At 41.9% G+C, this 144,179-nt stretch overlaps 5 protein-coding genes across 5 annotated transcripts; 4 read left to right on the top strand and 1 right to left on the bottom strand.

Moving 5' to 3' along the window:
* Nucleotides 1-23,086: 23,086 nt before the first annotated feature.
* cox5ab (cytochrome c oxidase subunit 5Ab) lies at nucleotides 23,087-30,241 on the top strand. Its single transcript, XM_071897367.1, has 5 exons — nucleotides 23,087-23,224; nucleotides 24,810-24,926; nucleotides 28,363-28,484; nucleotides 29,590-29,712; nucleotides 30,107-30,241. The coding sequence occupies exons 1-4, from the start codon at nucleotides 23,152-23,154 to the stop codon at nucleotides 29,701-29,703; spliced, it is 426 nt and encodes a 141-aa protein (XP_071753468.1). The 5' UTR covers nucleotides 23,087-23,151; the 3' UTR covers nucleotides 29,704-29,712; nucleotides 30,107-30,241.
* A 1,173-nt stretch (nucleotides 30,242-31,414) lies between these two features.
* On the top strand, nucleotides 31,415-38,537 carry fam219b (family with sequence similarity 219 member B). Its single transcript, XM_071897336.2, has 6 exons — nucleotides 31,415-31,607; nucleotides 32,362-32,470; nucleotides 34,466-34,559; nucleotides 34,731-34,808; nucleotides 35,051-35,102; nucleotides 36,707-38,537. Exons 1-6 carry the CDS (start codon nucleotides 31,533-31,535, stop codon nucleotides 36,854-36,856), a joined length of 558 nt encoding a protein of 185 aa, XP_071753437.1. The 5' UTR covers nucleotides 31,415-31,532; the 3' UTR covers nucleotides 36,857-38,537.
* Nucleotides 38,538-41,214: 2,677 nt separating this feature from the next.
* On the top strand, nucleotides 41,215-93,694 carry LOC139910123 (AT-rich interactive domain-containing protein 3B). The gene is given in 9 exon segments (XM_071897335.2): nucleotides 41,215-41,288; nucleotides 42,661-43,299; nucleotides 64,973-65,047; nucleotides 65,529-65,601; nucleotides 85,990-86,173; nucleotides 87,609-87,862; nucleotides 90,116-90,424; nucleotides 91,994-92,086; nucleotides 93,056-93,694. Coding segments are annotated over 9 exon segments (1,860 nt in total). The 5' UTR covers nucleotides 41,215-41,252; the 3' UTR covers nucleotides 93,253-93,694.
* A 6,121-nt stretch (nucleotides 93,695-99,815) lies between these two features.
* On the bottom strand, nucleotides 99,816-117,906 carry LOC139910131 (semaphorin-7A). Its single transcript, XM_071897346.2, has 14 exons — nucleotides 117,756-117,906; nucleotides 115,411-115,544; nucleotides 114,940-114,996; nucleotides 114,659-114,757; nucleotides 113,857-113,950; nucleotides 113,055-113,162; nucleotides 112,484-112,626; nucleotides 110,813-110,991; nucleotides 109,682-109,793; nucleotides 108,944-109,127; nucleotides 106,068-106,183; nucleotides 105,521-105,666; nucleotides 103,900-103,958; nucleotides 99,816-101,602 (listed from the first exon to the last, which is right to left on the bottom strand). The coding sequence occupies exons 1-14, from the start codon at nucleotides 117,889-117,891 to the stop codon at nucleotides 101,247-101,249; spliced, it is 1,923 nt and encodes a 640-aa protein (XP_071753447.2). The 5' UTR covers nucleotides 117,892-117,906; the 3' UTR covers nucleotides 99,816-101,246.
* Nucleotides 117,907-130,316: 12,410 nt separating this feature from the next.
* Nucleotides 130,317-141,641, top strand: LOC139910115 (synaptotagmin-5). The gene is made up of 5 exons (XM_071897323.2): nucleotides 130,317-130,338; nucleotides 132,408-133,414; nucleotides 138,944-139,115; nucleotides 140,683-140,849; nucleotides 141,492-141,641. Exons 1-5 carry the CDS (start codon nucleotides 130,317-130,319, stop codon nucleotides 141,639-141,641), a joined length of 1,518 nt encoding a protein of 505 aa, XP_071753424.2.
* The last annotated feature ends 2,538 nt before the right edge of the window (nucleotides 141,642-144,179 follow it).

Raw genomic sequence — 144,179 nt, 5'->3', positions numbered from 1 at the left:
CTAGTCTTACTTTTCAATCAGGGCCCAGCTAGCTATCTAACAATTCATGTTTTTGAAAAACAAAACATGCTATGGAGCATGTTTTACAATAAAAATCAAAGTTTATGCTCACCTTAATCAATTGAAGTAATGTCTCCACCTGCTAAATAAAATGCTTCTTGAGTAGTTTCACCTTGAAAAATCGATGTGAAAGAAATCAAAAGAGAGGATTTGGAACGCAAATCCCATTTGGTACAAGACCACCAGTCCATTACGTACAAGACGATCCTCAAAATGAAACGGCACCGACGACGCAATGTTTCCCTTGAAGTTCCGCTTCACAGGTAAAACTTTTGAACCACTGTCTGTTCTTTGAAACAGTTGAACATTTCCAACTAAATACTTACAATCTCTCACATCTTACCTTGGGTGACTTCTACTGTGCATTTTCACGAGCCTCAAATCAACAGGGCATTGCTTTCGGTGTCCTGATGAAATATTCTGAAAGGGCAATGTCCTCGAACTGCAGCAATTGAAAATGTTATTTGTAGAGTCACCTTGACCTCTTCAGTGTAAAAGGAGACGTCTCTTTCATTGGAAATCTGCCAAAGAAAACTGCAGTCAACTGGTTAAGGATGGTCGGATGATTGCCATGTATTATACCCAAATTAAGAAGAAGAGTGTACTTCCTTTGAGTGGACGAATTTGCACCGTTTGTCCTGAGAGTCTTGCAGAATTTGCAGTCATCGGTGTCTCTTGTCTTAAGGCTACGAGGTTTGCCCTCTTCATGATAAAAGGGGACGTCTCTTTCGTTGTTAGGAAATCTGCCAAAGAAAAGTGCAGTCAACTGGTTAAGGATGGTCGGATGATTGTCATGTAGCTATTATGCCCAAATTAAGAAGAATAGTTTACTTCCATAAGAGTGGAGAACGTCACGCCGCGTTCAGTGCCATGCTGTATAAAGTAGAAGATGAATCAATGACTCATCTGTACATCATACATGTAAAAATGAAAACAGTAACTTTACGAAATGCAAAATACACTGCTAGTCTTACTTTTCAATCAGGGCCCAGCTAGCTATCTAACAATTCATGTTTTTGAAAAACAAAACATGCTATGGAGCATGTTTTACAATAAAAATCAAAGTTTATGCTCACCTTAATCAATTGAAGTAATGTCTCCACCTGCTAAATAAAATGCTTCTTGAGTAGTTTCACCTTGAAAAATCGATGTGAAACAAATCAAAAGAGAGGATTTGGAACGCAAATCCCATTTGGTACAAGACCACCAGTCCATTACGTACAAGACGATCCTCAAAATGAAACGGCACCGACGACGCAATGTTTCCCTTGAAGTTCCGCTTCACAGGTAAAACTTTTGAACCACTGTCTGTTCTTTGAAACAGTTGAACATTTCCAACTAAATACTTACAATCTCTCACATCTTACCTTGGGTGACTTCTACTGTGCATTTTCACGAGCCTCAAATCAACAGGGCATTGCTTTCGGTGTCCTGATGAAATATTCTGAAAGGGCAATGTCCTCGAACTGCAGCAATTGAAAATGTTATTTGTAGAGTCACCTTGACCTCTTCAGTGTAAAAGGAGACGTCTCTTTCATTGGAAATCTGCCAAAGAAAACTGCAGTCAACTGGTTAAGGATGGTCGGATGATTGCCATGTATTATACCCAAATTAAGAAGAAGAGTGTACTTCCTTTGAGTGGACGAATTTGCACCGTTTGTCCTGAGAGTCTTGCAGAATTTGCAGTCATCGGTGTCTCTTGTCTTAAGGCTACGAGGTTTGCCCTCTTCATGATAAAAAGGGACGTCTCTTTCGTTGTTAGGAAATCTGCCAAAGAAAAGTGCAGTCAACTGGTTAAGGATGGTCGGATGATTGTCATGTAGCTATTATGCCCAAATTAAGAAGAATAGTTTACTTCCATAAGAGTGGAGAACGTCACGCCGCGTTCAGTGCCATGCTGTATAAAGTAGAAGATGAATCAATGACTCATCTGTACATCATACATGTAAAAATGAAAACAGTAACTTTACGAAATGCAAAATACACTGCTAGTCTTACTTTTCACTCAGGGCCCAGCTAGCTATCTAACAATTCATGTTTTTGAAAAACAAAACATGCTATGGAGCATGTTTTACAATAAAAATCAAAGTTTATGCTCACCTTAATCAATTGAAGTAATGTCTCCACCTGCTAAATAAAATGCTTCTTGAGTAGTTTCACCTTGAAAAATCGATGTGAAACAAATCAAAAGAGAGGATTTGGAACGCAAATCCCATTTGGTACAAGACCACCAGTCCATTACGTACAAGACGATCCTCAAAATGAAACGGCACCGACGACGCAATGTTTCCCTTGAAGTTCCGCTTCACAGGTAAAACTTTTGAACCACTGTCTGTTCTTTGAAACAGTTGAACATTTCCAACTAAATACTTACAATCTCTCACATCTTACCTTGGGTGACTTCTACTGTGCATTTTCACGAGCCTCAAATCAACAGGGCATTGCTTTCGGTGTCCTGATGAAATATTCTGAAAGGGCAATGTCCTCGAACTGCAGCAATTGAAAATGTTATTTGTAGAGTCACCTTGACCTCTTCAGTGTAAAAGGAGACGTCTCTTTCATTGGAAATCTGCCAAAGAAAACTGCAGTCAACTGGTTAAGGATGGTCGGATGATTGCCATGTATTATACCCAAATTAAGAAGAAGAGTGTACTTCCTTTGAGTGGACGAATTTGCACCGTTTGTCCTGAGAGTCTTGCAGAATTTGCAGTCATCGGTGTCTCTTGTCTTAAGGCTACGAGGTTTGCCCTCTTCATGATAAAAAGGGACGTCTCTTTCGTTGTTAGGAAATCTGCCAAAGAAAAGTGCAGTCAACTGGTTAAGGATGGTCGGATGATTGTCATGTAGCTATTATGCCCAAATTAAGAAGAATAGTTTACTTCCATAAGAGTGGAGAACGTCACGCCGCGTTCAGTGCCATGCTGTATAAAGTAGAAGATGAATCAATGACTCATCTGTACATCATACATGTAAAAATGAAAACAGTAACTTTACGAAATGCAAAATACACTGCTAGTCTTACTTTTCACTCAGGGCCCAGCTAGCTATCTAACAATTCATGTTTTTGAAAAACAAAACATGCTATGGAGCATGTTTTACAATAAAAATCAAAGTTTATGCTCACCTTAATCAATTGAAGTTATGTCTCCACCTGCTAAATAAAATGCTTCTTGAGTAGTTTCACCTTGAAAAATCGATGTGAAACAAATCAAAAGAGAGGATTTGGAACGCAAATCCCATTTGGTACAAGACCACCAGTCCATTACGTACAAGACGATCCTCAAAATGAAACGGCACCGACGACGCAATGTTTCCCTTGAAGTTCCGCTTCACAGGTAAAACTTTTGAACCACTGTCTGTTCTTTGAAACAGTTGAACATTTCCAACTAAATACTTACAATCTCTCACATCTTACCTTGGGTGACTTCTACTGTGCATTTTCACGAGCCTCAAATCAACAGGGCATTGCTTTCGGTGTCCTGATGAAATATTCTGAAAGGGCAATGTCCTCGAACTGCAGCAATTGAAAATGTTATTTGTAGAGTCACCTTGACCTCTTCAGTGTAAAAGGAGACGTCTCTTTCATTGGAAATCTGCCAAAGAAAACTGCAGTCAACTGGTTAAGGATGGTCGGATGATTGCCATGTATTATACCCAAATTAAGAAGAAGAGTGTACTTCCTTTGAGTGGACGAATTTGCACCGTTTGTCCTGAGAGTCTTGCAGAATTTGCAGTCATCGGTGTCTCTTGTCTTAAGGCTACGAGGTTTGCCCTCTTCATGATAAAAAGGGACGTCTCTTTCGTTGTTAGGAAATCTGCCAAAGAAAAGTGCAGTCAACTGGTTAAGGATGGTCGGATGATTGTCATGTAGCTATTATGCCCAAATTAAGAAGAATAGTTTACTTCCATAAGAGTGGAGAACGTCACGCCGCGTTCAGTGCCATGCTGTATAAAGTAGAAGATGAATCAATGACTCATCTGTACATCATACATGTAAAAATGAAAACAGTAACTTTACGAAATGCAAAATACACTGCTAGTCTTACTTTTCACTCAGGGCCCAGCTAGCTATCTAACAATTCATGTTTTTGAAAAACAAAACATGCTATGGAGCATGTTTTACAATAAAAATCAAAGTTTATGCTCACCTTAATCAATTGAAGTTATGTCTCCACCTGCTAAATAAAATGCTTCTTGAGTAGTTTCACCTTGAAAAATCGATGTGAAACAAATCAAAAGAGAGGATTTGGAACGCAAATCCCATTTGGTACAAGACCACCAGTCCATTACGTACAAGACGATCCTCAAAATGAAACGGCACCGACGACGCAATGTTTCCCTTGAAGTTCCGCTTCACAGGTAAAACTTTTGAACCACTGTCTGTTCTTTGAAACAGTTGAACATTTCCAACTAAATACTTACAATCTCTCACATCTTACCTTGGGTGACTTCTACTGTGCATTTTCACGAGCCTCAAATCAACAGGGCATTGCTTTCGGTGTCCTGATGAAATATTCTGAAAGGGCAATGTCCTCGAACTGCAGCAATTGAAAATGTTATTTGTAGAGTCACCTTGACCTCTTCAGTGTAAAAGGAGACGTCTCTTTCATTGGAAATCTGCCAAAGAAAACTGCAGTCAACTGGTTAAGGATGGTCGGATGATTGCCATGTATTATACCCAAATTAAGAAGAAGAGTGTACTTCCTTTGAGTGGACGAATTTGCACCGTTTGTCCTGAGAGTCTTGCAGAATTTGCAGTCATCGGTGTCTCTTGTCTTAAGGCTACGAGGTTTGCCCTCTTCATGATAAAAAGGGACGTCTCTTTCGTTGTTAGGAAATCTGCCAAAGAAAAGTGCAGTCAACTGGTTAAGGATGGTCGGATGATTGTCATGTAGCTATTATGCCCAAATTAAGAAGAATAGTTTACTTCCATAAGAGTGGAGAACGTCACGCCGCGTTCAGTGCCATGCTGTATAAAGTAGAAGATGAATCAATGACTCATCTGTACATCATACATGTAAAAATGAAAACAGTAACTTTACGAAATGCAAAATACACTGCTAGTCTTACTTTTCACTCAGGGCCCAGCTAGCTATCTAACAATTCATGTTTTTGAAAAACAAAACATGCTATGGAGCATGTTTTACAATAAAAATCAAAGTTTATGCTCACCTTAATCAATTGAAGTTATGTCTCCACCTGCTAAATAAAATGCTTCTTGAGTAGTTTCACCTTGAAAAATCGATGTGAAACAAATCAAAAGAGAGGATTTGGAACGCAAATCCCATTTGGTACAAGACCACCAGTCCATTACGTACAAGACGATCCTCAAAATGAAACGGCACCGACGACGCAATGTTTCCCTTGAAGTTCCGCTTCACAGGTAAAACTTTTGAACCACTGTCTGTTCTTTGAAACAGTTGAACATTTCCAACTAAATACTTACAATCTCTCACATCTTACCTTGGGTGACTTCTACTGTGCATTTTCACGAGCCTCAAATCAACAGGGCATTGCTTTCGGTGTCCTGATGAAATATTCTGAAAGGGCAATGTCCTCGAACTGCAGCAATTGAAAATGTTATTTGTAGAGTCACCTTGACCTCTTCAGTGTAAAAGGAGACGTCTCTTTCATTGGAAATCTGCCAAAGAAAACTGCAGTCAACTGGTTAAGGATGGTCGGATGATTGCCATGTATTATACCCAAATTAAGAAGAAGAGTGTACTTCCTTTGAGTGGACGAATTTGCACCGTTTGTCCTGAGAGTCTTGCAGAATTTGCAGTCATCGGTGTCTCTTGTCTTAAGGCTACGAGGTTTGCCCTCTTCATGATAAAAAGGGACGTCTCTTTCGTTGTTAGGAAATCTGCCAAAGAAAAGTGCAGTCAACTGGTTAAGGATGGTCGGATGATTGTCATGTAGCTATTATGCCCAAATTAAGAAGAATAGTTTACTTCCATAAGAGTGGAGAACGTCACGCCGCGTTCAGTGCCATGCTGTATAAAGTAGAAGATGAATCAATGACTCATCTGTACATCATACATGTAAAAATGAAAACAGTAACTTTACGAAATGCAAAATACACTGCTAGTCTTACTTTTCACTCAGGGCCCAGCTAGCTATCTAACAATTCATGTTTTTGAAAAACAAAACATGCTATGGAGCATGTTTTACAATAAAAATCAAAGTTTATGCTCACCTTAATCAATTGAAGTTATGTCTCCACCTGCTAAATAAAATGCTTCTTGAGTAGTTTCACCTTGAAAAATCGACGTGAAACAAATCAAAAGAGAGGATTTGGAACGCAAATCCCATTTGGTACAAGACCACCAGTCCATTACGTACAAGACGATCCTCAAAATGAAACGGCACCGACGACGCAATGTTTCCCTTGAAGTTCCGCTTCACAGGTAAAACTTTTGAACCACTGTCTGTTCTTTGAAACAGTTGAACATTTCCAACTAAATACTTACAATCTCTCACATCTTACCTTGGGTGACTTCTACTGTGCATTTTCACGAGCCTCAAATCAACAGGGCATTGCTTTCGGTGTCCTGATGAAATATTCTGAAAGGGCAATGTCCTCGAACTGCAGCAATTGAAAATGTTATTTGTAGAGTCACCTTGACCTCTTCAGTGTAAAAGGAGACGTCTCTTTCATTGGAAATCTGCCAAAGAAAACTGCAGTCAACTGGTTAAGGATGGTCGGATGATTGCCATGTATTATACCCAAATTAAGAAGAAGAGTGTACTTCCTTTGAGTGGACGAATTTGCACCGTTTGTCCTGAGAGTCTTGCAGAATTTGCAGTCATCGGTGTCTCTTGTCTTAAGGCTACGAGGTTTGCCCTCTTCATGATAAAAAGGGACGTCTCTTTCGTTGTTAGGAAATCTGCCAAAGAAAAGTGCAGTCAACTGGTTAAGGATGGTCGGATGATTGTCATGTAGCTATTATGCCCAAATTAAGAAGAATAGTTTACTTCCATAAGAGTGGAGAACGTCACGCCGCGTTCAGTGCCATGCTGTATAAAGTAGAAGATGAATCAATGACTCATCTGTACATCATACATGTAAAAATGAAAACAGTAACTTTACGAAATGCAAAATACACTGCTAGTCTTACTTTTCACTCAGGGCCCAGCTAGCTATCTAACAATTCATGTTTTTGAAAAACAAAACATGCTATGGAGCATGTTTTACAATAAAAATCAAAGTTTATGCTCACCTTAATCAATTGAAGTTATGTCTCCACCTGCTAAATAAAATGCTTCTTGAGTAGTTTCACCTTGAAAAATCGACGTGAAACAAATCAAAAGAGAGGATTTGGAACGCAAATCCCATTTGGTACAAGACCACCAGTCCATTACGTACAAGACGATCCTCAAAATGAAACGGCACCGACGACGCAATGTTTCCCTTGAAGTTCCGCTTCACAGGTAAAACTTTTGAACCACTGTCTGTTCTTTGAAACAGTTGAACATTTCCAACTAAATACTTACAATCTCTCACATCTTACCTTGGGTGACTTCTACTGTGCATTTTCACGAGCCTCAAATCAACAGGGCATTGCTTTCGGTGTCCTGATGAAATATTCTGAAAGGGCAATGTCCTCGAACTGCAGCAATTGAAAATGTTATTTGTAGAGTCACCTTGACCTCTTCAGTGTAAAAGGAGACGTCTCTTTCATTGGAAATCTGCCAAAGAAAACTGCAGTCAACTGGTTAAGGATGGTCGGATGATTGCCATGTATTATACCCAAATTAAGAAGAAGAGTGTACTTCCTTTGAGTGGACGAATTTGCACCGTTTGTCCTGAGAGTCTTGCAGAATTTGCAGTCATCGGTGTCTCTTGTCTTAAGGCTACGAGGTTTGCCCTCTTCATGATAAAAAGGGACGTCTCTTTCGTTGTTAGGAAATCTGCCAAAGAAAAGTGCAGTCAACTGGTTAAGGATGGTCGGATGATTGTCATGTAGCTATTATGCCCAAATTAAGAAGAATAGTTTACTTCCATAAGAGTGGAGAACGTCACGCCGCGTTCAGTGCCATGCTGTATAAAGTAGAAGATGAATCAATGACTCATCTGTACATCATACATGTAAAAATGAAAACAGTAACTTTACGAAATGCAAAATACACTGCTAGTCTTACTTTTCACTCAGGGCCCAGCTAGCTATCTAACAATTCATGTTTTTGAAAAACAAAACATGCTATGGAGCATGTTTTACAATAAAAATCAAAGTTTATGCTCACCTTAATCAATTGAAGTTATGTCTCCACCTGCTAAATAAAATGCTTCTTGAGTAGTTTCACCTTGAAAAATCGATGTGAAACAAATCAAAAGAGAGGATTTGGAACGCAAATCCCATTTGGTACAAGACCACCAGTCCATTACGTACAAGACGATCCTCAAAATGAAACGGCACCGACGACGCAATGTTTCCCTTGAAGTTCCGCTTCACAGGTAAAACTTTTGAACCACTGTCTGTTCTTTGAAACAGTTGAACATTTCCAACTAAATACTTACAATCTCTCACATCTTACCTTGGGTGACTTCTACTGTGCATTTTCACGAGCCTCAAATCAACAGGGCATTGCTTTCGGTGTCCTGATGAAATATTCTGAAAGGGCAATGTCCTCGAACTGCAGCAATTGAAAATGTTATTTGTAGAGTCACCTTGACCTCTTCAGTGTAAAAGGAGACGTCTCTTTCATTGGAAATCTGCCAAAGAAAACTGCAGTCAACTGGTTAAGGATGGTCGGATGATTGCCATGTATTATACCCAAATTAAGAAGAAGAGTGTACTTCCTTTGAGTGGACGAATTTGCACCGTTTGTCCTGAGAGTCTTGCAGAATTTGCAGTCATCGGTGTCTCTTGTCTTAAGGCTACGAGGTTTGCCCTCTTCATGATAAAAAGGGACGTCTCTTTCGTTGTTAGGAAATCTGCCAAAGAAAAGTGCAGTCAACTGGTTAAGGATGGTCGGATGATTGTCATGTAGCTATTATGCCCAAATTAAGAAGAATAGTTTACTTCCATAAGAGTGGAGAACGTCACGCCGCGTTCAGTGCCATGCTGTATAAAGTAGAAGATGAATCAATGACTCATCTGTACATCATACATGTAAAAATGAAAACAGTAACTTTACGAAATGCAAAATACACTGCTAGTCTTACTTTTCACTCAGGGCCCAGCTAGCTATCTAACAATTCATGTTTTTGAAAAACAAAACATGCTATGGAGCATGTTTTACAATAAAAATCAAAGTTTATGCTCACCTTAATCAATTGAAGTTATGTCTCCACCTGCTAAATAAAATGCTTCTTGAGTAGTTTCACCTTGAAAAATCGATGTGAAACAAATCAAAAGAGAGGATTTGGAACGCAAATCCCATTTGGTACAAGACCACCAGTCCATTACGTACAAGACGATCCTCAAAATGAAACGGCACCGACGACGCAATGTTTCCCTTGAAGTTCCGCTTCACAGGTAAAACTTTTGAACCACTGTCTGTTCTTTGAAACAGTTGAACATTTCCAACTAAATACTTACAATCTCTCACATCTTACCTTGGGTGACTTCTACTGTGCATTTTCACGAGCCTCAAATCAACAGGGCATTGCTTTCGGTGTCCTGATGAAATATTCTGAAAGGGCAATGTCCTCGAACTGCAGCAATTGAAAATGTTATTTGTAGAGTCACCTTGACCTCTTCAGTGTAAAAGGAGACGTCTCTTTCATTGGAAATCTGCCAAAGAAAACTGCAGTCAACTGGTTAAGGATGGTCGGATGATTGCCATGTATTATACCCAAATTAAGAAGAAGAGTGTACTTCCTTTGAGTGGACGAATTTGCACCGTTTGTCCTGAGAGTCTTGCAGAATTTGCAGTCATCGGTGTCTCTTGTCTTAAGGCTACGAGGTTTGCCCTCTTCATGATAAAAAGGGACGTCTCTTTCGTTGTTAGGAAATCTGCCAAAGAAAAGTGCAGTCAACTGGTTAAGGATGGTCGGATGATTGTCATGTAGCTATTATGCCCAAATTAAGAAGAATAGTTTACTTCCATAAGAGTGGAGAACGTCACGCCGCGTTCAGTGCCATGCTGTATAAAGTAGAAGATGAATCAATGACTCATCTGTACATCATACATGTAAAAATGAAAACAGTAACTTTACGAAATGCAAAATACACTGCTAGTCTTACTTTTCACTCAGGGCCCAGCTAGCTATCTAACAATTCATGTTTTTGAAAAACAAAACATGCTATGGAGCATGTTTTACAATAAAAATCAAAGTTTATGCTCACCTTAATCAATTGAAGTTATGTCTCCACCTGCTAAATAAAATGCTTCTTGAGTAGTTTCACCTTGAAAAATCGATGTGAAACAAATCAAAAGAGAGGATTTGGAACGCAAATCCCATTTGGTACAAGACCACCAGTCCATTACGTACAAGACGATCCTCAAAATGAAACGGCACCGACGACGCAATGTTTCCCTTGAAGTTCCGCTTCACAGGTAAAACTTTTGAACCACTGTCTGTTCTTTGAAACAGTTGAACATTTCCAACTAAATACTTACAATCTCTCACATCTTACCTTGGGTGACTTCTACTGTGCATTTTCACGAGCCTCAAATCAACAGGGCATTGCTTTCGGTGTCCTGATGAAATATTCTGAAAGGGCAATGTCCTCGAACTGCAGCAATTGAAAATGTTATTTGTAGAGTCACCTTGACCTCTTCAGTGTAAAAGGAGACGTCTCTTTCATTGGAAATCTGCCAAAGAAAACTGCAGTCAACTGGTTAAGGATGGTCGGATGATTGCCATGTATTATACCCAAATTAAGAAGAAGAGTGTACTTCCTTTGAGTGGACAAATTTGCACCGTTTGTCCTGAGAGTCTTGCAGAATTTGCAGTCATCGGTGTCTCTTGTCTTAAGGCTACGAGGTTTGCCCTCTTCATGATAAAAAGGGACGTCTCTTTCGTTGTTAGGAAATCTGCCAAAGAAAAGTGCAGTCAACTGGTTAAGGATGGTCGGATGATTGTCATGTAGCTATTATGCCCAAATTAAGAAGAATAGTTTACTTCCATAAGAGTGGAGAACGTCACGCCGCGTTCAGTGCCATGCTGTATAAAGTAGAAGATGAATCAATGACTCATCTGTACATCATACATGTAAAAATGAAAACAGTAACTTTACGAAATGCAAAATACACTGCTAGTCTTACTTTTCACTCAGGGCCCAGCTAGCTATCTAACAATTCATGTTTTTGAAAAACAAAACATGCTATGGAGCATGTTTTACAATAAAAATCAAAGTTTATGCTCACCTTAATCAATTGAAGTTATGTCTCCACCTGCTAAATAAAATGCTTCTTGAGTAGTTTCACCTTGAAAAATCGATGTGAAACAAATCAAAAGAGAGGATTTGGAACGCAAATCCCATTTGGTACAAGACCACCAGTCCATTACGTACAAGACGATCCTCAAAATGAAACGGCACCGACGACGCAATGTTTCCCTTGAAGTTCCGCTTCACAGGTAAAACTTTTGAACCACTGTCTGTTCTTTGAAACAGTTGAACATTTCCAACTAAATACTTACAATCTCTCACATCTTACCTTGGGTGACTTCTACTGTGCATTTTCACGAGCCTCAAATCAACAGGGCATTGCTTTCGGTGTCCTGATGAAATATTCTGAAAGGGCAATGTCCTCGAACTGCAGCAATTGAAAATGTTATTTGTAGAGTCACCTTGACCTCTTCAGTGTAAAAGGAGACGTCTCTTTCATTGGAAATCTGCCAAAGAAAACTGCAGTCAACTGGTTAAGGATGGTCGGATGATTGCCATGTATTATACCCAAATTAAGAAGAAGAGTGTACTTCCTTTGAGTGGACGAATTTGCACCGTTTGTCCTGAGAGTCTTGCAGAATTTGCAGTCATCGGTGTCTCTTGTCTTAAGGCTACGAGGTTTGCCCTCTTCATGATAAAAAGGGACGTCTCTTTCGTTGTTAGGAAATCTGCCAAAGAAAAGTGCAGTCAACTGGTTAAGGATGGTCGGATGATTGTCATGTAGCTATTATGCCCAAATTAAGAAGAATAGTTTACTTCCATAAGAGTGGAGAACGTCACGCCGCGTTCAGTGCCATGCTGTATAAAGTAGAAGATGAATCAATGACTCATCTGTACATCATACATGTAAAAATGAAAACAGTAACTTTACGAAATGCAAAATACACTGCTAGTCTTACTTTTCACTCAGGGCCCAGCTAGCTATCTAACAATTCATGTTTTTGAAAAACAAAACATGCTATGGAGCATGTTTTACAATAAAAATCAAAGTTTATGCTCACCTTAATCAATTGAAGTTATGTCTCCACCTGCTAAATAAAATGCTTCTTGAGTAGTTTCACCTTGAAAAATCGATGTGAAACAAATCAAAAGAGAGGATTTGGAACGCAAATCCCATTTGGTACAAGACCACCAGTCCATTACGTACAAGACGATCCTCAAAATGAAACGGCACCGACGACGCAATGTTTCCCTTGAAGTTCCGCTTCACAGGTAAAACTTTTGAACCACTGTCTGTTCTTTGAAACAGTTGAACATTTCCAACTAAATACTTACAATCTCTCACATCTTACCTTGGGTGACTTCTACTGTGCATTTTCACGAGCCTCAAATCAACAGGGCATTGCTTTCGGTGTCCTGATGAAATATTCTGAAAGGGCAATGTCCTCGAACTGCAGCAATTGAAAATGTTATTTGTAGAGTCACCTTGACCTCTTCAGTGTAAAAGGAGACGTCTCTTTCATTGGAAATCTGCCAAAGAAAACTGCAGTCAACTGGTTAAGGATGGTCGGATGATTGCCATGTATTATACCCAAATTAAGAAGAAGAGTGTACTTCCTTTGAGTGGACAAATTTGCACCGTTTGTCCTGAGAGTCTTGCAGAATTTGCAGTCATCGGTGTCTCTTGTCTTAAGGCTACGAGGTTTGCCCTCTTCATGATAAAAAGGGACGTCTCTTTCGTTGTTAGGAAATCTGCCAAAGAAAAGTGCAGTCAACTGGTTAAGGATGGTCGGATGATTGTCATGTAGCTATTATGCCCAAATTAAGAAGAATAGTTTACTTCCATAAGAGTGGAGAACGTCACGCCGCGTTCAGTGCCATGCTGTATAAAGTAGAAGATGAATCAATGACTCATCTGTACATCATACATGTAAAAATGAAAACAGTAACTTTACGAAATGCAAAATACACTGCTAGTCTTACTTTTCACTCAGGGCCCAGCTAGCTATCTAACAATTCATGTTTTTGAAAAACAAAACATGCTATGGAGCATGTTTTACAATAAAAATCAAAGTTTATGCTCACCTTAATCAATTGAAGTTATGTCTCCACCTGCTAAATAAAATGCTTCTTGAGTAGTTTCACCTTGAAAAATCGATGTGAAACAAATCAAAAGAGAGGATTTGGAACGCAAATCCCATTTGGTACAAGACCACCAGTCCATTACGTACAAGACGATCCTCAAAATGAAACGGCACCGACGACGCAATGTTTCCCTTGAAGTTCCGCTTCACAGGTAAAACTTTTGAACCACTGTCTGTTCTTTGAAACAGTTGAACATTTCCAACTAAATACTTACAATCTCTCACATCTTACCTTGGGTGACTTCTACTGTGCATTTTCACGAGCCTCAAATCAACAGGGCATTGCTTTCGGTGTCCTGATGAAATATTCTGAAAGGGCAATGTCCTCGAACTGCAGCAATTGAAAATGTTATTTGTAGAGTCACCTTGACCTCTTCAGTGTAAAAGGAGACGTCTCTTTCATTGGAAATCTGCCAAAGAAAACTGCAGTCAACTGGTTAAGGATGGTCGGATGATTGCCATGTATTATACCCAAATTAAGAAGAAGAGTGTACTTCCTTTGAGTGGACGAATTTGCACCGTTTGTCCTGAGAGTCTTGCAGAATTTGCAGTCATCGGTGTCTCTTGTCTTAAGGCTACGAGGTTTGCCCTCTTCATGATAAAAAGGGACGTCTCTTTCGTTGTTAGGAAATCTGCCAAAGAAAAGTGCAGTCAACTGGTTAAGGATGGTCGGATGATTGTCATGTAGCTATTATGCCCAAATTAAGAAGAATAATTTACTTCCATAAGAGTGGAGAACGTCACGCCGCGTTCAGTGCCATGCTGTATAAAGTAGAAGATGAATCAATGACTCATCTGTACATCATACATGTAAAAATGAAAACAGTAACTTTACGAAATGCAAAATACACTGCTAGTCTTACTTTTCACTCAGGGCCCAGCTAGCTATCTAACAATTCATGTTTTTGAAAAACAAAACATGCTATGGAGCATGTTTTACAATAAAAATCAAAGTTTATGCTCACCTTAATCAATTGAAGTTATGTCTCCACCTGCTAAATAAAATGCTTCTTGAGTAGTTTCACCTTGAAAAATCGATGTGAAACAAATCAAAAGAGAGGATTTGGAACGCAAATCCCATTTGGTACAAGACCACCAGTCCATTACGTACAAGACGATCCTCAAAATGAAACGGCACCGACGACGCAATGTTTCCCTTGAAGTTCCGCTTCACAGGTAAAACTTTTGAACCACTGTCTGTTCTTTGAAACAGTTGAACATTTCCAACTAAATACTTACAATCTCTCACATCTTACCTTGGGTGACTTCTACTGTGCATTTTCACGAGCCTCAAATCAACAGGGCATTGCTTTCGGTGTCCTGATGAAATATTCTGAAAGGGCAATGTCCTCGAACTGCAGCAATTGAAAATGTTATTTGTAGAGTCACCTTGACCTCTTCAGTGTAAAAGGAGACGTCTCTTTCATTGGAAATCTGCCAAAGAAAACTGCAGTCAACTGGTTAAGGATGGTCGGATGATTGCCATGTATTATACCCAAATTAAGAAGAAGAGTGTACTTCCTTTGAGTGGACAAATTTGCACCGTTTGTCCTGAGAGTCTTGCAGAATTTGCAGTCATCGGTGTCTCTTGTCTTAAGGCTACGAGGTTTGCCCTCTTCATGATAAAAAGGGACGTCTCTTTCGTTGTTAGGAAATCTGCCAAAGAAAAGTGCAGTCAACTGGTTAAGGATGGTCGGATGATTGTCATGTAGCTATTATGCCCAAATTAAGAAGAATAGTTTACTTCCATAAGAGTGGAGAACGTCACGCCGCGTTCAGTGCCATGCTGTATAAAGTAGAAGATGAATCAATGACTCATCTGTACATCATACATGTAAAAATGAAAACAGTAACTTTACGAAATGCAAAATACACTGCTAGTCTTACTTTTCACTCAGGGCCCAGCTAGCTATCTAACAATTCATGTTTTTGAAAAACAAAACATGCTATGGAGCATGTTTTACAATAAAAATCAAAGTTTATGCTCACCTTAATCAATTGAAGTTATGTCTCCACCTGCTAAATAAAATGCTTCTTGAGTAGTTTCACCTTGAAAAATCGATGTGAAACAAATCAAAAGAGAGGATTTGGAACGCAAATCCCATTTGGTACAAGACCACCAGTCCATTACGTACAAGACGATCCTCAAAATGAAACGGCACCGACGACGCAATGTTTCCCTTGAAGTTCCGCTTCACAGGTAAAACTTTTGAACCACTGTCTGTTCTTTGAAACAGTTGAACATTTCCAACTAAATACTTACAATCTCTCACATCTTACCTTGGGTGACTTCTACTGTGCATTTTCACGAGCCTCAAATCAACAGGGCATTGCTTTCGGTGTCCTGATGAAATATTCTGAAAGGGCAATGTCCTCGAACTGCAGCAATTGAAAATGTTATTTGTAGAGTCACCTTGACCTCTTCAGTGTAAAAGGAGACGTCTCTTTCATTGGAAATCTGCCAAAGAAAACTGCAGTCAACTGGTTAAGGATGGTCGGATGATTGCCATGTATTATACCCAAATTAAGAAGAAGAGTGTACTTCCTTTGAGTGGACGAATTTGCACCGTTTGTCCTGAGAGTCTTGCAGAATTTGCAGTCATCGGTGTCTCTTGTCTTAAGGCTACGAGGTTTGCCCTCTTCATGATAAAAAGGGACGTCTCTTTCGTTGTTAGGAAATCTGCCAAAGAAAAGTGCAGTCAACTGGTTAAGGATGGTCGGATGATTGTCATGTAGCTATTATGCCCAAATTAAGAAGAATAGTTTACTTCCATAAGAGTGGAGAACGTCACGCTGCGTTCAGTGCCATGCTGTATAAAGTAGAAGATGAATCAATGACTCATCTGTACATCATACATGTAAAAATGAAAACAGTAACTTTACGAAATGCAAAATACACTGCTAGTCTTACTTTTCACTCAGGGCCCAGCTAGCTATCTAACAATTCATGTTTTTGAAAAACAAAACATGCTATGGAGCATGTTTTACAATAAAAATCAAAGTTTATGCTCACCTTAATCAATTGAAGTTATGTCTCCACCTGCTAAATAAAATGCTTCTTGAGTAGTTTCACCTTGAAAAATCGATGTGAAACAAATCAAAAGAGAGGATTTGGAACGCAAATCCCATTTGGTACAAGACCACCAGTCCATTACGTACAAGACGATCCTCAAAATGAAACGGCACCGACGACGCAATGTTTCCCTTGAAGTTCCGCTTCACAGGTAAAACTTTTGAACCACTGTCTGTTCTTTGAAACAGTTGAACATTTCCAACTAAATACTTACAATCTCTCACATCTTACCTTGGGTGACTTCTACTGTGCATTTTCACGAGCCTCAAATCAACAGGGCATTGCTTTCGGTGTCCTGATGAAATATTCTGAAAGGGCAATGTCCTCGAACTGCAGCAATTGAAAATGTTATTTGTAGAGTCACCTTGACCTCTTCAGTGTAAAAGGAGACGTCTCTTTCATTGGAAATCTGCCAAAGAAAACTGCAGTCAACTGGTTAAGGATGGTCGGATGATTGCCATGTATTATACCCAAATTAAGAAGAAGAGTGTACTTCCTTTGAGTGGACGAATTTGCACCGTTTGTCCTGAGAGTCTTGCAGAATTTGCAGTCATCGGTGTCTCTTGTCTTAAGGCTACGAGGTTTGCCCTCTTCATGATAAAAAGGGACGTCTCTTTCGTTGTTAGGAAATCTGCCAAAGAAAAGTGCAGTCAACTGGTTAAGGATGGTCGGATGATTGTCATGTAGCTATTATGCCCAAATTAAGAAGAATAGTTTACTTCCATAAGAGTGGAGAACGTCACGCCGCGTTCAGTGCCATGCTGTATAAAGTAGAAGATGAATCAATGACTCATCTGTACATCATACATGTAAAAATGAAAACAGTAACTTTACGAAATGCAAAATACACTGCTAGTCTTACTTTTCAATCAGGGCCCAGCTAGCTATCTAACAATTCATGTTTTTGAAAAACAAAACATGCTATGGAGCATGTTTTACAATAAAAATCAAAGTTTATGCTCACCTTAATCAATTGAAGTAATGTCTCCACCTGCTAAATAAAATGCTTCTTGAGTAGTTTCACCTTGAAAAATCGATGTGAAACAAATCAAAAGAGAGGATTTGGAACGCAAATCCCATTTGGTACAAGACCACCAGTCCATTACGTACAAGACGATCCTCAAAATGAAACGGCACCGACGACGCAATGTTTCCCTTGAAGTTCCGCTTCACAGGTAAAACTTTTGAACCACTGTCTGTTCTTTGAAACAGTTGAACATTTCCAACTAAATACTTACAATCTCTCACATCTTACCTTGGGTGACTTCTACTGTGCATTTTCACGAGCCTCAAATCAACAGGGCATTGCTTTCGGTGTCCTGATGAAATATTCTGAAAGGGCAATGTCCTCGAACTGCAGCAATTGAAAATGTTATTTGTAGAGTCACCTTGACCTCTTCAGTGTAAAAGGAGACGTCTCTTTCATTGGAAATCTGCCAAAGAAAACTGCAGTCAACTGGTTAAGGATGGTCGGATGATTGCCATGTATTATACCCAAATTAAGAAGAAGAGTGTACTTCCTTTGAGTGGACGAATTTGCACCGTTTGTCCTGAGAGTCTTGCAGAATTTGCAGTCATCGGTGTCTCTTGTCTTAAGGCTATGAGGTTTGCCCTCTGCAGTATAAAAGGAGACACCTCTTTCGTTGTTAGGAAATCTGCCAAAGAAAACTGCAGTCAACTGGTTAAGGATGGTCGGATGATTGCCATGTATTATACCCAAATTAAGAAGAAGAGTTTACTTCCTTTGAGTGGACGAATTTGCACCGTTTGTCCTGAAAGTCTTGCAGAATTTGCAACCATCGGTGTCTCCTGTCTTAAGGCTACGAGGTTTGCCCTCTTCATGATAAAAAGGGACGTCTCTTTCGTTGTTAGGAAATCTGCCAAAGAAAAGTGCAGTCAACTGGTTAAGGATGGTCGGATGATTGCCATGTATTATACCCAAATTAAGAAGAAGAGTTTACTTCCATAAGAGTGGAGAACGTCAAGCTGCTTTCAGTGCCATGCTGTATAAAGTAGAAGATGAATCAATGACTCATCTGTACATCATACATGTAAAAATGAAAACAGTAACTTTATGAAATGCAAAATACACTGCTCGTCTTACTTTTCAAACAGGTCCCAGCTAGCTATCTAACAATTCATGTTTTTGAAAAACAAAACATGCTATGGAGCATGTTTTACAATAAAAATCAAAGTTTATGCTCACCTTAATCAATTGAAGTTATGTCTCCACCTGCTAAATAAAATGCTTCTTGAGTAGTTTCATTTTGAAAAATCGATGTGAAATAAATCAAAAGACAGGATTTGGAACGCAAATCCCATTTGGTACAAGACCACCAGTCCATTACGTACAAGACGATCCTCAAAATGAAACGGCACCGACGACGCAATGTTTCCCTTGAAGTTCCACTTCCCAGGTAAAACCTTTGAACCACTGTCTGTTCTTTGAAACAGTTGAACATTTCCAACTAAATACTTACAATCTCTCACATCTTACCTTAGGTGACTCAACAGGGCATTGCTTTCAATATCCTTCTGAAGTATTCTGAAAAGGCAGTCTCATGTCTTCAGGCTATGAGGCTGAGGACAAACATTGAAAAGTAAGGTATTGCTTAGTCATTCATTAGGAAACAAGCACAGATCCTGTACAGACCCACGGCGCGTGTTCACTTCCATGCACTGAAGCACTGTGATGCGGTTAAATTACCTAATTCCACTAACGTTACTTAAATATCACATGGTAATGTTAAAGGCACCTTACCGTTAAAGTTTGTAGGGTAGTAAAGACGAGTTACTGTCTGCAAATCCCCATTACGGACTGTGGAATGTTAAGTTTCACTTTTGTTTTCACACCGGGAGAGTATGTGGATTGAGTTCAATGCTGCTGGTCTGCTGTCTGTACATCTCCAAATTAGACATGACGTGATGCGCACATCAGGCGCATTAGAGATTGATTTAGATCCATTCATATACAGTGAGCAACTTTTGATTTTGTGCCTTTGTATGGGAAACACTGCATCTCACAGTCAAAAACGCCCTCTAGAGGCCATCTGATGAAGCGCGTCATCTCACTCAGCGTTACCTGACTGACTGATTGACTGAGTGACTGACTGCCTGACCTGAATTTGCCTTGAGATGCCCTCGGCTGCGCCGTGGGAAAAAGCATATATCAAGAACTAGTACTCATACATGGCATTTTAACTTTCTAACTAAACTTCATTACAAGATCCACAGTAGAACTCAGTGCCAAAGTAAGATGAATTAATGACACATGTACATTATACTTACAAAAATTAAAACAGTAACAATTTATGAAATGAAAAATATCAAATAAACTGTTTCTTACTTGTCAATCAGGGACAACCTAGCTATCTAACAATTCATATTCTTGAAGCACAAAACATGCTATAGAGCATGTGTTTTATAATAAAAAAAATAGAAGTTTACGCTCACCTTCATCAAATGAAGTTCATTAAGTTCACAGGATACATCGGTGTCCTGTGATACATATGTTGAAGCCAGAGCTGTATACAGAGTTGTCCAAATGTCCTAACTGAAAAATAAAATCCCCAAACATAATGTCATAGTGTCAACTGTGAGATGTTTTGAGCATGGACATACAAGGTTCAGTACATGAGTGAGGAGAGGGTTCAGTACATGAGTGAATATGTGTCTATTTTACACCTTTAATTATAGTTTGTATCCATTCTACATTAAGTAGCCTAATTAATGTGATAAGTACTTTAACATTGTATGTTGCTAAAAACTTATATTTGTTTTCTGACAGAATATTATATCGGACTTTGCCAACTCTGAATTCTTCTCCCATTAAATAAATTCGTTTTTTTTCCCCACACAGAAAAAGGAATAGCATAGGAATATGATAGTGATACCATAACAGACAAAAATACCATGAAGGAGGTCAATATAAACACAGCACCAAGGAATATGATGATGATTTTTCACCTGTTAGAGTTACTAACAAGTCTACGGTAAACCTTTAATATTTATAGTCCTTTAATCACTGAGCAGTGGCAAGGGGTGTATACACATCAGATTATTGGATTTAATTAAACCTTGCTTTGCAATTGCTGAACGAATGAAAATGTCCAATAATTATTGTCAATTAATTTTCAGCTATTAACCACCAAATGACCAGTCTCCTCCGCATATATGTTTCTGTCTGAATTGGATTGTCACATTGACCAAATGAGGAGGCAGAGGCTCCTTTAAGTATGACTGATATTCCTGATGTCGTTTGACCAAGTCTGTTGTGGTAACAACATGTCTCTTGAGGTTTATTTGTTTGGACCATGCTAGCAAAATATTCACTCAAGCGAGTAGGCTACTATTTTGTCATGCTGTAACTTAACTTCGTGAAAACGTGAGCTCCTGTTGTTTCCTTCAGCCTCTATCACAGCGGTGCGCTCTTCTCTTCTTGGAAATCCCTCCTTCAGAAAGGTGAGTCTTCGTTTTTATAATAATAAAAAAGAAGTTCAAATCCTACCGTAACTCTAACAAACGGTACCTGCCTGTTCACCGCTCAACGCCAAACGCACAATTTGGGACTTCATGCTGTTCTAGAATTAGCCTACTGGATTGATGCGTCACAGACACACTGGACCCTATAGCAATATTATAGCAATATTATTAGAGATACCATAGGAGATACAAAAAAAAATAAAAATACTTTTAAGTAGGCCTACGAAAACACAATAAATGCCCATACTGTGACTGCCTGCCTGGTGTGGAAAAATACCTAAGACATTGAAAACATCAGGGTATTCCTTTCAGACATTCAAGCCAAATTCAATTCAGAGTGAATATAATGTTGCCTTGTTTATCGGCAAACGTATACACAATACTAGAACAAAACTTAGGACCTTTGTCAAATCGTAAGGATCCATTCTTAAATTCGGCCTGTACTGAATTCAATAAAACTTCCAATTTTATAGTTGGTTTGGCTGCTATCTCTTCGTTTTCTTCCAAAATACATCTTGGATGGCGGCAGCAAGCAGTGTGACCCGATTTTAAAGGTTGTGATCTTATTAAAATAAATGTTGCTTGGTGGATCGGATTCATGCCGAATTGAAGAATGGATCAAAAAGGTTGTAAGTCCGTTACTACGAGGTGTGTAGTTTTGCCAGTTAGCAAAGGAATCAGGAGATTCAGAGATTCAATCAGAGATTATCACAGTGTGCTGTACTACAGTCTAGGCAGTTTTCCTTGTTTAAATGTCAGACTACTATGTGTTTTATTGCATAACGTATATACAGTAGCCTACATACATGAACTAATAATGTAAGTAAAGAAAGTAGGCTTAGTATGAACTAACTGTATACCTTGCTTTTCATATACTTTTTATTTAACTTTGTTAAAACTGCCTACACTCCCACCCATGCTGTGATATCTGTATGGTATCCTTCTATAATTTATTATAAGATTTGGCCTACTACAGTTCAAAAAATGCTCAGTTCAAAAAAAGCACTCTAATACTCTTAGACTCAATTACTCAATGGCAATGGCCATACTTATAGCGATAGCAGTAGCAATGAAACCATACCTATGTGAGTCACAGTAAGGCAATTCTTATGACAATAGCAATCTGACAATACTATTAATAATAGCAATAGCAGTCAGGCAATACGACAGCAATAGCAATGAGGACAAATTATAACATACAGGGCAAGAATGGTCACAAAAAGTAATTTAATTAAAGTAACTAATATGATCAGCACATCACATCAACACGTCCTCCCGCAAGGTGCAGAAGTGCAATAAAGTCTGTCAAAGTCAGTAATCACATCCACAGTTTAAAAGGAAGGGTCGTAGTCCTCATTAAGACCCCCTGGATGTAGAATATCCAATAAGCCTCTCACTGTAGTAAGAGGTTGTGTATGTCTCCCCCTCATCTTCTCTATCCTACATATTACAGAGATGCCACAGGATGTCCCATTTTAGTAAAATGGGTTGGTAGTATTCGTCCTTATATCCGACCGGTGTTCACTGATGCAGGTTTTGAGGGCCCTGCTGGTTTGTCCAATGTAGGCTAAGCCACATGTGCATATATAGATGATGAAATAAATGACACTTAGTCCTCACTCCCATGGGGAACTTTAAATTCAACTCATGTACACAATGTGGATTCACAACTAAGTGTTGAAACAATATTATAACTGTATTAGTGCCCTCCATTAATCAATTTCAACATGGCTTTACAGGCATCATATTGAGAGTATAGACCTCATTTGTCTGTGGTTGGATAAAGATTGATCAAACTATCTTCAACATGTCAATTTATCAAACTATTTGCAGCTGGTTATGTATTTATTTTTTTATTTTTTTTATTATCATCAGCATCAGATATACACAAATATCCAAAAGCATAAATGGAGTAACAGACCAGTAACAAAAAGTAACAAACATACAAACGTACAATGTCAGGGGTTACAAACAAAGCTTGACAAACAAATAATTGCAGCTGTTTATTTTGGGGACGCAGCCTTGGCCGATGACGTGCTACCGGTCGGACTACGTAATTTCCTGTAAGTCAGTTCCTTAGCACGATTAGCCTCCACTGTCAGCGAGCGGCACCATGTTCCGAGCCGTGTTTCGATTGTCAACCTCAGGGGTACGAAGTTTGGCTCGGTCACGACCCTGCTACTCGGGTAGGACTGTCTACTCGATATCCGCCACGAGATGAAATAATGTCACAGAAATAACTAACGTTAGCTTCATGGGCTAGCTGGTTAGCTTACGTGCTGTGTGTGTGTGTGTGTGTGTGTGTGTGTGTGTGTATGTGAAGGCTAGCTAGCCAAGGGTGACATTGAATTCCTTTTAAGAGGAACCCTTTGGCCATGAACAGAATAATATTTATTTTCATATCTAAAATACATGTAGAAACTCTTATGTTGTGTAAACGAAAGAACCGCCAAATGAATTTTCGCAAAGAAGCCATGACCTTGTGATGACCCACGTTAAAGTTTGTTCAAGAGCCTCAATAACCGCAGTTAATACGCAGCTGTTAAGAGCAAATGTTCTCTAACGTAGACTGTGCAATACTGTTTAATTCTGTTAATATTGTTGCTATGGCAGTTTGTGATTACTTAATTTGTGACCTGTTTTTGACGCTATTATTGGCCCAGATTGCTGTCCTTAACTCACTCAGTAGGTCAGGTGGGTGTCCTTATGTAAATGCAGACTACTTACTCTAGTTAGAAGCTAAGATAACCATAGCCTTGATATATGCCTTTTTATATTTCTCTGGTTGCACGGGAGAGAACATCACGCCATACTCCATGTCCAATTGTGGCAGTTGAATGCTGCCTTGCGCATTGGTAAACGTATATAAACATATACATGCTGTGTAGAACATGACTGAAGACCTTTCTGAATCATTTGGGTCCACTGGTTTGACAGCTTGATGCTCACTCTCGACGTGAGATAGAAACGCATTGTCAAATCTAGAAAATGACAACCAATGGGTCTCTGTTGACTTCTGATATGCCAGTTGTATCATTTGTTGTCATCTTGATCTGCTTTTCTCTCTTTGTTGTTTTGGGTGAATTGCTAGTATAAATCCGTAGTTTTTTTTCCTCCTTCCTGCACAGTCTGCATACTTCCCCCCCCCCCCAGTGTCCCACTGACATTTGCACAACCAAACTAATGGGAAACAAAGTATTTGGGAGTTCTTGTTGCTCTGTTGTGCAACAGTAAACTAATGATCACACGGAGCCCAGCTCTTATTGAGCAGTTCCCGAGCACCTAATAAATACAAATCTATTCCCAGTGATGCATTTAATTTATTCTGTCTGCCCATGGTGGCCCTGTGAAAACGTTTAATGTTTGGAACACTGTCACTGCCAGGCAAGCAAACACCGTCACAGTAATTATTTATTCAGTACAACCTACTTTGACTCCTGCTTGACCAGCCATTACTTCTTTGACGTCAGTCATTCAGTTATTTGTCCTGCAGACTGCCCTAGTGGTGCTCATGCATACAAGGTCTGGAGTGTTAGGCTAAAACTACTTGTTCAATCTTTTCTTCTTAGTATCCATTTGCTCTATAATCTTGTGTTTTTATCTGTATTTGCGTCCTTTATTTTTTGTAAAGCACTTTGTAACCAACCTGTTATTTTTCAGTTGCTTTATAAACAAATTTGACTTGACCGGTGATCCTTTAATTTTGGAAGTCACCTGTACAAATTGAAATTGATTAAATACGTCAATGTCTGCCTCTGATGTGTTTTCCAGCTCCATTGGCCTCCAGATGTTACTCCCATGGCAAGGTGGAGACAGACGAGGAGTTCGATGCCCGTTGGGTCACTTACTTCAGCAAGCCAGACATTGATGCCTGGGAACTGAAGAAAGGTGACATTATGGCCTGTTTATGTTCATCATATTCTAATGATATGTCCTGCCTTTCTTACCCATGTGGTGTAAATGCATAAACACTACTCATACGCCTATTGTCATATTAACTATGATCCCTATTTAAAGTCATTTAGAACATCCCACACTGTTACTCTCATTTAAATCTGTAATTCTATGTTGCAGTTGGGCTTTGGGTAATTTCAGTTTTGTTTTCTGCATCAGTCATTGTCTTGGTCCCTGTTATGGTTCCAGCTCAGGTTGCAGTGCTAAAAACATTTTACTTTGGATATTTTATCATGATGAAAATATTTAGCCAGAACATCAAAACTATACCTCTTTGTATTTTAGAAGTAAATTTGGCACAATTATTCAGTTATTTTGATTTCCCATGTTCTCTAGCAGTGGTGGCACTGAACCTGTATAGCTCACGGTAGAGCATGGCACCATCACTGTTAGGGGTTTGATTCCCACTGGGGCCACCCATTGTAAAACTGTGGGCACCCATAGTACTCAGTGTCCGAAATTAACTTTTTGACTCACCGGCCAAGGTGGCTGGTAGATGAAAAAATCCACCGGCCAAGCATATTTTTTACCGGCCAAAATAATAAATTGCCTTTTTGTGTCACACATATATATATATATATATATATATATATATGTATATGTGTATATATATATATATATATATATATATATATATATATATATATATATATATATATGTGTATATATATATATATATCTACACATTCGTTTCAGTACATTTCATTGAGATAAGGTATTATGTTGAATGCTCTGGCCTCTTAAAGAAGAGGCCAGAGCAAAATTTGAAGCAAAATTATTTTAATATATTGATCAACGGTTAATGAATTGAATACAACTCAAGAAATCTTGATCTCAAAATTCTACTGAAGTATTTGCTGTTAAATGTACTTAAGGATCAAACATAAAAGTAAATTTGAAGGTTTTGTAAACCTATCGGATGCTTAATCATTTTAATCAACTTAAACCGATGACAAGTGAGTTGTTTCTGTTTTTGTCTTTGGCATACTGGCGACACATCACAACTCATCACCACAGCCTCCGCATCATACTGTAGCCAGTCTCTTGAAACTCCGTTATCGCCAAACCTCCATTTCTCACAAAACTTTCTTTTTGTATGTGCTTCCGCTGCTTCGTCCTCCTTTTCGTCGGTGGGTTTTCGTTTTAAAGGTTGGCTTACTCCTTGTAAATATCGCCACATAATAGCTATTTAGTTAGCCTAACGGTAGCTAGCAGCAGACCGGCGGGAAGTGACAGTGGAGTAGCTGATGTCCCGTACGGTAAACAGTGCCACTAAACTAGGAGAGCTTGAGACGGTCTGTGGCTGGCGCTCCTGTGTGTGTGTGTGTGTGTGTGTGTGTGTGTGTGTAGGAGCTCAGCCCCGCCCTTGTGAAACTCCGACACAGATGTGATCTCTCTCTCTCTCGCACTCTCTCTTTCTCTGTCTCTTGTTCTCTCTCTCTCGCTTGCTCTCTCTGCGCGCCCAACACCAAAACGTGGTAAAGACTCTCAGCATAGTTTTTTATTACATGACTATTTTGGTACAAACATTTACCCGCCATGTGGCGGATAGCCTTCCGAGATGTACTCGCCAAACGGAAAATCTACCCGCATTTGGTGCTTGGCGACTGTTAATTTCGGACCCTGATGGGGCTTTGGATAAAAGAGTCCACCGAATGGCACGCATTGTTGCTATGGTGGCACACCACTGCTGAATAAATACAGAGGAAACCCTGATGTATCATTTCTCTACCAACATGGTTGTGTAGCAACCACATCAAATGATTTGTACCTTGATCTGCTTTATCTGATGTTTATTGCTGCCCATCACCTGACATTCACCAGAATCTTTGCTCATAAAAGGCAGCGTCTGTGAAGCCTCTATGTGTGCAACAACAACACAGAGTCAGTGGTGAGGAGGGTAATTTTCTTTTGACTGGTGGAATCCCTTATTGAGTTGAGCAATCATGGGCCATGTTTGGATAACATTCGGCTGTATCTGTTCCACTGACGCTCCAACTGGAGCATTTATTAAAGGTCCCATATCGTTTAAAACAGGATTTCCCTTGCCTCTTTGATTATAAAGGAGTTGGATGTGCTATCTAAACATGGTGAAAGTATCAAAACGCACAGTCGCCAACTAAATCCACACAATCCATATTAGAAAACCGAGCCTCTAAACGAGCCGTTTGGACTTCTGTAATTTTGTGGCGTCACAAAGGTTTGCTCATTATCATTTTTCTAAGAAATAATAGTGTAACAAAGTGGGTTTTTTTCAAAGCAGTTGAGCCGTTGTCATTGTTTTTTGTCATTTTCATTAATATTAATGAGCCTTAAAGGCACAGCAACAGAAACAGCCTGTTCTTGGCAAAGCTTAGAGAGATGCTGGAAAATGAACGTGTAGAAATCGATTGAGAGTGTTTCTGGTACATGACACCACACAAACAGCTTTGAATGGACCTCGAGACATAAAATACAACACTGGAAAGTGTAGAATATGGGACCTTTTAACGTCTTTGAACTTCAGTGATCCCTGAGGGAAAAATTGGGTGATTTCAGCAATAAAGAATATAAGTGTAGGTTGGACGACAAACAGTAAAACGTACTAAAGCACAAGAATTAAAAGGTAATAAAGGATATAAATAAAGATCATATTAAAGATAGTGTCTTAATGTTTATTATATAGAGCTTGTACTGGCTAAAACTAATTCTCGCTATGGTGACAGTTTACAGATTTGCATATGTTGGCAGTTTTCAGATTTACAAAATGTACAGTTGGTGTCAGAGAACATATGCAAGATTTGGAGATGTGCATCTTTTGCTGTTGCAGAAGTTTTACGAATCATATGCATACGTGAACGTCTGCTGTGGGCAAAAGCGTAGTCTTGAATTTAAAAATAAATTTCTTCTGACTGTTCTAAAGTCCAGACTAAAGTCAAAGGTGATTGAGCATTTACAATCAGGGCCCCTCATCTTTGTAAAAGTGGGAGTAGCGGACTCTTTATCTTCTTTTAAGACACTACTAAAAACTCATTTTTTATAAACTTGCTATTAATTGCTAGTAAAATGTATTTGCTTTTTTTTGTGTGTGTAGTCCATTATGATCGCTGTCTTTTTTGTTGTAGCTTTTTCGCTCTGCTTGCATTTGCTCTAGTTCTTCTTTGCCACACATATTCTCTATGTACAGCACTTTGTAACTTTGTTTAAAAAAGTGCTGTATTATTGTTATTATTATTATTATTGGTGGTGGTGGTGGTGGTGGTGATAGTAGTAGTAGTAGCTTTTTGTACATGAGCCTATAAAAAATATGGAAATTGTCAGCTTTTAAGCTATGAGTGTTTGGTGATTGTCTGATCTAATGAGGCTTTTTTCCATGCATTTTGACCTAAAGGAATGAACACCCTGATTGGGTACGACCTGGTACCTGAGGCCAAGATCCTGGACTCGGCGCTGAGAGCTTGCCGGAGACTGAATGACCTGGCCAGCGCCGTCCGCATCCTAGAGGCTGTCAAGGTGAGTGACAGTCCCATCATTGCTTCAACTTAGGGTCTGCTGGAAACGTTTTTCAGTGATTTTAATAAGTTTGTTGCAGTAGGGAAATGGTAACTCCTGTCTGATACAGTACTCCGTGGGCTAAAGTGATGCAGTCTGTCTGTCTTTTGCCTGATATGTTTTATGTTTGACCTGTTTGATGTGCACTTCAAAAGTGAGGGCATCAACAACTGTTGGCTGTCATCAGCACAGGAACTCCATGGCCTTTGGGAGGTTGATGCCCTTTCGGTTGACATCGGTTTTGTTGGTGATAGCCATCATGGCAACTCAAAAGAGCAAGGTCCTCTTTCAGGAAACCAAACGTCAGTTAAAGGGGAGGTTGTGCTGTCCGGATTAAATATTGTGGTTCTCACTGTTTCAAACTATTATATTTTAAATATTCTAATAGGTTAAAGAGAATTGTCACCATTATGGCTATTGGCAGATATACACATTTACAGATATTTGCAGTTTACAGATTTACAAAGTTGTATTCCAGTGTAAGAGCATAAATGCAGGATGACTGTGAGTTTGCATTGTTGGTTATTAACAGTAGATGTAGTAGTAGTACTTGATAGTAGTAGTTGATTTACAGAGTGTATGCACCAGATGAACACATGCATCAACTGATAATAAGGTGGCCAATTAATCACTTTTTCACTCTCAAACAACATTACTTTATTGGCCATTGCCAAGTAGTGCTTTTTTAGCACTTCTTTTAGGGCATGTCTTGTCAGCCTTCATATGAAATAGTTCACAAAAGAATTAGGTGAGGAACATTTTGACATTGAGAGGAGCCAGTTGAGGTGGTTCAGGCACCAGGTAAGGACCCTCCCTTTGGAGGTGTTCTGGGCACGACCGTCTGGGAGGAGACCTCGGGGCAGACCCAGGACACACTGGAGGGACTGAGGATCCCCCTGCAGGAGCTGGAGGAAGTTGCTGGGGAAAATGAAGTCTGGGCCGCTCTGCTCGCTCTGTTGACACTGCAATCCTTACCAGGCTAGAAGATGGATGGATGGGATTTTGCCATGGGCTGTACTTGATAGTGTACGATTAGTAATTTGTTGACAATTTCTTTGTTTTGCAGGACAAAGCAGGCCCCCACAAAGACATCTATCCATACTTGATCCAAGAGTTGAAGCCCACCCTGGCAGAACTCGGCATCTCCACACCAGAGGAGCTGGGCATTGACAAGTTATAGACTGTCAAGGTGAGACTGCATTACATGGTACAATTACTGGTTGGTTAGGAAGGCAGCCTGGTTGTGGAAAGGTTATTGGTTCAATCATCGGTATCGATGCTATCCAATACTGCTGAAGTGCCCCTGAGCAAGGACACTTGTGTACCCCCCATGTGTATATATAGCCTACCAGCTGCTCCATGGATAGGTATTGGAAACTAGTTGACATTAATTGAAAATGCTGTGACGTAATATAAGTTTCTCGTAATATGTCCTTGAAGCTGTTTGTCTTTGTAAAATAAACCACTCATATGGATATAGCCATATTGTATTTCCTACATTAATGCAGCACTTTTTATCATGGATTTTTCTATCCCTAACCCTATGCTTTCGGCTAAAAGGATATTTTTTCCTCTCTCCTCAGGTCATTTGATGTATAAAGAGATGAATCCCTGCTCTTCTGATTCTCTGCTGTCCCAATGTCTATATTGTTGACTGAATCCATGTTGTCCTGTTGTGTATAAAATGATGGACTTAATAAAGAAAAGCAATAACGGAAGAGTATGAGTGTCTTTTCTTCCAGGAAACCCTTGAGTACAAAAAAATGTATATGGAGCTTTTTCAGAGACTTGTCATTAGAAACTTTGAGAGACAGGTGGTTTTGGGATGGGGAGAAAAGGTTTTAGTTTCACTGTAATCGGTTTAATAATTATGCTATGTTTAGATGTGTAGATAATTGCTTTCTCCCCTAATTAGTGTCTATTCAGGGTAAAGTGACAACTAGCACTCTGATTTTAGTCATTCCTTAGAACATTTATCTTTAGCAGTAATTACAGCTCATACAAGGTTATTGTTTTTGCACGGAAATCAAATCCCTGTCATGTTCAGTTCAACTCTGTAATATTATCCGGGTGTAGTGGAAAGTAAACCCATGGAAACTCAGTTTACACATCTTTTTATTGGGGAATGGAGTCCACCCATCTTGTTTAGGCTGGCATAAAACTTAATGACATAGCATTCATCATAGTGAACAAGATGAAACTGATGTACATTATATGAAGATTGGGTCTTTAAAGAAGCGTAAATTAAATGAATTTCTTAAAGTATAATGTATTTCTGAATATAATATGCACATACATATACAGTATATAATGTATTATATGTGAAATTCTCAATCGGAGTCGAGCCTATTCTCACTGAGCTTACCCAGCCACCAGATGGCGACGTGACGATGTCAGTGACGTATAGCTGACCGGAAGCGGAAGTAACTGTTTTATCAATACAGTAAGATAGAGCTCATTTAAAATTACACATATAACGTATTCTGCTAAATGTACTCTGCAAAAAGTCAAATTAAAACTTGACATCCATTACCCTTGTACTTTTTGTAACAACGAAAAAGAAAGCATTGTTAATTTTTATTTTTTATTTTTTTTTAGCTGGTCTCTTTCGATTTGCTATTGTATTTCTACGATATTTTTATTTTTAGTTATCTGTGTAACGTTACTAGACATTGTAAACATTTACATTACTGACCTAAGTGTAATGTTCTGGGAATACCATAGCCAACATTTTTGTGTTTCCATTAACTGATTTTCATCACTGAATACATTATTTTGAATATTTCATTTCTGTACTTACTACTGAAGAAAACGGGTGTTCGTCAATACGGCTTTTATTTTGGAAGTTCGGCCGGAAGTTCTATTTTTCATTCTTGCTAGCTTGACACTGGTAGCATAGCTGGCTAATTGAAGTGCCTGTCCCTGAAGATAACGAGAAAGTCCCTTCCTGTTGGGGACATCAGTCAACATGACTGTGTTGTGGTGTAAAGTGTGACAACTAACGCCAAGATGATGAACGACATTATAGAGGAACAGGAGAGGGACACCCTTCTGGACGCACTACCAGAGCCACAAGTTTTGACGGTAATGTCAGCTAAGGCTAGCCGGCTAACGCTAGATAGTCAACATTAGACAGTTGGCTAGCTAACTAACCTAGCCAGTTGTTGTGACAGCTCTGTAGGTGGGTCATACACAGAGAATGATTGTCAAGAACAAGCTTTCAGACTCAGAAGAAATGAATTATAAACTATATCTGTTCCATTAGTAGGTGTATTAACACATAGAATTGATTACCTTTTCATGTAAACAGGGTGAACTGGTAAATTTTGGCTGTGGCTGGTTAGTCGACTCTACCAACCACTTAGGCAGGAAACCAACAATCACAGGGAACCAAACAATAGCTTATATAGCTTAAGGAACTTATAGCTTGTAGCTGGCAGGTAAAGTCGTGAAAGTGGCTGGTGAATTTTGGGATCTGTGGCCACTGGACAAAAAGTTAGCTTATGAAGAGGAAGGAGTTCCAAGGCAATGAAAAAAAAGAAAAGGCCTTTATTGCATGACCAGTTCAAAAGAACATATATAAATTCACTTCAGTGCCTTTCGACTGTGCTGTGGCCTTCATCAGGGAGTGGCACACTAAACTACATGAAGAATGTGGCCATTTGGAGTTGGTTTTAATATGCTCTTGCCATGGAATAAAGGATCTTTAAGAAACCCGATGAAAGCACTCCTTATGCTCTCTTCTTCAAACTACCATATGACGAAACTTAACTTGGGTAACATTTGCTAATATGAGAGACAGACTCTTCTCATTTTACCCTGTATTCTGCAACTTCAGGGGCCCAGTAGCAGCACAAGACCCAAGACCGCTGATGGAGGCATCAGACCTGTGGAGAAAAGAGGACCTTACATCATGTCAAGAGCTCCAGCCATCCACCTCAAACTACGTAAGCAATTCCTTGACTCATCACGATCAGAGACACAAACAGGCAGTTACTATGCCTGTCTGTAACTATGGGTTCCTTTCATGATTCCTTAATTGTTATTTTCACCGGTTCAGCTGCGGTACATGCTGTTCCACGCTTCTCAAAATTGTACAGCTGCTGGAAAAGAGAGCTCAAGTCATATGACACTGATGAGCTGACATTCCTGCAGTTTTATACAGGCTGCATGCATGGAAAGTGATACTGTTCATAGTATGCTGTATCTTGCACTGTCACTTATACAAGGTCCTGTTGTCTTCGTACTAGTGATGCGCGGATTGCAGTTATATCCGCAGGCACCGCGGTTAATCTGCGGATCGGGCGGGTCGGGTCATAAAAATTAACATTCTGATTAATAGCGGATGGGTTGCGGGTGGGTGAAATAATACATCATTAATGAGGAAAATATTAATTACATTCTCTAAAATGTGAACATATTTTAAGCTTCATTATTCGTCGTTATTTATTTAAAACCAGCCTACTTCAGTGTAATATGTTACCATATCATCACGCTTACATATATCCCACTGAGAAATAATGGTAATGTGTGATCGGGTGCGCATAAAAAAAAAAAAATCTTTTTTGAGTTCATTAATACCTGCAGCGATCCCACCGCAGCAGAAACGATAAGTGCGTCTCCCCATTAAGAGAGACGCTGTGCAGACACTAATAACAATTATTTCTATTATACAAGAGAGAAACGGGACCGCAGCATAAATATGAAACTGTATTGCAAAGGCACAGTTCACCATGGAAACGTTTAATTACTGAAAGCAGCCTCTCTAATCTTTAAAGTAAATCGTTAAAGAAAACACTCATAGCCTACATCAATACAACAAACACACAATAAAGAAATCACATAGAAAGCTCGCGCTGCTCGACATAATTTAAAAGGCAATATAGAGGTGGAGTGAAATGTCCATGCGGGTGTGGGGCGGGTGCGGGTCTATAAATCGTAGAAAATAATTTGTGCGGGTGGATGATTTATGCATACATGCGGATTCGGATGGCGTCAGAGCCGATCCACGCATCACTACTTCGTACCATGTGTATCAGAAAATGTACTGCGTAGATGTAAGTTGTCAGTGTCTCTGCTGCAGTGTAACCAAGACAAATTTCTGCACCTTTATTGGACTTTGCGACTAATGTGATTCTTATTCCAATATCCATTTGGTATCTAAAATCCCAAACTTAGTGTAGCGGAGTATTCCTGCATGAAGAATGCAAATGTCTCTTGTGTACAGGGAGGATTCCCTTATAGAGAGCGTGCAACTGTGAGTGTGAATTTGGTCTTTTACATTGTCACATGAGGCTGGGGACACACTTGAAGACTTTTAAAAACCTAATTGATTTTGAAAACGCACTGCATCACACACATATCGATGGATCTCACAGATTGTTTTCTCTCTCAGTAGTAAATATTTTCACACTAGACAATCAGGCAAGGACAGGGTATCACACACTTAAGGATATAACTGAAATTATCCTGCTGACTCCTGATGTCGTTAATATGCACTGAAAAAAAACAAGCAACACAAAAAGAGAATTTGGAAAAGGTTGTGGATGGAGTCATCATGGGTTGTACATATCTCATAAGAGTTGCAGGTGAGTAGGCTTCATCAGAAAAAAGGTAGCAGTATAGAACTCTTCTGCCTCACCTCACTGTCTAAACTCAGCTCTCATTGGCTATTGGCAATGAATGAATCTATCTATGGTCCTCACACACTTCAGGACCCGTGCAGAAGTCAGGTCATAAATATCAAACATGTTTGATATCAGGGCAGCTCAGATCAGTCTGCGAGTCGATCAGGGTTGTTAAGATTGAATCTGTAAACCCCTCCCACTACCAGATAATCTGTGCGAGCAGTCGGCCCCAAAAAAGCCTCAGATAGGGGGTTCCCCTACCAATTGTTGGTATGGCTAAATATGGTTTCTGATTGTGATTCCGATTATTTATAGAGAAGCACAGGGAGATGGCGAGGAAAGCACTGAAGAAGAAAGCCCTCACATCAGGAGCCCCAGTGATGCAACAGCCCAGACAAGGAGCCAAGAGGTAAGGAAAGGAGGGAGAGGGAATGAAGGGGTGAGAGAGGAAGGAAAGAGACAGACAGAGGGAGAGAGGCGGGAGAGAGAGAAAGCTGCTTTTTTTTTTGTCATGTGCCCATGATGGAATGAGGATATTTTTGGTCGAGGTGATTTCAAGATTTTCTGGTTCTTCTTTTAGAACGGTGAAGTATAACAAGGGCTACGCTGCTTTGAGTCAGCATGCTGAGGATTCTCTGGTTGCACTGGACTCAGACAGGTGAGGTTACACTGGTTATACAAGAGCAAGGGCTGCTGAATTCCCATTCCTTTCTATTTGTGTTGAACAGAGTACAAGTTTTTCCTGAGCCAGTAGTCCTTTGGTATACAAGTACAGTAGTGCTTGTATACCAAAGTCAAAATGGCATAATGACAAGCCTAGTTTCCATAAACCCATATTTCCAGGTGATCCATTATAAAGTTGTCCTGTTGTGACCCCAGGTTTTTATTTTTACCTTACAGTGACGAAGAGATAGATTTTGAGCAGTATTCCTCAGGATACTCTTCAGCTGAGGTGAGTTGTGACATTCTTCTGATGCTCTCAGAATTATAATAACCACCTCGTAAAACTGTGGCTGTGATTACCACTTGTCATTTTGAGATTGGTTTCTAAAGATGGGATTTTATGAAACCCCATCTCTGTATGTCCACACTTGGCCTGAAAATGCCTGTTGTGCATCCCATGTGGCTGTATATATTGAAATACTGTGTCTGCAGTAGTTGTCCTCGCTCTCCTTTTCCATCTCTTTACATTGCTTCAATCCAGATTACACAGAATTCAGATCACAATGTGAGCCTGACCACCTCCATATCTGGTTTTGAAGACAACACTGTGAGCAAAATCCAATTTTTGGGCATCCAAAAATGTCACCTCATATACCCTTGCGTAATCAGAAGATAAAAGTTGCATTGGAATAACAAGGGTAACCGTAATCACAGTTACCAAATCACAATCCTGATTATATTGCGAGATGTAGTGATTATTCTCAAGGATTAGAAGAACAAAGTCATTTTGTACTGTATTTTGACTATGTTCAACTACGGGGGGTAGTCTAGGCAAAATTAAATGTTTCAATATTGCCTAAAAGCCAACATTATACAATTATTAATTATGAAATGGAAATGTGATATGCCACACACTTGTTTTCAATGACCCTAAGCATTGTTTTACACCAGTGATGGAGACCCAACAGGCCACATGCAGCCTCCACACTTCTTACCCAGAATCTGAATCATTTTATGCACTAAACACAAATGTATAGGAATTTGTATTGGTGACATTGGTGCAACCCTCCCATTCAAGTGAGATTCATTAATAAAGTGGTTTTAACAAACTAAAATAAAGAACACAAATGCAGATAAAACAAGGAATGGTATATCATAAACTCCAGGAAATGGGGCCAGATGTTGTGTGTGTTTGCATGCATTCATACATGGGTATTTTTAGGGGTTTTTTTTTTGCCTCCCCATAAATGTTCTTCATGTGTCACACACTGAACCTCTAGCTATTTCTTGACTTCAAATATGCTGCAAGGCTTGTTTAAAAAAATACAAAATAAAAGCTATTCACTCTTGCACTACCTTTTAATGAAGTTTACTCTTACCTGTTTTCTTGCAGTTTATCCAAAGCGCCTCACAGTACTAGGAGTATATATATTTAGCATGGGTGTCCCCAGTCGGAATCGCACCCCTAACCCTAGCAGTGTTAGTGCCTTGCTCTGTCCATTGAACTACACAAACCCAGAATGGTTGGTAATAAGTAATGACTTTCTAATGCTAACAGTTATTCAAGTAAACATCATCAATAATTGGAAAATCAGATGTAGGCATGTCCCATTGCAGTGTGGGTGTTATTGTCTTGAACGGACGTGTTTTAATCACTTTTGGGGTTCTACTATTGGAGATTACGTTGGCCCTGTCTGGAGGTATGAAGGCAAGTGACGAAATTTTGAACACCATCAATCGTCATGATGGCAAAAACTAGGAAAACAAGGCCCAGATTGAAAATAACCAGAATTATCCTTTAACCCAAATAAGACCTTAACCATAGTATGGCCAATAGCCAGGTTACTCTGTGAGAGTAAACATTATCAGTGAGGTGTCTCTCTTTTCTCTCAGGTCCATCCTGACTTAAGCAGGCAGCTGCTGCAGGATGGCTACCGTCTGGATGAGATCCCTGACGACGAGGACCTGGACCTGATTCCGCCCAAAGCCATGGGCTCCTCGGTGTGCTGCTGCTCCGAGGGCCCGTCCTGCTCCATGCAGTGATGCCGGCGCCGTGGCCCGCACGCGCCCGGGCCGCTCTGTCACAAAGGCTCAGCTCCCGCCGTCACCCTGACCTTAGCCACTGGTGACCGAAGCCTCCTTGTTACCCAAGCCCCACTGCTGCGCTGCCTGAGCACCTCCAGCTCCGAAGCCAAGTTTAAGCCCCGTTTATGCAGGGATGCGTGCACCCAGATTGCTCAACACACATCAAAGCATGGATGGACGTCAGCCCAAGCCTTATCCACTGTGACCCCAAAGCTTGACCTTTTTTTCTTTTTATAGAACTACACGAAACGCTAACCCTGCCTCCGCTCCGAATAGAGTGGCAGAGTGATTAATCTTTTGGGAGATGCACTCATTGACCCAATGGAGAGCTGGTTAATGTCTTATCCTCTCTGGTCAACATGGTTAAGGGATATGCAGCACATGCATACAAATACGGTGTATTGTGCTTTAGCGTTCCAGCTCTTTGGTGAATTTGCCTTCCCCATTTTTTTTACTCTTTTTGTTAAAATAAGTCATTTGACACCGCACTTGAGCATTAACATTCCCTGGCTAGTGTTGCATTGATTGGCCCTTTTCTGCAGTATCTATCTTCAAAACTTCATTTGAAGAGTTTCATTCCAAAATGAGATGCCCACCATTTAGAAGAAAAATGTGACCCCTACTCTGACAAAATGATTGCTAGCATGAAAGTAAAACTCACTAGAGAATATTATTCAGGTTAATTATCTTGAGCCTTTTGCATACAAAAAATGACATTTTAAAGGATGTAACCATCTTTTTTTATTCAGAATTAGATATGTAGCGTTTTGGAATGAAACCACTTCATTTGTTTATGGCTCAGTTTAATAAGTTACTGGTTTGTTCAGTAAGTTCCCTGCAACATAACTTACATTGAGTGTGATATTACAATGTTTACTTTGATGTAAATGGATGCTTTAATGTTACGTGTCGATTTCAGTACTCATGTCAGGCAGCTGTGTGTTGCTGTGTCCAAAACCACAGATGAAAAGTTTAGCTTAAACCCGGCATGCTCACATACTGGCACTTTCAGCGGCCTCAGATGTGTTGTGTCTGGGGAGACCGAGTTCATTATGTTACGACTCAAGATGTCATTAAGGTAATCACTGCCCACACTGGAATGACTCACTCATCCACTGCCTACATAAGATATACCATACTTGGAGAGAAATGCATATGATGAAGTGAGATGTACACCATGTGAAAGAGTGAAGCGTACTCTTACAAAATGATACATGGATCACAAGAAATTAAACCACATTATGGCATATTTTAAAGGATAGTAGGTAACTTAAATACTTTGATTGGTGACAGTTTTACAGATTAGATTCTCTGTATTGTAGAAATTAGTTTAATTCCAGAATGCAATATCCACCACTACAAAAATGACTCCTGCTGTTACATTATGGATTACCGTTAAAGTTATGAGTCATCTTAAGACCTTTACTTACTAAATAGATGCACTTTTGAAGATAAAATCATGTGCATTTTTAAATATTGACAAAAATGGATATAAAAGATTTTGGAGTGAAACTTATGAAAGATGGGTTTCTGGTAATTATTTTTTTCCTCCAAAATGGATATGTAGTATTTTGGAATATAACCCTTCATATGTCATCCTTTTAAAGGAAAGTATCCAAAGTCACTCTTCAGAAAAGGATTTTTTAAAGAGTGTTTTTTTTTTTTTTTTTTGGGATAATTTTCAACACATCAGTGTTTCTGGATTGGGATAACAGGTTTGTGTTACTTTACACCACGTGTTAATAATATTTGTTCTGTCGATGTTTACTAACATGTTGGGAAGTAACACACTAGACACACAGATGTGCTGAAAATGATTCATTCTTTTATTTTTGTTTTATTTTTTTCACTCTGCAAATTGTATGCGTGTGTGTGTGTGTGTTTTCATCACTCATTTTATGTCTGCATTCCCCAAATTTCACTGTTTCTTAACGCTGTTGATTTTGAAACTGTGCATTGAAGAATACTGTCTTTGTTCAATATCAGAGCAAGTGACTGTGATCACTTCCTCAGGAGACCTTGTGTGTGTGTGTGTGTGTGTGTGTGTGAGTGTGTGTGAGTGAGAGTGTGAGTGAGAGAGTGAGGGAGCAACTACAAAGTTATTTGGTTAGTGTTAGCGAGCAGCTGTCTCAGAGCAGATTTGTGGAAGAATTAGAGGTTGGGGTTCTTGCACACATCTGGAAAAGTATGAAAAATAAAATTCCAGATCTTTAACACTTTGGAAATTGCACAAAAAGTCTGGAAAGGTGCAGAAAAATCAGTTTCAGTATGTATGACTGCACATTTTATGTAGCTGCACACCCCATCGTTGTTTCACATATTGTGATATTGGTTGTTGTGAGGAATAACGTTCAGCTATAGAGCAGTGTGGCCTAGCTGAACGTCATATTGCCCATCTGAACACCCCCAAAAAACCCAAATCTTCAACTCAAAGTTAAGGTCTGAAAAGAGTGTGAGTTTTTGTAATAGAAAATGTGTAGGAACCCTGATTTGGGACTTCACAGGGTTGGGGTCAATTCACAGTCAGTAAATCCAGGAAGAGCATTTCACCGAAAATTCAAATTTTGAAAAATCTTTGCCACAAAAACATTGCAAAATAACTGAGAATGAATGCTCTGCCATTTGTAAATGTTTTTGTGGTTTGTATGTGCAATTTGATTTCTCTTATATAATGTATTCTAGAACCCTTGCACTCCTTACTAGTGGTTGTAATGTGAGTGATTTAGGAACTGAGGCTTATTCTACTCTGGATAAGCAGCTAAATGCTTTAAATGTAAATGAGTTGATTGAATTTAAAGTGTATTGACCCCAGCCCTGATGCTGCACCATGTTGTTTATGTAAATGTACATAAATATTGCACTCAACACCACTTGTCAGTAGCAAGTACACTTGACTCGCCTGTACTATGCAACTATGGGGACAATCTGCTTATTAACTAACATTGTGACAATATACCAAGTGTTACTGAGTGCTAAATGCAATAACTTGAATTGTTATTTTAAGATGGGAAACACTAATCTTTTTTTTATTTGATTATACTGTTTATTGTTTTACGTTATTGAATAAAATTGTTATCTATACTTTGACGTGTGTAACACTGTGATTATGATTATTAAGAATCATCTCCTGTCTCAAAGGTGGTTGTGTGCAGATGTGGTATGTGAATGGGGCCTGTCATTATGGGATGTAAATGAGTGTTGCATGCATCTGGTTGTCAAGACAGTAACCATTTTGAACACGGTGATACTTTTTATTTCCACAAGGGGGCAGAGTGTAGCCATGCTGCACTGTCAATGCAACACCTTTAGCACCTCATTATGCAATCTGACATTGGGTTTTTGTCCTATTTGATTTACACAGTGCAGTATCATGATTATCACGTTATGTAGCTTTGATCAAGATAATAATACAGAGCGAGCTGGCCTGTTATCATCCTTTTCAGTGCAGCAGCAGGCCCTGTGTATTGTCCAGGTAAGTGTTTGGATAGATAGCATTGAGAGCCTTTTATCCTCCATTAATAAGACGATCTGGGGCTGTGATGGTCTCATTGGATTTTGCATGGGGTGTAAGTATTCAGCCATCATGAAACTCCAACTCTGGAATTTTGTTTACAGTTTCTTTGAGTATATTTTATTATTTCCATGGATAAAGTACATGTTCATAAATGCATGTTTACAGATAAAAGGCTATTCTTGATATTTTATCAGGATATCCGACACCATATAAGTACAATGCAATAAGAATGCTGTGAAATTGATGAATGTTTTCTTTAAGGTTATATGATGTACCCCTAGCTACTGTGTATGCTGTATCTATTTATTTATTTTTAGTTATTTATTGAATATCCTTATAAATAAACAAAAATACTAAAACGTAAAACAAAGTTGAAATGACAAGTACAACAACGGATTAAAGTAAAAAATAAAAAAAAAAATGAAATAAAGTAAAAGGCTGTGAGACTTGTTGCTGTCGCTGGGCGGGCCCTAATGCTGCTGTGCGCCCAGGCGGGGGGTGTCAATTGAAGGGGAGGAAAAAAAAAAAAAAAACCGAGTGAAGGGAGTTACCTCAACGCTTTCCGAGATATGAGATCGGACCATTTTCCTGTCGGTCCCCTTTTCTATTAAAGAAGGAAACAAGGGGAAAAAATTGGGAAAAGAAAAGAAACCGATACAAGCAAATTTGGAGAGGTCGCGTAGAAGAGAGCATTTTGCGCCTTACTGCTGGCGGATCAACTGAAATCTCCGGTGCATGCACAGTATTTCTCTCCCCGTGTGTGTGTGTGCGTGTGTTTACAAGTGTTTGAAAGAGTGCCAGAAACGAGGGAAGAAGGAGGATAAACCCAAGGAAGGAGGGATGGTGGACAATTCCGGCAGCAGCAAGGCGCAAATGGTGAGTTGTGACTCCGCTTTGGCGTCCTAATTTATTTCTCCTATCATTGCCAGGGATTTAGTCGAGGCTAAAAACCACCTTAAACTCACTTTATCCACCTCTTTAAATTGTAGAATAGAGTTTAGGCTACTCACCATTTTAGGCTGACATCCCTAAGATAAAATACACTATAATATCCCTGTAGGGTTTTACAGTGTGTCTGTAGCACTCAATAGTGAGTTTATAGTGACCTTATGGTGCTTGATGGTATTTTTGTCGCCTATGGTATCACTATAGTATTCCTATAGGATATTATATAACGTTTATAGTTTTACTGTGGTGTTCGTATAGTATCCTTCTGAAACTTACTAGGGCTGCATACTTCTACTGATGGTAAGTTATAGGCTATGTACACAGGGCATTTTCAGGGAGGGGGGTATAAATGAATGTTTTTTTTTTCTGACAGTCTTAATTGATTTGTGTTTCTACTGGCGGTTGTTTGCCTTATGATGACTGGAGGTCAGTTTACCCTACTTTTTACTTAACACTACATCACTGGTTTCCACTGGAGGCTATTTGGAGGCTATTTGGAGGCGTAAAAGTCTATTCAAGTATGCATACTTTGCTTTGATAACAACGTTCAAACTCGCATCAGCATTGCGTAATGGAAAAAAAAAACCCTGTAATATTCCTATTGCTATTCCTAGGGATTTACAGTGTGTCCGTGGTACTCAGCAGTGAGTTTATAGCGACCTTATCATACTTTATGGTATTTTTTCTCTCTTACTATAGCATTTTCTGTGTTGTATTTTTTGACCTATAGTGGCTGCATGGTATAAGTTTTGTTGTGATATTTGTGTAGTATCCTTCTATGTGTTATAGGATTATTCTACTTCTTTTTTCTTCCTCTTTTTGTAAGGTTTGACTTGTGTACTTGGTGAGGCTGCTGAGCCTGGTTATATTGGTTACACTGTTAGTGAATTTTCCTGCCTAATGCTGCTACATTGTTTCTGCTTTCACACATGCCCACGTCTGTGTTTAGACTCGCAGACTTACTTTAGATGCAAATGTTTATAACTTAAGCCACCATAGTATATACACCATTTCAACTGTTTATATCAGCAAATCTAGTTCAGATTTATTGCTGTGATGATGCTGATTTTCATTGACTCAAGTGAATGAGTAAAGGAGTTACAACTTAGCAAGCTTACTACATGAACGAAATGAAAATAGTGGTGGCCGGATGCTGTGTTCATGTTCGCCACAGTTTTGTTTCCCTTCTAGCTTTGATTTAGGGTGATGTCATTTGATCCTATATAACCAGATCTAATGGGTAATTAGATTTCAGTTTATGGTTGGTCATCCATGCCTCCCTCTCCTCCTCCTCCCACAGCCCAGCATGTCTCAAGAGCCCGGCGTGGGGAGCGCCTTTCCTCAGGGCGGCTCCACAGGGGGGATGAAGCTGGAGGCTGTGATGGAGCAGCTCCAGCGCCAGCAGCAGGCCCGGCTGGAGATGGAGCGCAAGGAGAGGAGGCTGCGAGAGGCCCACATCATGTACGCCCAGCAGGTCGCCGCCCAGCAGGCCATCCTGGCGGCCGCCCGGGCCTCCGGGGCCAGCTTCATGGGCAAGGGCCTGGCTGGCGGGGTCCCCGGCGGAGGGCTGCCCCCTCGGGTGTCCAACCAGAGCAGCGTGGACTCGGAGAGAGAGGACGAGGAGGACAGGGGCCGGGATTCTGGGGACGACGACGACGACGAGGAGATGATGGAGGGGGACGAGGGCAGCGACGAGGAGGAGAGCAGCGCCAGCGGTCTGGAGTTCCTCCGCAAGCAGACCCTCGCTCTGCAGCAGAGCGCCTCCCGCTTCCCGGCCCGTCCGTTCGCCAGTTACTCGGCGTCGGCCCCCCAGCGGGCGGCATCGCCCCCCGTCAGAGTGAAGCAGGAACCCGACGAGGGCCTGTCTCCCGCTGGGCCCCACTCCGCCACCTCCCCCAACGGACAGGCCGACTGGAGCTACGACGATCACTTCAAACAGGTTAGCGTACCGCCTTGGCTTCCTGCCAAACCGTTTCCTCCTTATTACATCAATTCCTGTTTTGGTCTGTTCCTAGTTATGTCTTCAAAACACACCCCTCTAAACCATGTGTCTTTTCAAAGTTGTCTGCCTGACATGTTTATGAAAAAGCAGAACTGCCCCATCTGAAAAAGTTTTGGACATTATCTCCGAAGATTTCCCTCTGCTGCCCCTAATCTGGCATCAAAGTTGTGCTATCTCTCCTTAAATGCAGCGGGTCAACAGAGAGCTGTGTAATCACAACACAGATGTCCCTCTGCCGTTTAGTGTCACCAGGAGAGGAAATGCCTTTCACTGTTTTCCACTCTTCCGTCGTGTGTTTTGTTTGATTGCTCAGCCCGGCCCCCTGCTGTGAGCGACGGCTTAATCTTGGCCGTGGCGCAAACCTCTCAAGCGGTATCTTTGTGAGACACTTCAAATCTCTGTGGAGGGTTGACCGCCCATTGGCTTTTGTGGCTAAAAATCCTCCTAAGTGAGTCCTGGCAGTGGGCCAGGCTGGGGCGCAATGCGTTCACGCTCACTAACTCTCTTGCTCTGCGCTCTCATTCTCTCTCTGTGTGTGTGTGTCTCTCCCTCGCTCTCTGTCCCTCTCGGCGCTCCGCTCAGGCTCTGGTTTGGCCCTGATCCAGGTAGCGGAGTCAGGCAGGGCAGGGCTGCTGCTGCGAGGCTGCGGGTGGTTGGCCGGGTCAGCACGAGTCATTCGGGGGGCGTGTGGGGGGTGGGAGGGTTAGAGGTAGTGCACAGTAGCAGCGCCTTACGCCCCCCTCAAGAGTTTCGGCTGCGCGCCAAGTGCACTTTCCCTTGAAGGTAAATATTGCCTCACCGCAGTGTTACAGAATGCTGGAATGCTAACTGGGAGCCAAGCCGGGCTCCATGTGGTTTAGCATCAGCGCTAGGGAAGTAGCAGCTTGAACAGAGCCCAGCAGCAGTTGGGTGATATAAAAAGCCTTAGTTGCACAAGAGTGGGCAGTGTCAGAGGACGCATGTGTGGCTGATCAGTGCGCTGAGGGTGCTGGACTATCATGTGCCAGGATTTTATTACTGTCTATTTATAAAGTGCAGGGGTGATGGTTGACAGGGAAGCTCAGAAATGACAAGCAGAGTGAGCCGTGGATTACAGAGACGCTGAGAGCAGGCAGTAGTGTAGTGGCAGGAGGCGGAGTACTAGCGGTGGTAGCAGTAGTATTTTTATTATTATTGCGGCTCAAGAACAGCCTCTGTTCTCACGGGGATCTGCCGGTCGGCCAGAGCAGCCGGAGGTTATCAAGAACATCACTGTACCACAGTGGAAAGTGAATGTAGTGGAGTTTGACTGCATTGTTTAGGCTGCTTATTGTTTCCAAAGGTGTCAGACAGAGAGGGGTGGTATTGTTCTGCGAGGTGGCCGTGCTTTGTGTGAACCTTGTGTCAGAACAGAAGATCAGAGCAGCAAAGTTGTAGCTGACCAGGGCCCTATCTGTGGCCCAGTGTCTTTTATTAGGAGAGGCGGGCTGAGCCTGGGGGTTGGGGGAGGCATTATGGGACGAGAATTGGTCTGGCCTTTTTTTGTTTCCTCTCTTTTATCTTTCCTGTCATTATGTCAGCTCTGCAGTATTTAATGACGGCTCATCTCTTCAGGCAGTTTCAGGTTGCACCGCTGTAGGGGGAGGGGGACAGTGGAGGCAGGGGAACTGTTTTTTTTGATGTCATTGTCTTCGAGAGGCCAGAGACAAGCCCGGCAGATGCCGCAAATACCGTCCCCACATAATGGTGGGGGGTGTACATTTATTATGTTCTAAAAGCAGTGGCAGAGGGGCGATGGGATGACTGGCTTAAAGTGGCCACTGTACAGCAGAACATTTACATTAACATTTACATTTTATGTAGGCAATGCCGTCAGGTGGAGGCTTTTATTCAGAGTGCTTTACAGTACTAAGTGTGCCATGGGTGGCCCTAGTGGGAAACGAACCCATAACCCTGCCATGCTCTATCTGTTGAGCTATAGAGGGACACATTTTAGGAATATAGCTGACACTCTTATCTAGAGCAAATTACAATGAGTGCAACAGCAGAATAAACTTAAATTCCTAGATTACCAACATTACAAGCAACTAATGGTAAGGAGTGCAGGGGTCAGAGCCACAGCACCCAGACAACAGATGGAACATGTGCAACATGTCGCAGATATGACAAAGAAGAACCAGGATACATCTTTGTAGTAATAATGTAACACATAGATCTATTGGCTGTAATTATCTTCACCCAGCAACACTCGAACAAGCATTTGATTAGCCCATCTTGGAGTACTGTACTCATGAGTGTTTGGAGTGTGTATGAGTGGTGAGCGATCATACAGGTCAGATGGGGGTGGACAGACACGGGTAGCTAGTGTTTTTGTGTCAGTGATGTATGTGCGGTGACCTCGGCCCTGCCCTAAACAGCAGAGTAAATAATTGTCAAATAAGGGGACGGACAAAGGCGTCGCGTGGAGAGAGAGCCGGGGAGGGTCAACAGGCCCCGGCCGGCCGGCCTCGGCACTCTGGCCTCCGCCGCAGCGGGACAGAGGCTGGGTGACCCCTGTAATCTCCCCCGCTCCTCCCCCTGGCCCCACACACACATTCACACACCCCTCCTCTCCCCCTGATAATCCCTGTGTGATTAATAGAGTTTTAATCATGCCTGGAGACCATGGATTGTGTCTTATGTCCCACTGGTAGCGGCAGCAACACTTCAGCTGGCTGTTGTACAGTGCTGTAACTGAGAAGCCTTCTAGGGCAGGCTACAGGTGGGTTGGTGGTGGTTGTGATGGTTTTGGTTTCACCGGTTTACCAGTTTCGTTGTGTTCACATGCTCTTTGTTCCCATGCACCTCTGCCTCCTGACAAATGAGACAAAATGGAGGCAGCGAATAGAGCAGAGCATGTCTTCATTTGCATTGTTGTGATCACAGAGGTAGAATGGTGACTAAGCTAGTAGAGAGAAAGAGAGAGAGAAAGAGAGAGAGATGAGGATGCCTCTCATCGCATCATTTAACCCCTGAGCCCTGCCGCTGCTGCCCAGGCATCGAAACCTGTTTGTTTGAGCCAATGCTATTGCATAATTTAGCTGTCGCCCCAGCAACGCATCAGCCAGGAAGTGGGGAGCTGCACGGCTGCAGCGCAGAGATCGATGCCGATTGTGTGTGAGCTTTTAGAGGCAGGAATGTTTGGCCTTGTTTATGGTTCATTTATGATAAATGAGAAGGACATTGTATTTAGCAGATGGGCTCAAGTATGCATTTTGACAGTGGAATGTGGAACAAATGTACCCTGATGCATCGGCCCACCGCTAGAGTGTGGGTGGGAGGGCCGCTGGAAGTGTGAGAAGCGTATCCCACCGTGACACCGTATCTCTGCGCGATGCTGCGGTGGGAGCTAGGAGGCTCCGCCGCCTGGTGCGCCACACAGCTGGAGACTCCAGCCTGACCCGCTTTCTGCCTTCCGAAACGTTGTGGCGTCTCACATGCCACAACTGTCAGTGGGTTTTAAACGGTTTAGTTTGTCTTATTCCGTTTGAGCCGGGCTTATCGGTTTACTGGCCTTCCTGTTATGCTGATGTAATAAGGCTGGAGTTACAGTCAGAACCCTGTTTGTCCAAAACCCCTCAAATGGAGGTCAAATGGAGATCCATTAAAATGTGTTGCGGCGCTTACTCATAATAAGAAACAGGAGTGTGTACGTAACATAAAGACCTGTATTGTCTAATTAGTATTTGAAACAACATAAGGTCTGCCATTTGGTGGATGCTTTATCCCAAGTGCCTTACCATGAGTACATACATTTTTAGTATGGGTGGCCCCAGTGGGAACTGAACCCTAACCCTGGCAATGTTAGCACCTTGCTCTACCCATTGAGCTACACAGGGAATAGAACCACTAACACTGACATTGCAATGCCATGCTTTAGCCAGTGAGCTATTAATGGCTTTATTTCCATCTCTCAACAATAATATTCCAGTAACTGGAAAATTGAGCTTGGTTTGAGTGGAAATGATCACAATGCTGAAATCAATTACACTGCCTGGCAAAGCGTGTCAGAATGTGAAACATGCATGTCAATTGAACAAAGAGCAAGACCTGTGTTTAATATGCATTTGTAGTGCCTTTATTTAAAGGGTTGTTGTAGTAATTCTGTGCATTTGTAATGAGGTCATTAGCATATTTTGTTAATAGAGTGGAACTGTACTGAAAAATGAGAAATACTTAAATGTCTCTATTTCTTTATTCGCTAGACAATGAGCAGCATGAGAAAATGTATCGTGATGGCTTGACTGACCAAAGCTGTACTTCCCCTACTGTTATCTCTCCACCTACAGTACAGACAGTTTGAATCCTGTAATAAATCACATCTCAGATAGTAAATGCTTCTCAGATGTGGGTCCCTGGAACAAAATCATCACAAATGGGGGTCCTTGACCTTGCGTGTATCTATTGAAGCGGTATTTGTCTTGAAAAATTAGTGTTCACCTACAATAAGTCATTTTCTTGTTACATGTATTTGTGGAGTATTCATGATACCTTTACTTAAATTGCTGAATGTCCCTTTGACCCAGAGGAGACCCTCAGCTTTTGTAGTTTTTCTTCTTGGTGCCATTTTATACGTTTGAATCTCTTTAGTCCCTCATCAGGGCCTGCATTTGTCATGTGAAATGACTTCATGACTGAAAAATGCTATTACTAATGGCATTTGTGATTAATGGTCTGGACACTAAATGGCTAACCTCATTTCCAAATTTGGCCGCTTTACTACAACACTGATCTCAATGCAGATTAAGCTGGCTAAAGGTGTCTGATTCCAGCTTTATTTTTAGCTTGTGGGGCTAAAATTCTCTTTAGCACCGTGGCTGGCAGGCTATTTCTCTGTCCTTATTCTCATGTCATACATTTGTCAAACTAAAGCAGCTTTCATCTTAAATGCATAACGTGATGCAGCCTCTGTTTTAGCCTGTCGCTAAAGCAGACAGAATAGAGGGGTTAACAGTTTGCTGTGTTTCTTTGAATCCACAGAGTTCATACCTGGAGCACTTCATGTAAGAAGTTTTAATACGTTTATTCCCTGTCTTCTCATTAAGTGCTGAACTCTCAAAGTCACTGTTTTCCTAAACTGGATTTTGGTAGTGTAACATTTTTAACTTCTTGAACAGACTAAGCTGAGGTCTAGTGTTTACATATTCAGTTATATGGTGCGTTGTCCTGGGATTTTTCGGTTTATGTTTGTAGCTCAATGCTGTGTGAACCTTTGCTCTGCCTCATTAACAGCAGGCCTCGGCTGGCCGGGCTGGATGGAGGCGACTAGGCTTTTAGCTCTGGACGGCCTCTTTAATGGCATTTTTCTGATGGAGGCTGGTCCGCGCTTAATGTAGCCCAACTGTTACGGCATGTTTAGTTTGTGTCGGTATGGAAACAAATGAGAGCCTGCACAGCCGCACGATTAATCATGTGTAATCGGATTTCGCAATGTCAGTTTCATGAAATTCTACATGATCTACATTGAGTTTAATTTCATTGGAAATATCCCTTGTATTTGAAAAGAGTCAGGGTATTGATGTGAGACATCAAAAGTGAAGTGGAATAAATTTGTTCCTCAAATCATAAAGACTATGATTTAATAGTCGCGATCATAATATATATCAAAAACCCAAAGCATGCAGCCCTATAACAGCGGATGAAATAGAGGAGGCTTGGACTTCTGTTGGAGCAATCTAAGATGACGGTCTGATCACGCTGGCATAGACCTGGCTTCTTCTTGCGCTGGCCGAGCTTGTGCTGTCCTGCCCCTAACAGCCAAGTGTGGAAGATTCCTCCAGCCCCAGAAATAGAGGTATTGAATTTAGTAGGGAGATGAAGGGGGGAGGGGGAGGAGATGTTGTGGAAGGAGAAGAGGGGTTATTGGTCTGTCTCAACACACTACACTGCCCCACCCAGAGGAAACATTCCAGACGGAATTAAAGAGTTAACTCTTCAAACAGTGAGCATTCCCACCGGGGGCTCCCAACAAGAGACAGGGGGGGTGGGTGGGGGGTGGGAGCATGTCCGTGCTGCAGTCAGGCCCCTGATTGGTGATCCTTTAATTCATTTCACTCAGTGTCGCAGGGGCTGTAAAAGAAAAAAGCAAAAGGGCCTGAATGGGAGGAGCTGGAGGGGAGGGCCGCTGGTGCAGGCAGAGACACTTATTTTATTTGTCTGAGTCCCAAAGGGCACATCTGCTGCTGGCAGGCGGGAGGAGGCTCCTCATGGAGGGTCCAGAGTCCCCCTCACCTCCACCACACCGCGGCCCGGTCTGCTCCTAATTGGCAGCGTCTAGTCTGTCATGATGACTCTACCATCCGCACACAGGGCCACTGGTTTTTTACGTCTGTTAAGTTAAAGGGCGTTCAGTTCAGAGACCGTCAGTCCTTGAGGGCGTCCGCAGCAAAATGAGCAATAGTTCAATTTCACTGTTATTTAATTAAGTTAGCACAGTACGAAAGTGTAAGAATGACTGATCTGATCAGAGGTTTCACTCTCTCAGCTGTTATCTCCTATACACAAAAACGTCCTAGATGCAAGTAATCTGGACGAAACCTTTATCGCATGGAGGTCTGTGGTCTTGAAGTACTTTAAAGTATTTGTAAAGAGATGGTTGCGTAGTTGAAGATTAAATCTGCTGATTTCAGCTGCTGTGGTAACGTCACATTTATATCTATTAATGACTTTTATTGATTGTGCACCCACTCATATGGAGCCACAGTGATCTAAATACAGATATGGATTATATTTAGGTCTACTAGCGTCATGCCTGATTAAATCCAGCATCTCTTTCCTTCCTTCTTTTTCTTCCTCTTTTCATTTGTAGTATTTAGTTATGGTGATTGTAATGCTGTCGTCATCTAGATCATACTTCAACTCTCCCCATTGCTCATGGTTTTAGCTCCTTCCGAGAGATAGTTGTGTTTGAAAATGCAGTCGTTGCCAAGCTGGCAAGTCCATTTCCTTTGTGGTTTTATTGTCCATGTTCTTTAGTGATTTGCACTAGCCTAACCTCTATAATGACATAAATGCCTCAGATGAAAGAGGGAAGGTATGTGTTGCTCAACTCAGCTGACCTATTTTATTTTCATCCACCATGTATAGCAATTGTGAGCACAAGGTCTTCTTGCCTTTGTATGAGTCAAGCTGAGGTAATGGCTCCTGCGACACCATGCAAATGACTTTTTGGATCACTCCTCATGCGCATCGTCACTTAGGGCCACACTGCTCCTCTCCATCTAATTGAATTGAAAGGCAAAAAGTTCTCACATTTAAATGCAAATGGTGCATGTCCATTAGGGTTGTCACACTTTTTTTTCCCCAAATCGACCCTGGAGGATTGACTTCCTTGCTCCTAATGGAAACCGAGCTACTGATGGCCGCTGTAATCTGATCAGTTGGTAGTGAAACCACAAGCCCCCCCCCCCCCCCCCCCAACGCTGGTTCCATTCGTCCTTTACGACCACTCCCACTCAGCATATCTCAACACCTGCTCTTTAATGAACGCAAACAGAGGAGGGGAAATGGCTGAATGAAACAAAGACATCCACCAACGCCTTTGGCAGCTGCAGGGAAAGAGAGCCTATAGGTCATATGACACTGTTGAGCAAAGTCTCCTGGAGTTTCATACAGGCCGGCTGTATGTATGCAGAGTGATATGTATAGTCTACTGTCCGTACTATGTCTTGCACTGACCCTTTGCACAGTATGTGAGGCCCTGGTGTCCTTGTACTGTGTGTGGTCTGTATATACTGTGAGTCTCTACATTGTCACTGTCTTTAGATAAATTCCCTGCATTTATTGTACTTGGCAATTAAAGGGATTTTGATTATCCATTTATAATGTAAAATCCTAAACTTGGTGTAGCACAGTATTGCTGGGGGACGGGTAGATGTTGGGTTTCCTACATGGGACACCCTGGTGCAAATCTGTGTTGTTACATTGTTATGCAAATTTACATTTTGCATGAAGGATTAAAGGTATTCTGATGATGTCATCTCCCTGACTCCATGCAAAGTGACTTCTCTAACAGCTTTATCATCAATGATAAGGTTCTGGGTCAGGTTTTCAGAGACGATAGTGGTCCATGGTGTTATAATCCCCATATAGGACCGCACAATTGGAAGATTGGATGCCAATGCTTGATTTGCCAAATCTGTGTAATTACATATTTTCTCCAACTGTCAATTTGATAAGATTAACTTTATTGATCCCTTGGGGGAAACTGGGATATTCGTGCTGCAAAGAATATGAGCATAGGTTGGAGAAAACATCTGTCATTTGATTATAATCACCTGTTAATTTATTACAGTCGGCTGCTGTTTTCCTACCAAGATGGCTGTGTGGTGATGTAACAGAATGCTATAAATAGATTGAATCACTTATGTGTTATATCAATCAGCGATAGAGAACAGAAAAACTGACGTTTACATATTTGAAACTGTCAAAATCCCATCCTCCTGCAATGGGGAAATTGCAGTAGTAAATATTGGATTTTGGATAGTTTTTCTGTTAATTGTGCAGCCCAAGGCCATCTTGACCCCAGCCATGCTCCTTGATGAAAGGGCCGGGCAGCGGGGAGCAAGGAGGCGTGGAGGTGAAGAGTGAGAGGTGTTGGTCTATTGTTAGTGGCTTTCTTGGCCGTCTCCCGCCACTGCTTTGGCTGAGCTCCAGCCCAGTGTCAGGGGCCCGTAGGTGCTAACTGGACCACTGTGTCAAAGGCCCTTGGGTAAACACAGCAGCTGACTGGGGCCTGGCACAAAGCCATGCAGAGGAGAGCGAGGTGAAGGAGGTTTCACTATAGCCCGCCTGCTTGTCAGCCTGTCTGCACACTAGCTGCGCTGCCTGCCAACATCCTATGTAGTTTATAGTAGCATGCGGCTAGGTTGTTCGTCTGCCAAGTCTTCACACATAAGCTGAGCGTAATCGTGTGCCTGGAAGCAGCAGCCACCGGCAGATGAGGGAGGAAAGAAAAAAAGAAAAACTTCTGGCTGCTGCCAAGGAAACGTCACATTAGACTAAAAGCAGTGTGTTCTCCGCTCAGCTTCCAAAATTTACATTCTACATTCAAGGCATTTAGCTGACGCTCTTTCCAGAGTGACTTACAGTGAGAGCAACAGTAAAACAGGCTTCACACTTCCTGGATCATGGTCATTACAAGCAACTAATAGTAAGCAGTGCTTCTGTAAAAGCCACAGGCTAGACAGTAGATGTAACAAATGTGGTAATCCTAGAATATGTATGTATGATAGATTTGTGCTACAGTACACACAGCTTCACATCGAAAAACGAAGCTTATCCTCCTCAGCATGTGTACTGTCCTGTTTGTGATAAAGTTGTTTATTTTAGCTGCATTGAACTGTAGAGCTATGCTGAAGAATATTGAATTATTCGTTTTTCTTTTGGATAAAATGTGCCACAAGAAATGTGTTCTTTGAACTGCTGTTGCTAAGACATTAGTTATCCTTGCTTCCCAGTTAAAATGTTTTGAGAGTTTCTCAGAAATGATGTGTTTTATCTGTCAGTGTGCTTAAGATTCAGAAATGTAATTGAATGAAACAAGCTAAATAAACAGTTTACCGCAATATCACATTTCAGGAAAAAAAAAAAACCCATCAGGCTCTGACCTTTTGCTGATCTGGTTAATAGACAATCACATTGTGAATAGTACTATGGACCATGTCAGCTGCAGTCGATAATTTCAAAAGCCATGTTAGTAAATGATTAAAGAGTGGCACAGAAAATTGAATTATTAACAGCAGGGCTTTAAGGGTGGGACTGCAATGAATATAGGTTATTATAGTCCTTCAATGTAGCCAGAGATGTGGAGGTTATTATCAGAAACATAACTCCATTGGACGGTGTCCTTCAGTATCTTGCAGCTTTTGAATATCATTTTTTTTCTAAAGCCCTGTACACTTAATTACTCGACAACAATAACAAATATTTGAATACACCCTAGGTGCAGGTGTCAGTCAGCACTTGCTGAGCAGAACAGACTGTCTGACATTTACATATTGTCTAACAGATCACAGGCTGCTAACAAACACCAGCCTATACTTGTGGAACATGGTTCAATAATATTAGTGGTAGATTTGGGATGCCCCAACCCCCAGCGGAGTCAGCCTTGATTAGCCATCTGGTCAAACAAAGACATCTCAGGTTTTCCTGCCCCAAATAAATGTGATTAGAAAACCTGAAAGAAGCTCCATCAGGATGGAGAGGGAGGCTGGTTTTAATGTGATGAGTTCATTTGAAGACTTTTGTTTAAAAATAAGATGTATCATTTGGAAAATACCAACTCTTACTAAATGATTGAAAGCACAAAATTAGAATAGAACAAATTTGAATATTTTTTGAAGGAAACTGTAACTAAACTCCTTGGTTGACAACATAACGCTTTTACAGACTGGAGATGATCAGCGATGAACTTCAAGTCATAGTATATATTTTCACTTCAATTGCTGTATATCCATCAAACCCAGTGGAGGAACGCTGCCTTGGCTTCTATCTAGTATTGAGAGAGAGGAGGGGGTGCAGATAAGGCTTTTTAACTTTGTACGTATGAGAAGAGTCCTTTTTTCCACTTCTTCATGCTATATATCCATTTTTGGAAAAAAAGAATAATATTGCCTGAAGCGAAAATTATAATTCGCAAAATTCTTGTTCTTCCTGATTTTGGTGACACCTTTGGTGATAATCAGTCTTTGCTTTGGTGTTTTGCACTCAGCGTAGCCACTGGCTCAACAAACTGTGATAATAAAGACACTCAATCTAGACTGCACCTTCTTCTTCTACCTTCTTATATTTATTCCAAACAAACCGTAAAAGTATTATGATTTTGTCAACCAAGGTCTTTGTCAACCAACTACTACTCCTCAAAAAGTGATATAACTTGTTTTGATTCTTTCATCATTAGTAGAAATCATTTTGTAAGAGTTGGTATCACTTTTTCAAATATTGGATATCTCATTTTGGAATCAAACACTTCAAATGGTATGAGGTGCTGCTTTTATACAACAGTTACCAATGCATGTGCACTGCTTGCTCCCTGGTTACCACATGAATTGGCAAAGTAACCAATAAAGCACAACCAGCAGTGCTTTATGGGAATTATCAGCATGGTTAGAGCACATCTTTTACCAGTCACATTGCCTGGTTGAAACTGCTTGTTCTATAATACCATGTAACTATCATAGTAGCAAAATTAAATTTGTTTTGGCTTGGGTAAATAGGAACCCTCCACTATGCAAACACCTGTAAATCTGTCAACAACGACACTGTATGTCTATTCATTTATTGGTCTTGTTGTTCTCAATATGTTCTTTTGCTGTAATTACTTGTTGTATTGCCTTCAGTACTCTCTATGTGCTCTATTGTTATCTATATCCTATTCCCTGCTGCTGCAGCGAGACAATTTCCCCATGGGAATCATTAAAGTTTTATCTAATCTAATCTTATATACCGGACTTCTGTAATGTCCGTTTATGGACTGAACTGCAGTGCACTGTAGTATAAAGTGAGCATTGAATGAGTTTCCTCATCTTTGGGCTTTGAGCAATGTAAATATCAGGTTTGTTTAAGCTTAATGATTTGCCTGCTGGATATCATGTCATTTCTTAAACCGCCTGATCCAGAATGTAGACATAAAGCATATAACACATAACACAGCCAGTGCTTTTAAACTGGGTTTAGTAAATATCCCCTGGTGCATATTCAGATGTCTCACCTTGTCTTCCTCTTCAAGTTGCTCCAATTTTAACTCGTATTGAGATAAAAAAAAAAAAAAAAAGACTCAGACAACACAGTAAGTCGTGTTTCTTGATGTGTAAAAAGAGTGACATGGACTCTAGGGAAACTCTGGAAATCATTTGGTAGTGATCGAGTATTCTTTCTTGAATGAGAACATGTTCATGCCCTGCGTTTGTCAACATTTAAATTTTGAAGAAGTCCCACTTCCGGAATGAAAACCACTTCAATGCAGCCCTTCTTATATGAGACAGTCTAGCTTGATCTAATTTGCTTCCTGTATGAAACTATAGATACACACGGGCCGTCCTGCTGCTTGCTGGGTCTCTTAATGCTTGTTTGCATCACAAAGTTATTACTTATTTGCATTTTACACTCTGCTGACAGCAGGGACAGCTAAATATGTCGTAGTCGACATGGCTGACATCAGAATGGGTTAACAAAAATTTCTAAATAGATGCTTTGATTCGATTAGATGTATGTGACATCCTGGGTATATTTTAATTACCTACTGCTATTATTTTGCTCACCCTCATGATGCTGTAGTTGACTTTTGTTTTCATACTTTGACTGGTACTTTTCCACATATTACATTCTTGTTTGGATTGTTTCCAGTTGCGTTAAATACTCCTAATTTTCTATATTCTAATTTTTTTTTCCTAGTGCTACATCCTGTCACTATTTGCTGCAACCCAATTTCCCAATTTTAAAAATACACAGGTTTGGATGGGAATCTATGAAAGCGTATCCTGTCGGCGTATTCTTTCCCGTTTCCCTTTTTCGTGCGTCTCTGCCCCCTTCCATGCGGCCGTCTCAGGAGCGTCCAGTAGAGCTGTAGCGGCCTGTCGGTCCCTTGGAGATGAGCTCCAGATGCGTGACGGGCTGCACCATCCCAGCCCGGCTCCCTGGGGGGTGCTGGCCTGTCAGAGCTGGAATGCCCCCGCACACTTAACGCTAGCTGAGAGGAAACAGATACCCTCTGGCCCCGAACGGGGAAATCGGTCCCTATCGATTAGGCCCTGCAGAAAGCTGTGAATTGTGCTTATGGGTTGAACATTTGATACAGCAGATTCAGAGAGATAGTCATAACACTAACTCCTGTGATGGAGAGCAAAAACCCTGAGAATAAGGGGACTGGTTTATACCCCCGCCCCCCCTCCTCCTCCCCCTTCCCCACCACCACCACACCAGACAAAGAAGTCCTTTTCCCATCTGACTGCAGGCGTTGTGACCTCTGTCATTTCATATGTAATTAGATGTGATGTGTCTTAATAGCAGCGGAGGCTTTTTGTTGATCTGTGAATGTATCGAGTTCCCCTGGCTGTCAGCATAATGAGAATGTATATAAAGGCCTATCAGGTCTGTGTGATGTCTCCAGCTGCCATTAGCATGGGGGTGAAGTGGATGCTTGCTCTTTGAAAGATGTGAGATATGCAAGGTATTTTTAGCCAAAGCTTTTAACCCAGGAGAAACGGCTAATAGCTGCTTTGACCTGAATAGAGCGGTGCGGCTTTTTGCTCGAAGCGGCCTTGATTTGAATGGGAGATGAAACAAGTGTGTTTTTATCGTGGTCTTGTGAGTGGTTTATTTTAGCTCTAAAGAACCCTCGTTATTTCCCTGAGAGTGTAATTGAGCTGAATTTGTGTCTTCCTGAATCGATCGGTTCTTTACATATTGAAGACTACTTAAGATCTGTTACTGTACACTCCACAGAGCAAAACTAATGGCCTCAAATCAAATTATCCGTGAGGGGGCACCGGGGGGCCCCATGCAAGTCTGTGCATAGTTTGGTTGGAAAATCTAGTCTCTGAGGCCTAGCTTCTCATGCTCCTGCAAAGCTCCCAGAAAGGGTTAACTTATGGAGTACTGTATGTAGTGGCACAGATGTGATTCACTAAAATGTTTGCTCTACCTGTGAAAGGGTCTTTGAACCAATGAGTGTGAACTTCTGGCCACGCCAGCCTGTAAACGTTGCATTTGTGTGAGGCAGCGAAAGGGGCCAGCCAGTGTAATGGGGGATGGGGCCTCTGCCTGTGGAATGTGGTGTCTTGGTGAAAGGGCTGGAGCTGAACAAATGCAGTCAGTTTATTTGGCAAACCAGACTTGCTAGGCACCAACAGACATGTTTACCCAGGAACTAAATATGCAGATCCACCCCTTTCTCTCAGACACAGGTCTTTGTTGTTGGCTACAGTGTGATCTCTCTCTCTGAGTGTGAAACGGGACGAGGAGAAAAAGTTAGCTGGTCAGTTTCTATGTTAGTTTTTCCTCTGGGTCGGTCTGTCTATCTGCCTGCATCTCTTTTTCTATTTCTGTCTGTCGGTCTGTTTCTCTGTGTTTCTCTCTCTCTCTCTCTCTCTCTCTCTCTCTCTCTCTCTCTCTCTCTCTCTCTCTCTCTCTTTCAGCTCTGTAATTGGAGTGATTAATGGAGGGAGGGGTGGTCTAGCCCGGGGGCCTGCCTTTCACAGGCCTGTTTAGAGGTGCAGCACCTCCAAGGCCGGGGCAGGTAGCGACACGTTCTGCCCCTGGACGTTTAGCCCCCCTGTCCCCGCCACTTTGTCTGTTCCCCAAGAGCAAGAAATCTCCTCCAACCTCCAGCAACATGACCGGACACTCAGAGGCAGGCAGGCCCCCGGGTCCCGCACTCTGCCGGCCCGCTCTCATGTGATATATGAGCTTTTTTTATGCTCCATAGTAACTCTAATGAGAGCAGAGAATCGGGGCTGGATCTGTGCGCGAGGAGGAATTCCACCATATGTTCCCGAGCGGCGGTGAGATTCACTCCCCTCTTGTTGCATATGGAATCGCGATTAGCCAGTGCCTTTGTGTTGACGGTAGCGTATGGCCAGCTCACCATGAGATCCTTTACAGTAGTTAGCAGATAAAGGCCGCTATCCGCTCAGCCCAATCCCAGCGACCCCTCCCCTCACCGCTCACCCCCGCCCCACAGCGAGAGGCACTATAAATGATTCCCCGAGTCCCGCTGAGGGATAAGGGCCCCAATTATTTGATTTGGATTAAAGATCGCAGCCCCCCCCCCGCAATGCTTGTTTTTATAGGCATGCTGAGAGGGAGCAGATTCGTTTTCTTCCAGAGCGGAGGGGGCTTCGCAGTCCGACTTAAACTGAAGGCATCAGCGCAGCCGTAGTTCTCCAACACGGCAGGAAACCCGCTTACTGTAAATGTAATCTGATTTAATCCAAGACTGACCCCAGTCCCTCCTCACAAATTGGTACTTTGTAAAGCAAATGATTGACTTTTTTTGATTAGTTATTTCGATTGACTATTTTTTATTCAGTTTTTTTTATCTTTCTGTCTATCTATCTATCTATCTATCTATATCTCTCTATCACTCTCTTGGAGGGCAGGTCACTACAGTAAAAAGGAGTTATATTTCAGAAAAGGAGGAACGTACAGCTTGAATAGCTGTAATGGCTTGTTCACTCAAACGCACTGTACAAGCAGTAATTAAAGGAAGCGTGTAACCTCTTTGCTGGCTACTCGCCATTTATCACTATTGTTGGCCGTGATCCAGAATTGTGCTGGAGGCCTTGTGGCATTCCTTGATTGTGATTAAATTACCGCCGCTGTGTCTGTTTAAAAGATTTCCCTCTCTGAACTGTTTTGACAGCCAGCAATTTGGCTAGAAAAGATTAGTCAGGGAATGAGATGTTAAGAGTACCTGTGGGATGAGAGGGGCGCTGCTGTTATTGTGAGGTCCTGTTACTGGTGTACAGGAATGCCGGTGAATTTCACTGAAGTCACCCTCCCTCCTGTGTCCATTGTGGCAGGGCTCACGCTGAGAGCACTGTGGCATTTCTTTACCCATGATTTACTGCCTAGGGTTACTATAGGGATATTGCTTGTATGTGCATGTGTATATTTTGTTTTCACTGAGGATGGGTGTGGCTCTTTACACACACTTTGTAGGTGACTGTTTGCACTCTGGTGAGGATTCCCCATGGAAACCTCCTGTGTGTTAGTCAAAGTTAGGGTGTTCTGTTGGGAGGTGAAGGGGTGAGGTCACCCTGGGTGCTGTGATCCCGCCCTCATCTCAATTTCCCCGGCCGCGGCGGTAGATGGCTGAGGATGATGAGTATTGACGTGTGCTGTGAGATTGCGTCCGGAGGGGGCTGGGGACTTCCCCGTGTTTGCACATCCAGGGCTATTGATCGGGCCCTCTGTTCAATGGCTGTCCCGGCCCTGGGGACGTGGTCTGCAGCATGGAGCTGCAGAGGGCGGGACAGAGGGAGCCATGACAGTGGAAAGGCAGGGGTTAGGGGCATGGCTCAGGGCTAACGGGGCTCTGATATGGCGAGGGACACGTGCCTCCGTTCATTAGGCCCCCTTTAGTTCACAGGATCACACCGGCGGGCTGCAAAACAACAACTGTTCTTTGGCCCGCTCCACGTTTCAGAGGAGCCAATGTGTTTTCTCTGTCGTCCGTCCAGCCAGTGTCGTCCAGCCTGTTATCTCTAGTGTGACAATGACCTACTTCAAATGGGATCAACGCCGCCTGCTCTGTGCTGTAGGCTGACCTGTTTCAAAGCACTCGTGCACATTTGCAGGAGCCAGTTCTTCCCTCCTTTTTATGATCTGAGATGATTCCCAAAGTGAGCCTCATACAACGTAAATTCCTCCGCGACCGCTACTTCAGCCCACCCACCCCCAACCCCCCCAGCTGGAAGAGTGAGGGCAAATCACATGATGCTTTTATTAAGAATGAGCCTCTTCATCTAATAACAGCTCCACTATCAAATTGGAGAAGTGCTGTCAACATCCTGAGCAATCAATGCCATCCATCCCCCACTCCCCAAGCAGCAGCCATTAACCCTTCCTGTTCCGGCTTGCCTGGCCTCCCGCACTAAAATGGTGGCTCTCCTCCAGATATCTCTCTATAATGGCTGCGTTGAATTACCCCCAAGGTATGCATCGACATCCAAGTAGGCGTGTGCGTGTTGTGAGGTTTGTCCAATGCAGATGGAGGGATATGCAAAGAATGTCAACATGTTGCAAACTGAAGGTTGTGCGCTGCAATCCACAGCGATGATGTCACATGCACCCATTGTCCAAATACATGGGTTTCACACCTGGTGCATTCAAAATGGAGTGTTTTGTTAATGCAGGTCATAAATTTGACTGAAATGAGCTAGACAGAAGTTTGCTGTTTGATTGAAGAACCCTTTGAAAATGCAATGTCAGTGTAAGCATTTTGCGGCACTAGTTGAGGGCTGTTTGTCTGCATAATATACCCTCCATATACAGAGTATATGTCTATACATATATATATATATATATATATATATATATATAACAACTTCCTGAAATGTCAGCACTGACATAACAGTGGAGAGGGTGACTCCTGGCTTGCCATTTTTACACATTCTCTGATTATGCTAACTTCTACTAAACAGAATAATACTTTATTTAAACTGTGCTTCATTTAGCTGGCCATCACCTGGGCCACCCTCAGGGGCCTCAGGGGACCCTTGGACCCCACTAAACCACTTTCATAGAGAGCACTTTTTTAGGCACAGGGGTATTGTTTGTATGTCAACGTGCAGACAGCCTGCCTCCTCCCCCTGGTGATAACCCACTAGAGCTCACTACTGATCAACTACCTTATTCTCATCCCTGATTTGGCGTTGCGCCAGTCAGTCACGTATGGCCATAATGTGATTAGGCCACCCACCGCCTGGCCAGTAAACCTGCTAACAGCATTAGGCTGCAAGAGAGAGAGAGGAAGAAACGTGGGCTGCTTAAACACATGTACATATATATAAATCCTATATACACACACACACACACACACACACACACACACACACACACACACACACACACACACACACACACACACACAGAATTCAAATGTTTCATTGGAATCCACTAAATTCAATATTCAAAAGTTTTTGCATGGTTTCAGGACTCTAAAATATAGTAAATGTAGTCAATGGCAATTACAATACACACACACAGACACACACACACAGACACACACAAGTTAAATGCTTTATTTAAATAGCTTCTATTGAATTTACATAAGGTTCAAATATTACAGAGGTTTAGTGTGCATGGATTAAGGACGTCCAATATGTAGTTAAATCTCTACCGCAGTAACAATGGCAGTTATAACACACATACACAAACACACAGACACACACACTCACAAACACTGTGAACGCTTTATTTGAAACCACCAAATTGAATTATAAGGGACAAGCCCAAGCCTCTGCAGCACCCTGTCATGTATGTAGGCAGGGTGTGGGAACGTGGAAATCTGCTGCTGCTGTTTTTCTTAGAAGTCTGGGTGGAGCGCTGGATGTGATGAAGGGGCGGAGGTGACTGATCATAAGGAGTGGTCCCAAAACGACGGGGATCCACTCTAGCTCGTCAAAAAGCAACATAGTTTTAACATTCCTCAGTTGACCAATGTCCCCATTCAAGAGCCAACATGTCTATCCATGGGTAATAGCTTCCATGCTCCAGTGACTGTTCTTCATGTCTTTTTTTGGACCGAGTTGAGAAGCCGACTAGTTTTCAATGAGAGGCAACTGAGCTTATTTGCATTGAGAGCAGGATTCCCCTTTACCTGCTCAGGTCGCTGTGGGTAATAGTGTCGGGTAAATCGCTGGTTTCCAAAGAGAGAGAGAGGAGCCCAGCCAACCAAAGAGTAGTTTAATTCCACTGTACTTTCATTCAGTTGAAGATAGGACAGTGAGAGAATGATATAGGAATGTCTATTCTCACCTGAGGTTTCACTCTCCCCGCTGTTACCTCTATACTTAAAGTACAACAGTCGTCCAGATTTGTACCAAATAAATATCCAACAACAAAAAAATCTTCTCAAATAGGAGTACCTCTGATGAAATCTTATCACATGGGAGTCCAAGGAATGTAATGAATATCTACTTTTTGGGGGTTACTTGCCATGGAAAAAGTGTTTGAATCCCTGGGTGAAATATTAAAGTAATGTAGGTTAAAGCAGAACAGACGGGACGGAGCAGGAAGCTACAGCAGAGTCTGACACTGGGCAGTGGCGTTCTGTCACTTTAGACCTTTGTTCTCGGTGATGTCAGGAACACCTTGACCCCTGTGCTCCCATAAGGCTGAGTGTCCCTCAGGGAGGCTAAGAGAGTGTGTGTGTGCGCATATGTGTGTGTGTTTGTTGTGTGTAAACACGTTTGTGTTCCCCTAACAAACTGAGGCCAATAACCCAACAGCCACTGTCTGCTGTCCACTGCAGTTACTTCTCATTTTGGCGATCCAGCAATTGAAGTTTATTCTACTGTTGTGACTTACAGTCCCTTAACATGAAGACAAGTTCACAGTGAATATTTTCTCTGCCTCTCACACACACACACACACACACACATAGACAAATCACTTTGGGTTACATTGTTGTGTGAAATATGCTATATAAATAAAGTTGGATTTTGGTTTGGATTGATTTGAGGCTTTCATCAGCCAAGAACAACACACACACACACACACACACACACACACACACACACACACACACACACACACACACACACACGTAGGAGTATAGCTAACATTGATTGATGACCAGATTGATAAATATCCACATAGCAGTGGAATTGCACTGACAAAGTACATTTACTTGACCTGCTAACCATGGGAATGATGGTGTTTCACATGTAGCTTTATGGCTCCTTATTTGGTAACAGTCAGTAAGATTGCACAGCGTTGACCTCAGGGCCATTGAATAGAGAACATCCAGCATCTATAAAAGGTGCCGATTACAAAGTTTTTTCAAACATGTGAGATTATACATGGCTATAATCTGAATTATCTTCTGTTATAATCATTTATAATGGTTAAAGGTTAACAAAGGCGGTCAAATTGTGTGCAAAGGTCTATAAGGCCTCCAAATGTACTATACATTTACCCTGCCATGATGATCCTGTTGTAATTCTCTATGACATAGATAAAGGAAGTTGACAGCTAAATGTATTTTTGATAAGTGAGCTGGAGGGGATGATTTTAAAGGAGGGTAAGTGTGATAAGTGTTTCATTCCAAGATGCTTGCACTATATTTTGAAATGCATGAAATATCCACTATTTGACAAGAACCACTATGACAAAATGATTGCTTTTATGAAAATAAAACACTATTGAATTGTATTGTAGGTTTTGGCTATCGTAAGACCTATGCTTACAAATTAGTAACTTTTTTAGAGGATAACATAACCTGTATTTTATTTTATTTTTTTCAAAAATGGAAATGTAGCATTTTTGATTGAAACTGTTCATGCCAATTTGAGAGGAAAAAAATGTTTTGTAAGACTAATAACCTAAATGTTCTTTCATAATTCAATTTCTTTTTCATAATTTTATTTTCATGTCAGCATGAATCCCTTTGTATGAGTAGGTGTCACCTTTTCCAAATAGCGGATATCTCGCCTTGGAACAAAATTCTTCACGCGTTTACCGCTCTAAGCTGAAACATACCAGTTGCATGGGGTTTGCAAGTTGATGGCTGATGAGTATTTGTTTAGGGAGCATGAATGTTGACAACCCCTACAAGTAGAGAGAGTGAGAGGGTGAAAATGACTTGCTCTCAGGGGCCTTGACAACCTTTGCCCTCCCGGCTCTCGTTTCAGGCCCCGTAGTCGCCGCTGACCAATGGGCTCCCGGCTGAAACTAGACCCCGGGCTGCACCTATTAACGTCCCTCTCCAAACGGATCTTGTTTTGATTCCTGATGCTTTTATAGGTTTTGTCTTTAGGAGACATTCCAGCTCGGCACATACCGTGCACCCCTTTCTGCCCCTATTTTCCTTCCTTCCCGTCTTGTGGGGCCATTGACCCCTCCCTCTCCCTCCTCCCCACACACTCGCAAACATACACACAGCCATGATCAGCCTCTGTGTGTGTGTGTGTGTGTGTGTGTGTGTATGATGGCTACTGACCAGCCCTCCCACCCCTGACAGCCAGCTACACTCCATGAACTTGGCCGCCCGTCGCAGCTGCGTTGAGGTTGAAGGATGGGGGGCCCTTGTATCCAGCTGGGTCGGAAGACATGGGTGGGGGCAGGGCAGGGCAGGCCCAGATGCAGATGGTTTAGGTCAAATGGAGATGTTTGAGGATGAAGGGGGAGGGGGACACAGGAGCTCAGGGGCACAATAACTCCAGAGGTTACTCCTCCAACCTCTGGAAAAAATGCATTCTTGGAGTATGAGTGTGTGTTGGTGTTTGTGTTGGAGAATGTTGGCAATTGTAGTAATTAGGGATGCAGTGGAGGGTAAACCCACCTGAAGTTGGTTTACCCAGCTTTTTGTTTGCAGAATAGAGTTTACCCAGTTGCACAGCAACAGGCATGAATTGAAGCATAAATCAATGCTTTTTCTAAAAATATAACTGGATTTATGTGTATACTGGTAGTTGTTTGCCTTATGGTGATCACCAACTGGAGGTCATAGTTCAACCACATTTTTATTTACCACTACATCACTGGTTGTAATTCATACAAAAGCTTCTATACCACTAGATATGATTGCTGTTGGAAAGATGTTACTAATACATGTACGTCTTAACAAGCAAGAGTTTCATTCTGAAATGAGACACCCACCATTTGAAAATGTGACTGCTTACTGGTACAAAATGATTCATAGTGCGGAAAAAAAGGATAGTTGGTAACTTAAGTTAATGAGAACACTTTTACACACTGGACCCTCTAGATTTTAGAGATATAAAATGATGAACTTTATGTAAAGATGATTTTCCAAAATGAATGTACTAGGTTTTGGAATTGAACTCAGTCACTCTGTGTGTGTTTGCGTCTGTGTTTTCTGTGTGTGTACTGACCTTATCTGTGTTCCCTGTCTTGTCTGTTGCAGAATGGGAGTGCAGGCTGGGCGGATGAGGCTGACAGTAGCAGAGGAAGAGGAGAGGCCTCCAGAGACTTTGCTAAGGTGAGGATCTGGAGAGCATTAGGACTGAACCCACAGAGAGCCAACAGGCCATCAAGTGACCGAGAACGAAACCAACAAGCCATCACAATCAAAATCACTTTAGTCTTGCTGATACTGGTGCAGGAACATATTGGCAACTTTATTTTTAACTTGTCTTTTACCCAGGGAAGTGGTTTTGCTGAGCATACAAAAGTATGTGTTGCAGTGTGACCGTAAAGCAGAACGTTGCTGACAAAGAATATGCATGATTAGTCAGCCTTCCCTGGATAAATAAAAGTTAAAGAATACAATTACACTGATGTAACTAGTTCCCCCGAGAATATATTTTTGGGGGTAGTATAGGACACAAATGATTTCTGACATTACATTTATCGAAACATCCAGTCTTATGAAACTCAGCCTTGCTGAAATTTTAAATAGGCAAACCTTTCTTTGTGCAGAGCTATAAATAGATCTGACAGGCTTCTGTTTCCCCCCTCAGCTGTACGAGCTGGACAACGACCCCAACAGGAAGGAGTTTCTGGATGACCTCTTCACCTTCATGCAGAAAAGAGGTAAGGCTGCTCTCCAGAAATCCACTGTGGAATAAGCTGCAGCTGCTTATTCACTATTTTCATGCCCCCCCCCCTCCATATTGGAAAGTAAAGCCACGCAAGCGCAGATTCTCGTTTATATCAGATCCAGGTGTGGTCAGGGGTTCTTCTAAGATCCAAACGGAGCCAATAAGCACCTCAACTCACTCCACTAAAATATCCCTAAAGAGTTCCCTGAAGAGTTTTGTGGAAATGCTGTCAGTGTTTATGAACCCGTTATGAAGGGGTGCCTCAAGGAACCTTCTGGGGTTCCCCTATGGTTTCAGTCTGAAGAACCTCTACCTCAACCCCAAGCCCTTTTTACTTTTTAGGGTGGAGGCAGAAAATTCAATATAACATGTAATATATAATGTTCTAAGTTCAAAACCATGCTTTCTTTACAGACATGTAGGTTAGTTTTGAAACCTTTAGAAAAACGTTTGCATTGTAAATTACGGTGGGAGTCTGAGGGTTGTAACAGATGTGACATGGGGGGGGGGGGGGATAATTTCCCACCCTGTGCCCAGGTGGAAAAAGCAAATACCACAACTTCCATCTCTTCAGAGTCATTTCCTGCTTCAGTTGGGGGAGGGGTTGTTATCTTTCGCATCCAGAACAACTGAAATCTCACTCTAGGACTACATCTGATGGCTGTTTGGGGCCTGCATATCCCAGCCAACCTAGTTTATGTTGTCAGACAATTTTTAGAACCTGTGTTAATAATGTAGACGCGTCTCAAAGTGATCAAGGATAACACAACAAATGGAAAGCTTATTTCCATTGTGGTCCTTGCTCTTAAACATTTATTTACCCCCTTCCTTTGTTGCTGCTCATGCGGTACGTCATCGTCGCTGATCGACTTTAAATGCTTTAACTCTTAATGGCTCAGAAATCCTTCAGTAATTCCCCTCCCCAGAGTAAAGGCGTTAAGGGGTCGGCAGGTGAGATCTGCCTGCTCTGATCCTGCGGCTCCGCAGAATCAGAGCCGGGAGGATGTGTGGTGTAGCCTTACTTATTTAGTTGGCCAACAGCCAGAGAGGCTCAGCTGACCGCGTGCTCCTTTAACACTGCCTGCAAGACCCCCTCCGACTGGGGCAGCTAATGCACTTAGACATTTATCAGACAAATCTGTTCCCAGGCAAGATGCATGCCTAGAGTAATACCTCTCAAGGTGAATCACAATGTTATTACAGTGGTGCATACTTTACATTATGTTTTGGCAGGCTATGATGGGTGATGATGGTGTGTGAGTGTGTGTGTGGCGCATATTTCATTATGTTTTGTCACAGGCTATGGTGGGCGATGCGTTGAGAGTGTGTGTGTGTGTGTGTGCGTGATGCATAGTTTGTTTTGTCAGGATGTGATGGATGATGATGGTGCGTGTGTTTGTGGATGTGTCCCTATGCGTGGGCGTGCATATGTGTGTGTGCTAGTACATGTGTGTTGGCGAGCTCCCGTTCATGAAAGCAGCAGCTTCTGAGTGTCTGGTCTGGTCGCAGCGCCCGGAGGTCTTGTTTGGAGGGTGATGAATTAAGCGGAGTCAGAGAGAGGGAGGGACGGGATCTGTCAGAGGCCTGTTAGCATCTCTGTCCAGTGGCAGACGCTGGGAGTGGCCGGCTGACCCTTTACTCACGCTGGTCAGACAGACAGATCCATCAAGCTGACTAAAACGTCACCGGACAGCAGATAACCGGCTGATTACCGCGTGTCACATTTTGTTTTGTTTTTGTTTGTTTTTTAAACCTCACTTTCACGGCATTGCACACTTAAAGCAAAAAAAAGGAAGGAAATGTCATATTAAACACAAATCAATGTCTTTCTGTTGCGCTGCTTTTTTTAGCTTAATGAATTTGCAGAATAGTAAAACACAGAAGCGAAGTGACTTAAAACACATGATATAATGATAAAAACACAAAAAGAAGAGAAACAAATGATAAATTGGCTTATAAAACATCACACCTTAAAACAAAGAAAAGAAACAAATGAAATAAAAAATCAAGCTGACAAGCAGAAAACATAAAGGGAAATTAATTAAAATAGCACAGATGCTGAGCTTAGGTCCACAAAATGAAATTATAGGTGAAATCAGTATGTTAATATGTCAGCTCCCATCATTTACATGCTGCGTTTTAGGTGTTTAACTGAATCTCTTTTGCAAAGTGAATTACACACTGAGTGGAATCAGCTTCCATGGATCAAGTTCCTAGATCACCAACAGTACAAGCAGCCGGTAGTAAGGGAGTGCAAGGGTCAGTGCCTGACAACAGTTGTAACAAGTATTCCTGTGTCGCTAGAATGATCATCTATAATAGACAAGTGTGAAGTGTGAGGGAAAGGAATAGGAGCCGGGGAGGAAAGGCGGTTTTCTTTTTCTTTTTTAATAGCCGTCAGATTGAACGCGGTTTCATTTGTTGAAGTTAAAGGGCAGCAGAGAGAGTGACATTCTAACACTTCTAACTAGAAGGGTGAGAGTTAACCAGCGGTGGCTGCGCTGCGTTTCAAACATGAATGCAGGGTGCGACCGGGGCGCTGCTATTGACATTACAGAAGCTTGATTCCATAAGGTCAATGCTTTTAGCTGGAGGGATGATCGTGCAACCATTGTACAGGAGGGAAGGGAGTCATTTCAGCTACTTCAGAGCGACACTCCCCTCCCCTCCCCACCACACACACACACACACACTTCCCTCCATTAAGACAAGAGGCACTTGGCTGACCTCCGCTGTCTCCTAAATCGGAGTCTTAATCACAGAACAAATTGCTTGGCTGGATTTTGCTGTTGCTGTGCCAAGAGTGCATGAGATGGAGAGCAAAGCCTGGCCAAGCTCCCGTCGTTGGCACCCTGTAATTACCATGCAATTAACCATCCTCCCTTTTCCCTTCATGGAGATGGGTTCAAGATTACTGCAGTCTGTTTTTTTTTTGTTAAACTAAAATGACAGAGACCTTTGGATATCTCTCTCATTTTAATTTTGTTACTATGTAGCACTTCTAAGGAGATCATATGGGGAAAAAAATGCCAGCCTCATTTGCCTCATTTTACATTTTACAAAGCAGAATACGAGTCCATTTGAAGGAGCAGATTGTGAGGTTGTCTGAGTGAAATCGACTGGAGTCTGTGGACGGAAGGGAGACAAATGGTGAAGCGATTTTCCCACCTCGTCCTGGGGCCTCCAGGCCTTGAGAGGAAAGCAACAACGGAAGGAAAACTTACGAGGGATTCCCATTTCCTGCCTCTGTGCTTAAAAAAAGGCATGAGTGTGTGTGTGTGTGTGTGTGGGTGTGTGTGTTCACGGTTGAGGAATTTTAGCAGCTGTCCTAAATCCTGCCTGTGTGTAAAGGGGCCCATTGATGGGCCCTGTATCACAGAAATGGCAGACGGCACACAAAAAGAAAAACGTTCCTACCTTTTCTCCCAGGATCTGATTTCTTTACCCACCACTAGGGTCACAGGAATATTTGTCAGATCCACTGACCCTTGACCTGCTTACTATTCGTCGCTTGTATTGTTGGCAGTCAAGGAACTGAAGCTCACTCGCTCCATGTCGCTCTAGATAGAATCGTTAGCTGAAGGCCTAAACATGTAAATGTAATGTAAATGCAGTACAGCTGCTCACACAGGAGGAGTGCAGGCGGAGGATGTCGGCCTGCGCGCGTTAGACCGGCATCATTGTTGATCATATCCATTACAGGGGGGAGCGCAGAGGAACGCTTCGACGCTGCCTCGACGCCATTAACCACCTCAAAGCTTTCGATTAAGCAGATGGGTGATTGTTTGTTTTGGTTTGACACCCGGCCACTTTCTCATCTGGGATGGGGGTTTTGGGGCAAGAGGCGGGGTTGGGAAGGGGGTAAATGTTGGGGAGGTGGGGGGGGGGGGCAGTAAGTGAGACTGCGGGAGCTACGGGTGTTTCATAAAGAAGAAGAAAAAAAAAGCGAGTGAAGCGGCCAACTGCCTGTCAGCGCTGTCCACTTGAGATGATTAATGGTCGCGGACTGTGATGGACAGAGCCAGAGAGAGAGACTCCTGTTCAGTGAAATCACCAGCCGAGGAGAGGGGAGGCTGGGTGTGATCGGGGGTGGGTAAAGACAAGTGTTTTAGCCCCTGCTACTCCCAGCCAGAAAAGCCCCACACGTTGCGGTCAGCAGAGGCTAGATCCACCCCAGTGTGACACTCTTTAAGGCGCAGTGTGGATTCAGCTTAAGAGGGACCACATGGTGTGCTATCACTGCTTTGGTAAGAGCAGCAGTTATTTTAGGGGGGAAATCCTTACGCAGTCGATTTAGGCCTCTGTTGATAATGATAATGCGGAAAGCCGGACTTTGTCTGTGCCATTTATCCGCAATGGTCTAGATAGGACCGGAGAGAGGGAGATAGAATTAGAGAAGGGAGTGGGAGGGAAGGAGGGAGGGAAAGATGGTGATGATTGTAATGAAGACGTCTCATTTAGCTGCAGCCTGTTGGCAGCGGCTCTGCTCTGTTTCTTGCTGTAAAGTCCCTAATGGCTTCACTGAGGCTGCCAGTAATGTTTTCAGAGGCCAGGCGGCAAAGTGGAGATATTCTAAATATCGAAATATCCAAAATTCTGTCTTAAAATCTTGTTTTCCTTATTTCAAGTAAAAAAAAGAAAAAAAAAAAAGTGTTAAGATGAAAAAAGGGTTAGATGATTTCACTTGTTTCCAGTGCAGTTTCAGTTTCATCAAAACAAGTGATAATATCTTGAAATAAGTCAGCCTACTCTTCTGGTATCGACATAATGTTACTCCATTCAAGGAAATTCTTGAAACAATTTGATTTGCATTGGAAACAAATGAAGTTATCTCACATTTTTGGCAGTTGTTTTAAGCAAAATACGATTTTAAGCTTCTATACTAGGTTAAATGACTAGTTAAGACGGATATTTGTTGCAGTGTTTGCGGCGTGGGAACAGTGGCCTCCCAGCAGGACACCAGAGGAAGTTCCCTAACTGTAACCCTGAGACCGAGAGCTCTGTCCACACCAATTACACCATGAATGGGCTCTGGGGGATCCATGTATGCATTATATTACTCCCCCGGTCAGCCTCACGCCGGCCCTCGTAACAGGCGGGCCCTCTGCACAAACACCACGCCACAATAGGAACATTCTCTGGCTCTTTGATACAGCCTCATTTTCATTTAGCTAACACCCCGCCACTTCTGGAAAATGGCAGCACCCGGTTTAAAAACAAGGCATTGTCAAGTGGAGGCATTTGTCCATTTTAGGAAATGTTGGGACTGTGGGTAAAATGCTATTCATTTGAATCAGACCTGTTGAACCGCTGGTTGCCGGGAAATTTCTCAGTGCATGAGACAATAAACCTTATAGTTTTTATTTGTAATTGGGAATCCAACTTATTTTCTGCTAGTTTCACAATCTGACTCGATGGCTTATGGACGCGATCCATTCCAAGAGCTAAGAAACGTGCGTTGCATTGACTGCAGAAATGAGATGCAATTGGGAAAACTACATGTTGTCCTCTCAATCTCTGTCTGTCTTTCTCTCTGTCTCCGTCCCCTTCCTCCTCCTCCTCCTCCTCCTCCACCCCCCATCACCCTCCTTCCCCCTCTGTTTATTGTGCTACAGTTACAACCACTGAAACTTGATAACACCATGGGGGATAGGGGCGGAGGGCTGCGCTCCGGCCTGCTTGCTGAGGGGGGTGGGGGGCTGGATTAAGGGGGCCTCCTGTCCTACACAGGATGATTAATGATCCCCTAAAAAAGTGGGGGCCAACCTTTTGATAGGGCAACGCTGACGGACAGAAGACAAGGGAGAGAGCGTCGCGTGTCTATATGTGCGAAAGAGGCAGGGAAGAGGGAGGGGATGAAGGATGGAGAGGTCAGACATGGACACCGCGGTGGGAGACGAGGGGGCAGACGGGGTGCCGCGGTGACCGGAGGGGGGGAGGGGGGGAGGTGAAGGGAGGCAGCAGGGTCGGCTTGTGTGGAAACGAGGCCACGCTCTTTCATTTCCCTCTGGAAGCGAGCGACCCGTCAGTGGGCAGAGGCTTGGAGCGAGCTGGCCAACCAGACGGAGCGATAAACCGGCAGGGTGGACGAGCGGGCTGGAAAGGCTGGAGCCGGTAACGCTTGGGCCCCCAGTCTTGAGGAAAGGGTGGGGACCCAAGAGCTACCAGAGACCCAACCACCGCTTTCTAATCATTGCCCCAAGCCAGACGCCAAAAGAAGAAACTATTCTTAGCGTAGACAGGTTTTTTTTTTTTTCCCCCCCCTTGTTTTTGTGATCAAAGATTTTGCGGTTGCCGTGTTGATATGTTGGAGGGCTGAGATTATCTTTGCCTTGGCTGAACTCCACCCGTTGGCTAAATTACAACCCAGCCTTTAGGGAGCGAGCTCATCTACTGTGGCTCTGCTCCGCTCTTCCTCCAAAACAAAAGGAAATAGTGGTTTTCCTGATTTTTTTTTTTTTTTTTTTTTTTTTTTTTTTAGTGAGTGTATGTGTGTGTGTGTGTGTGTGTGTGTTGGGGGGGCGCGTCAGATCAGAATCTCGAGACTCTTTTTTGTTTCTTACCAACCCAGTCCAGTCTTTGTGTCTCTTCCTCTCTCTCTCGCTCTCTCTCTCTCTCTCTCTCTCTCTCTCTCTCTCTCTCTCTCTCCCTCTCTCTCCCTCTCCCTCTTTATCTCTCTCTGGAGCGCTCCACCCCCTCCCCGTTATTTCCTCAGTCATTTAGCCAGAACGTTCCAACGGGTCCTGAATAGCCACCGTGCCGTCCATTTTTAATTACAACCATACTGTACGGGGATTTGAGTCTCATAAGCTGCAGAGCCGGGAGATTCTTAATCACCAGGCTCATAAGTAAGTGAGCAGAGAAGAGGATGAGCGCAGGCGAGGTCATCGGTCAGAGGAAAAATAACACGGGCTGCTCAGTTCAACCGGGCAGAATTTTTTTTTTTTTTTTTTTTTGTAAAAGTTTGTATGCGGCGCACCACGAGAATTCAATATCCAACAGCTGAAACTGAAGTAGCAGACGCTCTTTCCCCCCCTGAAACAAACTACTTCTTTTTGAAGCACGGACGGGCCCAAACTGTTCTCCTTCTGTGCTCCTTGCTATCTCTGCGTATCTCTGTGTCTTGCTTCTCCATCTGTGTCCTGTGTGTGCTGTTAAAGCAATGTTTCCTGGCCTCCACACCCCAGTGATGGATGGTATGAAATGCATTACAGCCCCCCAGAGGAGCCCTCCAGCAGCACAATAGCCCTGAGCTCACTTCCAGCGCGGCTCTGCAGTAGCGCTGCATAAGCCACGCGGTCACGGAGACCCGAGTGCAAAGAGGCCTAATGGAAAATAAGACGCGTCGATGCGAGAGAAGGCGGCTGAGAAATGGAGAGTGCAGTTGCCGAACGCTATTGTCATGCTACTGCATTGAGGGCGTTTTTGTTTATGTGCTTAAGTGTAAGGCGTTTGTCTGCAACTGATATGTTTGCCAACTCCTGGCTTCATATCCCCTCTGTACCGGCTCTGATTGCTCTCTCACAAAAAAACCTTCTGTCTGTCTTCTTAGCTCTTATTCTTTTTCCTTTTGTTAGCACTTCACTCTTTAGTGTATCCACGGGTCCTCAAAAAGTCTGAAATGCTCTTGAAATACATGATCTAAATAAAAAATACAGTTAGAAGTCTCATTGTTTTTAACATGTATTGACAGGTTTCTTTGTGCTTCATGTTCACTCTTACATTAATACAGAGCAGGGTTAGTAGTACAATATGCATCATATGTGCTTTACTGAACACAGTTGGATTTCCTGGTGTCCTTGCACTCCTCATTTATAATTAACAAAACCTTGATTAGTTATATTCAGTTAGAAATAGGCTGGTTTTGCCAGTTTGTTTCTTGTATTTTGTTTTTTAAATTGGTCTTAAGTTAATTTCCAGGCAGCATTTAATGAGAGTAAAATTTGTCTGTCTAAAGCCTTCAGATACCCTGCTCTTCCGTGATCATTCTGTGGTTACGTGAATATTGTGAGGACACTAAGGTCCTGACCTTTGCTTGTGATGTTGGTGATCGAGGGACTGAAGCTTATTCTGCTGTTCGCTTTGGAGAAGAGCGTCAGCTAAATCCCCAAAAGGTAAATGTATGCCACATCGCCATGGATTCCAAAAGCCAAAAGTAATTAGCATTGATGGGAGGTAAAATTTCAGAGATGAGTGTGAACCAGTACCTGCCCCCACCCCTCTCTCCCTCTCTCTCTCTCTCTCTCTGTCTCCTTCTCTGTTTCTACGTCTCCCTACCTCTCTCTCCTCGGCTTATAGCAGCTGATGTCTGCCATATTGATCTGGGACCCAAATGGCACTCGTCAGCTGATGGCTTTATCTGTCAATCCGGGTGTCCATTGATTGAAGTGGTTAGCTGTGTTATAAAGCTGTGAAGGGAGGAGGGGGGGGGGGGGGGGGGGGGGGGGGGGGGCACAGTGAAGCACCTGCCAGTGAAGACATCACTGTCCCCTGTTTACCCTCTAAAACACAAACAAAAAAAACAGTTTGACCAGTGACCTGGTCACCAGTGTTGTTGACCACAGAACTGCTCATTCTTATTTAAGAGGCAGCTCCTGTTTCAGAGCCTTTTGCTCTTTACCTGTCCCTCTCTCTTCATCTGTCTCTCTCTCTTTCTTACACTATCTCTCTCTGTCTCTCCCTTTCTATTTCTTTGTCTTTCTTATTCTGTCGCTCTCTCCCATTCTTACACATTTATTGGCATGAATGTCAGAGGAGCAGTGTTGCCAAAGCATCTTCAATTCTTCATACAAATACACTTTCTTACACTCACTCTTATTCTATCTCATTGTATCTATTTCTCTGAGGAATCTCTCATGTTATCTTTGTATCTCCTTTTGTCTCTGTCTCTCTCTCTCTTTCAAGTATGTTGCTCTAATCTTTTTGGTTTAATCTCTTTTTTTTTAATAATTGTGATTAGGTGAATTACAGTTGTTTCTGTACCTGGGTGTAGGTTGTCACGTAGCTTGTTGTTTTAGAATTCAAATTCTCTCTCTCTCTCTCTCTCTCTCTCTCTCTCTCTCTCTCTCTCTCTCTCTCTCTCTCTCTCTCTCTCTCTCTCTCTCTCTCTCTCTCTCTCTCTCTCTCGGGTTTGGTTTACCTGAGTCATGCATTATGACACCTGACCCACCCCCCCCCACCCCCTCACTCCCCCACCCCCTGTCCTACAGTGGAAAAAACTAAGCCTAACCTCTGCAGCTTAATCACAGGAATCTACCGTTGATGCCACAGCCCATCCCTCTATTCTGTGTACAACATACTATTGTCATGTTGCTGTGACAAATACATTCTTGACATTTCTGCAAAGATCAGAGTTGGCTGCTTATGAGACCAAGCTATCGGGTTACACTTCTCTTACTTGATCTTCCAGTGAGGTGTAAATATAGAGCAGAGGTCATCCACTACCTTTGACTGGGCTGCATTGTTTTGAATTGCACCACTGATGGTGACGTTGGGAGAGTTTCATTTCAAAATCAGAGGCCTGGCATTTCAAAATAAACTGACACCTTCTCTTAGAAAATGATTGTACAATACTGTTGAAGTATTGTACAATCAAGAGGAGGGAATCAAATTTACTTGAACTACTACTACTACTACTACCACCAATATTACTATTACTTCTATTACTAGTACTACAACTACTATTACTTAGACTACTAACACATTCAAAAATGTGTTAAAAAGTGGTTAAAAAATAAAATATTTGAAGATTGATTTGAGATTAAAAAGTTGGAAAAAACCATGTTATGAAACATGGAGTAATGAATTTCAGGTAGCAATTATTTTTCAGATTGGATATGTAGTGTTTTGGAATTAAACTTTTCAGTTGATGGAATTGCTATCCTGATAACATAAGCTCACTGTATTCATATTGACTCACGTATTTACATATAATATGTGATGCAGCAAATGTAAAAGCTAGATGGACATTCTTCGATGTACAATATGCTTGAACTCCAGGAAGATTTTGATAACAATACTTTTTATTAATGATATATTGTGGAATTTAGTTGACCATATAAATTTTTTGCGTATTCACACCTGTTCTTGAAGAGTTTGACTTGTTGATAGTACTAACTGATAGTATAGGCTGTATCACTCTGTGTTTACAATCGTTACAAATGTCAACAAAGCTTTTACCTCCTCAGAGTTCATATCGATGTCATATATATACTCTCTAGCTGTCATATACTGTCCGCCTTTGTATCTAATGCTTGGTCAATAAATTTCACATTGCAAAAAGATATTTTCAATCCAATAAGTCGGTAAGTAAAACAAGTAAACAAAGCCGGTGGTTGGGCAACAGTGTTTCCAGGATGCTGCGCTGTAATTACATCTTGAGCCTTTAAATCCACTTCAAACATGAAGGGGAGATGTAGGTGGAGGGGCCGAGACAGGTTAAAGAAGGATCTTTTAATACCTTAAGACAGTTGAGACGAGGATTGTGCAAAAGGGAGGTGCAACATGATATCAAGATGTTGTTCTTAGTGTTCTACACGCTCGGTGGATGTCTCATGTGTGGGCGATGCGACAGGCTGGAGTGGTTTCTGCTGTTGATGTACAAGTGGAGGCACGCATCCTGTAGAGATGAAGAGATCAGAAAAAAACTCAAGCGCTGAAGTATATAAGGTCAAGTATACAATGCAATAGAAAGAGGTTTTATGATCTGACTCAGCCATCACGCATAAATGTACAGAACGCTCCACAACACCACGCTCCAGCCGCTGGGCAGTGGCTAGTATGCCTCAAATCCAGCAGCCACATTCGCTATTTTACTGGCCAACTAGATTTTTAGATAACGGTTGGCTGCCTGAAAAAGTGGCTGCTGGGGTGGGGAGACCCAGTCAAAATGTGGAAGCGTTTGGCTAGTGATAAGAAGTGATTTCCCACCCTGATTATGACCAGGAGCTGGTGCCTGAAGGATTGATGGCTGGATGGATAGACAGATACACACAGTGAGATTTATACAGAGAGCAAGTTAGGGAGCTTGTTTGATTGATTAATTGATTGATTCATTCATTCATTCATTTTTCCATCTTCCACCACGGAGCAGAGAGGAACAAAGCTCACTTAAGAGGAGCAGAGGGGGTAGCAGGCAAGCTGGCTGGTCTCCACTAGATTGGACTTGCTGTGGAGAAAAACAGCTAAAAACCACCATCTAATGCAATGACTGTGTGAAACAAGCACATACCAATATATTCCTGTAAAGTGATCTAGTTATAAAATTCCCTGACTTCCCCAAAGAATCTGTGAAATTCCCTGACTTTCCCTGTCTGGAATACACATCGCTCAGACTTCCATGATATTCCAGAAATTCCATGACCAGTGAGAACCAGTGAGAAGGATCCATCCCTCCATCCATCCATCCCTCTGTCGGCTCCATATCAGTCGGTGTTGATTGGGGTCCAGTCAGTTGATCTGCCGGGTCTCCGGGGACCGAGGGGACTTGGGTTACAGTTGGAGAGCCCATCTCACTTTTCGCGCCATCCAACCTTTTCAATCCTCCTCCCCCTCTATTTCACCAGGTGACCCATCTTCATGACCCATGGAGAGGGAGTCATGTTTCTCTCTCTTTCATTCTCCCCCCCCCTCTCTCTACCCCTCTCTCTTTAAATTCAATAGCTTTATTGGCATGACTGCCAGAATTTTGACATATGATCGATCACTATAGAGTACAGTAGTACAGAGATCTAATTCCACTTGAGGAACTTCTAGTAGTGTTATCATTAATAGTTGATTCATTATTAATAAATCCTGTTAATAGTATAAATAAGTAGTAGTGTTATTATAGTGTCATTGTTAGTAGCTTGACATTCTCCTCCTTGTGAACTGCTGTCAGTGAGATTTACAGGTTCTGGTTGTCATTTTGGAGCGTTGCCAGTTTTGTTCAATATTATACCGCAGGCTGAAGCAGTTAACAATGCTCAGCAGACAGCTCCTTAATCTATGGGCTGTAATAATTCTCACTAAGAAGCTACTCTCACACGTTTCCTGAGTAAATACAGCTTCAAGTGACTTATCCGCCATTGAATGTGTGTGTGTGTTTCCCTTTAGTATTTGTTCTTTTCATTGAGACAGATAGGAAAACCGAGAGGGGGAAACAGGAGGGAATGTTCTGGTGGTATTCTGTCCTCGTAAAATAGCAAGATGTTGCCATACACTTGTAGCCTTGATTCATTTTTATTCAGTGCATAAAAGTATTAATCCACAAGATTTTCAAATAATAAAAAATGTGTGTAAATAAATGTGTGTTTTGCCACACTCTGTCGCCGATTGCTTTAACACAACAGTGATTCACCTATGTCCAGGTCATGAAAGCTTTTACATTTGCTGTTCTAAACACCCGGTGTTGGTAGGTCTTTCCTGGGAAAATCCTCTGGTACACAGGAAGTGATGCGTTTTATGTTTCCTGCAGCAGCAACAGCGGTTTGTTTGGAATAAATAGAAGAAGAACTGGGTAGTTAGTATGAGCAGTGATATCCACCATAGCTGAACAGACAGAGAAAAGAGCGCCACCTACAGAAACTCAAACTGCATCAACAGAAAAAAGAAAAAGATGACACAGTACTGGACACACTGTTTGATTGACAGGTGATCTCTGGGAAGAGCAGTGCAGAAACACCACAGCAATGAGCTCTTAGTGACAGAGATGGAGACAAAATTAAGGAACTCAACGATTACCACTTTTAAAGACCAATGTTTTACATAAAATGAGGATCAGTACAGCACAAACTGAATGTGTTTGGACATGCAGAAACAGGGTGTTTAGGCCCAAAAATCAAATTTAGACTTGATGCAAATGAAGCAGGCACTCACAAATGGAAGAAAAAACTTCTCAAATCGAGATGTAAAGTCTCCATTTTTATTCTAAATCTGACCAATAAAGTGACATGTGCTTAAGTGAAAAAGTGCTAAATGTTTTTGAGTCACAGATGTAGCATACAAATGCATTTAAACTTCTCGGTTTTGTTTTGTTTTTTACGTTTGTGAGTGCCAGCTCCCCTTGGATCTAGTTTTCATCAGGATCAGTGAAATAATTGCATCGTTGCTCTGAGTTTGTGGAGACTTCTTAGTTTAGTGCGTTGTCTTTGCTTCTCTCAGGATTCAGTCCCAGGCCAGCAGGGACTCTTGGGTTCATTGGCGGGGGGTTTTAACCTGTATACCATCATCGTGCATGAGTGTGTGTCTTTTCACTTAGCCACCAATGTGATTTATTCTCCAGGATGTCTTTTTTTTTTTTTTGACGTACAACTCCCAGTCATTCCTAAGGGGAGATTTCCGTTTTCCTGCTTTGTTGTGTTCCTGATAAAATGCTAGTTTAGCATAGATGGCGGAAGTCAATTTTTGCAATTTGCTTCCTCTCTCTCTTTCTCTCTCCCTCTCTCTCAGCTTTACTCTCAGCCTTGCTCACTCACTCTCTCTCTGTCAGTTCAATTCAATTATGCTTTATTGGCATGACAGGAAAGAAACCTACGCTGCCAAAACTATAGAGCATATCAACTGAGATGTAATGGACATTAACAGATGACTGTCTCTCTCCTTCCCTCTCTGTCTGTCTCTCTCTCTACCAGCTGTGGCTTTGGCTTCATGCCTGGAATAGCAATGTATCTATAGTGTAACGTTACATTTAACTTCCCGAATGTGGGCGGGAGGTGCATATCTTACCACTTGATATGAATTGGTCCGTCATGCCGAGTGGTGGCTCTGCCCGGACTAAAGATAGCGAATTCCATACACTCGTGGCTTTTTTACCTTTTATGTCCCTAGCCTTGCATTAAAAATAAAACAAACGTGCCCCAGCGTGCGGCGGGGTCCTGACAATACGCCGCCCCGACATACGAACATGTAAACCAAACGGCCAGCGGCTGCCCGACGTAAAGTAAACACTCGGCATGTGGAGTCCAGACGCTCTCTGTGTCTCTGTGTCAAAGTCTTTTTCTCTCTCTCTCTCTCTGTCTTTCTTTCTCTCCCTCTCAATTCAATTTGCTTTATTGGAATGTACATACCTATAAACATCTGTTCCACTTGTATGACTGTGTTTGTGTGTGTGTGCTGCACTACCTTGTTAATGAAGGATCTTGAAAAATCAAGCAGGAACATTCAAATAATGAATCCAAGTTGGCAGAAAAAAATGATTAGTTCAGGCTGGATATAGAAAGAACAAATCAGTGTAACCACATATTATAAATCTTTCTCTCCTACGAATTCAGATTCAGAATTCTCTATCTCTTTCTGTCTCTGTCTCTTTCTCACTTCATATAAATTGACACTGTGGGGAAATTGTGTCGTTGCAGCACCAAATAGTAATAGGATATAGCAAAGAAAAATATAATATAATCAAGAATATAGCAGCATGGATTGCAGCATTACTATGCTGTGCAAAATAACAGCACTAGTGCTTACTGATGCATCTTACATGCCATGAAACCAAATAATTTATAATCTCGACATGGTTTGATTGTAAAAACTGTTGTTTAACTGTTTGTTGGTTTCTGACAATGCACATTTTGTATACTGCTTTGGCATCACTGTTTCATGCCAATAAGGTAATGTAAGTGAATTGAATGTAATATAATTGAATCGAGAAAGAGGAAGGGCCTGAACTCCTAGCAGCCAGAGAGAGAGAGCAGTAGGCCTTGTTTGGTCTAAGCTGGTGTCTAGATGTGGTGTTGCGGGGTGAGGTGGGGGGTTGGGTGGGTATATACACTGAGGAAGAGGAGGAGGAAGGGGAGGGGGGGGGTGGGGGGAGTGGGGAGGTTGAAAGGACTCAGACAGTGCCATGAGGCTGGGGGCTGTTTGTGTTGGCTGACACCTTCCTTACAGCAGTAATCCAGTCTTTCTCCAGCTGGCTGGCTACCACACCTCCCCCCCCCCTTCATTCCCTCATTCCCTCCTTCCTTCTTTCCTTCCTTCCTTCCTTCCTTCCTTCCTTCCTTCCTTTCTTCCTTCATTCTTCCTGTCCTCCCTTCCTTCATTCCGCTACTGCTACCTTTCCCCCCCCTCCTCTCTTCCTTCCTAGGACCTAGAAGCTGCTGCCCAATTTGGAGGTGTTGTAGTCTCTCTCTCTCTCTCTCTCTCTCTCTCTCTCTCTCTCTCTCTCTCTCTCTCTCTCTCTCTCTCTCTCTCTCTCTCTCTCTCTCTCTCTCTCTCTCTCTCTCTCTCCTCTTTTCCCTCTCTTTCCTGATGGTAGTTGGTCGTGAAACCTCACACCGGCCGACGCTCATTCAGTGAAAAATTCATTTCCTGTGTGTCGTCCGCTGGAAGGCTGTCGCTCTGCCACTTAATTATTTAAAAAATGCCAGTCATGTGAAGTCAGCGATATTTAATTTACCACTACTGGCGTCAGGGACATCCAGTTGATTTATTATAGAGGCCCTTTAATGCGAACAGCTGTTTCCTGCTAAAAATAGGTCAGGGGTCAGATGAAATGACCTGGTCCTCCTCAGATTGAGATGGAACACTGTAATGCGGGGTGGGGCGGGTTAATTCAACCTGAGGAGGACCGCCATGGTGACACCGGTTTCATAGCACTGGGTTTGATTCGGATGGCCAGTTTTTGCCTGCGCCTGTCTGTCACTGTCTGGTTTAGGGTCAGACCAGTGTGCCTCCAATGGATGTGATGCAGTTTGTTTGATTGCATATTTATTGTGTCATTTAGTATGCATGAACATGTTTTATTCTTATTATCTTGGGTTTGGGTTCCAGTGGAGAGTTTTAGGGTCCCATGGTCTAAATGCTGTTTCAGAGGCTTTTACATTCCTGACAAGAATAAAAACACTGAATTATTTTATCTTTTTGGAATTGTTTGGCATGAAAACGGTCAGATTTAAAGATATTGAATATCAGCTATCAGCAGCTTCTATCCAAAAGTATCAGTATCAGCCTTGAAAAACCTATATGGGTCCAAACCCTAGACTGTATTTCTGTCTTTCCTTTTGTATTTCTCTGTCTATTTATTTATCTGTCCATCTATTTCTTGATCTTTCTCTCTCGGTCATTCTCTGTCTTTCTTTCTCCTCTGTCTGTCTGTCTCTGTCTGTATCCCTCGCTCTGTGTGTGTATCCCCAGTTGTTTGAAGGCTGGCCGGGTGGCTGTTGTGTTCTTGGTGGAAGTCAGAGGAAGGACTTAGGGAGTGGTTCAGGGGCCCTCAGCCACAGCACTTCCCACCAGAGCGACCTCTGACCCCCAGTGCCATTAATCACTCGGCTCCTGATGGCCCTGTCCCTGGGGGAAAATCAGTCCGGGGCAAAGGATGATGGGAGGTGAAGCCTGCAGCCAATTACAGATTGGCTCAGCGCGGCTGCATGGACAAATCATGGCTTTACAGAGAGATGAAATACCCAATAGTGGCCTACATGAGGCCTGACTGACCTAATGCCACACAGTGTTCAATATGTGGTCTGATATCATGGCCGAGCCTGCGTTACTAGTACTAGTACTAGTACTCTATATTACTGAGGAGTTTAGCTGCTGTGATGAACTGGAAAGATTTGGTGTGCAGTAACTGGGAGTCTTCGCTGTACCAAATCAAATTTCATTTGTTGGAAGTGGATTTTCCGCTTTAAATTTAAAGTTTTGCAGTACACTTCATTGCGCAGGCAGTAAGAAGAATTAGGAAAAGCAAGCAAAGAGGATGAAATAGTAACGGTCATAAAACTCCACAATAAAGGACTGTGAGACTGAAGAATTGTGCTGTTGTGATCAAAAGAAGTTTTGGACTGGTCTAATTAAGCCTGTTAGAGCTAAACGTCTCCAGGGTTGGAATCGGAGCAGATGTTGGACACCAAAGGCCGGCGGCATGTTGATTCTCGCAAATTGGGGAACTCTCTGGCTAACTGCCCAAGTGTTGCTAATGTGATTTTTGGTCAATTACGGCATTATCAAAGGTGCTTTCCCAGAGTTTTCACATGTTGCCGGGCGATGTTGAAATGTGAAACCTGGCTGATGTGTTGACTAATTAATGCTGTTTTAGGTTTCAAAACCACCTCTGGCTCACTTAAGATATATTGTTAGCTATATGGCTTCCTCTCTCATCCATACACACACACACACACACACACCAAACACTGGCCTCATATATGAAAATAGTGTTTTTTTGTTTTTATGTATGTGTTATTTTACTTGTGTCCTTTTTTTGCCTCGTAGAGCACTTTGACAAACTTGCTTTGCAAAATGTGCCTCGTAAATACGTTAAACTGGATTTGATTTGACAGTGCACATTGATATGAGGGATGAATAAACGCACGGGTGTGAATTAAAGCCTAACTAACTGCTGGCCTGTCACTGCGGGGCCAGTTCTATTGTGTCTCATTTGTTGTGCTCTCATTGTTCACGGGGACGGCCGGGCCAGTATGAAAACATGGCTTCCTGCTGACCTGCACTTTAATTCACACATCAATAACCCCTGGCTGACCTCTGACCCCTCCAGTTGTACTAATTGTTTGATGCAGGATTGATGTCCAGCGCTGCATTAAATAACTGTGACCAGGGGCTGGCAGCGAAGCATTCCTGGTGCTTTGACCTGGTGCTTGTTCTGGAAATGCTGCCCAGGGATGTAGTGGAGGGTAAACCCTCCTACACAGTTTACCCACTGTTTATTGACAGAATAGAGGCTGACAGAAATCTGTATGACCTAAATTCATAGTAAACGTCATAGTAAGTAGTATCAAACTGATGTATGTTATAAGAGGACAGGGGTTTTTTTTTAAATACTCATGGCTGCATCATGGTGAGCACAAACTGGGGGTCATAGTTCATTCACCTTTTTATTTGCCACTACATCACTGGCAGTGATTCATACAAAGGCTTCTATACCACTAGTTGTTGTTGATTTGGTTACAACAGCGTTCGGAAAGGTGTATCAACACATATATCACATACATATCTTAACAAATGAGAGATTTTCATTCTAAAATGAGATACACACCTTTTGAAAAATGCGACCACCTACTGTTACAAAATTATTAATAGCGCAAAAATAAAACCAATCATGGTACTTTTTAAAGGATAGTAAGTAAATCAAGTCCTTTGTTGACTAAATGAAAACACTTTTACAGATTGGACCCTCTATAATTTAGTGATATTAGACACTAAATCACTGCTACCACCCCTCTGGCTGTACTGCCCTGCCTCTCTCGCTGGCATGATGGATGTAACATCAGCTTGGCTCCATTCCAAATCTAACACCCTGCCTCCTCTCCTCTATATAGTTAATCCAGGTGAGCTGTAAAAGAAGCTGGCATCTTGGCACAATGCCCCTTTGTTTTGTGGACTGGTAATTGGCTCTGGAGATAAGATAGCTGTTTTCCTGGAAAAGCTTTCTCTGCGGCTTGAACGGGGTTAACCACATATGCTGTGGACAAGCTCATTTTGAGCAGTTAAAGTACATGTCTGTCTTCAGGGATTCCATGTTCAGTGTTTCAGGGTTTTTTTTTTATTGTTTGTTTTTTGGACATGTCACCCATTCATCTCCACTGAGGCATTCACATCCTGCATTCCCACCTTTATTTTCTGCTTTGTTGTGTTATCCTGACTACCTCTGGCAATTTGCTGGCCTATGCTTAAATTTATAGACCTCCTAAATCAGTGGTTCTCATCCTTTTCAACCCGCAGTCCCTGAAAGCCCTACTCACATCCTCTTGTTGCAGATGTGAACATGCAGAATGGTGAACTTTGACACCAAACGATGATTGTTATTCTCCCTTTTCAGGCCATTTTACTTGACTAATTATTGGAAGAAGCCCAGAGGCCACAAATCTTCATTATTTCACAGAAATTGTATAAATCACAAAGATACAAACAAACTATTGTTTTATTTTAGAGACATTTTCATATTCCATAAACCATCTTGTGACCCCCACAAAAGGATTTTCGCAGCGTCCCAGAAGCTCCCAACACCCAGGTTAGGAACCACTGCTCCAAGTGAGGCCTGATACTCCCTCGCTATCCTCACAGATGGCCTTATTCATCATGACATTATGAGCCTCTCCTCACTCCCACCTCACCCCAGCCCAGGTCCCAGCTCTGCCTGTACTGAAATTTGTATATTTTCACATTTTAGGCATTTAGCTGAAAGCAATTTACAGAGCGACTTCCAGTGAGCGCAACAGTAGAAAAAGCTTCAGTTCCTACATCACTGACATTGCAACCAATATTAAGGAGTGCAAAGGTCAGAGACCCAGTGCCCTGACAATATTGCCACGCCTTCCTGTTCGCCACACTTGTGTGGTCCATGTGCTCGTCCCAGCCCCCAGCACACGGCTTAAAGACATGTTGCTAACTTAAGAAATTGAATCGGGGCTAATCTCCATGGCCTGATCACATTGCTATTTTACAAAGACATTAATGGGTCCAGTTCGGGGTTAAGAGCAGCCTGTGGAAGGGCTGAAGGATTGGCTGGCATTAACTGCGAGCGCAAATCTGGACGACTCCCCTGAGCTGGGCCCGGCAGTGCTAACAGCCAAGGGGTGTGGATTTACTCAGTACAATCCCCTAAATGAGCTTCATTATACTGGCCTATCCAGGAGCCCCCCTCCCTCCTACTGCCCATGGATTAGCAGGTCGTCACAATCCCCCCTCTGACCCCCCCTCGTCCAGCGCCATACCATGCTCACACTGTTGCACATTGCACTTTTTGATTCTGTTGCATTCAACCAGCCGCCCCTCCTCCTCCTCCTCCCTCCCCCCGCCTCCTCCCCACACGCTCCCTGCACGCTTTACTGCAGATAAGCTGTTGACAAGATTAATGCATCTGTATCAAAACCCTAGAGCCGCTTCGCTTTGTGTTGTTTGCGAATCCCTTTTTCCAGGTCAAGCCAGTTTGCCTTAACTGGGCTAATATGTTTTCAAGTCAAATTGAACAGGCCGAGCAGGCTACAGGCCACACAACCTGCTCTACCAATGTCCTCGAGGCGTTTACATCAGTATTCAGAGGTCACAAAATGATCCTAGATTCTACAGCATTGATTGACGGGTGAACGAAAACACATTTCGATTGTAGGCTTCATCCAACATTGTCATTTCCACCATCTTTGAATGTGCTTTCTGTGTTATTGTTCGTGTCTCGGGTGCACAAATGCACCCAAGAGAAAGGTAGAGCAAGGCACTGACACTGCCAGGGTTAGCGGTTCCATTCTCACTGGGGCCATCCATGTTAAAAATGTATGCACTTGTAATACAAAAAGGCACTTTGGATAAAATCATCCACCAAATGGCATATATTTCTTCATTTTAATTCCTGTGCATTTACTGTACTAGACAAATAAAGCGATTCGGATTCGGAGGTAGCATTCGGCATCGAGTCTGTATTTTGATGTAACTCTTGCGTCTCTGTCCTCCATAGGAACCCCAGTCAATCGCATCCCCATCATGGCCAAGCAGGTGCTGGATCTGTACATGCTCTACAAGCTGGTGACGGAGAAGGGAGGCCTGGTGGAGGTCATTAACAAGAAGATCTGGAGAGAAATCACCAAGGGACTCAACCTGCCCACCTCCATCACCAGTGCAGCTTTCACCCTGCGCACACAGTAAGTCTGCATGTGTCTGTGTTACTAGTTAGAGGCTTCTGCAGGCCTGTTAAAATAAAGGGCCAAACAACCAGTAAAATTCAGTTCAGTCTCTGCACTATAACTATCGGCTGTCTGGTTATCTGAAACAAAAAAAGCATCATAAGTGTGTGTGTGTGTGTGTGTGTGTGTGTCCCAGCTGGTAACAAGCACAACCCTCAGGCTGTATTGGTCTGAGAGTGTGTGTGTGTGTGTGTTATGAGAATGAGTAGGTTTGTGTATGCGTGTGCTGGTATGAGTGTGTATGTCAATATGAGCTCGTGCCTGTGTGTTTACACATGTGTGAGTTTGTTTCCCCCACCAGGCCGCCTTCCCTGCTCACATTCACTCCCTCCATCCATTACATCACACATAGAGCCCATTGATTCCCATAGATTTATTGACGCCATTTGGGTCAGAGTTCACAATGACTAAGGTGGGCTTTGACTGACAGCTGCTCACCGAGCCTGGACTGCCCCTCTCCCCCTGTAGATGTGTAACACCTCTCTACCCCGTCCACCAGCGGAGTGCCTTAATGAACCTTTATGTATTTTTAATGTCGGCTGGCCGTTGTGCAGCATCGCTCCGCCGACTCTGTCTAATGGACGCTGCTCTTAGCTCCTTATTGATCCTCGGGGCTGCTCTCCTCCATTATGCACTCCGCATTCATAATATGTTTTTATGGGATGGAAAACATTCCAGAGCTGTGACTGCGCATACTTGTAGAGCCGCGGCGACGTCACCCCTGTGTGCGTACGGCGACAGAACACCGTGTGCACAATCTACATCTCAGTAAAAATTCATCTTTAGACTGGAATGAGTTTCTGAAGGCTGATACCGATATTGTTGGATTGAAGCTGCCGATATTGTGTGCTAATATTCAATTTCGTATTCTTTAAATTTGACCATTGTCATTGCCTCTGAAACAGTATTTAGACCATGTGGCATTAAAACACTCAACTGAAACCCATACAAAGGTGGGTGATAACTTCCGATCAGTTTCCAATCTGTATCTCATGTTAACACAGGTAGTTGACATCTACAACAAGAGATGGTTATTCCAGTAATGATCAGGGCCTTTATTTACTTCGACAACAAAGACTTACAAACTGTCTAACCCGAATAAGAATCCTTCTTTAACTCGTCTCTTCCCCTTCATTTCCCCATTCATGTGTGAAGTGTATTGTAATAGGTGATAGTTAAGGATCACATGCATTCACCGGATCAGTGTAGTTCATGCATGGATAGAGTGGGTTGGGCTAATATTTTGTGCAATCATTGCAAAATCTCTCCCCTTCATGACTGAACTGGATTAAATGGGCTCAGCTGGATTCACCTGCTAATATCTTAGAGGCTCATTGTTCCTGTGGTGATCTGATGTACTGATGTGTGTGTGTGTGTGTGTTTCCCTCTTTAGATACATGAAGTACCTGTATCCGTACGAGTGTGAGAGGAAAGGCCTGAGCTCCCCGGGCGAGCTTCAGGCGGCCATCGACAGCAACCGGCGTGAGGGCCGCCGTCCGAGCTACAGCAGCAGCCTCTTCCGCTTCTCCCCCTCGCCCAGCACAGCCCCCCACATCCTCTCCCCTCCCAAAATGCACCTGTCGGCTCTGGGGGCCGGGACCTCGGGGGTCCTCAACGGCCTGCAGGGCTCACCCTCCCTCAAGAAAGGTAGGCACCCGACGGCTATGCTGGTGAATAGGGCCACAGAGGCGGGATTAAAATGCGGAGGTGACCTGTGCTTTTTTCCTTTAAAAGACGCCAACCTCATATAACTTAGATCAGTTCGATACTACTTACTATGATATATACTCTGATTTTTATAGCAACGTTTTGTCAGCGTAAAAAACATTTGTAATCTCAGCAAACTGAGTTTAATTGGGTTTACTGTCCACTACATCCCTCCCTGCAAGTAAATAAGCAGCTTCCAGATGTAAATGTGTGTAACTGTATGAATGTGAACAAGGCCGGTGCTGGAAAAAAAGAGTATGTATGCTCAGAAAACCTCTTCTGGATGAATGAAGGTTAAATAAAACTATTTCAAAGACTGCAGCTTCTCCACACCTGGTTGGATTGGACTGGAGTATTCCGGTTACAGTTGCGCTCCTGTTGCAGGAAGGAGCGCTGCTTTCATTAAACATTTTCAAAACATTAATGGAGAACTAGTGCCCTCTGTCGCAATTTCGAGAAATTACATCTAGTTATATTTGAAAAAATACATGGAGGGACATCTCACCTACTGCAGCAGTAAGCTGAAAATCAGATTGTTTTAATGGTTTATTAAATTATTATTATTTTCAGTGTTGCTCATGCTACTAAAGCCATTGAAATGATTTACAGGCCCAGATAATAGGCCAATGTACACTAAATATTGTAATATTCTGTACCTTGTCAAGTGTGTGTGTGTGTGCATGCATACATGTATATTTGTATGAGAGAGAGTATGTGTATTTGTCTGATAGTGTGTGTGTGTGCATTAATGTGTGCATGTGTGCACATGCATGTTAGTGTGAGAGTGTGTTAATACGTCTGCATTACGATCCCTCAAGCGGTCACCTTCCTTGCCTGCGCTCTATCCCTCCACCTGTGTGTGTGCATGTGTGTTTATATGACTGTGTGTGTGTGTGTGTGTGTGTAGTCTATCCAGGTGTTTGGGAGTCCATGTTTGAACCGACGTGGCCCCAGGCTGCTGAGTGCCCTCACCTTTTACTACTGATTAATAACACGGTTCCCACGGTGGGGGGACACTTTATGACCAGCGCGCTTTAAAGCTTCAAACCTTCAGTCCACATCAATGGGATCCCCGTTGATAACTGTCATTACCCGGCTCTCTTATCTGATGTCGCCTTGACTCTGGCTGGAATGCGGCTCGGCTGTTGACCCCGACCGTAGCCGCGTTTTGACTTCTGAAGCGCGCCGTTTTTCTTTTTTTCACCGTCATTCGCGTGATGAGGTCACGTAGGACGCCACATGGCTCGGCTGTCCCGGTCGCTTTTCACGTGGAGCTGCTTTGCACGTTTGAAATCAGCTCTGTTCTGTTCCTCCAAAGTTATGTAAATCAGTGGTTCTCAAAGTGGGTGTCTGGGAACCAGCAGGGGTCAGTGAGGGGATTTCCAGGGGTAGCTCAGCAAAAAAAACAACAGTCTAATTTCACTAGAATTTAATTTACTAGAAATTATCCCAATTAGAGATTGTACAGTAAAGTTGTAAAGTTTCACTCTCACCACTGTTACTTCCCCACGTACAGTGTAGACTGTTTTACAATTCACACAACAACAATAACGTTCCTATATTGTCCCTGGGACCAAATCTTATCAAATGGAGGTCCCAGTGCTTGTATATTTGGGGGTCCATGACAGGAAAATGTTTTTGAGAACCGCTGATCTAAATTCAAGGCCTTAAAAGGTCATAATTACAGATACATATAGCCTTGGAGTCTTAACATAGTTTCAGAAGTCTTCAAAAATTTGTTTTCTTGACGAGTTACTTTTGTTGTGCAAAAATCTACCAGTTCATTCAAACTGATTTTCCAGGAGATGTTTTCTCATTTTTCAATTAGGAACAACAATTTTTACTATAACTGACATGAAAAGGTCTTTAAGTCTTACATTTAACTAAAACCTACAGACTCTCATTTTGTTATGTAAATCATGTCAGTTTTCTCTTTCTCCCCTCCTCTCTCCCTCCGTCTTTACCTCCATCTTATCTTCCATCTAAATGAGTCAAAAATGTCATAAAACCTGTCCACATAATAAATTGTCAGATAATGTCAGAACAATTTTAGACTGATAATTGTAATAATGTTTTCCAGATAATGTAATACCATGTTACATTAACATTGTTCCATACCCATCTATAGTTTTACTACATTTTCAACCCACTTAGATGGATGTTTCATTCCATATTTACCAGTTACTCCATTAGAAGCAGTATAACTAACCCTGCGTCTCCCTCCTCCAGATGACCTGACCACCTCCATGCTGGCGGCGAGGCCCTCCATGGCGTTGGCCCTGGGCCAGCAGCAGGTGGCCGGCCTGGCACGAGCCGCCACTCTGGAGCAGCTGAGGGAAAAGCTGGAGACCGGCGGAGGGGAAGGACCGGAGAGGAAGATGGCCCGCCTGGCGGAGGAGCAGCAGCGCCTGATGCAGCAGGCCTTCCAACACAACCTGCTGGCCATGGCTTCCCAAGTGCCCATGAACCTGCGCCTGGGGGCCCCCTCCATCACCACCAGAGGTCAGCGGTGCCACACACACACCACTCAAGATAGGTTTCCATACAGATGCCAAGCAAATGTTAAGCAAACCTTGAACAACAAAAAATAAATAAGCAAATTAGGTGTGTTTCCATCAAATCTACCAACTTATAACTTGTGTCAACTTATGGTCATACAACTGGGAGGCTGTGGTGGTTTTACCAACAGTGTTTCACAATATCCAAAGCCACTTTTCAAATGTTGTGCTATGAGACTGAATCATTTATAGGGCTGATCATGCCAAACCTATGTCATTATTTATACCACAAATGTATTTCACATCATTTCTTTATTGAAAAAAACTTTCCCACCTTGCAATTTGACGTTTCCATTCAGCTTTTCGATTTTTCAATACTTAATAATTTGAATTTGAAAATGTAAAAACTGTGAGATAATGTTATGGTTTGTCAAAATGTAATAAAACATCCCTGTAACCGAGTCAAAAATGTAATAAACCTGTTCATGTAATAGATAGCCAAATATGAACAATTTTAGATTGATATTGTAATATTTTTTTCCTGATAACGGAATACATTGTTACATTAACATTGTTACATACTGTTATTACAGTGGGGTATAACTTTATTTGAAGATCTGAAGATGTTATTACATTACATATTACATTATGTTATTACCTCATAAATTATCACATAAACAGGTTTATTACATTTTCAAATTGTTGCATTATCCAGCAGTTTATTACATAATCAGTTGCTACACCTGGCTTCAACATGCCTCTGGTATCCAGATGTGTGTGTATACATTCGACATAGCTGGATTACATTTACACCTGACATTTAAATGCATCTAAAATGCACAAAATATTATCACAGTCTATTGTAACATCCCACGTCATTGAAAATGTTGAATGGTCATAATAAATACTGTTTGAATTGCTAAATACTACGTCAAATAGATATTCTGTTCCCCGTTACCACGAACGCAGGATGTGAAAGCCATTTTGACCTTTTATGGCCTGATGGCTGAAAAGGGAAGTGAGATTGTGTTTCCTGATTTTGACTGTCTGTGATTAGGAAATGTTCCTACGTTGCTGTGATACTGGAAGAGAAACCTGCAATAATATTTGTAAGCATTGCAAAGGAAACCGGTACTGGAAAAACACTGTGGTACCTGATTTGAGAAATGGCAGGCTGAGTGTGTTCTTCTTCTACAACCAGTACTCCTTTTTTTTCATGTCATATTTGCTATTGCCAGTTTGTGTAAAATTCCTTTTCATGTATGTAAATCCATCCAAAAACATGTTTATTAACACACAGATTAAGTTTTCCGTCCATTTTACCAGAAATCAAGTTAATGGGACAATAATAAATAAAGAGCAAGAGTTAAGAATCTAAGAATTGTTACAAAAAGCAAGTTTATAAAAATCTAAAATACACAAACAAAAGAATCAAGATAGCAAAGATACAACTGCATTGAATAACAGAATATACATATATGACAACAGAAAATAACATGGTGGGAACCGGGAAGCTGTAACTTATATAGTCATATTGCATGTAGCTCACAGTTCCTCCTCTGTGTCTCTCCAGATGAGAAGCAGCAGGACATGTCTCTGAGCATCTCAACCAACGGAAATGCCAGCATCACCGTGTCAGTGGAGGTCAACGGCACAATCTACTCAGGTGTGTATAAGGGTGGAGGTGTTTGTCTCTGAATCCAAGTCAAGGGAGTGGGGATGACACAGTAGTGGCCAGAACCAACACACACTGATGTAAATCTATCAGGTGAAAGTGTCAATTAGTCTCTTTTAAAATTGGGTTAGGATATATATATGTATAGATTTGATTCTGTTTGGGGTTTTATGTTTCATTGTATCAATGAAGTAATCCAGCTGACTACAGGCTCTTGACTCCAAAATGCCATCGATGTGTCAGGACCAGGCTGCAGTTGGACGGCTGCAAGAACGCAGAATGCTTTGGGATCATTTATAGTGGGGGGGTCAGACCCATTTCAATGAAGCAAGGTGGATTTCCTCATCAAAAACAAAATCAGTAATTTGCTTAGTTAAATTAAAAAAATTACTAGGGTCGAAAGAGTACTAGGTAACAGTACTTTGCTGAAATTTTACTGAAGTAGAAGTAAACCAGTTAAAAGCTCATTTAAAATGTACTGTAGAGTAAAAGTTACTGAGTTACCTAAGAAAAAAGAACATTGCTACATGTGATCTTTTCCATGCAATTCTAAGAGGATAAGAAGAGAGTTCAGTTCTATTTGAATTGGAAGAATTGGAAATTACAAAGTGAAGTGCACAACGTAAAGCCAGATTACTCTTCTCTCTTCTCTCGCTGACTCATCGCTCACTGCCAAATGCTCCACAATTGGCCAATTTATGATTGTCCAGTTTCTGTGCTGTACAGTTTCTGTGGAAGTGGTTTAAAATGTAGCTAAGTATAATACTAAAAGTTAAATTTTTTAAAGACTTAAATGAAATACAAGTACACAAAAAAGCTACTACAGTAACAGGAGTAAATGGAATTACTTCACCCATGAAAATTACAGATACTCAGTACTATACAAATAGAGTTTATCATCAACCTAATGGGCACTATGATGATGCTAATGTAGTGCTGTCTGTCTGCCATCTCCTGCAGGAACCTTGTTTGCCCAGAAGTCCGGAGGGGCCCCGGGGCCCGCTGTGTCGGCTGCCACTGCCTCAGCGCCCCCTGCTGGAACCAGCACTAGCTTTGGCTTCTCCGCACCCCAGGTCCAGACCCTCAGCCCCTCCTCCTCCTCCTCCTCCTCCAAGGGGCCCGGCTCGGCCGAGCCAGCCGCCGGCGGGTCACCCTAACTCGGGCCGCCCCTTCGTACCTGCTCCCCAGGCCTCCCCTCCACCCGGAGGCCCAGCATGAATATACAGTACATTGAGAAACGGATAAGAATAACAAACTGTTGCACAACAAATACCTCATCGACCCTGTCAACCCCTTGGCTGTCCAATCATGAACACAAAGCCCGAGAATATTATATGACATGTGCCCACACGCACAGCTATGCATTTTACTCAACACACAAACACACACACACGCCATGCTACAAACACGCACACACACATACAGACACACACTCGCTCTACGCGTACGCACACACACACACAAATGACACATGTTAATCGCAACATACATGCTAAACACAATCAGCTCAGCCAAAACCCACTGACAGGTATAGTCACAACTGAACTTGAAAAGTTTTATTTTAGGACATTTTGTTTGTTTGTTGCCATTTTGTTGTCTTTTTGATTTTGTGTTTTTAGAATGATTTTTTTTTTTTAGTTTTTCTCTTTTTACATACCTCAAATCAAGTAACCTGCAGTGGTGTCCTTACCTCAGGAGCTGTAGTATATTTAACCTGAATCAACTTTATTTTTGTATTCTTTTTGACCTTGTTGCAATCAGGGGAAGTCAGGTAATTCTCACCAGTGGAACCTCATGTACAGTACGCCCCTCCTCACAGTAACTCGCCTACAGCGCCGACCGCTCAGGTTTCCATGACGCGCTGTAGCCTCTTTCTGAGCTGCGGCGCGAGACGTTCAAAGTGGTTATTGATCAGATGCTGTAGATCGGCACATTAAATACCTCATTACACAACCCCGACCTCAGTTGGGAATTATTCACAGTACAATAGACCGGCTGGAAGCTTGACGCGTCGTTCACAACTGAATATTAGGCTGCGTTACGGTACACTAGAAGTTCATCCATTCCTATGGGAGACAATTTTGATGGAATAATATCACAACGCCCCCTTGTGGACAACGGTTCTGTTGGCAGCGGAGTGACGGATTCGTTGGGGGGGGGAAAAACACTTTTGCGTTGTCTCTAGTCCGTCACGACTCTGTTAACTTAACCAGAAGGTGTAGTCTTGGCTGGATTTGTGAGCGGTTCTAGATTTATTACTTTTAATACAATAAAATATCTTGCAGTACAATATCGTGCAGTATAAATAGCCGTCCCACTCAAAGAAGAATTTGAGTCAAGGGGCCACGGCCAATTCTTCTGAATTGAAGATGATGTGCGTAGAATAACAGATTCAGTTGTGAACGAGGCGCAAGTATGTATACAAACCTCCCATTACGGATCTCCCAGTAAGAATGCGTGAGATTTTTGTGTACAGAAAACCTGAAAAAAACACATCCTTGCTCCATCTGAAAGTCACTACCAAATAGCGGCCCCTTGTGGATCTGCACAAGCTGTCTTTGAACAGGTAGCACACAAAGATGGAGGGAACAGCACCTCTGATCCTCCAGTGGTAGGACTAGCAAACCCTGAACTCAGTTCACCACCCAACGCCTGTCTATTTAACAGAGAGGTAGTATTGAGGTTTTAGTCCCTGCTACAGAATCAGGTTTGAGTTTGTGTATCCCTCCTTCGACTGTCCAGGAGTAAAATGACGATCCGGCGGCTGTATCCTCGACCACGCTGGCAGAGCTGATCTGTCGGGTGACGACGCGTACCCTCTCAGACCTTCTCAGACCTCATCTTGGCCTCTCCGCTCTGGAGGGCGTCTCTCTCAGGAAGCACTGTGACATCTCCACAGACTCGCATTGTTGATTTTTAAAGGAAAAAAAAAAAAAGGATTCATACCTGAAGAATGCACAAGTCTACACGACTGTTGTTCCAAGAATACCTCATCAGACTCTCTGAAAAGGAGAGCAACACTACATACCTCATATTGCTGCGAAGCCAACAAGACTTGAAACCTGGTGGTTTGATCCCCCCTCCGACCCGTGATGGAAATCTGAACTGAACTGATATGAACGTACTGACAGACTGCTGGTGGTTTCGGGGACACGTACCAAGCTGAACTGGGATGGGTTTGCTTTCTCTCTCTCCTGTTTTTACTTGTAGAACTTGTTTGTTTTATGCTTGCTTCTGTTTTCCTGTTTCTTTCTTTTTTTTTTTTTTTTTGCTCCTCAAGTTTTGAGACATTGTTGTGAATACCGCTGTTGTCGGAGGAGAGTGGTACATCTGCAAAAGGTTTTTCAGGCAGGAATTAAGGGCCTGATGGTCGCAAAACTTGCTCAACACATGAAAGACCATGTAAACCTTAAATTTGACAATGAAAAAAAGCAAAATTCCAACATTGCAGTGTCTTTTTCCTCGACAGCGGCGATATGCTCTGCATGTGTACAATCATGTGGCCAGTGTTTTAACACCCGAATCTTCTGGTCCACGTTAGCCTCTGGTTATTGCACAGCTAGATACCAAAGACTAGCTCAGTCACTCCTCTAGCATGATCCTTGTACAATCCTGCCCACACCTGCTGTGGTGAAGCCACGCCAGCATGTGGCGCACTAGGTGGCTGTAGAATACAGCAAGGCAGTTTGAAGTCCCTTTTGCACTGCACGGAAATGTTGCTTCTCATCAAGTCATTGAATCTGATTTTGAGTATCAAAGTCTTTTTCTTGAAGCAAGTAAAAGTATCTGCTGGCAGAGTGAGATCATTTAACTTGTTTTCAAAGCTGTTTCAAGAAGCAAGTGGCAATATCTGAAATGAGGCGGATCAGTGACCTGTTTCAAGATGATGTGACTTGATTCAAGAAAACTTGAGTTGCAATGGAAAGAAGTCAGTTTAGCTCACCCCATTGACAGATTCATTTTGTTTGTTTCTAGAAAAATAATTTAGGACTCAATACTAGATTAAATGGCTTGTACAGATGGACATTTTTGCAGTAGTCCCTTTATAAAGAGCGGTAGCCCAGAGTCTATGGCTCTCCTGAGCTAGCTCATTAATTTAAATGTGTTTCACTTATAATGGGGTCTTGGGCCTGGCTTAGTCTGTTTTTTAACCCAACACCCGCTGTAGATACAGGCCTCCTCAGCCAGTGGGACTGTAGACAGTGAGCCACAAGTCTGGTCCCTTTACTAAAAGACCCACTTCTTGACGATCCAGATACAGGTATTTGCAAACTGGATTTCTCTCCCTCAGACCACTGTTACAGTATTTTCTCCCCCCTTAAAGTAGATTTTTAGCATTTTGAAATAACACATGAGATGAAATGGATTTTCTAGCTTTATCCGTGTTGAATGTGAGGCATTTTAACTGTTTAGAAACCTTTGAAGCCCAGTGTGGATCTGAGGTGGGCAGCCTTGTTGCTTTTATTAGACTGTGTTTAGACTGTGTTACGTGTCAGGTTTTGCGGACCTTTTGCAGTGCAAATCACAGTTCAGGGTTTGAGGACTTGAGAGACAGTGCTGTTAGTCCTTTGGTGAACCCTCAGAACCCTCTATGACACTTAACCATATTTTCTAAAGGTGAAAAATGTAGTTGCTGCCTTAAAATCCAGCGCTGGTGAGATCCAGCCAGTGCACGTTTCAGGACTCAACTGGCTGGGGAGAATGTCTTTTTTCCTCTTCAAGCTTAATCCTTTGGAGAGTAAACACAGTTTCCAATATCGTTTTTTTGTTTTTGTTTTTACAGTTCAATCAGACATTAGACACCAGTTGTCATTCATGCTGTTGCATTAACAACCAAGGTTTGCTATTTATTTGTGTGTTGTTTTTTTTTTTTTTTCTGGCGGACCTTTTTTGTAGTAATGAGTTAGCTTGATCACTTAGGCTGTGTTACTAAAACACTTTCTCATTTCTAAAAACCAAGCTTTCTGTTTCATCTGCTCAGTCTAGGCAATGACTGTTTGATAGTGTAGCCTTACTGCCTTTGTATGACTGTGTGTGTGTGTGTGTGTGTGTGTGAGCAAGTTCTATGTACATGTGGGTGTGGTGCTCATCTCCTTTTCGCTTGGAACCTGCAATACCATGAAGAATACTGCAGGTGGCGCCACTACCAGGCCTACTACACCATGGCGAAGAGGCGCTTGGGTTGGAGCCCATGCTAATGCAGTTTACAGCTCAAACTCATGTGAGTGACTGTTGATGACTTTTGGGTTTTTTTTTTTAAAACCTTTATTTATCCAGGGGAAAGTTGACGGAGCATATATCCTCTTTTTCAGCCCCAACCTGCTTCACATTCACACAGTTCAACACATCCACACTGGTGCAATTGGAGGCACCTGAGGGTGGGGAGAGTGTTGAGGGTTGTTTATTCATTTCCCCACCCCGATTCTCCCAGTCAGCCTCGGGTTCAAACCAGCAACCGTCTGGTCACTTCTCCCGCCACCCCACTTGCTGTGTGATTGTATGTATATACGATGTATGGTGCCTGCAAGTGTGCATGCATCTGTGTGTGTGTGTGTTTTAGACCCCCCTACCTCGTCACACCACAATACCTCAGGGCATTGGGCTGCGGTCACTGTTGCATTCGATGTTGAAGCTACACTGAGGGATGCGTACAGACAGATGCTGTAGTGACTTCGCTGAATGCTACTTTAGACTGACTTTGGTTTTGGTGTTGCATTTTGGATTTTTGTCTTCAGTAACTGCAGGCAAGGTCTCATCACTCAGGAAGCTGTGAAGTTGGAAGTCTGCAGAACCTTTGTCTCTCGGATGATTTTGGAGTTAATTCAGTTTTAAATTGTTTAAAAACTAACCTGATCTGTGTAAAAACAGGCGCATATGCAAGTGGTTATTGAATACCTCATTTATCAATTTTATGTTGTTGTTTTTGGCTTGTACAATGCTCCGTATATTAATTCATCTGTGGGGTTTGTGCATATTTTTGTACTGTTGTTATTATTATGGACATGATAATAATGATATTACTGATATTATAGTTTTCTCTTTGATTAAAACAAACAAAAATAGGACAAAACACATGAATGCTTGTAAAAACTGGTTTGTGCTGATTGTATTTAAGAGGAGCACTTTTCCAAAGTGGTTTTCACACATTCAGTTTTGTTCACATTAGTAATATAAAGATATGGTTCTCAGGGCTTTAAACTTGTATGTCATGATAAAGTTTTACTTTATATCTTATTTGTGTGTGTGTGCTTTGTTTTCTTTTTTCTTCAAATTTGCATTCGATCTCCATGATCGCCACAGTTGTTTGGACATTCACAGTCTTGGCCAGTTTTCTGGAAACAGTTGCTGGTTTGCTGCAAAACCAAGATTAGACTGGTCAGTGAGACACACCGGCACCTGGTAGCTGCTGATAGCATTTTGCTTTTCAAACAGCTTATCAAAGTATCATTTCAGTGAAGCTAATCGCACACACACATGCATGCGCAATCCACTGCTCACTTCCTCTTACTAAGAGCCAGTGAATGTAAGACCACAGGCAAGTTTCTGTTATTAGTTACTCAATTCCACCTAAAGGCTTGTCTATTGAAATTTGTCCCAAGAGTCTGGTTATTCCACCGGTGTATAACCCCAGGCTTTTTGATGACTTATCCTGGTTTTGGGGAGAGTTTATACTTTAATTGTTACCACATTAGTCAAATGGAGGCGGGGGGTGTGTGATTACCCTCAGGAACTCTCATACCTGCTCTTTGCAAAGATCGCATTGCAACCAAATGGGGACAGGCCCGACTTGTTCAGGAAATGTGCCACAGTATCAGTGTGGTATATAGCAGTGGTTCTCAACGTGGGGTCCGGGGACCACCAGGGGTCCTTGAGGGGGTTCCAGGGGGTCCCCAGCAATTTGATGAATTGTTAAACTCCAGCATATTTCCTTTACAAGAAGTTAACACAACTAGAGAATGTAGAAGAATGACTGTTTTGATCATAGTTTCACTGTTCTGTATCTCTCTACCTACAATGCAGACAGTCATGGAATTCTGGACAAAATCATATCTGACAATAAAAATTGAAACAGATTTGGGTTTGAGAGGCAAAATCTCATCAAATGGGGGTCTGTGGCTCTAATGTGGACTAAATTAGGGGTCCATGTTGTGAAAAAGGTTGAGAATCACTGGTATATAGTTTCTAAATGTATCTATCCAGAGAAGACTGCTTTTTTATCAGCAATGCCTTGCTTCATACTCCAAGTTAAACACGTTCACTCCTAGCTGCCCGGTGCAGCCACAGTCTTCCACTGGGCAGCTTCACAGCAGTTGTTGGGAGGGTTAGGTGTCTTGCTCAAGAGCATTGAAATGAGAACATTCCCCATTTGTAATTACTCTCCTCACCCAGATTTTAGCTCGCAACCTGTCCAGGATTTGGACCAAGCAAACATTTCACAATTCCAGTTTCTCTATGTGATGTTGACATCTCAGGCCCATCGCTCTAATATTTCCCCACAAGGCCATAAATGAATCATAAAAAAAACATAAAACTGTTCTGGTAAAATGGCTAGTATAAAACTGTTAAAGACGCTGCTCATCCTTTATGAATATGCCACTATTTCAGACAGATTTTAAGAGTAGATAGAGAAAGAGTAAAATGTGTGAGCGAAAGACAGAGCAAGAGAGACTGAGATAGAGGTCTGACATAAGACATAAGAATAAGCAGCTACTGTAAGTGGTCAAACAGGTTTTTATTGTTTGTTAGATATAGCTGCTTGGAAGGCACTTAAATATACTGGAAACTAATTCTATCAAACACTGTCAAATACCAAAAATAAAGTGCTAAAGATTCCATAATCCAGTGCAGCCAGTCCAACAAAGTAGCAAAGTTAGAAAACTATTCACATTTACATACAAATGAACTCCCGAGGAATAATATTTAACACTCAATAACATCAAACACACATCAAACCTCAATATCACAGTGTTCTCACTACCTCTATGCCGACTCATTACATTGTTTGACTGAAAAATAACGATGGGTTAAATAAGATGGCTCAACTTTACATTTCAACTTCCCCAGCATTGTACAAAGTACACTTTGCTCTTTTTCAACTTGAGCAATGTTGCAATCTTGACAGGAACACAGGAAATGGCTTAGAATAGCTGCAGTAACTAAAAGCCTGTCAAGCAAGTCTGAGGTAGTATGCAAGGTAGGAAACTACAGGTATGACGTTCACATGATCTGGGAAACTGATGCAATACACTTGCAGGTTCAAAAGAATGTGTGTGTATAGTAATACAAGACTTGTGTTCAATGGATGAATCATAATTGTGTGAAAAGTTGTCTGTAGATATTCAGCGTCTGGGCTAGGGTTAATCATAAGCTTTGGGATTCATGTTAGAAATAGGGTTAGGTTTAAAAATGGGGTCAGGGTTACATAGTCTGTAGAGATGCAGTAAATAGGCAACTGACACTTTGGTGAACATCTACTTGTTGTCACCTGAGTATCGGACTATCCAAATAAAGTGTTACCAAAAGTCCAAGAAACTGTAACTAGCATCTGGTTCTGCACTGATATTGGAGTTAGAACAGCAAAATTAAAAACAAAGATAATTAGAAACAAACAAACAACAAACAGCCTTTGCAGCCTTCAGGCAACATTGCTGGTGTTACGCTGAAAGTCTCCAGTTATGGAATGTTCGGTTAAACTAACATTCAATTGTTTGTGTGTATGGCACAAGGCATAGGAGGTGAGGTGTACCAGGCACAGTGGGGTATAAAAGGATCATCCCAGATCCAAATTTGAGAGAAAGAGCACATCCGGCCTTTTCCACCCATGTTCCTTAACATTCTTTTGAAAATCTGCCTTTTAACCTCCACGAACTACTACTAGGGCTGCACAATTAATCACGTATGATCATAGATAGTAATTTTAATTTCCACAATATAGTAGAAGTTTGGCATATTGGAACATTTAATGTAATTTACATTTTCCACTGCTGTTGAAAATATTTCACGCTATTGCAGTTGATATGTCAAGATGCTGATATAAAAGTGCCATAAAATCAATCGTGATCACAATTTCTAGCAAAATAGTCAGGATTATCATTTCAGTCCTAACTGTGCAGCCCTAGCTACTGTATTGTTATTGTGCGGATACCTGGAGCTAATAGCACAGACTCATGATCACCGCAGCCATCAGACAAACCCAGGCCAGTGGGCTTGATGCCTGGCCTGCTGCGCTGCTGTCCAGCTGTAGCTGGTACTCTGCCAGGGTTCTGGTGTAGCCCATCTCCTCCAACACACAACTGTAGGTGCCCTGCTGCTCCGGACCCATGCTGTCAATCAGAAGGAGGCACTGCTGCTCCGTTGGGCTGCAGGCTGTTGTGTTTCCGTGGTGATGCCAGGTATACTCAGCGTGGTGGGACGACACCGGGCACCGAAGGAAATACTTGGACCGCAAGGGAAGTGTGATGCCTCCTGCAGCTTCTCCTCTACTCCTAACAGAAGAGTATCTAGACACTGAAAACAGAACACAAGGAGGTCTGGTTGTTGTTTGCTGGATTAGTGTTTTTACATAGATATAAGGTCTTACAGTGGAAGGATTTGAGTTGGCAAGGCAGTTTTATCCAAAGCACCTTACAGTAAGATGAGTGCACACATGCAGCACTACCAACCCAGGCAGTGTTGGTACCTTGCACTACCTATTGGCCCTACACAGTGAGCGGAACCTCTAAAGCTCCCTGCTTATTATTTCAAGTTATACAATATTTGATGAACGCTATTTTATATTTGCACTCTGTGTTTGCTTTCATGGTCATGTCCACAGGCGTGTCTTGTCCTGTCTGGATAAATAACCTTACCAAGATGTAGACCTGTTCTCATGAGTGGGGTAAGTCAGTGTTGTGATAATATTAAGGGTGCTATTTTCCTGCCAGCCCCGATCAAGTGCAGTGACCGGCAAAGTAAGATAAGATAGCACTTTATTAATCCCCTTGGGGAAATTCAGGCGCAAGTAGCAATTTCATTGGGCGCAAGTAGTTTTTTTTTTTCCATCTGTGCCCGTTTGGTAATTTCGTGGCTTGCTATGGCATCGCTTGGGCCGAAATGGGCTGGGGATCGCACTAGAGGCCAGTGTTGATACAAATTGGGGTTTTGATACTGTGACGACCCTTCCACACTGCTGGCTCTGTATGGATCTGATCCCCGAGTCAGAAAACTAGAATACAGAACTTGTCTATGCGTTTTTTATTCAAATCAAATGAATGTGAAATGCTGAGTGCGTGGTTACGTTCACTCTTTCCAAAAACAAAAGGCACATTTACGGTACTTGGGTCAGTCGCAGCATCTCATCTTCCTCTCTAATGTTAAGTCAGTATCACGCTGGGTTTCTGGCACAATGGCACTAAATAGGGTTTCCGCCGTCATCGAGGTGTAACGTTCAAGAGGAGAGAGCTCCGGTATCTCCTCGCCCCGCCGGTGGTGCTGACACAACAGTCCAATGCGCTTCTTGGCGTCAACCTTTATATTGGACAATTTATTTTTTAGTTTTAGTTTTATAGAGGGTCTGGCTCTCGGAGCTGGCAGCATTAACTGTGACATTTTGCCTCTCAACAAACTGTTTCTGGTTGGTGACGCCCGAACTAAGGCCACAGGGGAAATGTATCTTTTCTGCCTGGCTCCGGCTTTGCCATTTTCTTACACGGGAGAATGGAATGACAAACATATTTACATACACATCAGTATTCATTCAGGGCGTTTCATTGACCATCTATGGTTAATTGTGGGAGTTAAGGGGTGGAGTATGAGGCTCGTGCACGTGCGCAACATTTCAAGTTGGATTGTGATTTATAAAGGGGAAATTGCGTGCAGGTGTGCGTACGCACGGTTTTATAAATCTGATTATTTTTGTACGTACGTACTTTTCCTCTTTTGTGCGCACGTAACCTTTTAGTGTGGAATCCACGCACAGTTTTATAAATGAGGCAGCAGGTCTGTCCTGTAGGAGCCTGGTGGGCGGGTTCGTCATTGAGACTGATGGAGAGCACCTGGGCCCGGTGCGCTCCTTGTGCATAAAAAGCCTTCCAACTATCAGTGTCTCTCTCCCTCTTCACCTAGGTACACCTTTTGTTCTGTTCTTTTGGTTTGATGTAGTTTGTGTTTACCCCTAGTATTTAATCATTGTTTTAACTATTATTTTGGCGTCTGGCTCCCTCATTGTTACTTCCTTGAGCCGGGTTGTAACAGATACCAAAATTGTGCTTGTGCTTCTACCTACTCAGGCCATGGCTCAGCTCAAGCGCTGATGCTGTGCTTTTTTTTTTTTTTTTGTGGCTTTAGTTGGCAAAGGCACAGACTTCTCCAGACTCATATAAAAACCCTTTTATGTATGTTAGTGTGCGTGTTTCACTTTGGTATGAATTCAACCTGTAGACACATTTACATGCACATCAAAAATGTATTATAATGCAAGTAAGGCAGAGCACCCTATTTTTGTGAATAAAGGCGCAGGCTCAAGTTGACAGCACTATTGCACTTGGGTGTGACCTACAGATTTTTGGTAATTTCATGACCAGAGACAGTAGCGCAGCAGTGGCACACCTGTTGTAAAAGACGTTGTATGAAGAGGAATAAATTATGTGTAGGTGTGGTAGGGGCTGGCGTCACTCATGGCCAATCAAATCAACTCCTCTCATCCCTTTTAAAACAGTGCACTGCTGCCATGAGAGGCAAAGCAAATTTTTGTATGCTTTGGTGCATAGTGTGACCACACCAAGTGTTATGCAGTAAAGTAATGCATAATCATCTTCATAGCTTACCTTTCCCATCATTTTGGCACAAGGTGTGATTCCCTTTCTCCACATCCTGCAGTGTTCCACTGTGAAATGAAAAGTGCATTTGAGTCGAGCATTTGAGTCGAGCATCCTGTTCTGTATCAGATATTGAGGGAAAGGACTTTCACCAGCAATTTAAACTTGTTCTGCTTTGACTGTCAGTACAAAGTGTCTTTCTGTTCAGCATGAAACTCTTCTTTCTCTTCTTCCAGGTTCGAAGGGAAGACCCACTAGAGTCGACTTGTGAACCAGAAGTTTACCAGTTTGAATCGCTGCACCAGGTGGGAAAAACTGCACGGGCAAAGTGAAAATGTATCAATCTTCCTGCCCCTAGACAGCTACCCCTGAGGAGCCCTTTAGCAAGGCACTGAACCCCCAGCTCCTCCAGTGGAGCTGCTCAGTGGCCGACAGCAGAAGACTGTGGTTTGTACTGGGCAGCTCCCAGATGTAGATGAGTTTAACTATATGAATTTGAAGCAGCATGGTGCTGAAAAAAAGAGCATGCAATAAACCCTTTCCTGGAGAAATAAACCAGGGTATCTATGGATCCTTAAAGTTAAAAAAAAAAAAAGAACTGAAATTGTCTAAATTTAAGGCCTAAATTATTTAAATATCTTAAATACAGTTATTAGAGGTCTTATTTTTTCACCATGTATGACAGGTTTCTTTGTGCTGCATGTCCACTTAGTGCAATATACTGTACACTGTATCTGCTTTACGAAACACAATAGGACTTAATGTCCCTTAATAATGAATTTCCTGGTGTCCTTTCTCTAATACTTTCCATATTTTATTCCACAGTTTCATTAGCTATGTATCTGGAATGAACTGGTTTTGCCACCTGAAACCTACACATACCTTGTAATGGTTAAACACAACCCACAAAAACAGGAAGACAACGTGAGCAAAATTGTTCATACCCAGCATCTATATCAGAATTTCCTCTAACTGAATGACAACTGGCCTAGTGTTTAGAGACACCATCTAGTAACCAGAACTATCACCCACCAGTGGCGCTGTTAGTGGTAGTGTTTCTCAAAACTAAGACCGCATTTCACATAAACTCTCTTGCTTCCTGTCACAAAGAGGATGTTGCTACTTGTCCTTGTGAGAAACAGTGTGGCATCTTCCCGTTTTGTGCTATAAAGTAATCTCCCTTTGTATCATCGAGCAATCCAGCAGATTTCCTACCAAATCTGACCTGGTGGCACACAATGTAAAATGCAGTGTAGGCTGCCAATCGTCTGGTCTCGATGGCCTTGTTTGTTTACAGCAATTATACTTATGTCTCCAAATAAATATGGCAATGATTTATTGATAAATAAAATTCTACATCTAGCATCTTTAAGTGGAAATGAAGAATTTCACTCCAAAACGCTGTATCTCCAAATTGAAAAATTGCTGCCTGAAATTCATTACTATAAAGTCTTACTAATTTGTGCGCTAACGTCTTGTGTTGGCTATCAACTTGACATGAAATGAACATGAGTTATGAGTTGTACATTTATGCCAGAAATAATTTTTTAAGACCAGGTGTGAGGGTTTTTCTTTTTTTTTTTGTCGAGAGGTAGAATGAAGATCTCCAAATGTAAATGAGGGGTCTTACCGTGTATGAGGGGTGCAGCGGGTGTCCTTCCAGCCGCAGTAGGGATCTCTGGCCAGGATACATTCCTCACAGCTGTCTCCATAGTGGGCACAGCTCCCCACGTCCAGCTGGACCAGTTCACTGCTGGTTCTCACATACAGCTTCCTCTGCAAGGATCCAGAGCAGGGTTAGACTGATACATGGGTTTGCAGATACATGGCACTGATATTGGCCTTTTAATAAAAACTGGATATTGGACAGTCAATGTCGTCCAGGGGTTCCTCCCTGATCACAGATACAGTCTGAAAAAAGTATTAATTTTGTCAATGTATGTAAGTTGCCTACCTTCCTTCAAAAGCACTATATTTTGCCTTAATTTTACACCATTAATCATTTTATAAGAGAGGGTGTCACTTTTTTCTCCATATGGTCGACATCTTATTTCAGAACAAATCTCTTCATATTTTAGACTTTATTTCTATATGAATAAAAGTCTTGTAGCAGAATCCCATCGTAGATGTGTGTTAGTAGGGAGGTCTGGGTGTGTGGGCAGTGTTGTCTGACTCACAGTGGAGGGATGAAGAATCATGTTGAGGATGTGGGCTCTTTGGCTGAAAGGTCGATAGTCAGCGATGAAAAAGGCCTTGGTGTTAGTCTCCACAGCCTTGTGAACTCTTCCATTCTCTGTGGGAAGGCATATAGAGGCGGCTATAATGCAATATTTAGCACTGACAAAGGAGGATGAGTAAGTGTCTAAACATTCTTATTCATACACTCACCCATCCACCCACCAAGCCACCCACCCAGCCACACACACACATCCTTGTACTTCTATCCTCATGAGGACCATCCATTGACTACATTCATTCCCTCTCCCCTAAACCTAACCTAATCCTAACCTTAGCCCTAAAACCAAGTCCTAACCTAACCATAAAACAGCCCATTGAAATGACCTCACTTCGCAAAAGTTGAAAACTCAAAGAGGTTCTCACAATGATAGTACATGGAAGTACACACACACACACACTCTCTCTCTCGCTCTCTCCCACATATCTCATGTTTCATCATCTCATATGACTCTTCCAGCACAACCCATCTAATATGATAAGGAATGACAAGGGTTGTAAGGAGTGGCTTGATTCACCCTGCTTTGCTTAACAGCTGTTTAACACCAACAAGACAGTAACACAAGTAATTGTGTAAATGTGCGTGAGTAAAAAAAAATCCTTAACTCTTTAAAAAGGAACTGCCTATGCTATATTTGGCCAAGATTTATTTAGACCTGACACATACTGTTTGATTTCCTATAATAATTCATCTCTTCCTATAATAATACATCTCTTCCTCTTAACAGGGGAAACTGCTCAGAGTTCTGACAGTTTTATTTAAAAAAGAGCAGACATCTAGACCAAAGTCCAAAAGAGTGTAATCACACCCACATGTGGCCTGAATTTCCTCAAAGTCATATGTGTTGAAATATAATGCTGTGAACTGCATTCTCATGAGAGATTTTCCCATAAGCTTGGCTTGGCTTGACTAAATGACACCAAGCCACAAACCATAGCTGAAGGCCTGACACTGGGCCGTTTGGAGTTCAATCTCTCGCTGAGTCATGACAAAGACAAACCATACCAAAGCCTCTCTGCTATGCAGTCGGCTTTAAAGTGGCCAATCAAGGCTACGAGTCTTACGAGTCTGTAGGATGGACTAGCAGCAGGTATGAGTTCAATACTGGGACGTTCAGGATTTGATCCCTAGCCAAGTCATAACAATGACTTGAAAAAGAGACCTGATGCGTCTGCTTGACCCTCAGCTTCAAAGAGGTTGATCGATGGGAAGTCCCTTCCATGGGTTGGTGTCCTTTCCTGTGGTTTGATACCGGAAGGTTTGGGGTTGAATTCCCTGTCGAGTCATGCCAAAGACTTAATTTGGACCTGCATCCTGTCTGCTTGGCTTTCAGCTCTAAAGAGATGGACTGAGTGTAAGTGCCTGAAATGGACCGTCATCTGGTCCAAAGGGGTTGGAGTTCAATTCTTGGAGTTTTGGGCTTCAATCTCCAGCCAGGTCATACCAGACACTTGAAAAAATGGAACACAATGCCTCCCTACTTGGCGTTCAGTTTAAGAGACAGACTGGATGTAAGCCATGGGGCACTAGTGTTTTGTCCAGGGGGTTGTGGGATCGATACTGGGAGGGTTTGGGTTTGATCCCAATAGCTGAGTCATACCAAAGACGATTTCTCAGATTTCAGATTTAGAAGATGTGGCTTTGGGCTAATCCATTTCCTTGGGGCTGGCTTCCTGTCAAGTATGGTGTAATGGTACAAGCCTAAACTGTTTCATGCCACAGAAACAAGAGACAAGCAAGGGCCTGTGGGCCATCTCAGCTCAAACAAGTCTTACTTATTGCCAAAGGCTGGGAGTTTCTAGTGTCTGGCTGATCATTTCTTAATCTGTCCATTTCACTGCTCCCTCTCTGCCACTGCAACCCTTACTGTATGCCACACTGCTCGAAATGCCCATGGTGATATAATGCTCCACAATAAATGTGAAGTGATAAGTGTAGTCTATGGTCCATGGTATGTCTTGCACTGTCCACTTGGACTGAATGCGAGGTCCTGTTCCCTGTAAGCCTCTGCTGTTCAGTCCTGTGCCATGGAAGAGTCTGCAGGTTTTCATTCCAACCAAACACTACAGCAGCTACTTTCACTGATTAGTTCGTCCTGCTCTGGCTGAATGTGCTAATCAATGAAATCAGCTGCTGTAGTGTTTGGGTGGAGTGAAAACCTGCAGACTCTTCCATGGTTTAGGGGAAATATTGCCTGTATACCAGTATGCAGGGCTGTAGTACTCTAGTCCTGTCGCAGTCTTGAGTCCCACCTCAAGCCTATTTTGACTCTGACTTGTCTTGGTCTCAGCCACTATCGGATGTTGACTCAGCTTTTTCCTGCCAATCTGAAACTTTTTATTTTTATAAAATAGGTAATTTTATTGGTGTGTGGTTTATTTTCCCCAGCATTACAAACCATTTAAGGTATTTCAACATGAGTATGTAATGGTCCTCAAACTTCTATGCATTCAATTCCTATGGATTGATTAACTGGCTATTGAAGGGTATTACAGAGTGGCATTGCAGATAGATCTACATATCTGTTCATGCTTAAGAAACTCCTTAATAATTATTTTTACATCTGGAAAGACATGTACTCTGTTAATTTTGCTCTTGGTCTTGACCCCTTTTGGACCTGGTCTTGACTCAAACTCGACTGGGCTATCTAATTATGTTACTATGTTATTTTCCATGATGTTCCTGTACCGGTTTCACCCCAAAAAATAAATTTAAAAAATCATGCACAATCACTGTACTTGACGGATAAAGTAACTCTGATTCACCTTCTCACCTTGCTTGAGTCATATCATTTCAGCAGAGTGTAACATTACTCACCTAAGGATAGAAACAGCATTGTGTGCCGATTCTGGAAGCTGTCTGTGCAGATGTGAGTGTAGTGGTGGTGACTAACGAGGAGTGGATCGGAGTTGTTCAGAGGCAGGACTCTGTCCTCCATCTCTGAGTTCTTGTGTACTATCCTCAGGACATCAGAAGGAAGCTTTGTGCTGTCCAAAACACACTGAAGAAAGAAGGGAAGGTCAGACGTTTCAAGTTAAAGCATATTCATTTGGTATAGACATGAATCTGTCTCTCTCACCGGACAAAAATCATTTATCTGCAAAAAAGAGCTTTTTTCAGGAATGAATAAAGAATGCAATTCCTCATTGATTCCCATGTATTTTGGAAATAATACAATGTTTTTTTTTTTTTACCAGGTACACCAAGGCCAAGGCCCAATGGATATGAAACTCACTCAGCACATGAAATGAATGTTGACATCGGCATTCAAATAAGACCAAAATTGCAGTAATGTGGTATTCATGACAGCAGCGATGTCTTTAAAACTGCTGAAGATCATGCAAATGGTGTCATTTGAAAACTGTTAAGTTTTTGGGAGAAAAAATGCTAGGTCATCTTCATTGACCAGAGGTCTTACTTCCTCTAAAATGTTGATTTGATAGACAATAGCCCCAGTAATATTCACTATTCAGTAGTGAGTACTTTCAATAGTTTTACTTTTATGCCATGAGTGGTTATATTTTTTCATTTTGGACAAATTACTATGACACGTACCGTCCCGGGCCTTGGCTCATTTGGGATGCCCGTGCTGTGCCCCTTGAATGTGGATTGCGTGAAGATGTTGTCAATATCCTTTATTGTATAGACGCACACAGCACTCATCCCCCTGTAGAGAGACACAAAGGGTCAGTCTATACACAGCTGTTTCACAACTTCTTGTAGCTGTCTGCAGCAGAGACAGCAGAGAATTTGGCCATGCTGGCAGAAAAACAGAACTCAGATGTGAGAGCTGAAATTAGAAGAGGAACTGAACTTGGTTAACAAAGGATGTTCTACCGAAGAGGAAGCAAAAGCAAAACACGCTACACACTCAAAACACTCATCGGTTCAAACAAGAGACCCTAAGAGTTTTATTGAAAAGTTAATTTCCAAAATATTGTTGACTGTCAATGTTGACTGATGGTGTGATTCCCCAGACCAGCTGGGAAAAGTGTGGACTTTTCCTCGCTAAATAAAAATTCAGTATCTCAGTTGTCAACCAAAGATTGAAGTTAACCAGCATCCTTTACAAAGACTCTTAATTTGTTTTAATTTTGTGCTATCCATCTTTTCTAAGAGTCTCTATTGTTCAAATGGCGGATGTCTCATTTTGGAACAAAACTTCTGAATAGAAATGGAAAATAGGAGCATACTGCTCACATACAAACCAGCAAAACTATGAAAGACAAGTCAACCAGGCAGTGCCCTGTAATCACTTCCCATCCTCTTTATGGTTTATAGTTATAGATTTGTTTTTTTTGGCGTTTTTTAATTGAATTAAAAGTTTACCGTACAGTGCCTTGTTACTGCTTCAACAGGTAGACATAACAAGTGACTCTGCTATTTGAGTACTTTAAACATCTGCACTTTTATTTCTCCTCGACTGTCTAACTAACTGTCTGACTATCTATTCCTGCTTTTACATCAAGACACGAGTTAAAAGTACTTTGAGGTTTGCCAATTAGCAGTAAAAAAAAAAAAAAAAGTCACAGTCACAGTCATTTACCTCGCACACTTGTGACTGACTTTCATCATATGATTCAAAAGGGACCGTCCCAAAACCTTGGGCTGATAATTCTGCTCATCAAATAATTTCCAAGAACTTCCAAGAACTGTTTCTACTTGACATTGATAATGGAGTCCTACCATTCATTTCTGAAGAGTGCGTATACCCTGGTGTCCTGCCACTGGTCTGCATGTAAGGCAGCCACATCCACCAGCTCAGAGTAGTACTGTCTGCTGTCCTGGTCTCCGCAGAAGAGCCTGGCGTTCAGCTGGGACGTCCACACAAACTGCAGGTAGTGCTTGGGCCCGCCATGATCTGCCTGGAAGCCGAGGAAGATCGGCGGGTTAGAGTTGGCTCTCTATTCTGCCTTCATTCTGCCTACAGCTGTTATTCTGCGCACACTATCCATCACTTGTCATTCATACATTCTACTTAACATGTTCTCATGTGGCAATTGTTGGTGCATATGTTTGAATAATCCCCATTGCTATATTCTTGTTTATATAAAAATTTTGGGGTTTCTATGTACATTTTCTTTTTTTTTTTGCTGGTGTAATAACCCAATTTCCCCACAGGGATCAGTAAAGTTTCATCTTATCTTAGCTCAAAACTCAAACGCTGTGACGTGACGTAAATCAGATGGTCTGATAGACGAGAATACACCGGATAAGACAGACAGATACACAAATAGATAGAGGTAGATATACTGAACAAAAATATAAACGCAACACTTTTGTTTTTGCTCCCATTTTTCATGAGTTGAAATAAAAGATCTAAGACTTTTTCTATGCACACAAAAGGCTTATTTGTCTCAAATTTTGTTCACAAATTTGTTTAAATCCGTGTTAGTGAGCACTTCTCCTTTGCCAAGATAATCCATCCACCTGACAGGTGTGGCATATCAAGATGCTGATTAAACAGCATGATTATTGCACAGGTGTGCCTTGGGCTGGTCACAATAAAAGGCCACTCTAAAATGTGCAGTTTTTATCACACAACACGATGCCACAGATGGCGCAAGTTTTGAGGGAGCGTGCAATTGGCATGCTGACTGCAGGAATGTCCACCAGAGCTCATGTTGCAGCATGATAATGCACGGCCCCGTGTTGCAAGGATCTGTACACAGTTCCTGGAAGCTGAAAACATCCCAGTTCTTGCATGGCCTGCATACTCACCAGACATGTCACCCATTGAGCATGTTTGGGATGCTCTGGATCGGCGTGTACGACAGTGTGTTCCAATTCCTGCCAATATCCAGCAACTTCTCACAGCCGTTGAAGAGGAGTGGACCGACACTCCACAGGCCACAGTCAACAACCTGATCAACTCTATGCGAAGAAGATGTGTCGCACTGCATGAGGCAAATGGTGGTCACACCAGATACTGACTGGTTTTCAAAAAATGCATATCTGTAGCCCTAGTCATGTGAGATCCATAGTTCAGTGCCTAATAAATGTCTTTTTTCGAGATAAAACTGCACATTTTAGAGTGGCCTTTTATTGTGACCAGCCCAAGGCAGACCTGTGCAATAATCATGCTGTTTAATCAGTATCTTGATATGCCACACCTGTCAGGTGGATGGATTATCTTGGCAAAGGAGAAGTGCTCACTAACACGGATTTAAACAAATTTGTGAACAAAATTTGAGACAAATAAGCCTTTTGTGTGCATAGAAAAAGTCTTAGATCTTTTATTTCAACTCATGAAAAATGGGAGCAAAAACAAAAGTGTTGCGTTTATATTTTTGTTCAGTGTAGATAGGGGTAGAAATAGACAGTGGAATATACACTGATTGTTTTTATGGCCCTTACCATGCAAACCTGGGCCACGAAAGGCAGCCACATATCACTGTCATAGCCTAAATCTGTGTTTTTCTCCTTATAGAAGGCATAAACTTTGTCCTGCAGTGGATCCTCTCTCCTTCTGCTGAGCACCAAACCCACATACTGCTGCTCTGCAGACAGGAAAAACACAGGGATTATTTGTTTCTATAGCCTCAGGAGGTAGACAGATTAAACACAACTGCAAAATAGCCAACTCTTTGATGGCTATTGTCATTAATCAAGCATGGGTTGAAATCTGCTGCCATAACACTGGCAAGGTTGCGGCAACAATAAAATTGTCTTATGAGGCAGGGCATCTGTAGGTTTCAGAAAAACAAATTTACGACTTTGAAGAGCTTTTTAATGCTGCCTGGAATTTAATTTAAGACCATTTTAAAAACCAAAATAAAGAAGCAAAGTTGGCCTATTTCTGATTGAACACAGCTAATGAAAGTTCTGAAACTATAAATAGGCGGTATAAGAAAGAGAACAAATTAATTGTTAAGGGACATGAAGCAGATATGATGGAAAAATAGCATGCAAAACATGTTTTGTATACCCTTTCCGTGGTTCCCTGGACCGACTCGTTTCTCCCCAAACTTGTGGATGCCAACAGAGTCCTGAGCTCCGGAGTGAGTGATGTAGAGGTCTGCACGTCCTGCGGACTCTGGAAATACAAAACTAACAATTACCTGTGATGATGTGGTGTCACTTTGACACAATAATGACTTCCAGACATTCCTACAGTAGAGTTTACATCTTTGATGTGCGCTGGAGACTGGTGTCTGGAAATGTACATTTCCAGACACCAGTCTGTCCTGTTCTACCACTGACAGCATTAAAAAGTGCCACACGCAAAAAGTGCTGAATCAAGTCATAATAGCAAAATACAAACTCGAGCGCTCCCATCTCTTTGGTATAAAGCATCACAGACCAGCCGGGCTGGTAAACATGAGCGTGCTGTGTGCAGTTTACTGATGTCACCTTACAGGATTGGTGTTGACTTACAGTTGTCTAGCGCAGCTTTAATCTGTATCTCTGATCACAGTCCAGGCTGTGTTTTGGAACACATACTGCAGGGAGAACTGATAAAGCAGAAGCTTTCTAGAAGCCACACTCTCTCTAGTTGAGCTGCTCAGTGGCAAACACTAAAGTACTGTGGTTGCACTGGGCAGCTCCATGGTGTGAATGCGTCAAACTGTGTGAATGTGAAGCAGAGCAGCAGTGCTGAAAAAAGCAAAAGCCTTAAATACAGATATAGGCAGACTTCTAGACAGGATTGCAGTACTCTGGTGAAACAGGTAAAACAGAAATTCAAATATGCATCAGAAAAGAAACATTATATCTGTACAGGCGCTCACCAATAAGGACAGACGGTTCGCCTTCCTTCATGCTTGTCTTTATGTTTGCCATGTGTTCAGAGGGAGTGCACAAAGATGACGGCTCTGATATATTCTGCAAGGAAATAAGTCTGTTAATCCAAATGACCAACAACAGCCAAAATTGTAGTATTGACAGCGCACACTTGTAATTACAACTCCTCTTTTATTATTTAGCCTATATTTAGCTAGGCAGGTCACTTGGAAACTTTCCTGTTTACAAGGCCGACGTGGACACTCTGGTTTCTAAACATTCCTGCTTTTTTTTAAAAGTATTAATCTGTGACATTTTCATATAAATAAATGCCCATATGGCCATTGCTGATTGATATTGCACAAAAGTGATTCAACCTATATCCAGTTCATGAAAGCTTTTACATTTCCTGTTCTAGACTAGACACCTGGTGTCTGGTAGCTCTTTCCTGGGAAAAATGCTCTGACGCAGAAGAAGTGATGTCTTTTACATTTGCAGTTTGTGTGGAATAAACAGAAGAAGAACTGGGTAGTTAGTATGAGCAGTGATAGCCACCATGGCTGAACAGACAGAGAGAAGAGCGCCGCCTACAGAAACTCAAACTGCATCAACAGAAAGTCCAAGGAAAAGAAGTCACAGTGCTGGACACACTGTTTGATTGACAGGTGATTACCACTTTAAGTCACTGCTCTTGTTAGATCTAAGAGCAGTGAGTACAATGAGATCCACCATTTATAATTAAACAGACTTTAATAAAACAGGTCTTTTCCACCCCTCCTCAGTAATAGTTATGGCTCTGCTGTCTCCTACCATATTACAGCAACTCGTTTCCTTGCCATCAGTTCCACACAGGAACAGCTGGTTGGCCTTGTTCCCCTTGTGAAGCACAGTGATGTTGTAATGACAAGCCTGAAGGACAAAAGCAAACATTTAGGTTACATGTCATGTATTCAGCTGAAGCTCAGATCCGGGATAGTTTACAGTGAGTGGAACAGTAGAATAACAAAACAACAAAGATTCAACCATCACTCATGATCAGATCCAACTGTACTGTCCTTGTCTCTATCAAATCACCTTCGTAAGATACTCACTCGTGATGTGGGATCAACGGTGCATTCCCCCCACAACACACTCCTTTCCACAGGAGACTGTAAAGAAAAATATAAAAGTCTGTCACTTTTCTCCATATCATTATGGATTAACAACATCTGTAGTTTGATTGAAAACACTTGATGTTTGCCTCCCAAGATGGTCGCAGTAAAGTAATGAACTCCTAATAATTTCCAAAAACTGTTAGAATCATTGTTCAGCAAATTGGAACTTCAATGTATTGACATTCCATATCAGGCATATGGATCAGGAGCAGAATAGCAATCACTTTGTTCTCCGAGTACAATAAATGTACAGGAATTTGTGTCAGAGAAATTTGTGCAGACACATATTGCCAAGTTACACAGTACCACAGCACACAACAGGACCTCACATACAGTGCAATCTACAAATATACATACATTCAGCATTCAATAATACAACATACCTGCATACATACAGTACATACATACCTTGTGAAGGTTTTGAAAGTCGACAGAGTGAAGGTGTCTTTGTCCTGCAGCTGTGACAGTGTCCAGCTGTCCTTCCTGGAGAATCTGTATGGGTGTTCCATGTCCAGGTAAACGTAACCTTTTGAACGCTTTCTCTGAAATAAAAAGACATGTGAATGATACATTTTGCCTGTGCAAGACACAAATACAAATCTGTTGGTGGAAGGACACTACTAACAGCAAAACTGACATTCTGGATAAAGATACAATGAGAATGTGGCTGTGAAAAACCTTGATACAGCATTTGCACTGTAGCCTATAAAAGTTTGGGGGACGCTCACTTTGGTCAAACAGCTATCTAAAGATTACAAATGTGTTCCAAAAAGTTTAAAAAGGAGATAGGAAAACAACAGGTATAAAATCTGGAGCTGCACCACAGACAGTGATTTTTGTGATTTTGTGGACCTGCATGTTTGTCTGTTTTTATTTCCAAGTCAACTTTATTCTATAGTAGTGTCATGGTTGTGACGTCCTGCCTTTGTTCATTGTCTAGGTTTTGTATTTCTTTGTGTATTATGTTTCCCTGTCTAGTTATTTTAGTTCTATGTGTACCATGTTTCCTGTCTGCCCCAGCTGTGTCTCATTTGTATCCACCCTCCATGTGTATATTAGTCTTGTTCCCCAGTCAGTCTTGGTCTGATCATTGCTTTCTGTTACACGTGTCAGTTTATGTGTGAAGAGCTCTCGTCTTTGGTTTCCTGTGTCACCTGCAACTTGTTACATTAAACACCCAGTCTTGGGGTTTAATCACCACCTGCCTCGCTGTCCTACATTTGGGTCCTCACCACACCTCCACATTAACAAGTACTGCTTTCAGTTCTGAAGAAGAGGATGTACCATATCTCCAGATAATTCCCATCATTGAAACATTACCTTTACCCTTTTTTTCCATTGATTCTCTATGGGACAGTCTAAAGTTTGACTAAAAGTTCTCTGGTTTCAGGTTTTGTTGGAGTTGTTCATGTTCACAATATTGATTGGAGTGTCCAAGACCATAGGAATTACATATGAAGTCTTAAATTTAGTGGCCTTTCCCTATTAAGTTGAACCCCTGATTCTGAAACCTGACAATAAGAAACTATCCCTTCTTCTCCTCCTCCTCCTCTTCACTTTTTCCTTCCTTCCCTCCTCCTCTCTTCATCCCCTTCTCCACTCCACATTAATTCCAAATATTCAAATTTAGAAGATCATGGAGGAGAAACCACTTCACCATTGCTCTCAATTCAGTTTTTACCTTCTTCTCAGAGCACATAGATATTAAAAAATTGTCTGCAGCTACTTTGTTGGCATACTATTGGTGTGGTTAGTATGTTGATATATTGGGTTGGGTTGCATAATGTTCCTAACCCTCCTTGTACCCGGATCCTATTGGATCATTCCCCAGATGGTTGAATATTTTTTATTCTTTTTTCTATGTCTTTGTTCATGTTTATATGTTTTTATGTATTGCTTACATTTATATTTATCCTTCCACACTGTTTTGATAAGTACGCTATAAATAAAGGTTATTTTTGTTTTCATTATTAATTTTACACCATTGGACCCACAATCCCGCATGTGTACATATACACTCGTATTGACAGTCACAACAATAACAGTTCAATGTTGAGGTCTGCTCTGCCAGCTTCAGCACAGAGATCAGCAGCCTAACTCCCATCCTCAACCTTAATAATTATAAGGGACATTTTACAGCTGACCTCAGGTCACTGTCTGCTTCTGCTCTGACCCCTCCATAACAAGAAAATACACACTACAGTTTCCTGTGATATTCCCATAGAGGCTTAGAGGGATCTTTAGTGTGTCTGTGGCGCTCTATAGTGAGTTTAGTGATCTTAATGTACTTCTCCTATCACCATGATATCTCTATGGCATCACTACAAAATTCAATATAATATCCCTACAGGGATAACGATTAACTGTCTAAATGATTAACTATGTTAATTACATAAATATAATTAACTATGAGACTACTGTTGTTCTTTAGGGGTTGAAAGCTGGTCAATATAGCCTACTGACATGCTGTCCACTCGTCACTGCCAATAGTCCACTTTGCTGATTAAACTGCATTGCAGAACTGACAGCTACCAGTCTGTTTACCACAGCCTGTGTGTCCAGAACGAATTGAACACTTTAGGCTGACCAAAAAACATTACTAAACAAAAACTTAACATTCCTCAAACATCAGAAAACATTTAAAAATGTTCACCTCATTTCTACATGACACGTTCATCGCGATGTTAATTGTAGGCTACTATTTAATGTTTCAATTTATTTGTCTTGGAGAAAAAAAAGCAAATATATCTTACCTCTGTCTGTAAATGTCATCCTTGGTAAATGCGTAGAGTTCGCCTCTGACAAATTGACGAGGCATGACAATACGAAATGTATGTTTAACAATAAATGTAACATTCTCCTGTATGTTGCTAGATAGCACACTGTCATCACTGAAGTTCCAAACTCTTACAGCGAGGCTTGTGTTCCTCCAGCCGCCTGACTGTTGCTCCAGTCAGATCAGATGCGTTAGACTAGATGCGCTCCGCTGGCTGGAACTTCCGGTTTGGGCGTTTAGCTTTTTACTGTTTTTTACACACGTATAATACTGTTTTAAACCAATGACTTGGTATTTAATCGTTAAATTCAATAAGTGAGCATCCAGATTAATATTTGATATCATAATAATAATGAAAAATCCCTTAATATGTGCAATTTTTAACTATAAAGGCTGAATATATTACACTGTGCAGAATACATACAGAACAGAGACTCAATTGGACACTGTACAGTTCACCTTTCATTGCTACTGCACAAGTTATATGTCAAAACACTCCTACAGACCTGAACTTTCACCCAAATTGGACCCCTGGGGGACCCCACAGGGGGACATTAGCTGAGGAGGAAGTAAAATTGCCCATCTTTATTGAAAATGTTCTGTTTGCAAGATAAGAGGAAAACCAGTCTAGGGCTATGCCATTAATACCAACCATATTCTGAGGTGGTTAATCAATATGACATGGTCCACTGTGTCAAAGGCTGCGGTGAGGTCTCAGAGCAATAAAATGGCACAGTCACCTGAGTCCACAGACAGCAGTACGTCATTTAGCACTTTAAGTAGGGCAGAGTCTGCGCTATGCAGTGCTCTGAAACTGGATTGGAATTCACTATGTTATTAACATGTTTGAAAAGCCTAGATGGCATAATATCAGTGGAGCAGGTAGTAAGTCTCATCTGAGAAACAATTTTTATAGGAAAGAGTGGGTTCAAAGTGGTTTAGGACAGCAGTACTGACTGGCGTGATAGAGAGGTCTTGTGCAGGGGGTATGATGTGTGACCTAAACCAAGTGTCTGACAAAGAAAGTTAGAAATTCTTCACAAGTAGTTAGGGAGACCTCAAAGCTAATGCTGTTAGGGGGCAAGTGACTGAGTTGATAGTGGAGAACAGGACCCTGGGATTATGGGAGTGACCTGTGCAGTGTCCAATTTAGTCAGAAAATGTCACAGTGTGACAGTATGGCTGACTTTGAGGGCCTGCCATGACTTTTCTTTAACAGCTTGGGCCTAATGTTAATGTGTAGTGAAAGTACAGGTCTGTAGGTTTTTTCACATATAACTTGTGCAGTAGCAATGAAAGGTGAACTGTACAGTGTCCAATTTAGTCTCTGTTCTGCACAGTGTAATATATGCAGCCTTTATAGTTAAAAATCTTATGGCATTTTTCATTATTATTATTATGACATCAAATATTAAACCTAAAAATCGAACGCACAGTAAGCCTACATTGCAGGATTTTGGAGTAATAAATATGAATTAATTACATCATAATAATATTTCCATTATGTCCCGATGATACTCCTGTAAGGACGTATTGTGTGTCTGTGGTACTTAGGCTAATTATGAGTTTACAGGTAGGCTACCTTATCATACTCTATGGTCGTTTTTAATCTCCTATTGATATAATATTTCTATATAGTTTATAGTCTTTCTAAATATCCCTCTAAAACTCATTGTACGATTTTACTATAATAATAATTTTTTCATAAGGGCCAAAATCAAAATAAAGAACATATTTGAGGAGAAAACTGCAGTCAATGAAAATTTTTTTTCCAATTGTTCTTTTCATGACTGATATTTCCATTATTATTATCCTGCTGCAAGACTTGTTATAAGACACTGCCTAGCATGTCATTCTTTTGACGCTTCATCTTGAAATTGTCCTTGTAAGGAATCCAAAATTCAACATAGGCCTCTATCAATCACCATGATAAGAGGTGCTGGTGTAGGTTAAAGAAAGTAGTCTTCTGCCTGCCTGGTTGTGGTGCTTAATCACATGCAAACATCTTGTTGCAGAGAAATCATTTGAATAGATTTTGACTGTGTGTTTCAGTTTATTGCTTTTCACTGGGAGTGTTGCTCATCTACATTGTTCCAACAGTTGCCCAGTGTATCACTATCCTCACACTGGTAACTGAACTATTTCATTCTAAAACAAGATATTTCCATTTGAAATATATGACATCTATTCTAACAAAATGATTGCAGGCATTGTTGATAGCACAAAATGAAATTAGAGTTCTTTTTAAATAGTAGCATAGTACATAATAGTGTTAACAGTGTAGTTAACTTAAGTCCCTGGTTGACAAAATGAGAACATTTTTACAGACTGGATCCTCAATAGTTTAGAGATATTGAATGATGAACTTCAGGTAATGATTTTTTTCTTTACTCCTAAAATTGATATATAGCAGTTTGACAATGAACTCTTGCTAAGAAATAATTACTCACATCTATTTGGTGAACAATGTTGCTGGAACCTAACCCAAAGTAGCTTGTGATGGGAGTCACATGTTGATCAGGCGTATCACATGTGCTGGCTAGTTATAAACATCATGGCCTACTTCTTTTTACTTGCCTTAAGGCATTTCCTGGTAATGTGGGCAATTGTATTTATCTCCTATAGGTTAAACCATGCAACATCTCACATAAATTTGATCTCTCTCTCTCTCTCTCTCTCTCTCTCTCTCTCTCTCTCTCTCTCTCCCTCTCTCCCTCTCTCTCTCTCTCTCTCTCTCTCTCTCTCTTCACCAACAGATGGCAGTGTAGTTTCAGTGCTGACAGTTAAAAAGGAGCCTTATTCATAAACTCTTCTACATCAACAGCAACCAAATGTTCATTTTGACCCCAGCAAAGAATGCAATCATTTTAAGTCATCAGAATTGTACCAGACATAGCTGACCATGTGTTGTTGTGAATTACTTGCAACCATAAACGTGGAAACAACTTGGGCACGCTAACAAATCACATGAAGAACCATATAACCATCAGTTTATAATCTGTTTATGTCCTAAACAGCTGAGGTACTTGTAGCTGCTAAGTCAATCCATATCAGTTGTTGGGTAAATGTCCTACATCACCTGAACACACCCTCTGCTGTCCTCAACTATGATTCAACAGAACACTCACATGTACTGAAGTCAATTGTGTAATTCACATTTATTGAGTCATGCTGAGATCACAAGATCTGTTTTCTCATGTAGAACTGGCAAAGACAGCAATCAATCAATCAGTCAAATATCATCTGAAAACTTAAAACAGATGCATACATATTTATGGACTCGTGCAGGGTTGGTCACCCTGCCAACATGAGTCCATGACCATGACCACGAGTCCATGACCATGACCACGAGTCCATGACCATGACCACGAGTCCATGACCATGACCACGACCATCCTGTAAGCCGAAGGTCACAGGTTCGATCCCCACAAGTCAAATAAGTCTAGTCTAGTCTAGTCTTGTTAACCCTATATAGCTCTTTATCACAGTCAAGTCTCAAAGGGCTTTATGTACCATCATACATGTCATATAGCATACTACATCATATATACATACTGCATGTATATACATGTCATATACATCATACGCATACTTCATATACATCATTTACTACATCATATACATACTATACATCATATACTACATCATATACATCATTTACTACATCATATACATACTATACATCATATACTACGTCATATACATCATTTACTACATCATATACATACTAGATATCATCTACTACATCATATACATCATATACATACTTCATACACATAATTTACTACATCACATACTATACATTATATACTATGTCATATACATCATACCATACTACACACAAACACCTAGCCACCCCAAAGAGTCTGAAGGGAATTGCTCAAAGTGAGTGTTTTCCACAGGGAGAGTGACGGGTCAAGCTTTGTTCACCTGCAGTCTGCAGAGTGGGAAGCTGCTAATGAAAGTGACAGCTTGCAGGTCCCACAGAGAAAGGAGGGGAGGGGATTGTGCTGATAGAGGACAAGAGATACTGTGTGGTTGTGTGTGAGTGTGTATGCATGAGTACAAGACAGATTGTGTGTGTGTGTGTGTGTGTGTGGCTAAGAGCTGGAACCAGACTGCAGTTCGGAGTGGACTCCAGCCAGCTATACAGTCAAAGCTGCAGCAGACCACAAGATGAAACCTCAGTTCAGTTAGCAGTTAGAGGAGCACAGGTGGCTGGGCTGACTCGACTCAGACTAACACTCTCACTGCACGCAAGGACGGATGACGCGATGGAGGAGAACAAAAGCAATGTATTATAATGAGTAATCAGTGTTATTCGTTCTGTTGTAGTGACCCGACGCACCGGCCGGCCGGGCCGACTGCCAGGAACGCCGGCTCTGCTCTGCTGTGGAGGGAAGCAGGTCAGCACATGCGAGTCCGATCCAGGAGTGCAAAGGGTTTTATACGTTTTGTCCAGGATTTCACTTTTTTTTAATGTACAACTACTACTAATTTCCAATGTGACATTACCACTTTCCTGCTTTTTCCAGTTTTTTTTTGCGTTGACCTGATTGCATCCCTGCAAATCAGCTGCTCTGGATAGGAAACAATGCCTTTCCGTTTCCACTCTTCTATCCAGGATACCACATGAGTACAGAGGATTTATTGTGCATCATTTTACGGAACGCCACTCAGGAAAACCTTCCGACTTTTCGGGTTGCAAGGAAGAACATTTTAGGGCACCATGTGGACGTTCAGGCATGAGGAGGAGCCTGCAGGAGGCGCCAGTGACATCTCTCCATACACCAGGGCCATCAGGCAACAATCACAAAATCTCATTGGCCCTTGAAAGGGGATCCAGAGAGAGATAAGATATTCTAATAATAACAATGATAAACTTTATTTGTATAACACATTTCAAAATAGAGTTACAAAGTGCTTCACATATTATAGTTATATTTCAGGAGAGATGGATTTTGTAAACTTATATATTACATTTCAAACGTTTAGCTGATGCTCTTATCCAGAGTCCATCAGTGGAACAAGCTTAAATTCACCAACATTACAAGCAATCAATAGTAAAGCAGTGCAAGGGTCAAATAGATGTTTTTCCTGTCTCCCTACAATGTTCATGTATTAAAAACAACCATAAAGTATTATAGTGGAGCACCAGGCGGAGAGTCAGGCAGAGAAGATGAACAAGTTTGTTGAAGTTCATGTCAAAAGTTGGGGCACCCCCCTCCTGTAGACATTCACCGACAATCCACTGGTGTGATTTCTTTGGGACATGATGCCTCGCCCCGAGGAGGAGGAGGAGCCCAGCCAGCAGCCGGTCTGGCAGTCTGTCATCTCTTTCTTCTGTAAAGGAATGATTGAAGGAGTCATACTGCTGCTCTTCCTCTGGCTCCTCATTCAGGTTCTGTTCACCAGAAACCTGGAAGGTACCGGACATGCCTCTCTGTTGTCTCACCTCACAGCTCACGCACTGTTGGCCATGCACCAAGAAATGTGTGTGTGTGTGTGTGTGTGTGTGGGTATATATATGTGTGTGTGTGTGTGTGTGTGTGTTGGGGAGGGGGTGACTCATAAGACAACAAGTTGAGCCATGGGGTTAAAACTCTGTTCAGCTGTTTCATTGCAAGAAATGTGTTAGTAATGATTAAATATGTGCTCTAAAGCAATAATGCTGATGCCACTGTTGCTCATCAGAGTTGCCAAAAACTTTGCCATCTCTAACACTGTGGTTTCAACTGATGGTAGCCTGGTAATGTGTTATTACATTCCATTACCAGATGTTATTATAGCAATAATACCCAAGAGGGCGTCCTATACTGCGATGCACGGTGGTGATTTCATAGGTATGAGGCACCGCTTAGTGCTGTTGGCATCACCATCATACCTATAATCACGTCCTCAAAGGTGTTATGGGATTTATACGTAAGTACATACGTTACTAATGCTGTACTGTCTGAAAAGTTCTCTCAAAAGAAGTATGTAGAATGTTTTAAATAGAGTAAAAGACAGGATAAGTGTCACATGAGTTAGCAGAGCCACCAGTAAAGCCCAGCTAGCCATGCTCTATGAATTATCAGCACGTTGGGATCAGATTGCTTGGCTGAAACTAGCCATTGTATAATCCCCATTAAGTCATTCCCCAAGTCACACTCACTCCATCATGTATGCTATCGTGCAAATGTTCACATCAGATAAAATTTCATAACCATATCACATTAATCATGACTACATTCATTTTAAATGCATTCTTAATGTGTCCTCTCTAATTCCCAGAGACTAATGTATGCGTTCATTAGTATTGTAACAAAACTCCAACGCTGGCTGATTGAGATAAATGTTAAGCTCACCGGTAAGCAAAGTTTCTCCTCCAAATCACAGAGACTTGGGCTGGTTTCCCAAAGCAAGATTACCTCACTCCCTTTTAAATCTCATGTACCTTCACTAGTAAGAGACTACATCATATGAATGAACAGATTAATTTTATCCAAGGCAAGAATAAGTGATACAATGTAAATAATGAATCAAAATGAATGAGGTCAGATGTACTGTCAGAGTATAAAACATTTGGACTACCTCCCTAATATTGAATTGCACTCAGGTCTACTGTATGTCTGAGTTTCCTCAAGCTATAAAAATCCTTCTCTAAATCTCCTCCCCTTCAAGACTGAAGTGGATTTAGCAGGTGAAATCAGTAAGGGATTGAAGCCTTCACCTGCTCAGTCTGCTTCATGGGAAGAACAAGTCACACATGTCGCCCCCCATGAATGATGCAGGCAACCATTGGGCCAATCAATAACAAGATGCATCATCCCCCTCAAGTTTTATCAAAATTGGACTGGTGGTGTAGCAGTCATTGCCTTGATTTCCTACATTTCCCAGAATGTCTTTCACCAACCTCAAACGACTGTGAACTTTGTCTATTTAGCTGTGGGTTGTAGGTGATTGGAGTAAAGTTAGATTAATATTGGATATTCTGTGGTTTTGTTTTCTCAAACACTGAAGCCAATGGTTGTAAATTGTTGTTCTTCTTCCAGTATTCACGCATTTCAAGTTATTGAAGGTGGAAAAATTAATATGCATCGAATATCCAATATCAAGCTAACTTTAGGTGGTTGTTGCTGTAGGTGGAAACAGTGCTATAGCTGTGAGGAAAAAGTGAGAGCAAAATGTGAGTCTAGAAAGAAGGGGGGGAAACCAACTAACTAACTAATTTCCCCTGCAGACTGGATCTGTGTATGTGTATTATGGGACAGGCTAAAAAGGTCTATGCATGATTGGAGTGAGTGAAACCACACTGACTTTAGAAACTCCACCCGTTAACACCAAAGTGCTGTGGTGGGTCAGTGATGTTGGAACTAAGAGAATCACTGAACAAAATATTTAAAATACTTAATTCATGCGTTGACTTAGTCACTACAGATAGAAAATCACCAAGCTACTTCCTGGATGTACAGTGCCCCAGCCTCCAGTTGGTTGATGCTTGTTTGACTTCTACCGTACTGCCTGGTGTATGAGCGCACACAGCATTTCCCCTATAGGGCAAACAGTGCATAAAGTAATTCCTCTATGCAGAGCACTTTCATAAAGCATTATACACAAATGAATGAACCAACAAATGAACACACAGAGCCTGGCTGTTATATTTTATATATATAAGCTAAAAATACATACAAGAATGAACGCTGGCGACGATCTATCCACAGAGAGGCAAAGAGAAGAAAAAGAGATAAGCAAAAGAAAACCCCAGTATATGATGTCAGGTATAAAAGTTGTTCATGATCACAGTTGTATCTGTTTTATAAATGGCTTTACTGTAAATAATCCCGCCACCCGTGATAAACAGCCTCTCTACCACCCTGTGAGGTCTAGATCTCCAAGCTGGACTCGTCTGCTCTTTGTCTTGTACAGTCGTCAGTCTGGCTGATTGAGCTTTGAGGATAAACACATTCTCGCTCGCACTCGTGGACGATCCTAAATGGGATACAATTAAGCAGCCTATTCATCTGTATTCAAATGAGTGAATATTTGACTCCGCCCACACACAAGCTCATAAACTCCTCCAGGGGGAAGGACAGCGCTTTAATGTGGAGCGACGTAAGACTTTTCGCTACGAGCCCCTTTGGCCTGCAGCGGCCATATTTATGGCATAACAACATAGCAGGCTTCACGGAGAATCATGCTCTAGTGTGATGTGTTTTGCCAGTAGGCGTGTAAATTCACCCCAGGATCAAGGAGTTAAAGGACGTATTTTCCTGCCTTGGTGAAGGTTAAAGAGCATGATAGGGTTTCTCATTAGGCAGGCACCCACTGATCAAATCAGAACTGAGACTACTAGTTGTTTTTTTTCACTTAATTTTGTTTTGTTGTGTTTTATTTCATTTTAATTTAGTTTAGTGTAGTTGCACAAGTGAAGTGAAGTGAATATAGAGGTGAAGTGTTAGAAACAGTGAAGAAACAAACTACTAATTTGTGCATGTGAAATAAATAATCTCAAAGGGTTTGTAAAAAATGACTATGACAAAATGACATCAGAAACAATATGGTTGAAAACAGCAAAGTAACAATTTGCATCAATGACCAGCAAGGGAAATACAATCAATTAAAATAGCCCTGATGCAGAAAATGAAATCACTGGGGAAGTAAGTGTGTAGTGAGTAGGAAGGTTTGTGTGTGTAGCTTTTTAACCTTTATTCAGAGAGAGTGAGTGTGCATGCTCTTTTTCAGCATTACTCTGCTGCATTTGTCGACCTTCCAATCACAAGCCCATTTCTCTAACCTCTATAGGCTATTGCCTGTGTGGTTATAAGTGTGTCAGCATGTGTATGCACACACGTTCAAGTAGTACTCAAGCAAATAATTCTTGGCATTGGATTTATCCTAACAGCGGTATCAGATGAATGGGCTTGCCACTAAGGACAATACAAAGAGTGCCAGAGAGTTTACAGTATTTGAAGTCAGTTTCGTATACTTTTCTGTGATTGATTCATCTTAAATTACATGATCTAAATTGTACTGATACAGTAAGCCCCACCTACAGTATCTGCCATACAGACAAGGTTAAAACAAACACCAAGATTAGTGCAGCTAAAAGCTAAATTGGCTAAGCTAAAAAAGGTCAAACTCACTTGTAATACATGGATACATGTAATTAGTACAACATGACAACACTACACCCACACACCCACACACCCACACACACACACACACACACACACACACACAAATTAACAGTCTATTTCCCCTTTTCAGAAAGTACTACCAGCTTCCATGAAACCTACATTAGAAAGTCATACATATTAGCTCTGTCTCTCCCAGGCCTGTTACAGAACAAAACCACTGAGGGGGCAAAACATTTTCCATCAATAGAATCATGCTCAGTGCACATTTTAACAGTTTTGGCTGTTGCAAGTGGATCTGCATACGGCTCTGCATATGTTCTTATATAACTTATATGCAGAGCATATGCATATAACTGCATCTCTGGGCAAAAGTGTTTTTTTTTAGCTTCAAATAATAAAGGGACAAAAATAACAACAGGTATTTGATAAAGTATAGTTGCTTATCTGCACTTTGAGAAGTTGGTTTGGTAAAATAGCTGCAATGCCATAACTCATAAATGAGTAAAATCACAATGACTATTAAACTATTTAGCTTAACTGTAGGACATTGCATATATTTTCATGATGAATTAAAACACTCACATCATGACTGAAAATGAACCTCTGTCCAAGGAAAGAGCAAATCAAAGCTAGGGGCCAGAACTGAGCCCTTAAATAAATATTACACACAAAACACAATAAAACTGGTAAAAAGGACAAACCACTATTATATCCAAACAAATACCCTTTAAAATGTAAGCCTTTTTTCTGCAGACTGACTTGCAAACTGATGTATTTCAAGCCAAATTGCTTGTTGAAGCAGATCAGTCTATCATATGACGGATTTGCTTAAGTGTTAAATGCTAATCCAAGCACTGTGAAATCATTCAAACAAATTGAAATCAAACTTGAACACTCAAGCCACTATGAGCAGGGATGGAAAAAACAGGGATTTGAAACTGAGGGCGCACTGATTTTATCTGAGGGTGAGTGGAAGCGGCCGGTCTCTCCTCTACCTAAAGAGGGGTGTGTGTTGGAGAGGGTTAGTGAGGTTCAGCTGATGCTTGTTGTCTCTTCCACACTTGCTCAGCACGCATATGTTTGTGTTGTCACAAACCAGACACACATATGTGCTGAAAGACTGTTAGTCATTTGCATCTCCAAAGCTTTAGGCAAGCATAGGAAAGATGTTGCTTACTGCCACTCCATTTCATATGTGTGTCTGTGTGTGTGTGTGTGTGTGTGTGTGCGTGCGTGCGTATGCATGTGAGAGAGAGATAGCAATAATCACTTGTGAGATGTGGAGAGGAGGGGCTGGATGAAAGGAGGGGAAGGTTAGGATGAGGAGGGGGAGAGATTAAGGAAACAACAAGGAGGATGATGATGAGGAAGAGCAATGGTGGAGTTCTGGTGGAGTGGGACTGTATGTATGTGTGTGTGTGTGTGTGTGTGTGTGGTGGGGGGACACTTAAAGGGGATCCTTTTACAGCCTCCTGTGATGAATCGTCAGCTCGGAGTGCTAAGCAAGACGTAGATCATGTCAATACCAAGGAGTTGTTTTGCAGAAAACCCATAAGCCAAATGATGTGTATGTGTGTGTGTGAGAGAGAGAGAGGGAGGAAGAGAGAGAGAGAAACAAAGGTGAGACAGTATACACACACATGCATGTATGGTGTGTGTGTGTGTGTGTGTGTGTGTGTGTGTGTTGAAGAGTGAGTCATCGTTCCCTTTCTTTTTGTTTGGATGTCGTTGTGGTGGATGTGTAGGTGGGTAGATCCAATAGGCAGCGTATGTATGGGACTACATACAAGGGAACTACAAGGTAAACACAGGACTTCACAACATAATGAGCCTTATTTTGATATTTATTATGCGGCAGAGTGCAAACATGTGCAATGCAAACGTTTCAACCCACTAGGGACATTTGATTAGAGAAACAGCATAAACATCAGAATAAGGGTTCATCATCATCAGACATGTTTTTGTTGCGAATGAGCGTATGCATATTGTGCTATTGCCTGTGTATATGTGTGCACACATGCATGCAAGTGTGGTGTCTGTAACTGAGACAATAGGAGAGAACCACTAATATATACAAATAAAGGAGATGGTAAAGCATATGTCTTTTGATGAAGGACAATTAACAGAAGAAACTGTTTATTTGCCATACGTGACAAGAAGAAAGCAGTGAAATGCCACATTTTGTTTTAACCCCTTTAGGTAGAAATTTATTTTTTCAGATTCAAATAACTTACACTTCTCTGCTGTTTAAATATAAGTGAAACACTGGTGGTAGGAATAATGATCCTACAATTCAAATGTAAGGAGTCAGAATGAAATTACAAATGTACCCACATGTGAACCCACATGTGGCTTTCCGGGCCTTTGGTGTGTCCTGTTCGTAATCCAGCCATGGAAATAAATAGGGGTTGATTGTTTTGGGTTTTTGAAGGCTGACAGATATTTCTTGGATTGATGCTGCCTATAGCTGATATTCAGAGCTGATATTCAGTGCTGATATTACTTGTGGAAAAGCCTCTGAAACAACATTTATACCATGGGACACTATAATTCTCCATTGAAACCCAGGATGATAAAATGAATTAAATATATTCATACATACTGAAATTCAATCAAAATGTTGATGAGAGGCTTAGACAGCTCAACATATTTCTACAATAAATAAGTCACCAGTCAAACTGCATCATATCAATCATACTGGAGCTGCGAGACACTGACTGGCAAATATCCAATTTCTGATTAGGCCAATATATTCGTTTATCCCTGGAAATTAGCTCTTGCTGGGACGATATGCCAGTAGCAAACGTTATTTTATATTGATTATTATTTATACAATAATCTGAAACATAAACATATCTGTCACAATTACAGCTGCTGGTTTTGCGTAGCTGCTATAGGTTTATTTGTCCAACGGGACTTTTCCCATCTATAATTTGTTCTCCTTAGACATAACAAGACCAACTAGAAGGGCACTCGGAGAGCACAGACCTCCGCCAAGGTTCGTGCTATTATTGCTTGTTCGTGAGTCGGATCCGGATCCGCTCCAAAATTTAATGGGTTCTTCCTTGGCCAAGTTTCATCAAAATCGGGCCAGTAGTTTTTCCGTAATCCTGCTAACAGACAAACAAACAAACAAACGGGATCGAGAAACATAACCTCCTTGGCGGAGGTAATAAATCAGATAATCAATAAAATGACAAACGAGGTCGGCGCTGGTTGGTTGAACTGGCTCCTACGTTTTTAAGAAGGCGATGGATCCTCTCTGCCTCCCACGCACAATTAGTGCGATTGAAATAAAAGCTTAGTCACCCGAAGTTGCTATTGGCTGCGAGGCTGCAGGTCCCTGCACACTGGCAATGGACCGCTCTCTGAAACAGCGCTCACACTGAGTCAAGACACATAGCAAACTGCACAGGAGCATGTCGCAATACACCCTGGGAGGTAAGGAGCCTTAAGTCTTCTTGTATGTAAATGTTGCGTTAAATGTCTACATTAAAAGTTGTTTCTTAGACTTTTTTTGCAGTCTGTTATGGCAACGAAATTGGTGCCAACTAGTTTTGTTCTCTGGAATTCCGTTAGAAAAAAATGCAAATAAATGAGCCAGGAATGCCATACACTGAGTATATAACTATTAGGAACAGATCTTTCCATAAAATAGAAAATCATGATCCCTTACTGATTTCACCTGATAAACCAACTTCAGTCATGAAGGGGAGGAGACAGGTTTACAAAGGATTTGTATGCACTGAGACAATTAAGACATGGATTGTGCAAAAGAGGGTGCAACTCAATATTGGAAAGGTGTTTCTAATGTTTTGTACCATGACTGTATATTTGATAAACACATTTTTTTTAGATAATCTTGTTTGAATAAGGACCAACAGATTGTAGGCAAGAAAAAATAGATGTTTTTTTTCCTTGTGCTATATTTTATTTCATTTATTAGTCTTGAGAATAAAATATGTTTCCCTTTCTGTCAAAGGAAAGAACATTTGCCATTTCCTACGTTGTAACTACTGCATCTTTCATGGTTAGGTGAAGTCTTACCAGCAGCCTCTTCAGGCTACAATAATAAAACTAATACAGACATTTCTGCCACTACTGACATACAAACAGCAACCCATAAAAATTCACCATTTGTCGGGTACAGCTCAGGCTTCATCATTACCTCATTTGGACTTCCATAACCTCGTCCATTGGCTGGCCAGTCTGACTCATTGCCTTCACATTTGGAGTGCCATGATTGCTGTCAGAGCATTACCATCAGCCCGTTAGTTTCTAATAAGAACCTGCTGCATTTTCAACCCTATACTTTCATCTCCTAATGGAAGCTGTTTAAGACTCTCAGCAGAGACTGAAATGGATCTGGGCTGACGATTAGCACTCTTTGATAGTGATCTCATCCTCACAAAGATCCACCTGACGCTGGGTGCCTTTACTGGCTGATAAATCTCTATGTGATGGTGTGAGGATTCATGTATGCTCCTTATTGAGATGCACCCTTTAGATAGTCCCGAAAGAGGCGTGTTTTTCCAACATTTAGCCCCTAAGAAACCACATCTGTTCTGATCAGAGATGTAGTGAAGGCTAAACCCACCTAAACTCAACCCACCAAGGAGTTTACCCTCCTGTTTAGGCTGATATTAAATGTTTATGAGATAAATTCATAGCATCCGTAATAGTAAGTAGTGTCAAACTCATGGATGTTATTTGAGGGTAGGCTCTTCTTGGGGAAAAAAAAAGCATACATTAATTCTTTTCTGATAGTATAAACGATTTGTGTTCTATTTGGTGGTTGTTTGCAAGTCACAGTTTACTCACCTTTTTTTTTTTTTTTACCACTATCTGTCACTGGCTCTGATGCATGAGTCATCCCCATACACCCGCACTGACTGGCGTTAAATGGGCAGGAGGATTTGGCTTTAAAATCCTAATGCTGGTATGAAATCAGCAAGTGTAATCAGCAAGATGCTTGCACGATAAACACACACACACACACACACACAGTTTGGTTGCCAGGAAATTTGACAGCAACGCATTCGGTGTGCGCTGCTGCTCTGCTTTGGATCGAAGCAGCAACAGTGCCAATACCATTTATACAAAGGAACAATTATGATTACAAACCCTGAGACATTTCCTCTTTAATCTCGTTAAGGATGAAGAGCGCAGACACAACAAGATAATTGCTGCGAGTCAGATGTCATGAGATCTTTTGCAATGAATTTGGGCTCATTGAAGGTCTCTTTCTCTCTCTGGTTATTTTCACTGCGTTCCCAATGACCTGGGTCACTGAAAAACAATACATACTTTTCATGGTCTGATTCTCAAACAAACACAAGGCTCAGGCCTTTTCTAGTCTTGTTGGCTCTGGCTCTTCTCTCTCTCTCTCTCTCTCTCTCTCCCCTATTCTCTCCTTTTCTTTCTCTCTCTTTCTCTTTCTCATGTTCATCATTAATGCCACTGACAACAACATCAGCCCGTGACGACCGTTGTGTTCTCTGTGTGTCTAGTTCACCTGCAGATCCTGCTGGCCGTGGGTCTGGCTGTGTTCTGCTACTGTCTGGTTCTGGGTTGCATCCTGTGCTGGCGCAGACGGAAGAGTCTCTCATCGCAGGACAAGGAGGCGGTGTTCTTGTCTCCCCGGGGCGGTCCTGCCGAGCGGGTGACCGTGACCCTGACGCCGTCCCCCTGCACCCAGCCCGTCAAGCAGCAGTACGAGGAGCTGGACGGGGACGTGTTGGACTTCCCCTCCCCTAAAAGCAGCTCCTCACCCTCTGAGGACGACCTCACCGCCCTGCCCTTTGACCCCGGCTCTCCCAGGTCGGCCGAGCTGAGAGAGTCTCCCAGGTCTTGCTTCCCCATGCGGCGCCTCAGCACCCCGGCCGTCCCCTGCTCGCCCGCTAAACCTGCCAGTCATGGCCGAGCCTCTCTGCCCTCCCTCCCTAAGCTGAGCCTGGTGTCCAAAACCCGCCGGGCGATGGACCGCCGCAGCACCGTGAGCGGCGACAGCTTCCTGTACAGCGAGAGCAGCCGACTGGCCGCCACCGCCAGAGGTCCCGGCCGGCAGGGGGAGCCCTCTCCTCCACAGTACGGCTCCAGCTCCCTCTCCATCCCCTCCAAGCCCGCTCCTCTCCTGCACTTCTCCCTGCTCTTCTCCCCCGCCTGTGGCACCCTGGTGGTCAACATCCTGGGGCTCTCGGGGGCCACCCGAAGGCGCAGCGGGGTGTTTGTCCGGGCCAGCCTCCCTCCGCTCTGCCCCTCCCCTCAGCAGGTGGCCTCGCGGCGCCGCAGCCTCAGCCCGGAGCTCCACAGCCAGAGCTTTGTGCTGCAGGTGGGCTCTGTGGCGGAGCTCCGCGCCTGCACTCTGAGACTGGCTGTCTACAGCAGGGACTTCTCTGGCCTGAGAGAGGCGGCTCTGGGGGTGGTGGAGATGCCCTGTGGGCAGACGGACTGGGAGCCCGACACCACCACCACCTACTCTAGGGAGCTCAGCCCGGCTAAGAGCAAGCTGAAAAAGGTAGACGGTGATTTGAGCATTTCATTCATTTATTGCTATTTACTTATTGCAATTTACAGTCACCAAGCTGGCAAGTGCAAACAGTGTGTGAAGCCAGAAAACAGAGAAAAGTGCAGCTGTAGACCTTAGTCACAACACAGCAAAACAGAGTGCAGACTACAGCAGAGTGGAATGTGGCTTGTGAGTGTGTGTATGGGTTGTGTGTGCGTGTGTGTGTGTGTGTGTGTGTGTGGGTTATGCGTGTGTGTGTGTGGGGGGGTGATGCGTGTGTGTGTGTGTGTGTGGGTTGTGCATGTGTGTGTGTGTGTGTGTGGGTTGTGCATGTGTGTGTGTGTGTGGGGGGGGGGTGATGCGTGTGTGTGTGTGTGTGTGTGTGTGTGGGTTGTGCATGTGTGTGTGTGTGTGTGGGTTATGCGTGTGTGTGTGTGGGGGGGTGATGTGTGTGTGTGTGTGGGTTGTGCATGTGTGGTGATTTTGGATCATTTTGGGGTCACTGATTCATCACTTCTTACTGTACTATGTTCATTGTTACTCTTTAGAGAAACTTTCTTCAAAAAAAGAAGTCTGCATTTTCAGTTGATTTAACGGATAGCGCGACTACGCACGCAGGCCTATGAATAGCCCATATCATGTTTTATCCATGAAGGAATGCAGCGTCTAATCAGCTCCCCCATTAGCCGTTTTTCCACTGTTGTTAGACATGGTGACATTGTCGTTAGCGAGTGCAGAGCAAACACGCGGAGTGCAGCGAGCTGGCAGCGCGCCCACGCCGTGCCCTCTGAGGCTCTGTCGAAACACTGCCAGAGGGCATTAATAACAGGCTGGTGAAGGGGGGGTGGGGTGGGGGTGGGCGGGGGGGGGGTTGACATTACTCAGTCAGTCACCCTGGTCTTCACCGAGGAGACGTGCTGAGTGGAAGGAGGCTGAGGGAGTGGAAGCAGGCAGCATCGCTCCCAGCTATGGTCATATAGATACAACAAGCCCATCCTGTCAGAGTCAGAATTTAGTTTGATTACCAAGTTTACATGCAGTTGAATCCCCATCTATCTATCTATCTATCTATCTATCTATCTATCTATCTATCTATCTATCTATCTATCTATCTATCTATCGTCAACAAGACAATTAGAAGTAGAAGAAGACATTTCACAACATATGCACAACACATAATAAGCATGGTTCATCCTTTGCTTAGACTTATGACTGGAAGGTCACTGGTTTGAATCCCAGCCCACAAAATTTGGGAAGGGGAGAGTGAATGAGTAACCCCCCCCCCCTCTCTCTCTCCCCCATTACACTCCTTTTCCTCAATACCAACAGCTGCCGGGTGTGAATGTGTGTAAATGTGAAAATGAGGCAGGAGGTTGCTGTAAAAGAGCATGGGTGCTCAGCAGCCCGGATAAGTAACGGTTTAAAAAGGGTTAGTGTAAGGAGACTGTGGGCTAGTGATTCCGGCTTTTAATGTAGCCTCTCTCTGGATTTATAGTAAAACACAGAGTTTTAATGTAATAAGACCAGCTGGAACCCTCTGTATTGATGATATCCGTCTTATTCTGATATTGTATGGGAGGCATGATGTGGCAGCAATTTGAGGACTGTGTCATACTAACGGACGGAAAGAGCAGATTGGTGAGGAAAGGGATGGAACTGCTGAGTTAGTCATCTCATTTTCACGTTAATCAGCATTCAGTGCTGTGCGCTTAATGTAAATGTGTGTATTTTTCTCACCTGTATTTATCCAGAGATGCTTTTTGCTGAGCATGCACGCTCTTTATCAGCATTGCCCTACTTCACATTCATACAGTTACACACTTTCACACCAGCACAATACTACTACTACTAATACTAATACTACTACTAATAATAATAGTAGATATATGAATTATCAATGCATAATTTATATAACAAAGTAGTGTATCACATATGTGGGAATCATCAGTAATCTATATATGTTAAGATATAATCATCATATTTGGGCCACAACATAATATTATGATTCTTAGTGTTTTACTTGATATTGCAATTCCATACTACAATATATGGACACTCAAAATGCAGTTTTTCTTTGATTGGTCTGCCAGAAAAAAGCTGAATAATATCCATTAAGTCAGCGAAATGTCAGTCAATTATACTTGCCAAGTTATGAATCAGCGCTTAGATGAAATTCAAGACCTTTCAAATTTTCAAGCAGTTTATTTTTTTTTCCATTTGCAAGCACACCAGTTGATAGAAGATCATTATATCAATAGGACTGAAAAGCAAATGAGAAGATTAAAACTTGGGATATATGCAGAGTTTCAGAAAGCTCTTCATATGAATTTCAAAATTATATATCCAGTACTAGAAAAAAACAGAAATTGTTACACTTTTGAGGATGAAATCATATTTATTTCTGAAATATTGATTAATGGATTTTAGGTGGCAGTTATTTTTCAAATTGGATGTATATCATTGGAATTGAACCCTTCCCCTGGGAAGGGAAGGTCACTGAGAAACACTCTTCTCCTCCTCAAAAACAAGGCACTCAGCCACCAACTGCACCAGTGGAGCTATTGAATGGCCAACAGTAAAAGATTGAAGTTGTACTGGGAAGCATCATGTGGAATGTGTGTAACGGTGTGAGTGTGAAGCCGGGCGCTGTGGATAGAGCACGAGTGTTCAATCAATCTTCAGTGGAATAAAGGTTGAAAGAAAATAAACCTCTCAATATTATACTATTATGTTTTTTCCTCCACGCTGACTGTACTGTGCTTTGATCCAGGGAGAGATCGCTGGCTTTTGTCTCGGCTGACTCGTAGTCAGTCAGTTAATATCTGTTATGTAACCCGTAACATCCACGGTGAACTGAATTACCAAATAACAGCCTTCTACAGAGGAGCCTTGTCCCAAAAATAACAGCCGGTATGACATAACACCGCTGAGCGTAGCGGAAAGTAGTTTGATACATGCATTTACGTCTCAAATTTGATTCTTCCTAAATGTCACATATCCTAATGCCCCATATATTCAGTTTTCATGATGTTGTTTTCAAATATACTACAGGTCAGAATAAGAATAATGGTCCTCATGTTGTTTTGCCAATTAATGCAGAAAAGGGTATTTATTGAATGAATGAATGAATCAAGCAAAATCCAATTTTGACGTCTACATTAAACATCTCTGATATGGGTAAATAAACAGAGCAAAATTTGAATTCCTATAATAGTGTTCCTTTAAACTAACCCTAACCCTAACCCTCCAACCTAAGAGGGGAGTTTGCCTCTCGGAAGCGGAAGAAGAACGCAGAGACAGACTTTGTCTGCTTCGTTGAATTAGATTAGGAGGAGGAGGTAGGACAGCCGACTTTTCTCAACTAGCTGCCTCAAACTGAATCACCCCATCCTCTGCATATCCACATTATAGATGGAACAATTTCGCAGGTATTGTAGAAAGAGACACAGATGACAGGGATGGTGCAACACACAAACAGTTTTTATTACCCATTCTGTAGCGCTCAATGAAGGAAAACCAAACAGCACAATTGCTGTAAGTTGTAAGCTGCTTAGTCCAGTGGTTCTCAACCTTGGGGTCAGGACCCCCCAGGGAGTTCCAAGATAATTCTGTGTGGTCACAAGATGATTTATGGGATGTGAAAAAATATATTTTGAATATACAAATTTATCGTCATGTCTTTAATCTTTGTAATAAATGCCTATTTCTTGTGAAATAATCATTCCTTGCAGCCCCTAGGCTTCTTCAACAGTCAATGATGTAAAGTAGGTCTAGTAGAGAAAATAAAATCATTATATTTACCCATACTGCATGACAATGCCAGCAACAGAGGATCGTGAGCAGGCATCACTTTATTTTTGGGGGTCACAAGCCAAAAAGGTTGAGATCCACTGACTTAAGCCAACTAACAAAGTCACCTATTACTGTCCTGCAGACTCCTGGTAGCAGCTTCACTTCCCAGTATCCTCCACCTACTGACACTAGTAGAAGTAGTAGTAGTATTGCATAATGCTAAGATATTAAATTAAATCTACATCTGATTAAATTGTCTCACTATCACCCCTGTCCCTTCCATATAGAAATACAGTATCCACATTAAACTTCCCTGAGAAATAAATCTCTGGCTCCAGTACGAAAAGTTGAGTTGAGTGAGCTCTGTTTGGCTATGTGTATTTGTGGAGAAATATTTCTCCTCTTAAAAGGCGGTGTCAGGGTGAGTGCTGGCCTCTGAGGCGATGCACTGGTGACAGACAGAGGCGGTGAACCGAAACTCACTTGTTGGATGAAATCCCCTTCACACTCTGCTGCCCTGGCCTCAGGACGACGCTGGCGGGCTAACACTCAGCTAGATGTCAGCAGACTGTGACTCACTGGGCCCCAAACTACAGTGGCTAATGAGATTTGACGTGAAATCTCATGAAAATTACTATCATGCTATTGCATTTGTTTTTGTTGGACGCTTTAATCCAAAGTGCCTTGAGTACATACAAGTTTAGGATGGGTGGCCCCAGTGGCAATCAAACCCCGAACCTTGGCATCTATAATAATAACCTTAATAATACTTTTTATTTCCAAAGTTAGAAAGCGCTTTGTAAAGGATTAAAAAAGCACACATCAAATCAAAGAGTCATAAATGGAGGTTGAAAACATAAAAGCAAGCCTATAAAAACAAGCTTTAAGAGGTGATAAGATGATACAGATTTAGCCTGAACTTCTCATGCAAGCCATTCCAAAGTCTGGGAGTCCCGATGGCAAAGGGCCGATCGCCTCTTGTTTTTAATCTAGACTCTGCAACAGCCAATAGCAAACTGCCCGAGGACCGCAGGCTACGATCTGGCTCATACGGGGCTAAAAGGTCTGTGATGGAGCTTGGTGTCAGACCCATGTGAAAAGCAAAATCATAAAATTAATTCTGAAACTAACGGGTAGCCAATGTAAATGTAAATCCAATATAGTTGGAGATGGTGGCAGGAATACAGAAAGTTGCAGTCGCCGATTAAGAGATAAAAGTGTTGATGATGCTTTTTCCGGATCACTAAAGAATAAAAACTCATTTATTTTTGGAAATGTCCTACAGGTGGAAGAGAAAAAGATGGAACAACTTTCTCAGCCTGTGCATCAAAGCTCAAATTAGCACCAAAAATGCCATCTAAGTTTCTTACTGCTGGCTTTACATTGGTAGACAGAGTAGACAGAGTGAATCACTTTAATGGAGTTGGATGGGCTTTGCTCTTCCCATTGAGCTACCCAGGGAATTGAACCCCTAACCCTGGCAGTGTTAGTGCCTTGCTCAACCCACTGAGCTACACTGAGCTTGGGGAGAGTTGTAGAAGGAGAGATATTTATGAGGGCTGTGGTGTGAACGTGAACGTGTCGTTTTTTCTCCTGCCCTCGGTTTCATTTCGTTCCCAGCCTCCCCAGGACGCAGGGAACATCTGCTTAATGAAAGAAGACGTTTTGTTCCCCCTCTTGCTCAACTCTCTCTTTTTCTCACCCCGTTCCTTTTTCCCTGTGTTTTCCCCTCCTTCCCTCCCTCAGAGCCTGAGTTCTCAGGAGACGCTGGGTCACAGGAAGAGTTCAGTCTGCGCTCCCCGGGCTTTGGGCCAACTGTTCGTCCTGCTGCAGTACCAGACACTGGCCCAGCGGATCAAGGTGATGGTCCGAAAGGCCGAGAATTTGGCCAAGCTCACACGGATGCCAGGGGCTCCAGGTAAATTAACATATATGTTATGCTGAGATTAGATACTGAGGCATGCGGTCGTTATATGTCCGCTCTCCATTCTCCTCCAGCCACAGTCACACAGAGACCGGCTCCCTGATTGGGTTGTAGTATAATCAGATTAGGAACTGATCAGCCTGGTGTCATTTCCCCTCCTCTCTGTATCATATCTCACCGCATCTGAATTACAGCTCTGCTGCGATGATGCTGGTCAAGAGCCAGGAAGCAGGAGATCTAAAAACCATCCACTTATTTGCTGCGATCAAGGAAAAAAAACATGTAACTGCAAGTTAGATGTTTTTCTTCTCCACGTTTGAACTGAAAGTTTTGGGCTACCTGGTCACTTATGTGTTGAGACTGAAACCTGTTAAAATCACATTGTCATTTCAAAATACGGGGGTATTACAGTAATGAGAAGATAAGGATTCTTTTCTTCATTTCTGAAAAACAGTTTTTGCAGATACATGTTTTTTTGTCTCACAGTGATGCATTGCCTTTTAATTTTAGTATTCTAAATCCAAGCGGCATGCAAAAAACATTTTTAAAGGAAGACTGTATTTTGGAAGTGAGGATGCGTATGAGAAAGACTGAAAGAGGAGAGGCATTCTGATGATGTGAATGGACTAAATCGGTAGTTCATTTCAGGTGATGTTAATACAATACAGTATACAACAATGCTATGGCCAGACTTTTACAGACATTTATACTGCAAAAAATGTCCATTTCAACAAGTGATGTAAAATCTTATTTTTTCATAAAACAAGTAAAAAAAAAAAATCTTTTTTCCACTGCAGCTTCACATCATTTGATTCAAGATAGTCCTTAAAATAACTTGATTTGCACTGGAAACACTCACTTGCTATTTTAGGAGCCTATGCATGATTAAATGACTGATTTAGATGGATATTTCTTGCAGTACAGTATGGTGAAGGACACGCCTGATAATCAGCCATGTGGTCCTTTAGAAGGGATCAAGTGGCTGACAAGACTTCAGCTCAGTGGAGAACATCTTAGTTTTTATAATCTCAAGAATGGATGTCCTGATATGCACCAAGACTCTCAATGCTTCTCTTTCTGTTCCATGTATTTAAGGCTCAATAAACATCATACAGTAAAATAGACCTGCATTGTGAAGTACATTTGAATTATGAGCCTATTTTCCATCTGTATGTCCTAATCAGGTAGAATGCACAGTATGCATGTAATCAAAATTGATCTGCTGAATCCAGCTGGTTACTGTACATGCATATCCTCATTATTTACTATGAAGGTGACAGCTATTTTTCTGGTGACAGCTATCTGAAAATTGTATTATTGTTACTGTTAACTGTATATCGCCAAAAAGCTCCAATTTCGGTGATTTTTCTACTCTATGTGAGGAAATTCTATGCCCCTGAGCTTGTGAAACCCTTTCAAAACTCGGATAAACTCAAAAATGCATGGCAGTCAAGCTGTTTTCTCCAACAGGGAGGATATATGAAATTACCAATATTATCAAAATATAACATTGATATAATCATGATTGGGGATGTAACTGCTGATGTCATTTTTCCCACAGACCACTATGTTGTCATCAACCTGCGTCAGGATGGGAAGGTGATCGGTACCAAGGAGACCAAAGGAGCCGGCGGTCCAAACCCCGTCTGGAACGCTCCCTTCCTGTTTGACCTGCCCGCTGGTGACATCACTCAGCTGCGGCTGGTCCTCGAGTTTATTGTCATGCAGGTAGGAGCTGCAAGGAGAATCTAGTGTCCAGTGACTAAGAAACTAAGCCATTCATTTATTCAGTTATTCATTCAATATTCCTACTTACAATGATAAAATAGCTACTTTACTTGTTGTTGTTATTTGAAAGTGGTCTCTTGCTGCCTTTGTGTTTTGGTCACATTAACATTGGAGACAGTGAGCTCTCAGATTTGCAGCTGTCATTTGGCACAGTCCCAACATCATCTCCATCCTCGCTAAACAGCAACATTCTGTGTCAGTAAAATGCTGAGATGTTGGTAATTAAACAGCTGAGACTCCACCCATCAAGGTCTGCTAGATGGTCCAGTATTAATATGGACATCTATCGTTTGACACAGCTGAATTCATCTGTTGACCAGCTGGTTTGTAAATGGACAATTGTTTTGAGATTGGACCAATGTACACAAACTTTTACACTGATTTTATGTCAACATGCAGTGAGTTGCGCATGAGGGAGAAACCTTATGGCGGTGACCAAGGCGTGACCTGTGTTCATGTGATTAATGTAAATTAGCCCTGAACCAACCCCAATATTGCATATTAACCCTGGATCTGTGGTGTATAAAAGAATATTTTAGACTAGATTAGACTTCTAATCCAATCATCTCTTTGTGTCTACAGGGCCGTCTCTACACTAAGAGCAGCGCTCTGGGTCGCGTGCTGATTGGAGGCGAGGCTCCGGAGGCGGGACAAGGACACTGGAAGGACATGTGCAGCCGGGGGCAGATGGAGACGGCTCGCTGGCACGCCATCCAATCAGATGTGCTGTAGGACTGATTGACAGACCGCGGGTTTGGTGTCCCTCCTCCCAAAGGACACAGAGAGGCGGGGCCAGGCGGGAATAACACACCTGTAGTTTTTAGATTGTCTGTGAACCATATCTAAATATCTGTTGTGGATTTTTGGTAGCCTGTCATGGTGTTAGCTATTGTCTGTGTCTGCCGTCAACAGACTGTAAAATGGTTAAGAATGAATTACCTCGTAATGCTAACAGGCATACTGAGAGAGCTGATGCTGTATGGAAGGTGTGAGGGCTGTGGGGCAGCCTCCTCCATATCGACAGTATTGTACATCACTGCATTGCCTATCCGATTATTTCCACAGTGACTTTTCAAAACTCAAGACCGTGAAACTGTATCATTCTGGTTGCATGAACTTGTGCTCTGATGTGCTACTGTTATGGTACTGTTTGTATTGTGCAGAAAGGCTCCATTCGCTCTGATGTTAATGTCGACTAGGCCTGGGTATATTTTGATTTTCAACATTTCCAAAGTTACGGAGCATTCTTGTTGACCAGTGCCCCTCTGCTTGTGTTTGGCTGTGGTGTGTTACTGTGCCGGTGTTTGTCCACGTAACATCTCTGATCACTGACATGCAGTGTGGGGCCATTGTAGAAGCTTTTGTGGCATGCTTGCTTAATTACTGCTGCAATTTTGTCCCGCCACCAAGAGGAGTTCAGTTATGCTTTTACTTTTCAGCCACTGGAAGATATAAGGAATGGTCTGGGGACTAACAGACACTACAGTTTTAAAATTAATACTATATACATAAATAATACTAACATGGTTGTACTGTATAAGAATTGTCTGCAGTAGGCCTACTAATGCAGGACCAATACATAAGGGAGGCCATCTATAATGGTTACCACTGTATACAGTACTAATGCAGGATGGATACAGGATAAAGCATGAAGGGTTTCATCTACAGTGACAACCAGTGTACATTTGGCTGCTGTTTGCTCTTGTGGAACTTGTGGTCTGTGCTAGTCGCATGACTGTGATCTTTACCAAGCATTAGCCTTATTAAATAGTGTTATTGATCATAATGCAAAATGTTCCATCTTGCACTACTCATCCACTGTGGCTCCCTATTGTAATTTATTATTACATACAGACTGCAGCACTGTCTCGATTTCGATTCATGAGGCTTCTCACTACAATAGAGGTCCTGATGAAGAAAAACATTACTGTAAACCTTATTACTTGATGACTTTGGAAAAACAAGTGAACTGGATTAGCATGGACTGGAGTTTTTTAAATGGGCTTGGTAATCTGTAGTCAATGGAACACTGTGTGTAAAATACAAGCTACAAGGCAAGACATACTGAAAATAGTTTTTGCATATTTTAGAGGAACTATCCATATTTTAAGATATTAAATAGTTATAATCAATTGGTTGATTGATCCATCCATCAGTCAATCAATCAATCAAACAAATCAATCAATAAGAAACTTGATCACCTACAGATGTAGAGCATCATAGTCCGATTTTTTTCCCCACATACTTCCTCTTTTCTGCACACATAAATCGGAATTCAGTGGAAATTGGAATTCTACTTTTTATTCTCTTTTTAACCATCAGACACATTTTTATATTAGACTTCCATTTTAGGCATTCAGCTGCCATTTAGCCAGAGTCACTTATAATAAGTGCAACAATTAAATAGGCTTACATTCCAAGAGTAAAGCGTGCAAGGGTCAACAGCACAGTGCCGACAACAGAACTATCTTCTCAGTGTTACTTTACAACACTAGAAAAAGAAAAGGCTGAAAGGAAAAAAAAATTGATTGTACTCAATTGAACAGCTGCATTTCAAAATGAAATATCTACCATTTGAAAAATGTGACACCTACTCTTAACATAATGTTCGCAGGTATGAACATAACACCTACTATTGATAATTCTTGCCATTGTCAGCTATCTTGAGCCCTTTATGTACATTATTGTGACACCTTTTACAAAATGTAATTTTTCGGGTAACATGTTTTTGTTTTGTTTCCAGAATGGATTTGTTGCATTTTGGAAAGAAACCCTTCAATTATCCTCTATATTATGCTTGCTTATAAAATTGATTTTCTCTACCGTTGTGTATTGTGCCCTGGAAGTTGTTTCATTCATATATTGACCACTTCAATGCCTGCTGGTGTCATGTGTTGTCTCAGTTGTATATGAATGCGTTTGCTTTTTAAAGAGAAGAATTTTACAAATATCATTAGAATTTGAAATAAATTGATATGATGACGATTAGATATATTGCAGTCTTGATCATTTCTTTCTTGCTAATTGAATAATGAAAAAAGTAATAACACAAAAAACACTAAACATACAGTATATGTTAATTACAAAGCATTTATCTAAAAGCAGAGCTTATATTGTGCTTTGCAAGTCATAAAAATATGCAAAGGGGTTAGACTAAAAGTTATCATTAAATCACTTCTCAAACTGGGAAACAGTAGCAGGCTACACTGAAATTCAGACTAAACAAATAAAATAAAGCTTCAAGATACTTCCCGCTTTCTATTTACCTAC

The sequence above is a fragment of the Centroberyx gerrardi genome, chromosome 1 (assembly GCF_048128805.1).
Source record: "Centroberyx gerrardi isolate f3 chromosome 1, fCenGer3.hap1.cur.20231027, whole genome shotgun sequence".
Classification (NCBI taxonomy): Eukaryota; Metazoa; Chordata; class Actinopteri; order Beryciformes; family Berycidae; genus Centroberyx; species Centroberyx gerrardi.
This window is presented reverse-complemented; position numbering and strand designations above follow the sequence as displayed.

Coding starts and splice junctions, on each gene's coding strand:
- cox5ab (XM_071897367.1), top strand. CDS start 23,152: ATGTTCCGAGCCGTGTTTCGATTGTCAACCTCAGGGGTACGAAGTTTG. Junction 24,927..28,362: donor TGCCTGGGAACTGAAGAAAG/GTGACATTATGG, acceptor TTTGACCTAAAG/GAATGAACACCCTGATTGGG. Junction 28,485..29,589: donor GCATCCTAGAGGCTGTCAAG/GTGAGTGACAGT, acceptor TTTGTTTTGCAG/GACAAAGCAGGCCCCCACAA.
- fam219b (XM_071897336.2), top strand. CDS start 31,533: ATGATGAACGACATTATAGAGGAACAGGAGAGGGACACCCTTCTGGAC. Junction 31,608..32,361: donor CAGAGCCACAAGTTTTGACG/GTAATGTCAGCT, acceptor CTGCAACTTCAG/GGGCCCAGTAGCAGCACAAG. Junction 34,809..35,050: donor GTTGCACTGGACTCAGACAG/GTGAGGTTACAC, acceptor TTTACCTTACAG/TGACGAAGAGATAGATTTTG.
- LOC139910131 (XM_071897346.2), bottom strand. CDS start 117,891: ATGACAGTGTGCTATCTAGCAACATACAGGAGAATGTTACATTTATTG. Junction 113,163..113,856: donor CGAACCGTCTGTCCTTATTG/GTGAGCGCCTGT, acceptor TTGTATTTCCAG/AGTCCGCAGGACGTGCAGAC. Junction 103,959..105,520: donor CGCTGCACCCCTCATACACG/GTAAGACCCCTC, acceptor TTCATTTCACAG/TGGAACACTGCAGGATGTGG.
- LOC139910115 (XM_071897323.2), top strand. CDS start 130,317: ATGTCGCAATACACCCTGGGAG. Junction 133,415..138,943: donor CTAAGAGCAAGCTGAAAAAG/GTAGACGGTGAT, acceptor TCCCTCCCTCAG/AGCCTGAGTTCTCAGGAGAC. Junction 139,116..140,682: donor ACGGATGCCAGGGGCTCCAG/GTAAATTAACAT, acceptor TTTTTCCCACAG/ACCACTATGTTGTCATCAAC.